The 144,179-nt window shown below is 42.2% G+C and overlaps 2 protein-coding genes, 1 non-coding gene and 1 pseudogene across 3 annotated transcripts; 1 reads left to right on the top strand and 3 right to left on the bottom strand.

Annotated features, from left to right (window-relative positions):
- Nucleotides 1–22,401: 22,401 nt before the first annotated feature.
- LOC136469554 (tubulin alpha-1 chain-like) lies at nt 22,402–23,808 on the bottom strand (annotated as a pseudogene).
- Nucleotides 23,809–68,596: 44,788 nt separating this feature from the next.
- Nucleotides 68,597–69,388, top strand: LOC136475430 (uncharacterized). The gene has a single exon (XM_066472914.1). It carries the CDS (start codon nt 68,597–68,599, stop codon nt 69,386–69,388), a length of 792 nt encoding a protein of 263 aa, XP_066329011.1.
- Nucleotides 69,389–121,743: 52,355 nt separating this feature from the next.
- TRNAV-AAC (transfer RNA valine (anticodon AAC)) lies at nt 121,744–121,817 on the bottom strand. Its single transcript has one exon. It is a non-coding gene; the product is annotated as a tRNA-Val (tRNA).
- Nucleotides 121,818–121,929: 112 nt separating this feature from the next.
- On the bottom strand, nt 121,930–123,988 carry LOC136476917 (protein CYSTEINE-RICH TRANSMEMBRANE MODULE 11-like). Its single transcript, XM_066474899.1, has 3 exons — nt 123,790–123,988; nt 123,155–123,428; nt 121,930–122,208 (listed from the first exon to the last, which is right to left on the bottom strand). The coding sequence occupies exons 1-3, from the start codon at nt 123,833–123,835 to the stop codon at nt 122,154–122,156; spliced, it is 375 nt and encodes a 124-aa protein (XP_066330996.1). The 5' UTR covers nt 123,836–123,988; the 3' UTR covers nt 121,930–122,153.
- Between the last annotated feature and the right edge of the window lie 20,191 nt (nt 123,989–144,179).

Genomic DNA, 144,179 nt, shown 5'->3' on the forward strand with positions numbered 1-144,179 from the left:
TGACGAGGAGGAAGGGGAGCAGAAGGAAGAGCAGGAGAGGCTGCTGAAGACGAAGCAGAAGAGGATGATGATGATGATGACTTAGAAGAGGGATATGTAAGTCCCGAGGATCCTTTCCCACGTGAAGCCAAAAGGACGCCAGCGAAGGAAGATTTGGACAAGGATTTTGACCCGAACGAGAAGGTAGGGATAAAGCCTTAGCTTATAAATTTTGCTAAATCTTTGGCTGTGTTACCTCTGCTAACACTTTGTCCTGTCGTATATACAGGTACCTCCTGAAACTCAGAAATGATGACGTCGACGTCCGTGACATCTCGCTAGACAAGACAGAGTAGAGGAAAGGAGAGCAGAGGCAACAGCCACAGAGACGGACATTGAGGCCTCTGCTCCACAACCTCAAGACAGAACCATGACTACCAAGCCTAAGAGGAAATGAGGGGATAGAAAAGCAAATCAATATCCAGATAAGGCATGCTATGTGATAACGGAGGTCGGGCCAGCAGGGGAGATCCTTGAGCCGAAGGAATTAAGAGGACGATTCCATAATGCGATCGGGGCCCTAGTAAGTGATAAATTGAACCCAACAATCCCTAACTAGAAAGAGGTACCAGAGAAGAAAAAGGATGAACTATGAGATAGGCTGCTGAAGCTCAATTTTAGATTTTCGGAGGGTAAGCACGAACTGGTAAAAAAATGCTTTCAGGATGATGGGAGAGTCATTCCAACATTGGAGGTTGGAGCTCAATAAGAAGTATATCCAAAAGGGGTTAACTCCCTTCAACGAGTTCGACAACATAACTCCTAGTCAATGGGAGGAGCTCGTGGCTCAGAAGACTTCACCAGAGGCATTGGAGCTCAGTGCCGATAACACCGAGCTGGCGAAGAGGAATAAACACCACCATCATCTAGGCCCCAGTGGCTACTATACCAAGGAAGAGCAGTTTAGGTAGATGGACGAAGAGGCCGCAACTGCTGGGAATATTGATGTGACGAATTTGAAGGTACGCTCAAGGAATTGGATATATGCGTGGAGTACAGAATCATCCGGTGGTAATCTTAAGTTTGATAAGCCGGAGACCCAAGAGGTAGTATCAAGGATATTGAAATATGCTGAAGACAAGGAGAAGGGCTCATTCAATCCTTCCAGAGAGAGGGACGAGCTTAGACTTGGCTTGGGAAACAAGGAGCACACATGCTGCACCAGAGGGCTAGGGAAAAGGATGACCCTAAAGCAAGGATTCGAAGAGGACAGGCATATGTACAATAAACATGGCAGAGACTGGGAGACTAATCTTGAGCTCCAAGTGAAGGCTCTAGTTGCGAAGGCGCTGGAGGAGCAAGGACTGTCTACGGATCTACGGATATTAATGACGCCATCGGGAGAACTAGCATAAGTTGGCAGCCCTCCAAAAGTTCCTAGCAGCCAAGGTTCCACTACAGCCACAACCCTTGTCGATCGCATACGGGAACCAACTAGTTACACATTGGTGTTTCTCAGTGGCCGGTAGAACATTGTGATGGAGGTGGCAATGGGTGTGGCACATCCTCCCGGTGGCTTACACCACAATAATAAGATACCGCCAGACTACACTAGGGTTGAGGTGCATATCGTGAAGCCTGAGTTCATACAGTGGAGGATAGACTACGCAACTTTCGAGGGGCTAGTGTTACTCGGAGACGTAATGAGGCAGGTCATCCTCTGGCACAAACGGACCATTATATTGACTGCTTCTTTGCCGCATCCCCCTCTCCCAAATTTGGAGCGAGCTATTGAGGTCGGGGAGATATTTTCACCGTCTCATAACCACCACATTCCTGAGATGCCACATTCTTCCCCGCCTCCTAACGAGCATGTGCCTGATAAGCCACAACCTTCTCTAGCTCGTACCGAGCAAGTGCATGATGAGATGCCACAGTCTTCTCAACAAGCACAGCTGATACATGAACAACGAGTGCCTCCTGAAGAAGGTGATGCAAAAAAAAAGATGAGGACGTGCCTGAATGGAAACTTGGAAAGAAGCATCCAATCATCATAAGACCAATTTATGTTCCGATGAAAGATGTCTCGTCGGTGCATAAGTTGTATTCCCATGACCAGTTCAAGCCTAAGAACCAAGTTAAAAAAGTCCCATCACGGACTTCTAAGGAGGCCATCACTAGCAAACTCCACCAAACAGCAAAGCAGTATCCAAATATTGATGCCATCAAATGGTCAAAGGATTGTCCGAAAACATATGAAAGAGGCAAACCCTTCCTACCAAACTGGAACATCCAGCGCCTACCACTTGGAATGAGAAGGTTCCATGATTGGTACTTGCGTGTTCTCCCAACGAGCATAGACCTCATACAAGCATGCTTCCCCACCGGCACATTTGGAAGACCAGCCGGAAAAATTGTCTTTGACTTCGATGACATGTAGACATGCTTTCTCCTCGGAGCAATGGAGATGAATCTAATTCACACATGGTGCCTGTAAGTACTTGTCCTCCTGATATGATATGAATGTAATCTTTGAATTTTGTTGTAACTAACCCATGCCGTGATTTGTAGAATGCAAGTGCACATTGTAAAATAAATGCCAAGTGTGAAAGCCGGGTATATAGACCCTCAAGCTATAGCACAAATAAATTTTAATTACCCTAAACAGTGGAAACTGGATGACAAAGAGCTAGCTGTTGGAAAGGCCATTCGGGAGAAAGAGCACATCCGTATGAAGAAACTAAGGGAAGAGTCCCTTAAGGTTTCAGCATACATTGCCCTGGCTTTTAAAATTCTCCAACAGCACTCTACTATATGACTACCATACAACTTCGAGTAAGTTCAACTCTATACTTAAAGCTTTGTTCGATATATTTTATTCGATGCAAAAGAGCTTATCTAGTTCTATGATTAAATCCATGCAGCAACCACTGGATTTGTATAGGCGTCGATGTCGGGAGAAGCATGGCATGGGTCTTTAATTCAATAGATAGGGACCCGGTGACATACAAAGACTTCATATCGATTCTCAAGACGTATACATATCGACAATCTCATTAGCTTATATATTTGTATACATACTTGTAACGTTCACTTTTGGATACTAACAAGTTGTATTTGCTAAAATAATTCGAACAGGGCATTTAGGTTCTATGTCACTAAACATCACGGAAGGCATGATCCAGTAAGGAAGAAAAAGCTGGCTATAAAAACACTATGTGCGGTAAGTGTAACTTACTTTTTCAATACTCCATTACATGGCTGTCAAAAGCATTACTTAACATTTCCATATGCAAAACACACAGTGCCCTAAGTAGAAGCCTGGGAGTGTACATTGTGGATACTATGTATGTTCTATGATGAGTAACACCGGTGCCTATAGGAGACACCCCTTAAGGGTAAGTTTGAACCTCTTCACCCGTAGTATAAAAACATCGTACATAGTATATAATACTAAATCAAAACTTGTTCTCTTGTAGTGGAAAGAAGAGAAAGAAATGAAAAAAGACCCATACAAGGATGACCATCTCTTAGAGCTCGTCGGCGACCTTTGCAACTTCATATTGGACCAGATCGTATACTTCAAAGGCATCTACCATGACCGAGAGTCTGACTTAGGTAGAAATCCTCAATACCAACACCTTCGTGAGACTGAAAGGCTAGCTCTAGATCGTTGATAACAATGTGTATGGAATTGGACATTGGTTTTACCTTATAAATTATGTCTATTTAATGATGGATTGTATATATTCTTGTGAATTAGACTTGTAATTGTAGTTTATATAATACTCTTGTGCTTGTAGTTTATATAATACTCTTGAGTGAATGCGGTTCAGAACGTTGGTCGTGGGGCGTTCGGTGGGACATTGAGCGAACGCGGTTCAGAACATTGATCGCTCACTCGCAACGCGAACGCGGAAATACGCGGAAACAAACAGGACGGTTCTGGTCGAATTTGAATTGCAAATTTGATTTTTTTGACGGGAAAATGTACTGTAGGGGCGGTTCTAGACTGAACCGCCTCTACAAATAGGTATTATAGCCGCCCCTACAAATCAATTTGTAGGGGCGGATGTAGTACCAGCCACCCCTACAAATCGATTTATAAGGGCGGCTGATAACACCAGCCGCCTTTATAAATCGATTTGTAGAGGTGGTCTGGGAACCGCCCCTATAAATACATGATTTGTAGAGACGGTTTGGTAGGGATAACTGGCCAAACCGCCCCTGCAAATGGTCTCGAGCCGCCCCTACAAATGATATCTATAGCAGTGATCTCTAGTGACTTTAACCTCATCTACCGAGCAAGCGATAAAATAATCTTAATCTGAACAAGCGTCTCATGGGCAAGCTCAATCCAGGATGCTTTGGATGGTTGTCAACTATTGGAATGTCGCTTTAGAATAAAAAAATTCACATGGTCAAATGAAAGAGAAAACCCCACTCTTCGGTTCCCTGATTTTTTTCCTTGCACGCGCTGGCTTCTGGTGCTTCTGATCACGTACTGCCGATCTTTTTGACTTATCAGATCTTCATGCATAGGAAGGTCACCTTCAAGTTTGAGCAGTTTTGGCTGTCGGTCTCGGGGTTCAGCAAGCTTGGGAGCAGCAGCAGATGGGGTCTACACACACAACACAATTTGCCCTTCTCAGGAAGAAACGTCTGGCCACTGTGAATATTTGGGTCTAGCAGCTGTGGGTGTGTGGACATGTCGGTAACAACCTTCCAGAGTCACCTGGCTTATATAAGAGTGGGTGATGCTTGTCGGCACCTGCTTTTTCCATCTCCATGCTAAGGCACGATGAAGACGAAATTACATTCCATCCATGCGCAATGGCGAGGGAAACTTAGTCCGAAACCACCATGTCAAGGAGGATTTTTTTTTAATTTTAACATTTTTTGGAAATTAATTTTAAATCTAACACCGACGTTTTTTTTAAACTAACACTTTTTGGCCACGTCTATTGCCCTGGCGCGGCTAAATGTCTGTGCCGCGCCATGCATGATGGCGCGGCACCGGACTGACGTGGCGGCGACCGGAATCGCTGACCGCTGACGTGGCCGAGCCTGCCGTGCCACCGATCTTGGCGCGGCAGTGCCGCGCCCTGATCCGTGGCGCGACAGTGCTGTGAGCGCGACGGCTGCATTGCGGCGTGGACGGCTTTCTTGAGTGTGTGATGTAACGGAGAAAAGAGGTTGGGGAAGTGACAGGAGGTGCAGTGGTGGAGAGGGAAAGGACAGGGCAGTCAGTTCGTAGCAGGGGAGAGAGGGAGAAGGCGTGTTCTCCGGGATGGTGGCCGTCAGGGTCTGGGCCGAGGAGGAAGACACAGCGGCAGCCGGCAGCAACGGCAGAGGGGCAGAGCAGAGAAGTACTAGCGCTGTCCCTCGCTAGGCGGCGTCTTCCGCTGCTAAGATTTCGCCTGTTTGATTTGCGTAACGTTATACATTACCGTTAGACTAGTAGCGGGCTTGGTTTCGTTTGGTGGACCGCGCTTTTCGCAATCAAATCTGTAGGCCCGCATGCTGGTTTAAAAGAAAATTTCGTGTCCGCTGCGACACATCGAAGGTCCTTGTTTGTTCACAGCTATACGCATCAAATTTAGATTAAAAAAATTCGGATCTAAATTCTCGTATTCAAGGGCCCTACGCAAAAGAGCACGGCCATCTCGTGTTCCGAGTCCAGGGATAGTTCCAAACCCACTTACAAGTCAAGATTCTATGATGATTTGCAAATTTCAGATAAGGGCAGCAAATTCAAGCATAAAATAGATCCAAAAAAGCCTGATACAACCAAAGCTAGGAGATAAAACTTGATTTCCTATCTTCTTAATATATAATGATACGCAGCTCTCCTGCGTGTTCGAGAAAAAAACTTGATTTCCTAAAAGCATACAGACGATAGAAAGGGCTATGCCTCAAATGTGGGGAGAAACGGGACAAGCAACATAAGTGTCCTCAAAATGTGCCATTTCATATCATTCAAGAATTGCTAGAAGTGACTTATTATATTCTGATGGTTCATAGTCTGAACAAGTCGTATTGATTCTTCTTTAATGTCTATTGTGTGACACCTCCCTTGTCAGGAATGACAAAGAAGCATCGTACTATGCAATTCAGGGACATGATTGGTAAACAAGAAGTGCTTATTTTGGTGGATTCTAACAGTGTGTAATCTTTCTTGAGTATTGATATGGCTGATGGCTCAGGAACTACAGTACAAGGTCACTCCTGAACACTTCACAGTTGCAGATGGAGCTTCTATCAGTTATACCAGCATTTTTTAGATAATGGAACAAAGGTCCCACCTCTACATCTCCGAGAATATGTACACGACAATTCATTACAATCAAACGAGTGCTTAGACTCAGAACTCCCACGTGAGAGAACTAACATAACCAATATTAGAACATCGATTAAAGAGATCTATTGAAGTGAAAGAATATGGATCTCCCTTCTTATTCTTGTGTCCTATGCGCAGGATATGTGGAAGAAACTGCATAACATCTCTTCTTTGAGTGTCCTTTCAGTGCATGGTGCTGGCGGCTTGTTGGCACAAACTGGAACCTTGTTGTCCCCCTTTTGGAGAGGCTACTTCTAGGGAAGAACTCTTTTGGAGCTAGCGATTTTCATGGAGATCACTGTGGTTGCTGCTTGGTGTATCTGGTGTGTGCAAAATGGAATCATTTTTATGGAAAGACTTTGTCTCTGTGGTGGTGGAAACAGCTTCTTCGTGAAGTGTGCTTAGGCGCAAGTCCTTGAAGAAGCCTCTTCTTATTCGGGACTGGCTTCTTGTTTTTTAGTTGCCTTTTTCTTAGCTTCTGTACAATTTGTTGTTTTCCCCTTTTGTATAGAGTTATACCCTTTTATAAAGCTGAGTTCAGTAGGGGGTTTTCCCTCCTGGTTTCCTCAAAAAACATCGAATAAAAATGAGACTAAGCTTCAATTTTATTCAAAACCTCTCCATCCAAAGTGAGCAAAAACTTGCATGCATGATAACCGTTTCCAACAACCTACAGCCATCCTTGATCTTCTTCCTCTCCTCTTCCTCCTTAATGTAGCAACGACCATGTGTGGATCCAATATGTTGCCCTGAAAATTACCTGCAAGAAAGTGTTGGATTTAATGCCATTTCGATTCAACCATATAGCCCAACATAGAGCTGTAGCCCCTAAAAGGATTGTTTTTTTTTTAACTTAGGCCAAACACCAATAAGCCAAGAACCCATCATGCTTGAGACGCTAGACGGTGGTGGAATTCCAAATGTGATATGAACTGTATTCCATATATATTGTAATCTCGTAAATTAACATAGTAATTATCATAACTCAAAGTGGCTACAGAATAAGTTATTTTGTAGCCAGCTACAGGGTAGTAGTGAGAGTATATTCAGTAGCCAGCTATAAAATAAGTTATTATGTAGCCACCTCCATTTACGATAATTTTATATACTAATTTACGATAATATCAATACATATTTACTATAGTTGGGTTACTATAACACATGGGGATATCTACCATAATGTTATAGTAAACCACTTAGTAAGGAGTTACTATAATCTCGTAAATTAACATAGTAATTATCGTAACTCAAAGTGGCTACAGAATAAATTATTTTGTAGCCAGCTATAGGGTAATAGTTATATATATACGGTAAGGCTATTCTGTAGCTGGCCATAGAATAACTTATTCTATAGCCACCTTGTTTTACGATAATATTTGTACCAATTTACGATAATGACAATACACCTTTACGATACATGGGTTACTATAATTCAAGATGATACTTACCATAATGTTATAGTAAATCACTTATGAAAGAGTTATCATAATCTCGTAAATTAGTATAATAATTATCGTAACTCAAAGTGGTCACGGAATAACTTATTCTGCGGCCAGCTACAGAATAAGTTATTCTGTATCCACCTCCACTTACGATAATTTTATATACTAATTTATGATAATGTCAATACATATTTACGTTAGTTGAGTTACTATAACACATGGTGATATTTACCATAACGTTATAGTAAACCACTTAGTAAGGAGTTACTATAATATCGTAAATTAACATAGTAATTATCGTAACTCAAAGTGGCTACAGAATAAGTTATTTTGTAGCCAGCTATATGGTAGTAGTTATATATATATATATATATATATATATATATATATATATATATATATATGAGTTATGATAATTACTATGTTAATTTACGAGATTATAGTAACTCCTTACTAAGTGGTTTACTATAACGTTATGGTAAATATCACCATGTGTTATAGTAACTCAACTATCGTAAATATGTATTGACATTATTGTAAATTAGTATATAAAATTATCGTAAGAGGAGGTGGCTACAGAATAACTTATTTTGTAGCTGGCTACTGAATATACTCTCTCTCTCTCTCTCTCTATATATATATATATATATATAGAACTACTGTTCTGTAGCTAGCCATAAAATAACTTATTCAGTGGCTACTTTGAGTTACGATAGTTACTATGCTAATTTATGAGACTACAGTAACTCCTTACTAAATGATTTACTATAACATTATGGTAAATATCACCGTGAGTTGTAGTAACACGAGTATCGTAAATGCATATTCATGTTATCGTAAATTGGTACAAACATTATCGTAAATCAAGGTGGCTATATAATAATTTATTCTATGGCCAGCTGCAGAATAGCCTTACCATATATATATATATATATATAGCACGAACAAAGTGACAATCGAAAAAAGAGATGTTGTATAGTCTCAAAAGAGCTGCAGCAATAAAATTTTAGATCACCATACCAATTCCTTTTTTCTAGATTGTCTTTAGTCAGAATGCCCCCCCTCCCCCCCCCTTTTTAAGGTACCAAAGAAATATCTTAATTTTCAGCAGTACCTTAATTTTTTAAATAGAGCATTTGTCAGGAACAACGACACGTTGAAGGATATACTAGCTTGTACCAATCAATCAAATTATCATCCCTCAAAGCCATCCAAAAAGAAACATTCAATGGAGTAGTGCTTAAAACTTTAGCAACCATGTCATCCTTCTTCCTTATGATATGGTAAAGATTAGGGTAGACTACTCCTGGCGGTTTATCTCCAACCCAAGTGTCTTTCCAAAGTCTAATTTCGGTGCCACTGTTGACTCAGAAATGCCCACATTCCAAAAATTTCGGTGCCAACGGTTTAAGATTTTTGGCATGGTTTAGATCATGTTCCATAAAAGGATTGTGTCATATGTGTGTATTGGAATTTTGAGAGTCCATCATCCACTAAATGTGGAATCCCTGATATCTCCATTAACCTTGGCCCTTTCAATGAGAACCGCCAACATATCAGCTACTAAGTTGAAAAGAAGAGGAGATAGGAGATTTCCTTGTCTAAGTCCTTTCGTAGTCTGAAAATAGTGGCCAATGTCTTCATTCGCCTTAATTCCCACGCTACCCCCTCTCACAATTTGGTCAATCCATTTAAACAATAATGGTATAAATCCTTTCATTCTCAATGTTTGTTGAAGGAAAAACCAATTAACCTTGCCATACGCCTTCTCAAAGTCTAATTTTAAAATTACCCCATCTACTTTTTTCTTGTGCAACTCATGAATAGTTTATGTAAAATGACCATAGCCTAGGGTTAGCAACCGGACCCTGCCTCCGTGGTCCGGACCCGAGGTGACTCGGGTTCGGAGCTCTCAGTGATGCTTCGTTCACTTTGTTTCTTCGTGACCTTTACGTTCGGCTCGGTTCCATCCTTCGTGCTTGGACTTTGCTTGGTTTATTGAGTCTTCCATTGTGCTTCTAATGCCTTGCTTTAGATGTTGATCATCGAATCACCTCATCGTCTTCGTCCAAGTCATGTTTGCACCCTGTTGGACTACAAACAATCAATTGCAAACACATTAGTCCAATTTGGTCTTGTTGATCATCAAACACCAAAATCCAAAGTAAAATGGGTCGAGGTCCATTTTTGTTACTCTCCTCTATTGTTTTGCTTTTATTTGGGTTGTACTTCCTCCATCCCAAATAATAAGTCATTCCAACTTTCTTGGAGAGTCAAAATATCTCAAGTTTGACCAAAGTTATAGAGAGAATTACAAAGATTTATGATATCAAATAGGTATAATATAAAAATATAATTAGTAAAGAATCTAATGATACTTATTTAACATCATAAATGTTATTATTTTATTATATAAATTTAGTCAAACTTGAAATGCTTTCACTCTGTAAGAATTTTGAAATGGCTTATAATTTGGGATGGAGGGAGTAACATTTTAATCCTTCCATTAGGTTGAAATGCATTAACAGAGATATGTTAGCAGCCATACAAAGGCCCAACTCTTGTTCATCCCTAGGACAGCGGCCATCCTTGCAAGTACAAAGGCCCAAATCTCGACACACAAACGTTAACCTGTGGTCGGTGGCGGCGGCGCTGGAGCTCCAATGCATGCACAGCCCATTGCGCGTAGTGACGTTCCGATCGCAGACCCTAGGATGTAGCCGTTTGCAATGATGTTGTCCCTCCAGAGGCCGGTGGTGCCCTGGCGCATGCGAGCACCGTCGCCGTCGCCGCCAGGCAGTTGGCACGCGAACGTGAGGCAGAGTTCCACATTGCACAGGTTGCACTAGTACGTGTTGTACGTCCATGCATCGTTGTCAAGTCGTCTGGCGTTCCGATCGTGCCCAGCGGCGTTGAGACAGCTGCGGCCGCCACGGCCGCCATGCCCGTTCATGTGGGGCTGCGGTGCCTAGAGCAGCTATCCTGTCCGGAGTGTAAGGTATGAAGCTAAAATAAGAAGAATATTATTAGATTAGAAGTTGTGTTATGTAGTTTCCTTCTTCTTGCATTACTCATGCATATATACTCTGTCCTACTGCTACATCTACATATAGGTAGGTTAGAGGTCTGGTTCATCAAAGCTACCTGTTGGGGATTTAATTTCGCCAAGAAAACTCAGCCCCTGAAACTTTGAAGTTGAAATTATGATTTCTATAACAAAATTTACTTGTAGGAAGAAGTAATGAAGCGAAGGTGGAAATTTGACTTCGTAAGAAAGATTTCGTCTTCGTTGGTGAAAAGAAGAAAGCAAGAATTACGCGAAGACAAGAGTTTGACTTCGCCTAACATTCTGAGAGAAGAAGAAAATCAAAGCAGAAATCGACTAAGTCTGGAAGACGAAGACATCGATGGAGTTGATGTACAAAAGTTGAAGAATGAAGGCTCAAGAGAGGAAAAAGACTACTTTGCCTTTGTAGTTGAAAAGGGTTGTAACCATTTGAATTGGGGGTAAAATAGTCATTCTATGTAAAGTACAAAGACAAGGACCCCTATAAATACCCCATCTGACATGTACAATATGATCATGAAATGAATACAACTTGGTCTTGTGTTCAAAGTTTTGATGCTTGAGTAATTTCCTAACTAACATCTAGCGCCCACCGTTTGCGGGTGCTCGAAAACTCTCACGACCACGCGAAGCTAATGGGCAGACCTAACAAGAAAGTTACCACTAGGGTAACCGAAGATGGCCCACCAATAGTCGAAGACCAAAGTCTCGAAAAAGATACACCCCAAGACCCAAATTCTTCAAAGGCAAGCGAAGCCGAAGATCAAAGACTCAAAGAATTAGAAGAACAAGTGCTGAGAAAGCAAAAAGAACTTGAAGAATGTCGTGCAAGAGCAAGAGAAAAGTATCTCAAACAAAGAATAGAAGAAGCTGAAGCCACTCTTCAAGAACTAAATGAGCAACTCCAAAGCGCAAGCCATGAAGTTATACATTTAGATGAACCAAATTTAGCAACAAAAGTTTCTCAAGAGAAGAATTCCCAAAAGTCATTCATATTAATTGACACAAGCTCTCCCTTGTCAATAAATTTGCAGCTAGTGCAATGGCCCTTGGGGTACAAATTCAACATGATACCAACTTTTGATGGCCAATCTGACCCAAGGCAATTTTTGATGAGTTTTGAAGCCGCAGTAATTTCTGGGGGTGGCGATGAAACTACATTAGCAAAATCTCTTGTCATGGCAGTTAAAGGACCAACACAACAATGGTACTCTTCACTAAAAGCAAAATCCATACATTCATGGGATCAACTTAAAGCAAATTTACTTATAGACTTTCAAGGATTCCAACCAGCTGGCCTCTCAGATATAGATCTATTCAATTGCAACCAATAAATCAAAGAGCCCCCCTGAGCCAGTACTTCAAAAGATTCATTCAAATCAAGGCACAAATTCCTAATATCCCAGACGAAGTGGTGATAATAGCCGTAATCAAAGGGCTTCGAGTAGGGCAATGTGCTTCTCATTTTGCTCGAGAAAAACCAAGTACAATTGCTGAGATTTACGAAGTCATTTAAAAATATTGCAAGTCAGATGATGATTACAGAAAGAATTGAATAAGAAAACAACATCAGGGCTCAAATCAAGCAAAGCAGCAACAACTTCCATCCTCCAAGACCAAACAACTATGAGCGAAGACCATTTTCACCGCACAATCAAGTCAATCAAATTGAGAATGACAACAATTCAATAGCTGAATTATTATGCTCATCAAAACCAATATAACTAGCGAAGTCAATTCAATGAAAGAACATTTGAAAGAGGTGGCTTCGGCACAAGAGGATGATGAGGAAGAGGAAAAGGAAAAACACCTTTAAAACATGAAGATATGTACTGCATTATTCATGGGAAATGGGCTGGACATACATCTAAAATGTGTCCCAAAGTTAAGAAAAGCTTCGAAGAAGCCCAAGAAGAAAACAGGGCACCAAGCCAATCAAAAATTGTCAATCATGTGAGGCAAGAACAGCAAAGTCCTTGTCAAACTTATTATCCAATGCATTATGGACATACCCAAGCCCTACTTCCAGGACCACCTCCTGCATACAGCTATGAACCACTAGCAATGTATCATCCCATGCAAAATTAATGGAGGCAAAATCAATCTCAGCAATCTAACGTTCAATCAGCACAACCCGAAGCTTCAGTGGCAAACAACAACCCACAAAACAGCCAAGCCAAAAAAGAGAATAACTCCCCATCAATTTCAGCAGTGAACAATAATGCAATCATCCCAAGCAGAGGAAGAATATTAACAATCATGGGAGGAAACAACATGGACCATGAAAATAATAGTCAAAGAAGAAATTACTTCCAAAGAGTAAATTCAATTTCAATGGAAGGCCCATACAAAAAAACAAGATGGTCCCATCTGCCAATCACATTTTTAGAATAAAACCTTCAGTTTAAAGATTATCCACATATGGATGCTATGGTAATCGAAACAAACATAGATGGTTGGGTAGTCTCAAAAATATTGGTTGATGGAGGTAGCTCCACTGGCATTATATTTACATCAACAATTGATGCCATGAAAATTGATCGCAAAATGTTATGAAGAGCTGAGCACCCACTTTATGGCTTCGGCGGGAAAAAGATCCACTCAATTGGAAGAATAATTTTGCCAGTTTCTTTTGGAACAGTAAGCAATGCAAGAACAGAGCAAATATCATTTGATGTGGTTGACATGTACTATCCATACAATGCAGTCTTTGGAAGAGGAACTTTAAATGCATTCGAAGCAGTCATAAGCTACTCATACTTATGTATGAAAATACCAGCAATAAATGGAGTAATCACAGTACACGCAGACCAAACTGAGGCAAGAAACATTGAAAAAGAGTACACTCCAGGACAAAAGAATGTTCACGCAATCATTGAAGGAGAAAAAGAAGAAACAAAAAATGCGAAGCCTCAAACCAAAGCTCAAGCTTGTGAAGAAACAAAAGGAGTACCTCTTGATCTATTAGTCCTAGACAAACAAGTCATCATTGGTACTGGACTTTCTCAAGAAGAAGAGGATAAACTTGTAGAATTTCTTCAAAGCAACAAAGATATATTTGCTTGGTCATCTAAAGACTTAAGAGGAGTCAGCAGAGATATAATTGAGCACAAACTAGACATTGATCCAAAAGTCAGACCAAAAAAGCAAAAGTTAAGAAAACTAGCCAAAGACAGAGTTCAGGCTGCCAAAGCTAAAGTTCAAAGATTACTTGATGCAAAAGTTATAAGAGAAGTTTAATTCATAACTTGGCTCGCAAACATTGTCATGGTCAGGAAGAAGAATGGAAAATGGCGAATGTGCATCGATTTCACAGATCTCAATAAAGCATGCCCAAAAGATAATTTCCCACTACCAAGAATTGACACACTAGTCGATCAAGCAGCCAGAAGTGAACTGCTAAGTTTTTTGGATTGTTTTTCTGATTATCATCAAATTTGGATGAGAAAAGAAGATGAAGAATTCACAAGTTTTATCACCCCATTTTGGACCTACTATTTTGAAAGGATGGTAGAGGGGCAGCGCAATGCTAGCACACCATTTGTTAGAATGACTTCAACAGTGCTACGCGAACAAATTGGCAAAAATCTACTCACATATGTTGATGACATAGTAGTCAAAAGCAAGAAAAGATGAGATCATATCAAAGACCTCCAAGAAACATTTACAAATATTAGGGAAGCAAATTTAAAGTTGAATCCTGAAAAGTGCACCTTCGGAGTCCAAAAGGGCAAAATTCTAGGCTGCATTGTATCAGCAAAGGGAATCGATCCAAACCCAGTCAAAGTCCAGGTAATCTTAAACATGAAAGTTCCTAAAAATATAAAGGATGTCCAAAAATTGATAGGAAGACTTACCGCCTTAAACAGGTTTATTTTAAAATCAGCAGAGCGAAGTCTGCCGATATTTCAAGCACTCAAGGGAACAAAAAGAGACTTCGCATAGGGACCTTCGCAACAACATGCATTCGAACAAATAAAAAGTTACTTGTTAAAGCCAAATACTCTAACTACACCAACCTCGGGGCCTGAATTGCTCCTATATGTCTCAGCAACAGAAAGTGCAGTGAGTGCAGTCTTTGTTGAAGAACAGGAAAATGAACACAAAAAAAGACAAGTCCCAGTCTACTTTGTTTCAGAAGCTCTGTCTGGCTCAAAAATCTATTACTCGAAGATCGAGAAAATAGCTTATGCAGTTTTAACTGCAGCAAGAAAATTAAAACATTATTTCAAAGCTCACAAAATCAGAATACCAACAAATTATCCTCTGAAAGAAGTTCTACAAAGTTGCAGATCATCTGGAAGATTGGGAAAATGGGTAGCGAAACTATCTTAGCATTACATCGAATTTGAAAAAAGAACATCAACAAAATCCCAAGTCTTAGCAGACTTCATGGCAAATTGGACTCCATCTCAAAATCAAAGCAAAGACAAAAAGCAATCAGACTGCATAATATATTACAATGGAGCATGGGGCTTCACAGGGGCTAGTGCAGCAGCAATAATCACATCACCTTCAGGGGTCAAAATGAGATACGCTGCAAGACTCAAATTTCAATGTACCATCAATATTGCTGAATACGAAGGTGTTTTACTCGGACTCCGAAAAGCAAGAGCAATGGGGATCTAAAGACTAATAATCAAAATAGATTCACAAGTTGTGGCTGGACACATTAAAAAAGATTACAAGGCAAGAGATCCAGAGCTAGCAAAATACTTGTAATTTTTAAGAGAACAAGAAAAATACTTTGAAGGCTTCACAGTAAAAAATATCTCAAGAACAAACAACTCAGAAGCTGACGAAATAGCAAAAGCTATAGCTCAAAATACAAGTTTGCCTCAAGATATTTTCTTCCAAGTACTAACTCATGCATCTATCAAGGCAAAGCAAGAAGTCCCAAGAGAAGTCCATATAATACAAAGCGAAGATTGGAGAGCACCAATCATGTCATACCTTCGTGGGCATTATGAACCAGAAGACGAAGTTAATGAAGTTAGAATGAAACATAGAATAAGAAATTACAAAATCATCAACAATCAATTGTACAAGCAAGGAATTTGTGAACCACTTCTCAAATGCATATCAGCAGAAGAAGGAAAAGAATTGCTATCAGAAATACATGAGGGGATTTGTGGCACACATCCAGGGGCAAGAGCCATGGTAGGAAAAGCATTCCGACAAGGATTTTATTGACCTTCAGCACAAAGTGACAGCAAAGAAATAGTTAAATCTTGTCACAATTGTCAAATGTCTGCCAGCAAAATAAGAGCCCCAACAACAAACTTACAAACAATAGAACCAACTTGGCCACTTGCAAGATAAGGAATTGACATAATAGGGAAATTACCCCCAGCACAAGGAAATTTCCAATATGCAGCTGTGGCAGTGGAATATTTCACAAAGTGGATTGAAACCAAGCCAATAACAAATATGTCTTCATTCACAATGAAAACATTTTTATGGCAGAACATCATATGCCATTTTGGAATTCGAAGACACATTACAATAAACAATGGAACTCAATTTGTCAGTCAAGATTTTAGAGATTACTGTCAAAATATGGGAATCGAACTATGCTTTGCCTCGGTCAGACACCCACAGTCAAATGGGGCAGTTGAAAGAGCAAATGGAATCATATGCACTGGCATTTCTAAATGCCTAGTGGGGCTTCCTAAGGGAAAATGGGTTGACAAATTACCAAAAGTTGTTTGGGCACACAATACAACAGTATCAAGATTAGCAAACTTTACACCATTCAAGTTGTTGTACGTAAAAGAAGCAATGACACCTGAAGAAATAAAATTTCAAGGCCCAAGAACAAACGTCCAAATAATTGAAGAAGAAGAGCAAGTAATAAGCAAGGATTTGCTCGAAGAAGAAAGAATGAAAGCAATCTAGAACCTTGAGAAGTACTACAAAGAAACAAAGAATTGGTACAACAAAAAAGTAAGACCAAGACAATTATCCCCAGACTACTTTGTTCTGAAAAGAAAGAGAAATGAAGAACCAGTTGGAAAGTTTCAATAGAAATGGGAAGGGCCATATCTTATCACAAGAACAAACAAATTGGGATCATTCCACTTGGCAAACATGAATGGAGAAGAAATTGACCACACCTGGAACATTGAGGTTCTACGAAGATACTACCCTTAGACTCCAATTTTTTTTACAAGTTCTATGATAGAAGTAGACTAGTTTTTACATTCCAAAGTTTCAATACAAATGTAAACGAGCTGCACTCTTTTTCCACTCAGGGGAAGCCCTTCACAGGGTGAGTGGTTTTTTAACGAGGCAGTCTCTATTGTAAATTCTCATCAAATATAAATGAGAAACTATTCCCCTAAGTCTTAAAAGTAAAGCAAAAAAACTAAAAAGCCAAAGAGTATACTTAAATATACTCAAATATCGGCCAAAATAAACTAAAATAGGTAGCATCATTTTTCAAACAAGCAAAAATTAATGCTAACCTATGTAAACAAATATTATATCTACTTTTCAGTTTTTTCAAATTCACTAAGGTGAAATTTGACTTCTAAGCGAAGTCTACGCGTTGCCTTCGCAAAAAAGTGAAGGGACGACGTTTTTCAAATTCACTATGGTGAAATTTGATTTCTAAGCGAAGTCTACACGTTACCTTCGCAAAAAAGTGAAGGGATGGCGTTTTTCAAATTCACTAAGGTGAAATTTGACTTCTAAGCGAAGTCTACGCGTTGCCTTCGCCAAAAAGTGAAGAGATGGCGTTTTTCAAATTCACTAAGGTGAATTATGACTTCTAAAGAGAAGTCTACGCGTTGCCTTCACAAAAAAGTGAGGGGACGATGTTTTTCAAATTCACTAAGGTGAATTATGACTTCTAAGCAAAGTCTACGCATTGTCTTCGCAAAAAAAAAACAAAGTAAGGGGATGGCGTTTTTTAAATTCACTAAGGTGAATTATAACTTCTAAGCGAAGTCTACGCGTTGCCTTCGCAAAAAAGTGAGGGGACGGTGTTTTTCAAATTCACTAAGGTAAATTATAATTTCTAAAATGAGGACTACACATTGCCTTCGCAAATAATTCATACATTAACAAAAAACAAGTTTATTATAAAATAGAATCATCTATCACATATTACAAACATTGGGAAACAAATTTACAACAAAAGTCACAAGCACTCACTTTCGAAAACTACAATAGTTGCAGCTTCACTAATTAAGTCTTCAACAACTTTATCCAAAACACGATTGTTGGTACTTATAAGTGCAAATAGAATATGAAGGATTCCGCAAGCGCATAGAATACCATTGTAGCATTTTACTGGGAGTATTCCAGGTATCGTTATTTATATTTTACCACAGGGAAATAATGGAGTAAAGATTTATTGGATAACAAAGGAATGTCTACTAATTAACATACTAGCATAGCTAAAGCAAGGACTAAAGGTAATGATAGAAATTAAGCATAATGATACTCAAGAGATAGATCACTAAGATAATATAAACTAGTCAATTCGGGAGAACAACGGTTGAGGTAGATTCCTATGATATTCTTATTACATGGTCAAAGTATATATACACCAAACTATAGCTAAGACTAACTCTACTCTTGTGCACATCGGGACGCCGCTTAGACGGTAGAGCATCTAGAATAGATGACTCTACTGACGTGACTACGATTCTACAATTTAAGAACCTATTCAATTCGGCGTGGACTACAAAGGATAGATGAGGCTGTCACCTCCCGCTGCTACCACACAACTAGAGAATGGGGTGTACTCACAGGCAGAGCATTGTATAAACACCATGCTTACACAAGGCTCCGCTACTTAGCCCAATCGATAAACTATAGCAAGCTAAGTGCTCTATGAAACCCACACACAAAAGCAATGATAATCTTAACTAAACAAGATATATATTCAAAGTAAGCATAGCCATGTAAATATGAATATAATGAATTGATAATAAGTCTTACAAGATGTAGAAGTAAAGATACAAGGCTTCGCCGAGCCACCAAGACTAGATCCGGAACTTGAGCATGAGCCCAACTTGACCCTCACTCCCGAGCTACTAATCTACTACATTTTAGAGTCTAGACCTAATCCTCCTAGTGTATCTTGATCTCTGAATGAGAGATATGAATTAAGGTTTCAGGGATGGCCTAAGGGAGGGGGGTAGGGGCTGGTATATATAGGCCGGAGCATCCATCGTGAGCCCTTGGATCAAACCGACTTAAAGAACAGCGTATATGCATCCTAGGCCCTACTTGACAGTTTTCTGAGTAAATCCTCCTATAAACATAGATTCACCAAAACTTATGAAATTTATTAGTTTAAACCCCTAGACCTATGTTGGTGATCCTTTTTATGCATTTATATAAGTTATCTTGACGGTTTATGATGAACGTTAACTACTATCAACAAGCTCCCCCATACTTAACCTTTGCTAGTCCCTGAGCAAAGCCAAACTTAGCAATGGATCAGGAGTTGCTACAATGCTTTCACTCCTCAAAAGTACACAGGTGTTCAATCAAAAATTCTCCTCCAGATTAGAATAAACTGATCTGACTTTCAAACTTACCCATATTACCTTCAACCATGGGGCTTCTTAGCCTTCACTTGGATCTTGAGCAATTGAAAGACAGAACAATCAAGTCAATCACTATATCTCAAGGTCATTGTTCCACCGTTGTTCTAGAGTTTTTATAAGTTTTCAAAATAAAACTCAGAGATTCCATTGTATGACAGTCTCAAGTCTCTCAATATATGTGGTATTTGTGGATCCTCACCAAGGCAATAAAGATGTTATGCCTTTTTTCTTCCTACCACTAAGGCTTATGTGGAGTTCATAGGTAGGGAGAAAGCTAGAGCATACTTGCAATACATATATTGTAAAGTCAAACCTCGGATCCAAAGAGAGTTAAGTCATACAATCAAATCAAGATATGCATGGGTGTGGATGTATATTGTGGATATATATGGTGGCTAACCTAATTCTACTTTGCTCCTTGAAAACATCTCTCTTTTAAAATTTGGAAACATTTGCTAGAGAGCAGGGGCTATCTTATTCATCTCTTCTTCTTTTTTCAGGCGGGTATCTGAGTACCCATTGTGTTAGATATCTTGGACACTTGTCCATTTTTTCTCAACTCTTATTTTCTTTTCTCTCTCTCTTTTTCTTATGAATAACATTTGCATAGCCCATGCCTCTTTTCTGCAATAAAACTTTGAGAGATAGCAACAAAAACTTGGAGCATTTATTTGGTGGATGGAAAAACCTATCATGCATGTTTTTGGTGTTCACTCCCAGTGTAGGAGTAGAACATTTTGGGTGGATCTAAATGGAATGGCATGTTTTTGCGCCTACCCCTATTGTAGGAGTAGTGCATATGTGGGTGGAGTGTATGTGATCTTGATTTTAAGAATATGACAAACCTCTCATAAGGGTCAACAAAGCTTGATAAAACTCAATGCAAAACAAGTAGCATATATGTGGAAGTTTTCCTAGCCTAAATAACATGTATGGCTCTGGTAGGAATTCAAGCTTTGTTATACAGGAACTCATCATAGCATTTTTGTATTTTTCAAAAGATAAATCTCCAGAACTTAGTGTCACTTAGAACAAGATAAACAACAGATCAGACCTTCTCATATCATATCCATCAATTGCCTAGACTTAGATCAAGCATGTGCTACCCACGAGTTTCAAGTTTAGAGTAAATCCTTATATCAAAAACAATCTTATCCAAAACTCGGGAGAATTCAAGGCTGAAAACTAGGTACTTGAAAGGAATTACAATAGAGCAACTATTCATCATTTCCATTTTAAGAGATTATCTTCAAAGTCCTTTTTATTTTATTCAGCTCTTAAAACAGATTAAAGTAAACTAGACACACTCTCTTTATTTTATTTTTATTTTTTAGATCACACATTATAACTATATATATTTCTATAAAGATAACTTTTACTTTGTTTTTAGTTATTCATATTTTTTTTCTAATATATATAAAGCAAACTAAGAATAATAAAAGGAAAGAAATACTTATCTGGATACACGGGGAATGCCTTCTCCCCCAAGCTGGTTGTTGTCGTGGTTGCCCAACGAGGTGACCGGATGTGGAGGTGCTGGAACAAAGCCTCCCAATTTTGATTTTGTTGTTGCTGTTGTTGCTGGAGGCTGGCCATCTCGTGTCCCATGCTTACCTACCATTGTGCATGATTGTGTAACATACCTTGGATGGCAGGTGTCCTCTCATCAATGGTTGTGAGCTTGTTGTCGAATTCAGAACTTCCACTTGTAAAATTTGGGGGATCGACTCCCCCACACTTTACTCGAAGTGTGTTCTGCTCATAAAGACAAGGTAGAGAACAAGTGCATGGGCTCTGTTGGTGGGAAAACACCAACAGAACCAAAACTTTATTTACTCTTCTCTAGCCTTAAGCACATTGAATCATGATAGAGCTAATGTTATGTGCATTATTTATTCTTGTAACATGGGTGATAAGATCAGAAGGATGTAGTATTTTGACTGTGATAAAAAGAGTGAAGTTGCTTAACCTATGGAAGGATTGCCCATCTTTATAATGTATCAAACTTTTAGCTCATTTGGTTAAGACTATGAGATCAAGAAAGTGGTACTATAAACAAGCTTAAGGAACAAAACATATTGAGTTAATTAGGTTGGATTAAGCAAAATTGTAACTCAAACATGTTTGTTTCTTCATTTATGTGCATACCAAGATCAAGAGGAAAATCATGACCACTTTCCTTAAGATGTTACCTTCATTATTAGAGCGTGATGACACCATGTGATGAAGGGTAGATGACTTGTGGTGGTCTTCTCTTCCTGCTTGAAGGTTTCCTTGCTTGAGCTGCTCATGGGCATCTTATCTCCTATGTCGCACTCCTTTCTTATTCTTTTGTCATGCCCTCTTTTTGTCCTTTCTTTTGTGGATCTTGACATTGTGTTAGACCTTCTGCTCTACTCATTCTTTCTTCTCTACAAAGGATTAGTGGACAACACATACCCAAAGCAAGGATAGTGTTGTCATAGAGCCAAAGGTCACCTTCTATGCTACAGAAAAGTTGGTTTTAACATTTTAATTTGCATAGAATCTTTATGGGGCTATTGCATTCTTGCCCCTACTTTGATGTCCAGTTGTGATTTCACCCCTGCTTTTGTCATCGTTGTTATTTTACCCTTGTTTTTTTAAAACGAAGCTTAAATTTACCCCTATTCCGTGAACAGCAGGTAACGGTGTCAAATGGGCTCAGTAAGGACAAGTTTGCCCATGCGAAATTGCCCCTACTTATCTGAATATATTGTGATTTTACCCCTGTTTTTTTTTAAAATGGCAACATCATTGCACAACTTGTTACATATGATTCCACATAGCATACAAATATATATATATAATATCACATCAAGTGAAAGTGTAGCAAAAGTATCCATACAGCACCAAGCCTCATCCAACATACAAGTCCAACAAAAGCGGTAGTTAATAGTGAGATATTACATGTTCAGTGTCATACATCACATTCAGGCATCTATTCCTAACAATGCAGCCAACCTCCCTCCTCTTCCTCTTCCTTCTGTTCTAGGGAGGCAGTACACGGCACATGGCACGCTGCACCTTGGCCAGGTCACCACCGGGCACCACGCTGGGAGGCTGGTAGTTGATGTCGCACTTGAAGCCAGTCGGGCACCAGTCCATGAACTGGATGGTGCGCTTGGTCTTGATGGTGCCCACAGCAACGTTCACATCCTTGGGGACAACATCACCATGGTACATTAGGCAATAGGCCATGTACTTGCCATGGTGGGGGTCGCACTTGGCCATCATGGAGGATGGCTCGAAGGCGCTGTTGGTGATTTCAGCCATGGACAGCTGCTCGTGGTAGGCCTTCTCCATAGAGATCACTGGAGCGTAGGAAGAAAGCATGAAGTGGATCCTTGGGTAGGGCACCAGGTTGGTCTGGAACTCATTCACATCAACGTTCAGAGCACCATCCAACCTCAAGGAGGCAGTCAGGGATGAGATGACCTGCACAACATCAATAACAGCTAATGGTTAGAGACAAAAGCCTAGATTTCAGAACATTTACCTGGCAGAATGCAAAGGCAGACCAAGACAGTACCTGGGACACAAGTCTGTTGAGGTTGGTGTAGGTTGGGCACTCAATGTCAAGGGAGCGGCGGTAGATGTCATAGATGGCCTCGTTGTCGAGCAGTATGGCAACATCAGTGTTCTTGAGGAGGGAGTGGGTGGATAGGACACTGTTGTATGGTTCAACCACCGAGGTAGAGACCTAGGGGGATTGGTACACCATGAACCTGATCTTGGATTTCTTGCCGTAATCAACAGACATGAGCTCTAGGAGGAGGGAACCATGGCCAGATCTCGTTCCTCCACCAACAGCGTTGAAGACGAGGAAGCCCTGGAGACTAGTGCAGTTGTCCGCAAGCTTCCTGATACGGTCAAGGCACAGGTCAACAATCTCCTTGCCAACTGCAAGATAAGCAATCAAGTTTAAGTAAGATGTTGATTATAGAGTGAATATATCTGGGAGCAATGTAAATTGAAGATTAGATCAGATTACATACTAGTGTAGTGACCACGGGTGAAGTTTTTGGCTGCATCCTCCTTGCCACTGATGAGCTGCTCTAGGTGGAAGAGCTGGCGGTAGGTGCCAGTCCTCACCTCATCGATGACAGTGGGCTCAAGGTCAACAAACACAGCATGGGGGATGTGCTTCCTAGCGCCAGTCTCACCGAAGAAGGTGTTGAAAGCATCATCATCTCCCCCAATGGTCTTGTCACCAGGCATCTAGCCATCAGCCTAAATAGAATACAAACATAGCATCCTTATTTATGCAAATTACAAAAGGAGGCCATATGATTCAAATGCAGTCAGTGTAAAATTGCATGCCACCTACACTAGTACACTAGGCAGATGCACGATCTTAAGGTAAACTCGTGCCTGAATGACCATGTTACAAACCATGATCAAGTATCAATCTTGTCACAAAACCAACAAATTAGTGCAGCATCTGAAAATAAAACTACACTATCAAGTATCAACATAGAAGGGTTGCTAGGGGTACAGCCTAAACAAAACAGACTAAAAATCAATCTACATAGTCCTTTAAAAAATCACAAAGCAGTACCTGATAATTCTTTGGAGCTGTTCGGATGGGAGTTGCAGAGGCATTGATAGATTCATCTTCTTCAGCCTTGCTCCCAGCTGTTCGGACGGAAGCATTTTGAAGGCTATGGGTTAGTTTCCAATACTCCAACATAGTTGGTGAGATGGCAATTACATGAATAGCTAAACCATAGTCACATTACGGTAATACTACTAGCAATTCCTTTTCCAGAGCCTATAGAGCAGAACTGAAAAAGAAACTCGAAAAGAACAGAGTTAAAAGACTCTAGCGCGCATATCTCACGAAACCTCAAATCCAACGAATTTCTCTAGCTCGCACAGATCAACAACAACGCGCAAAAAAATAACACTTTCCCAAAGTTTGACCATAAATCTTGGGAGATCTTGTCGCCAAGGCCAGAAGCTCGTCATCAGGCAACGCAACAAGAACAGAGCACAAAATCCCACCAATCCGGTAAGAGAATATGGTAGGGCAAATGCCTAGAAACTCACCTCTTGTTGAGGCTCTCGGCCTCCTCCTCCATCACCAGCCCGCCGAACACCACCTTCTTAAGCGCCTCTGACGGCTGCACCGAACAGAGAACATAAAAGTTCAGGCAGGGGGAACCCCCTCCTCCCTTAACAATGACAGAGGAGAGTGGGTACTCCCAGGGCGCCCCATGGGGAACTAAGGGGGCCTGCTCACTTGGTGCGGCCGGCGGTTGGACGGCGGCGTGGCCCCGACGAGCGACTCCTGCGGCGCCCCCTCCGACCAGATCAGTAGGTCTACCGTCAACGTGTGGGACTTCCTCACCGGCGCCGACCTCTCCATGTCACACTCCTCTCCCACCGCCTCTTCTTTCCTTCGCACAGCCTTCTCCCTCTCTCTCCCTTCTCCTTCCATGGATGGATAGGGGCGGTGCTCCTTGGCCTCGGTTTCTCTCTCTATCTCGTTGGGGGCCTAGCCACTTAGGGCCATGCCCATGCCCTCATCGCACGGCACAAGGAGTTGCCTAGCCGCACCCCACGCTCACGCCGCCCATGCCCTGGCCGCCCGACGCTCAGGCACCTACCCGCCCGATGAACGGGCCTGGCCGCTCGGGGCCACGCCCATGCCCTCATCGCGCGACGCAAGGAGCCACCCAGCCGCACCCCATGCCCACGCCACTACTAGGGTTTCAAAGGATACGATAGAGGATGGGGGATTGGGGAGGGTACAAACGGACAAGGGGTATTGTTGTCCTTTAGACTTACTGTGAAGGGTTTGTTGTTTTTTATTTTTTTTTATTTTAGATATAACTAACAGAGTTAAAAAGTAAGGGTAAACTGAGCCTTAGTAGTTACAAAGCAGGGGTAAAATCACAACGATGACAAAAATGAGGGTAAAATCACAATTGGACATCAAAGTAGGGGCAAGAACACAATATCCCCAATCTTTATTCCATGTTTTAAATAGTGTATCTTGATTGTTCACTGTTGACGGTAGCTAACATTCATCATAAACCGTCCATATAACTTATATAAATGCATAAAAAGGATCACCAACATAGGTCTAGGGGTTTAAACTAATAAATTCCACAAGTTTTGGTGAATCTATGTTTGAAGGAGGATTTACTCAGAAAACCGTCAAGGAGGGCCTATTCGTCAAAGCAAATCATGTTTATCCACAGCAAAACTAACATGGGAAGACTCTAGAAGGCAAACCACCGAAGTGGAGGGTAGGTGGCTGCCATGTGGGGCCGGTCGGCCCCACCTATAGTCTGCTCAGCCCGCTGGGCCCACCTGTCAGCCACTCCTTCGAATGTCGGTTCTCCACCGCCAACTAAATTACATCTACGCCGTTCTTTCAAGTCAGTTTGATTCGAGGGTCCAGAATTGATGCTCTAGCCTATATATAGTAGCCCCTACCCCCCGCCCTAGAGCATCCCTAAAACCCTAATTCATACCTCTCATTCAGAAATTAAGATACACCAGGAGGATTAGGTCTTGACTCTCCAATGTAGTAGATTAGTAGCTCGGGAGTGAGGGTCGAGTTGGGCTCATGCTCAAGTTCCGGATCTAGTCTTGGAGGCTCGGCAAAGCCTTGTATCTTCACTTCTACATCTTGTAAGACTTATTATAAATTCATCATATTTCTATCTACATGGCTATGCTTACTTTTAATATGTATCTTGCTTAGTTGAGGTTATCATTACTTTTGTGTGCGGGTTCATAGAGTGCTTAGCCTGCTAGTTTATCGATTGGGCTAAGTAGCCAAGCCTCGTGTAAGCATGGTGCTAATACGATGCTCTACCTGTTAGTACACCATGTTCTATGGTTGGGTGGTAGCAGCAGGAGGTGACAGCCTCGTCTATCCTTTGTAGTCCACTCCAAATTGAGCAGGTTCTTAAATTGTAGGACCGTAGTCGTGTCGGTATAGTTATCTATTGTAGGTACTCTACCGTCTAAGTGGCATCCCAAAGTGCACAAGAGTAGAGTTAGTCTTAACTATAGTTGGATGTATATATACTTTGACCATGTAATAAGAATGTCACAGGAATCTACCTCATTCGTTGCTCTCTTGAGTTGACTAGTTTACGTTATCTTATAGATCTATCCCCTGAGTATCATTATCCTTAATTCCTATCATTACCTTCACCCCTGCTCTGGCCATGCTGGTATATTGCCTGATAGATATTCCTTTATTACTCAATAAGTCTTTACTCCATTGTTTCCTATGGTAAAATATAAATAACGATACCTGGAATACTCCCTGTAAAATGCTACATTGGTATTCTGTGCGCTCGCGGAATCCTTCATTTTCTATTTGCACTTATAAATTCTAACATTCACCACTAGTTCAAATTTTCAACATGGTTAAGACAAAGATGTGTAAAACCATTTTGAAGAATACCTCAAACCTTGATTTGTTTCTACAAATGATCTCCTAACATTCCCAAAAAAATTTGAATATTTTTCTACAAGGGTTAGTCTATATATACAACCAAACTCTTTACAAGTATGTTTTGATTCAATAATCATGTTCGAATAATATTCCGAAGCATACTTATAACATAACAAGGAACTTGAAAGACTAAAGAGATTCATTAAAGTAGAAATAATAATATGTATGGTGACCAAAAGGAGCATGATTATTTAAATTTTTACTTATTAGAGATTTAGCAAGTTGAGCTCATCATAAATTGTAGGGATGACCAAGACAAACTAGCAACATGACATGAGATGTTTTGAAGAATTCCATCCCCCATACTTGAATTTTGTGGAATGCAGAATCAAGTTTGGATGACAGAATTCTCCTATGAATGTGATTTTATGTTGCATAATGCTTGGTTGGATATTGTGTTTTCCTTCTTTTTATTGAAATGGTTAGTGACAAACATACCTGAAGGAGGCTTATCCAATTTACCTATTGACAAGAGCTCATAGTCCGTTAAGCAGGACCTTTCCTTGTATTAAGCCTCGATCCTAGAGATGAGGATATGGATAATTGCATGCTCTTCTTCCATCAACCTTTCTTGATTTTTGTTGATTCTTGGGTGACGAATTGGGGTTCATTGGAGATGCAACTCAAGTTCTTCCTTGATTGTCTAACAGCATGGCGGAGAGTTGTTCTTCTTTGTTTGTTAATGATATGCTGGCCGTCTTGATGGTCAAAGAAGGAACCTCATTGGTATTTGCTTGAAAGCTTGATCTCTAATGGCTTAGGGATGTATTCTTGTGCCCATGATTTCATGAGACACTATGGATAGACCTCCATTGATTACTAATGTCTGTTGGCATGAGAATGTATGCCAAGATGTAGTGACTGAAGGTGATAAAAGATGGCTTCAGATTGGCTAATATGAGGTGAGTTGCACCCTGCTTCTCATGAACCTCCTAGCTTGAGTCCTAGAAAGGCTCAATGCTTGGTTGCCTTTGACGTTACTTGTGGCCTGTTGATTTGTTCATCCACTTCCTATGAGTGAGTGCTTTTATTGTAGATTCTTTTTGTGGCACTCGTCTCCTTTGTTCCATCGTTGAAGTGGTGGTTCTACTTGAGTTCATAGATTCATACCAAACCATGACTAGGCATAGCTTCTTTCCTGCAAAATGTTAATAGACACATACCCTAGGGAATACAACAAATTTGAAATATGGGTTGTTATCCATAATTTGTGTGGTTCTCATCTATGCTAATGAAAAGGTGATTTTTTAATTACCTTAGCATAGATTGTTTATCATGTTTGATAACGAATTTTTATTTGTTCACTGCATTCAAGCATGGTTCAAGGCAAAGGTAACTTGCAGCAAAAGACAAAGTGAATGAATTTTGATACTCATAGTTCTTCCTTCAATAAAGTATGAGCTGAGTCTTTTTTGTGCAAAGTTATTGGAGTTCATCACATGCCTTGATTCATCTTTGATGTGAATCCATCTATTGACTTACCCATATTGAATTTGAGAGTTTTCTACAGGGGTTTGTCCAACAAAATATCCAGTGTCTACACAAGCAACATTTAGTTCAATAACCAAACTAAACTCCATGTCTAATTTGATTAAGAAAGACTATTTAACCTAAGCACCATATTTAAAAAGCCTTTGGAAGTATGTCCAGTACTTCCAAACCAAAGCAAACTACGGCAGACAAAGGGAGCATGAAAGCACTTTTAGAGATTTACTTAGATGGAGATGAAAGAGTATGATCATGGCGATGAATTTTTGTTTTTTTACTAATCATGAGACCTCATGTGCTCATATTTTTTTCATAAAGATGCAAGTGGGATGGATATATGAAAGGAACTAAACATGCTGTAGATTTGATATGAGAAAAATTCAAACTAAACAGAATGGATGCATGGATTATTCCAAATAAACATGCAATGGGATGCAATAATTAAAAGATAACTACTCATCAAGTTTAAAGTCCATGAGCAAGACTATCTCACCTTTCTTGATCATACTTACCATGACTCACATGATGGAATTTGTGAGTAGTGCAGTGTCTGTATTCGTCACTTGAGATGTGATTTGAATTCTTATGATGTCGACCTTTTTCTCCAATCTACTCATGGTTAGAGAATATATATGTATGTGTATATGTATATATGTCGGTGCAAAAACGTGTCGATGCGCCTGGCACACATCAAGCCGGAGAGAAAGTGTCTGCTTAGGATGAGCCCGAAGATTCGCTTGGCTTTAACGTAGGGTTAGCCAATTCTGTGTTTTCCTCCCAAGGCGTGCTAGTCAATTTGACCTGCAATTGACAAGGAGAGAAAGTTTATCAATAATTTAAGGTGGAACATGCTGGTTTTGCCCAGACAATTCTAAGTGTGTCGTTTCGGGAGCTGCTAGACGGGAAAATCGACTAAATAGCCGATACGCATAGAAATCAGCTATTACAGACTGTAAAGCTCGTGGATCGCGATTGATTTTATATTTGACAAGTACAGTACATGCAAATGTAAGTAAGATCATCAGCTAGGTGGGTATTACTAGAGTAAAGCATTGAGCTGATGAATCTAACGAGAAAGGATATAGCATGCGAACAAATCGACTGTCTAGTACGAATGGATCTACAAATGCTCTGAATCTAATATGTTACCATCAACAGTGAGGGTCGACCGAATCGATGGCAGCTATGATGCTAATAACAAACTAAAACCAAAGAATCCGTAAAACCATCTATACATCGACAGGCTTTCTGAAAGACATGCTATATGTGCGAAAGCTCGAGCGAATCGGCTGAAATAGCCGATTCATGTGAAAAATGATTACAACGTGTGAACAATCGACTATTTAACATGGATAAACCTATGAACTCATCAGACTTAACCTGCTATCTCTAACAGTGGGGTTCAACTGGATCGATGGTAGCCATGATAAAGACGACAAATCAAACCTTTAAAGTACATAGATCTACTCACATTTAATAGAATCATGGAAACACACTATAGGCATTAAAGCATAGGCGATCGGCTATTTAGCCAATGTAGGCGTAGCAAACAGTTAAGGACACGCCTGATCAAGAACAAATCTATCAACTAGCATCCTCCAATCTAGAGTGCCATCAGTGGGGATGGATCGGATTGTTACAGCCAAAATAGCGAACTATAGACCAGATTTAACTAGCCAGTAAACCTCTTCGAGATCATACATGCCTTAACCGCGTACTATGCATGATCAAGATCGAAGTGGAATAGCTGATGAAACACAACCCATCGCTCAAAGTAAGAAACATCATGTTGTAACAAAACAAACGACAGACTAAAAGGATATGAGGCCGATCTAGATCGATCTTGATCGGGCAAATTGATGTTGCTGAAAATTAACAACAATAAGAATATCAGCAAGATCGGTAACTTAATGAATCTACCCAAAGGATGCCACTCTTAGGTAGAGCCAATAACTTGACCTTAATCTAATTCGAGCAGTGGAGGTCAAACTTAACTGATCTAGCCGTACTTGAACTAGATAAGAGTCGATAACTAGCTTATACTAGAGTTCGCAGTGGAGGTCAAACTTAACCGATGCAGCCGTACAAATAGAAGTATAAGCCATGACGGTACTTATAGATAAGCCAGAGGTCAGCCGGACCGATGCAGCCTGCTTGTTGAAGAACTCACCGAGATCTACACTACTCCTACTCCTAAGGGTTGGCATGAAGCCGAAAGAAAAGTAACTTGTATTGATTGTCTTTTTACAATAGTCGGGGTCCAATATTTATACCCAGAGCCTAAGCATGGATCCTACCCAAGTATGACTCATTACAATCTTTGGTATAAAAGAAAATATTCCTAACTTAAGATAACTTGGACCCTAATTTTTCCCTTTTCGTAGAGTCCGACATATATTTCTTGACGCCAACCGTAGCTCATTGTCGTTATCTCCTGACGTCATTCAAAGAGAGCCTATTCTAGTGCCACATCTGAATCAACTGATATTGATCCTTATACAATCGATTCCTTGATTGACACAATCTTGAAGGCGTCAAGTTTCCACATTCTTTCCAAATTTTGGTGTAAACACATGCCCCCCAATTTTGGGATAAAAATGATTTTATTCCAAAATTCCTATTTACCTATTTACTTCGTCGCAACCGTTTTATTCTGAGATATGCGCGTGACTCTTGATTTCTCAGTCCAAGTCTTATATAATATCACAACAATATCTTTTCCAACTCACTCAACTCATTTGCTTTCCCCTTCTTTCTCGAGGAAATCTTAACAGCCACCATCGCTAAAGCCTCAACCATAGCAAATCCTCTACCCTATCAAGCTTTTACTCAAGCGATCTTCCTTAGATTCAAATCTATTTTGGCTGCAATGGCGACCAGTGACCATGTCCCTGAGGTATGGTTTCATGTTCCTACTCTCCAAGTATCGGCCGCTACCCTACATTTCCCTTCTCAAATTTATTTTATCTGATTTCTAGGAAATGAGGAACGAAATCTTGATTCCATCGGCTGTTGCCCCCAATGTCTATTTTCTTGGGCCTATGGGTGACCCTGATCCATCTGATTTTATTCGTCAAAAAACCAATCAAATCCCCTTCAAACAATCTGTAGAGGATTCATTCTCCTGGAACACCAAAACTCCCTTAAGAAACTAGCCCAAAATGCCTAGGGGATGGAGAGACTGGTTTTTTAGGGTATCTGAGAAAAAGGTTAGAGATTAGGAGCTTTATGATTTGAATCAATGCTTGAGACTCTCGTTGTCTGGGATGCAGAGGAATGATTCACTGCTGATTTTTGCATCTTATTTCTGGTCGAACACCCTAAATGCCTTTGTTTTTTGTCACGGTCCAATGACCATTACTTTGGCCGATGTTTATATGCTGACCAGCTTTAGAATAACAGGATCGATGCAGCCCTATGACTTCTTAAGTGCCAGATCCATGAAATTAGCCAAAATATTAGACTGCACAGGATGGACAAGCTATATTCTGAACCATATTGGAGACGAATCAACTGTTAGCGAAAGAGAATATGTGGCCTTTCTGAACATGTAGTTAGATAGATTCATCTTCTGTGGGTCATCTTGTGGTCTGACTTATAATCACAAACTTATGGCAGAGCATCTGGTAATAGGCAAGGATATTCCTCTTGGAAAGTATCTGTTAGGAGCTGCTTATCATCTGATGCATTAGGTAGCTGCCCAGTTACTAAAGAATGAACCAGTGCATACTATTAGTGGCCCTTTGTGCTTGATACAACTATGGCTGAACTTGTATATGCATATGATTGTAAGGCCTGATCTCAGGAACTTGAGCTTTCCTTCCTCCAACTTTGATGAGGAATATAGAGGCGAAGAAGGAAGAACCCGTCAGTGCATGAGCTATGGTGAAGCTGCATCGGCCATAACAATTGTTGTCGATGTTGGCCATCTCTTCAAAAAGTTTTATAGAGGGTTTGATGCATATATCCTGACTTGGCTACCCTATGATGAGGATGAGAACAATAAGTTGATCTTCCCATTCAAATTTTGATTTGAATCAGACTGTTCAGATGAAATGGCGGCTACAATCTTCAACTCCTTCATCAAGCCCTGTGTTCTTCCATCTAAATTTCATCATGGCCACGGTAAAATATCTGTAGGTTCCTTCCTTCTAGGCAACTTTCCATCCTATGAGTTCTACAACCCTTCTTTTGTAGCTCGTCAGTTTGGTCTTGGTCAACTGCCTCCTCAACTCTTCTTTAAGGATATACTGAGGCCAAGAGAGGATATTAGTGAAGTAATAGAAGCTTTCAGAGTGTTCCAACTAGGATCAGATCTTCCATCTCTTTATTTGTATGACTGGACAAGAGTCAACTTCTCTTCCAACCTTTTTGACTCTTGGTGGCAAGAATGGCACTCCCATCTCTTTTGTGTGCCGGTCCATCCTAGATGCATAGCTCTGGATGGAGAATTTGCTTCTGACAGTGAGGTAACTTACCATCCTTTTTAGAAAATTATTCGATTGAGTTCTCCTGCCAACTATTCTAACAGACCCTTTCAGGATGCTGAATTTGAACCCCCAAGCTTAGATAGGAAGGGGCATTCTATAGATTATCAACCACCATGTCCAGTCTCAAGGATAGGATCAACTGCACCCACACTGAAGAAACTGATGAAAACTCAAGCTGCCCCTACAATCGTAACATATCAATCCTCAAAACATAAGATAGCCTAAGGGACAACCCAAAAAACTATTACTGAGAAAAGACTTCGCAGAACGAGACCATCAGCTGCCCAGGTAAAACAATTACCCCTCATCCCAAAGTGATATTCAACTTCTAATCCCGTTCCTTTCTTCATAGTTATCAACCATTATGTCTCAACCTGCTCTGGGTGTGGAACTGCTGTCCCAGGCATTCAAGTCAGCATCAACTGATCCTTCATCGGCCGATCCTCCAAAGGAGCCAATTTCGGTTGAAACAACTGATGCTTCCAAGGCAGCAGAAGATGTAAATCCTTCCATTTCACCCCCCTGATGCTGCCAAGGCATTTTTCTTAAAATTCTTGATTTTTATTCAATTTTCACCCTTTTCTGATCATCTGCCATGTCAGACACTCCCTAAAGAAACATTCATGCAAGAGCAGGAGTCCAACAGTCCACCTATTGACAGTGATCCTATTGGCGTTGTCATCCAGACTGCTGAATCCCCAGCCCAATAGACAATTGATGGTAAGAATATTATATGCTTGGTTTATCTTTCTGCAACAAATCTGAGCTAAAGATCTTCCTTGATGTTTGCAGATACCAATGCTGAAACTTTAGCGCCGATTCAACCAGATATCTTTGGTACATCACTAGCTACTCCTTCTTCCTAGATAGAGACAACCATATAAAAGGTGCTATATCCACTTCACCATTTATTTATTATAGACTGATTCAGTCCTCCTAATCAAGATTTTCTTATATATACATGCACTTAATCTTCTAGCTCCGAGCTACTCTTTCAACCTTGAAGAGTATTTTGATGAAGATGAAATCAGCTCGTCAGCCATCTCTTCTAAAGAAGCTCTATCAAAAGAGACCAGACATCGGCTAATGGATATACTACCAATGCTTGAGAGGAACATAGCCGATTTGGTCCAAGATGTAGATTCAATGCAAAGAGTCTTCTTGGCCATTAAGGATATTTCATCTCTAGATCTTATCAATGTCTTGTTACCCTAATCTATTATTGAAGATCAAGCCCCAAAGGTGAAAAAGGCTCAGAGGAACCTATCCAACCATGAAGCTTTATTGGCCAAGAAGAACTCTAATAGACAAGAGGCCAAAGAGCTGACATAGCTGATCGATAACTTGAAGAGCTCCTCTCTTAGGGTTGAACCGGAGTTGACCCAACTAGAAGCAAGGCATGTAGAACTTGAGAAGGAATTGGAGAGTGTGAGGGCTGCCATTGATCACCACAAGTCTAATGTGGCTCAAATACCCGATGCCATTAGGCAAAAGAAACAAGAACTGTTAGCCAAGGTCAGAGAAGGCAGGGCCATCTGCAGTAGCCTTGAGGACATTCCTGGATCAGCCGAAGAAGACCAGCAACAAATCACAGAAGTAGATGCTATCCGGGTAGAGGCATTGAAAGCCATCCAGGATGTTCTAAACTTGTAATATGCATATCAAAAATGTATTTTGTGTAGGACCAGTGATAATCATATTTTCTATTGTCTCATTGTATTTCCTATTTCAGCTAAAGATCCGATTTGAAAGTAGCCAATTCTAGACTTCTAACCTTCATTCGATTAAGTCTGAAAACATAGCCTTTATTACAAAAAACCCTCAATCTTCTGTCCTCAGTCATCAACGCCGTATTCTCTTCGACGTTAGTGAGGTGGCGCTTCGCCTCCTATTAATTGCGGTTGCCTTTTGCATGTCTCAAGATGTCCACCACCTCGCTTCATATCTTCAAATACCAGCCGAGGGCTCTGGCCTCAAACACATCCATACTCGCAATTATTCATGTTCCTTCGCATTTCTCTGCCATTGCAAACCCTATAGCGGTTTTCTTCCCCCTTCTTGTAGATCCAACCCAACTCCATGGCCGGTGAGTGATGAGGACATCACTACATCATCACATACAAGCCAAGGAGAGGAGGAGGTCTAGTATGGGCGTCCAATTCATCTTTCTCATGGTGGAGGCCCAATCCAACTGAAGTTGGAGCCCATCTCGGGTTCCTAGACCAGTCTGTCATAAAACTGGTCACACGGATGCGTTCGGGCTCCGTTTTTGATGATCCACATATGGATGGAAAACTAATTAGATAAGGAAGCCAATGCAACTAGTCTCACATCAAAAGACCTTCAGAATCAATGGCAATCGTCAAAACAATTCAGCATCCAGAATCTGCCAGGGTGCTGCGACATCGTCTTTTGGTTCGTTGGACCGTGTATCGTGTTTGGGCCCATTAGGGGGCGCGTCCAGGGGGGTGATGCCCAAGACTCTATAATTAGCAGCTGTCGCTCTCCTTAGGGTTTGGGGGGTTTTGTTTTGTTCTTGATTTCCTTATGAAACAGAAATCGTTTTGCTACAACTATGCCGCCAAGACCGCTTGTTGTGAACTAGGGCCCCGGTTCTTGATCTTGTTTGCCTATGGCGATTAGTCCTTTTGAATAACGACTTGAACTCCTTCTTATTTTCATAAGCCTCATATTTATTTACAATTTTAGATTACGTTCATCCTATTCTTGCTTGTGTTCTCGATTCGCTTGCAGGAAAGCCTTCTCGGCGAGGTCAATCGCGTTCGCGTGATTGATAACCAATGGAGCAGTGGTGTAACGGTTGCGGGGGTCCGAATCAGTCTTGGTTCGAAGCCTAGATCATGAACATCGAGTCTCCACCAATCGACGCTATCATATCTTTCGAAAGATCGGGCCTTGTCTACATCAAGTAGTATTAGAGCCCTTGTTGCCCGTTAGGTATAACTTTGTTTTCCCCTTTAGATTGTTACTGTTTTTGCATTACCTATAGTCCACAAAAAGCAACAAAAAATATACACCACCACATATTCCCTGTCCTATAGCCTCGTTGTGCCATGCAATTTTGTCTCTGTTTTGCGTTGTTGAGTTTGTGTCCTAGGACAAGTTCTGGTTGCTGGTTTTAGATCGTTTTTTAGTCCGGTTTGTGTCTTCTCCTTTGTTGTTCATCATAATCCATGAACACCTTCAAGTCTTGCTATGTTTCTTTTGTATCCATCAAACCCTAGTCCACGCCATCTAATTTGTTACACTTGTCTTCACTGTTTGCATCTATCCATAGCTGCCGCAACAACTTTTGCGTGTATTGTTCCCGTTTTGTCTTCTAATTCGGAGCCAGTTCTTAAAACTGGTCTAGTTTTCGCATACGAACTCGGATTTCGATGTTCCATATATCAAAATAGATCAAAATTTTTTTTGGATCCATCTGTCCCCCAACTTGCTAGGTTTGGAAAATTTTATTTTGGCCAAAAACTGGTCACAAGATCCTCTTTTCATGGTCACAAGCTTTTTATCAATTTTGAGCATGTCTTCTGAATTTTCCACAGGCCATGCCTTTCACTTGTTTAAGCTCATATTTTCTGTGGTTACTTCTTTTATGCTCCTAAGTGAAGAAAAAATATCAAAAAAATAAAAAGAAAAAGTCAGAATCCAAAAAAACAACGACTGCCAAAAAATAGAAAAAAAGAGGGGCAAAAGTGGAACAATATCTAGAGGAGCACATAGAGAGTGCCATTTGAGCTGTGTTTGCGTGTGCTGATTTTTGCCTTGTTCCTAATCATATTCCTGCTATTCACATCACTTGATACATCTGGTACTTGGATTATGAGTAGGCCAGCAACTAAGACAAGTACTCGGGATACTTATTCAGCTTTGCTATTCAGTTGTGAATATTGCTATTCCTTGCTACTATATTGTGTCTATTCAAGCTCCACTTTCTTCTAACTAAGTATAGGTTCGCCTTGCAATTGTTACACTCAAGCTACAATGGTATCATAGTCACCGACCGATTGCACCACCTGTTGCTTTGGTAAGAACACTTGTAAGACCGTAGTAAGACGCTTGAGAATTGAGTGCCTTATTTTTCCTTGTCCACAACCTAAGTAGTTGGTAGGGATAATACTATTTGTGTTGTCTTCTCCTTTCTACTAACCATGTTAGGAAAAGCCAGAGGCAGCAGCAAAGGAAACGGGGACACACCTATAGATTTCAATGACTGTGTTTCCAAGAATGAGCTTCATGCCGTTCTTGATGACAAGTTCAATGAGATCCTTCAACAAATCACCAACTTGGTCAAGAGGATTGAAGATGGTGAACAATGACATCCTGAACCATGTCCTGAAGATGCTGCTGCTGATGATCTCTCTAAGGAGGACGATGGCGACGCGGAGGCTAAAGCTAAAGCCGAAGCTCGATGACATGATGAGGATGCACGTAACCGTAATTAGGGATGAAAACGGATCGGATATGGATGGATATCACCGATATTACATTTGTTTTTATATTTCTATCCGGATTCAGATTCGAATATGGATAGTGTCAACTATGTCGGATAGGATACGATTGGATATCGACATCATAAATATGCGATTTGAGTATTCGGATACGGATATGCTATCGGATGTTTGATATCCGGACTCAAATACGGACAGATCTCAACCCCTCTAAACGGATTCGGTTTCGAATACGGTCGGAAAATATCCATACCGTTTTCATCCCTAACCTTAATCGGTTGAACTTTAACCAACACGGTATGGGAGGTAATAACCAAGGTAATAATGATCCTTTCTCTAAAACCAAGTTTAAGATACCTCCTTTTTCTGGTTCTGCTGATCCTGAAGCATATTGAGATTGGGAGATGGCTATAGATAAAAAATTTAGCTCCCATCAAGTACCTGAAGAATATAGAGTTAGACTTGCTACCAGTAAGTTTACTAGTTTTGCTTTTTTCTGGTGGAATGATATTTGCAATAATGTTAATGCTAATGCTAATGCTCAAATACCTCAAACTTGGACTGCACTTAAACGACGAATGAAATCGAGATTTGTTCCTCCATATTATCAACGTGATATGCGATTAAAACTGCAACATCTAAATCAAGGTAGTAAGACTATCGAGGAATATTATCAGGAGCTTTTAATTGGTCTAGCACGTAGTAACATACAGGAGGATGAAATGGATAAGTGTTCTAGATTTTTGGAGGTTTGCGTCGTGAAATACATGATGTTCTTGACTATAAAGAATGGACTAGATTTTCCCAATTATATCATTATGCTCTTAAAGCTGAAAGGGAAGTACAGGGACGACAACCTAGGTGTTCCATGACTTAGTCCACTCCTTCATGTCCATCTGAGGTGAGTAGATTTTCTAATGTACAGACACCACCAGCGTCTGTAAAGAAGAGTTCTCCTAGCACACCTTCTTCCAGTGGATATGCTACACCTTCCTCTAGCAGCTCTTCTAAAGTTATTTGCCACCGCTACAAGGGCATGGGACATATTGCTAAAGAATGCCCTAGCAAACACGCATGTATTGCTACTGATGATGGTGGGTATGTTAGTGCTAGTGATGAAGAGAATGAATTTGCACTTACAACTGATCTTTATGTAGATAATTTGTAGATAGTGCTAAAGATCCTGATGAGGTAATTGATAGTGTGACATGCACTACAGACTACAAATCAATCCTTGTTCAGCGTGTTTTGAGTACATAGGTTGAGCCAATAGACAAGCTACAATGCCATAATTTGTTTCAAATGTTCCTCATTGTCAATAATTTCCGTGTTCGTGCTATAATTGATGGAGGGAGCAGCAATAACTTGGTAAGTTCTAAGCTTGTCAAGACCCTTGGTTTATCTGCACGTGCTCTTCCACATTCATACCATGTTCAATGGTTCAACAATAGTGGTAAGGCAAAGGTAACATAATCTGCTCGTGTGCATTTTTCTATCGGATCATACCATGATTATGCTGATTTTGATGTTGTGCCTATGCAAGCTTGTTCATTTTTATTAGGCCGCCCTTGGCAATATGATAATAATGTTGTACATCATGGTAGGCAAAATAGATACACTTTTATGTTTAAAGGAAAGACCATTGCTTTACTTCCTTTAACTCCTGCTGAAATTGTGCAATATGAAAATAAACTTGCTGAAAAGAAAAAGAAAGGCCATGATAAAGACTCTAGCAAACCAGCAAATGAACCATCAAGTGCCATGAAAGAAGTTTTATTTGCTCTTAAATTTGCTCTTGCTGATCATGATGAACCATGTTATGCTTTAACTTGTACATCGCCTATATGTCCACTTGGTCCTGCTTCTAGTGCTATGCCTCTTGTTGGTACTAACCTTTTGCAGGAGAAGGAGGATGAATTCCTAGCAGGGAGGCCACCATGGCAGCCACCTTTGTGAAGGATTGGGTGCCAAGATGAACGTCTTCTTCTGGAGCCATCGTTGCTGTCATCCAATTGAGTAGACGATCTACTTCAGTCGAGGACGACTTCAATTCAAGAAAGGGAGGATGATGAGGACATCACTACGTCGTCACACACAAGCCAAGGAGAGGAGGAGGTCCAGCATGGGCGTCCAATTCATCTTTCTCATGGTGGAGGCTCAATCCAACTGAAGTTAGAGCCCATCTTAGGTTCCAGGACCAGTCTATCATAAAACTAGTCGCACGGGTGCGTCTAGGCTCTATTTTCGACGATCCACATATGGATGGAAAGATAATTAGATAAGGAAGCCAATGCAGCTAGTCTCACATCAAAATCCCTTCAGAATCAACGGGAATCATCGAAACAATTCAGTGTCCAGAATCTGCCAGGGTGCTGCGACACCGTCTTTTGGTCCGTTGGACCGTGTATTGTGTTTGGGCCCATTAGGGGGCGCGTCCAGGGGGGGTGACACCAAAGACTCTATAATCAGTAGTTGTCGCTCTCCTTAGGGTTTGAGTGGTTTTGTTTAGTTCTTGATTTCCTCATGAAACAGCCATCGTTTTGCTGCAACTGTGCCGCCAAGGCCGCTTGTTGTGAACCAGGGCCCCGGTTCTTGATCTTGTTCGCCTATGGCGATTAGTCCTTTAAAATAAAGACTTGAACTCCTTATTATTTTCATAAGCCTCATATTTATTTGCAATTTCATATTGTGTTCATCCCGTTCTTGCTTGTGTTCTCGATTCGCTTATAGGAAAGCCTTCTTGGCGAGGTCAATTGCGCTCGCGTGGTTGATAACCAATGGAGCAGTAGTGTAATGGTTGCGAGGGTCTGAATCGGTCTTGGTTCGAAGCCTAGATCATGAACATCGAGTCTCCACCAATCGATGCTATCATACCTTTTGGAAGATCGGACCTTGTCTGCATCAGCGAGGACAACCGAGGCAAACGCGCGGCGGAGGAGGTTCCGGAGGTGGACATGCCGGTGAGCCAGTGCCTTCATCGTATGAGGTGAGATCGATATCTTCTACTCATGGTGATGAACTCTTCTACATTGTTTATAGGTTCATCTTGAATGACAGCCTTCGTCCTCTTCCCAGGGCTAGCGAGCCCTCCGATGCCGCATCCTTTGCGCTGGGCTCATCGTCGGACTCCTTCGATTCTTACAACGACGACGACACCCGGTGTTTCCTCCAAGAGTGGAGGGCAGCCCAGGACCATTATTCCAAGGGAACTCGAGAAAATGACCAGCTTGAGATCCGCCTCGAGGTCTCTCAAGCCACCCTTCACGTCACCGAGGAAGAGGCCAGTGCTGCTCGGGTGCGGTTGGCCGAGTTTGATGCCATGGTGGTGGGTAAGATGGACTCTAGGAACACCTCTATTTTGATTTACACTGCCTTTATCTTGATAGTTCTTCTATTTCTATGATCACCAGCCCTGACGGTGTAGTTGGAGTCCCTCCAACTAGCGGCAAACGCAGCTATGGCGCCCGTCAATGCCCGGGGCCCCCTCATCAACTCCTGCCTCCACGATATTCTAGCCCGCGTCCAGGAGATCACCCTTCATGGCGTTCGTCATGGCGCATCAGTGGCGCTGGCCGTGGCTCAGGTACAGACCGGGTACGAGCTCCACACCATGGAGACCAGCTTCCCGATGGGTGACGGCCCCGAGGAGCATGAGGAGTTGATTGAGGAATTCGTCAACGCAGCAGAGGCCATAGTAGACAACACATCCGCTCAGGATGTGATAAACCATGTTTTTTATTAGTTTGTATTTAGGGCAAACTAATCAATAAAATCTTCTATCTTTCTATGATTGTATCTCAGTGTGCTTTTTGCATTGCCTCCATATACATAATGGTTGCTTCTATGTTTGTTTTTTGCTCTATAGGCGATACGTCTCGTATCGGCTTTTCCCCTTTTGGGGTAATTTTGGGCCAAAGGTTATACCCTTCTGGTATCAGCTATTAGAGCCAGCGGCTGAATGAATCGGCTATCTAGTGTTCATCCAAATGATAAGATAATGTTCTTCTAGACATTTTCCACTGATTTCTTCTTGATAGGTTGCACCAGAATTCTTCTGACCAAAGATTAAACAATTAACCGATCTAGGCCAGGCATCTCATTAAGCAAAACAATCTTTAAATTTCCTTTAATAAATTGATCAACTCTGGCTTGTACTTAGGATCCAACTTAGCACTTACATACGTCGGCCTAGGCCTATCTCCAGGACCAATGTCTATCTCCCTTAATCCACCGGCCAACACGAAGCCATGATTATCCATGAAAGCAAACTCTCAGAGCCGATTGCTTGGATCGGCTGTTGGCTTTCATCACTGATCTTAATGAAGCCTCCTTCCCATAGCTTGCCAAAAAACACTCGAAGTCTTCTAGCTCCCAATATACTAGATCGGCTGTTGCGATACTCACAGATTCATCAGCGCAAACCAGCTCAACATCATCTCCATGCCATTGAATCAAACATTGATGCATGGTTGATGGTACACAACAATTTTCATGAATCTAGACACGGCAAAGGAGTAGACTGTATGAACCTTTTCCATCAATGACAAAGAATGTGGTGAGCAAAGTCTTACTTTCGATTGTCAATTCAATGTTCATTGCCCCCTGGTCTTAGATGCATTACCTCCAAAATCCTTAAGCATCATACCAGTTTCAATCAAATCTCCTGGTCCCTTGCCAAGCTTGCGAAAAGTAGTATAAGGCATAAGATTGACAGAAGCACCTCCATCTACCAACATTTTGGTCATCGGCTTCCATCAATAAAACCTTTTACATATAAAGCCTTTAAGTGCCAATGCTTGATTGGCTTATCAAATATAGCCTGCTATATCACTGTTAACTTGGCAACTATCTCCTCATACTCCGATTCATCATAATTTGAATAAATTTCTTGGTCTGCTGGAGCTCTAAATTCTGACGTCAATAGAAAAGTCATTTGAATATTAGCCAATGGTTGCCCTCTATCGGCTGTTTGTTTAGCAAGCCACACTTGAGGTCTACCAGATGCCTAAGCCTGTTCTAGCTCTCTGTTCCTTAGGCATTGTTAAACCTTATGGACACCATTGCCCTTCTTGCCAAACATATTCTTCTTCATTATCTTCTTCTCCATAATTAGCCCAGTTTTGATCAACAACTCGCTTCCCAAGCCAATCATGAACACTTCTATTTTTTAAGCGCTGATCCATATTATTATGATGATACTCATCTCGAGCATGGATAGACCGGTGGTTGGCTTGAGATTGCCTAAACTCCCAATATTGCTCACTGCACTCTAGGCAATTATTTCTAGTAGATAATTTCAGACCTTCAATCCAACAATGTATGAAGAAAGGACAATTCCAATGTGATTTAGCTTGCTTTCTTTCATACCTCTCGTCTTCTTGTTGACGCTGATATTCTTACTCTTCTAACCAACGCTGATAATCATTTTCCTTCTGCCGCTGCCATTTATTCAACAAAATTCAAGATGTAACACACAGCCTTGTCGCCCCATCCCTTGACGTCTCTCCCTGTTTATATCGGCTCTTTTGTTGGTCACAACGTCTTCTAATCTCTCTATATTCATCAGCCAATATTTGCATCTCGGGATCGACTGTTCCAGTTTCTCTTGATCTAGTTGATGTTAGGACTTTAGTTTTCCCTTTGAGCAACCTAGCATCAACCATGTTCTGATCTCTTGGGAAAGGATTATCATCAACTTTCATCTTTCGCGGTGCATCAAATTTGAGCCTTCCTTGCTAAATAGCCTTCTGTATATGTTGCCAGAAAACTCTGCATTCATTAGTGGAATGAGAAGTAGCGTTATGAAATTTACAAAACTTCTTATTCTTCAACTGATCAGGGGGCAACATAACATGATTGTCGGACAACTTGATCTGTCCCTTCTCAAGCAAGAAATTAAAGAGCTTGTCTGATTTTGTGACGTCGAAATCATAGCTCTCTTCGACTCCTCTTCCCCAAGGGATTTGGCACCATTACTATCTTCTTACCCCAATTCCATTCAGTCATGGCAACCTCTTCTTCTTTATCATCTTCATAGCCGTCATCAACTGAATATGGATTATAGGTTTCAGCAATTGCGATACTCTTCTGGAATCAGGTATCTCTATGCATATTCTGAAATTGGCTATTGAGCGCTGCCACTCATTGAGTCAACTAACATAAATTGTCAAACTCTTGCCCAAGCAGCTTCTCTATCCATGTCGACAACATTCCTTGAATGGCCAAAGCAGCTAGCTGATCATTAGTTAAGTTCAATGAGAAGCACAAATTCCTGGTCTCTCGAAACCTCTGAAGAAACTTGGTGCCCGATTCATTAGTTCTTTGCCTTATAGTCGTCAAATCGATAATTTTCTTTTCTCCTGTCCCAGTGTAAAAATATGTATGAAAATTCTTCTCTAGGTTAGTCCAATTAGCAATGGAGTTAACTGGTAGCGATGAAAACCAAGTGAAGGCTAGTCCTGACAGAGACAAGGAGAAGAAATGAACTCGATGGCCTCTTCAATGGACGCTTCGCCCAACTGTGTGAGATACTAACTGACATGTTCTATTGTGCTTGTGCTATCTTGGCCAGTGAACTTAGCAAACTCCGGAAGCCTATAATTTGTAGGAAGAGCGACCAAATCATACCATTCTGGATATGGGCGTTTGTACGAGAAGGTCTACCCTTTTGGCTTCAAACCAAACTGATTCTTCATCATCTCGGTCACTCTAATCAACAACTCATCAACATCTGAATTTAGATTTCTCTGTAATTGTTGACCCATCTGTGGATTAAAATTTCGGGTACCTTGATACCCTAGATTTGGAATCATGTGAAGAGTATTGTAATATGTGCCATAATGATATCCCTATGGAACCTCTATCTGTCGGGTCCTTTGCTGATTCGCTACTTGAAGTCTCTGGTTGTAGATGTTAGGATCTATATCTCTATGAATCCTTTGAACTGATGGCGCTATTTTTTGAGCCAATGACGGTATTTGGCCTGATGTGCCAAAATTGACTATTTGATTCTGAACTTGCCCCGTCGGCTGTTGCACATGCTGCATTGACGATCCAGGATTATATTGTATTTGATTAGTAGTACCACCTTGAACTTGCTTAGATGGGCTCTAAACTACCTGGACATCATCATTACCGACTGGTGCTGCTTCTTGATGGCTACTACCAGCTTGATTAGTCCCCTAAGTCGACAGATGTGGAATATTGTAGTAAACTGGCCCAACCTGATCAATTGGAAATCCATGAAACACCTCTTTTATGGTGTTGTGGAATGTGTTCAAGAAAACTGTATTGTGGTTCAATATGGCATCATGAACAGATTTTTTTACAGCTTCTACAAAGAAACACCTGTCTTTAGCTTCATCTGCATCTATTTGTCCATGCAACAGAACTCTTGGTAGTGGATGTTTTTAAACAACTTTATTGTCATGTGTCTTGGTGTAGGACAATAAACACTTGTTCTAAAATTCTTCTATAGCTTTATTGATGACATATTTATCCTCATCAGGTAAGTCTTCATAAGGCACCATAAGGATGTCACTGTTGTTGTAAGTCACCTTGACGATTGTGGTGTCCCACCGAGCATGCCACAACATGTGTCGGCGCAAAAACGTGTCGATGCGCCGGGCACACAGCAAGCCAGAAGGATCTACTTAGGATGAGCCCGGAGATCCGCTTGGCTTCAACGCAGGATTAGCCGATCCTGCGTATTCCTCCCGAGGCGTGCAAGACAATTTGACCTGCAATTGATAAGGAGAGAAAGTTTATCAGTAATTTAAGGTGGAACATTGCGGTTTTGCCTAGACAGTTCTAAGTGTGCCGCTTCAGGAGCAGCCAGACAGGAAAATCGACTAAATAGCCAATATGCACAGAAATTGGCTGTTATGGACTGTAAAGCTCATGGATCGTGATTGATTTTATGTTTGACAAGTACAGTACATGCAGATTTAAGTAAGATCATTAGCTAGGTGGGTATTACCAGAGTAAAGCATTGAGCCAATGAATCTAACGAGAAAGGATATAGCTTGCGAATAAATCAACTGTCTAGTACGAATGGATCTACAAACGCTATAAATCTAATCTGTTACTATCAACAGTGAGGGTCGACTGGATCGATGGCTGCTATGATGATAATACCAAACTAAAATTGAAGAATCTATAAAACCATCTATACATCGACAGGCTTTCCGAAAGACATGCTATATGTGTGAAAGCTCGAGCGAATCGGCTGAAATAGCCGATTCAGGTGAAAAAGGACTACAACGTGTGAACAATCGACTATTTAACATGGACAAACCTATGAACTCATCAGACTTAACCTGTTGTCTCTAACAGTGGGGTTCAATTGGATCGATGGCAGCCGTGATAAAGACAACAAATCAAAGCTTTAAAGTACATAGATCTACTCACATTTAACAGAATCATGGAAACACACTATAGGCGTTAAAGCATAGGCGATCGGCTATTTAGCCAATGTAGACATAGCAAACTGTTAAGGACACGCCTGATCGAGAACAAATCTATCAACTAGCATCCTCCAATCTAGAGTGCCATCAGTGGGGATCAATCGGATCGTTACAGCTATAATAGCGAACTATAGACCAGATTTAACTAGCCAGTAAACCTCTTCTAGATCATACATGCCTTAACCGCATACTATGCATGATCAAGATCGAAGTAGAACAGCCGATGAAACACAACCCATCGCTCAAAGTAAGAAACATCATGTTGTAACAAAACAAACGACAGACTAAAAGGATATGAGGCCGATCTAGATCGATCTTGATCGGGCAAATTGATGTTGCTGAAAATTAACAACAATAAGAACATCAGCAAGATCGGTAACTTAATGAATCTACCCAAAGGATGCCACTCTTAGGTAGAGCCGATAACTTGACCTTAATCTAATTCGAGCAGTGGAGGTCGAACTTAACCGATGCAACCGTACTTGAACTAGATAAGAGTCGATAACTAGCTTGTACTAGAGTTCGCAGTGGAGGTCGAACTTAGCCGATGTAGCTGTACAAATAGAAGTATAAGCCATGACGGTACTTACAGACAAGCCAGGGGTCGGCCGGACCGATGCATCCCTGCTTGTTGAAGAACTCGTCGAGATCTACACTACTCCTACTCCTAAGGGTTGGCATGAAGCCAAAAGAAAAGTAACTTGTATTGATTGGATTGATTGTCTTTTTACAATAGCCAGGGTCCAATATTTATACCTAGAGCCTAAGCATGAATCCTACCCAAGTATGATTCATTACAATGTTTGGTATAAAAGAAAATATTCCTAACTTAAGATAACTTGGACCCTAATCTTTCCCTTTTCGTAGAGTCCGACATATATTTCCTAACGCCAACTGTAGCTCATTGTTGTTATCTGCTGACGTCATTCAAAGAGAGCCGATTCTAGTGCCGCATCTAAATCAGCTGATATCGATCCTTATGCAATCGATTCCTTGATTGACACAATCTTAGAGGCTTCAAGTTCCTTCTTCCCAAATTTTGGTGTAAACAATATACACACACACACACACACACACACACACACACACAAACCTATGAGATGGTAGAGTTCTGGTATTGGTGGATCATGAATGTTTTAGGCACCCTGGGGTTCTCCAAAGTTTCTTCTTTTCTTGTGGAAGCTTGCCGGAAGGTTGAAACGACATCTGTTGTCCTGTCTTATTCCACAATTCAACAGAACAGGGGTAATCCTACTAAAGTTAGTGGTATGTAATGATCTAAATCATTATGCCAATTGTTTCTCCAGCAACGGCGCTAGAAATGTTTGTTGGTATTTTTAAGTGCAAATAGAATATGAAGGATTTTGTAAGCGCACAGAATACCATTGTAGCATTTTACCAGGAGTATTCCAGGTATCGTTATTTATATTTTACCACAGGGAAACAATGAAGTAAAGATTTATTGGATAACAAAGGAATGTCTACTAATCAACACACCAGCATAGCTAAAGCAAGGAGTAAAGGTAATGATAGAAATTAAGCATAATGATACTCAGGGGATAGATCACTAAGATAATATAAACTAGTCAACTCGGGAGAAGAACGGGTGAGGTAGATTCCTATGATATTCTTATTATATGGTCAAAGTATGTATACACCCAACTATAGCTAAGACTAACTCTACTCTTGTGCACATCGGGACGTCGCTTAGACGGTAGAGCACCCACAATAGATAACTCTACTGATGTGACTATGGTCCTATAATTTAAGAACCCGTTCAATTTAGCATGGACTACAAAGGATAGATAGGGCTATCGCCTCCCATTGCTACCACACAACCAGAGAACAAGGTGTACTCACAGGTAGAGCATTGTATAAGCACCATGCTTACACGTGACTCGGCTACTTAGCCCAATCGATAAACTATAGCAAGGTAAGTGCTCTTTGAACCCGCACACAAAAGCAATGATAATCTTAACTAAGCAAGATATATATTCAAAGTAAGCATAGCGATGTAAATAGGAATATAATGAATTGATAATAAGTCTTACAAGATGTAGAAGTGAAGATACAAGGCTTCATCAAGCCTCCAAGACTAGACCCGGAACTTGAGCATGAGCCCAACTCAACCCTCACTCCCGGGCTACTAATCTACTACATTGGAGAGTCTAGACCTAATCCTCCTGGTGTATCTTGATTTCTGAATGAGAGATATGAATTAGGGTTTCAGGGATGGCCTTAGGGAGGGGGTAGGGCTGGTATATGTAAGCCAGAGCGTCCATCGTGAGCCCTTGGATCAAACCGACTTAAAGAATGGCATAGATGCATCCTAGGAGAAGGTGGAGAACCGACATTGTGACACAGAGGCTGACAGTAGGCCCTAGGGGCTAGGTGGCCTATAGGTGGGGCCAGCTGGCCCCACATGGCAGCCACCTGTCCTCCACTTCGGTGGTTTGCCTTCTAGAGTCTTCTAGAGTCTTCCCACGTCGGTTTCGCTGCGGATAAACGTGATTTCCTTTGACGAATAGGCCCTACTTGATGGTTTTCTAAGTAAATCCTCTTGTAAACATGGATTCACCAAAACTTGTGGAATTTATTAGTTTAAACCCCTAGACCTATGTTGGTGATCCTTTTTATGCATTTATATAAGTTATCTTGATGGTTTATGTTGAACGTTAAGTACCATCAACAACAATTCACTTCTGAGCCAAGAAAATCTTTAGAAACAAAGCTTGGCGAAGCACTTGAACACGATGACTAAAAAATAAGAATATCAAAAGCATGACTTCTCACATTCAAATATCATGATAAAAAAGGAAAAAGTGAAAAATTAACAACTACCTGGGAAAATTTGCTGAAGTCAACAACATGTGGGAAATAAGACCTCTTGTTTTCAGCAATAAGATTTTTAGATTCAAAATCTAAAACAGTATACATCATCAGCAAAATAACCACAACATAAAAAAACAAAATACATCATAACTAAACGCTTACGTCAGCTTACGTTCAACAAATGTATCAAACGTAGGGTTCGCCTCAATGGTTGCATAGTCCAACCACAGCGAAGGTTCAACGACAAGTTGTCCTTACACATTAATAATAGCATAACGCCAACTTCATCCTACCCAGTTCAATATTTACAAATATCAAAAAATTTAAAACCTCACCCCTCAACTAAAAATCTAAAAAACAACAACTACGAAGACAACTAAAATGGATGGTCACCAACATCATCATCTCTACCACTTTGTTCCTCACACTTGCCTTGTTCCCTCTGCTCCTTTTCATCAGCAGCAATTTCCTTCTCAAGCTGCTGCAAAAAGGAAATAAAATGTTAGAATATAAAATAAAAGAGAAAGAGAAGCAAACAAAAAAGAAGAAACTTCAACTTAACCTTTTCCATCTTCTTTGTCGCTTTCATAAAAGCATTCTCTCTGCCACCCAAATTCTAATATTGACTAAAATATTTCTTGCAAAGCATTTGAGTCTGAGAAGAAACTTGACTCAACGATTCCACAAAAGGAAACTTATAATACTTATCCAACATTTGCTCAAACAAGGGATCTTTTGCCTCTTTCATCAAATGAAAAAGTGCACGAGTTGCGTACACACAACTCAAATCAGCACTAGTCTGAATAACAGTTGACAAATCATCATATTGGCGGCACAACCAAGCAAAGAATGGATCAAATTCACCAAGCTCCCAGCAAGGATCTTCTGGATTCACACCAAACTTGTCATAGCAATTCCTGCAAAGCTTCCATAGACGATTACATTTGTCATGAAATTTTTTATCCTTCTCAGCAGACTTCTTCTCAAGGTAATTTTTCTCTTTCACAATCTTATCATAATCTTTCTTCAAATTATTAAAATATTTAGTCTTTGTCTCAAGCCTAGCCCCAACAGAGATACACCTTGAATCCATATCATGGAGAGCTTCAACTTTCTCTACTCTTTCCTTTTCTTTAGCAGCAAGCTGAGATTTCAAAGACTTAATCTCTTCAAGCAAACCTTTTTCGCAAAGTGTCTCATTTTTCGCTTCTTCTTCAACAGATTTATGTAAACTCCTTTGCAAAAGAGCACTCTAAAAAATATAACGCTATAAAAAATCAAATCATGAAGCCAAAATTAACATATGAAGTTAGACAAAAATATACACACCTTGTAAATCATGGTAACACATGCATCTGCCAACTCAAGGGAAGATTTCCTAGCAAGTTGAGCATCAGTGTCAAGAACTATGAAGGCATCATAAATATACTTTGACAACTTTAACTCTGACTTCTTTGGCATAATGCGAAGTCTGTCCAGGCCAATCCCAACAAATTTAAAAGTATCTAAATTCGCACCTTGAGCTTGGTAGTACTCCATGCACCTCTTGTATGCCTCAGGGTCAACTCCATCAGGAATTGTTTCCAAGGCTTCAGTAGGAGTAGCAGGCTCCTAAACCACATCCTTCATCTTCCCAATATCAACAGTTGTCTCCTTCTGAGATGAAGGAGCAGGAAAAAATTCCTCTAAAAAACAAATGAAGTCTAAAATAAGAACAAAAATATAAAATTCAAATCAAATAACGCAAAATAACAAACAAACTTACCTGTGGAAACACCCTTTTCAAGTTGACATGCAACTTTTTCACCAGTGTTCACATCAATAGTAGACACAGTAAGACGAGACGCTCGAGCATGCTTAGCCTCTTTGTCAAATATATCATCATCAGAATCATCAAAATCAAGGGTAACAGTAGTAGTACCCTTACCCTTATCAGCCTTAACTTTTGGAGCATCAGTCTCCACAGGCGCACCTCCCAAATTAGTATCTTGCATCACAACTTAGGGAGGAGAGGCAATGTGAAGAGTAGCACCAACATCGCCTACAGTCCTTGGTGTAGTTTCAGCAACAAACCTTTGAGAAGATGGCTCGACAGTCTCCTGTGAAGCCAAAGGAGCAACCTCACTGAAAGCATCTAGGCTCCTAGTTGGGTTTCGGTGATTAATGATAATATGAGATTACTATGACTAACGTGTGTTTTGCAGAGGCAATTAAGTTAGGTCATGGTAATGGCAATTGATTGGGCAATCATGGTTATCATGCCCCTATGATGGAAATCATTTTGGTTTTCAAAGGATGGACGACAAGGTTAAGATGGACTAGTTCTAAGTGTCATTTGGTGTTGAAGAGACACTTAGAGTAGTTTAGGACTTTGTTTTTCCTTTGGTCGTACTTTTAAGGGGGTATGGACTAGTAGCCTGACCTAGGTGAGTCTAGTGGGTTAGGTGTGGTGCACACTTGTCAAATCTAGCACTGTGTAGCTCTGAAGTAGCCCTTAGATTAATTGGAGAAAACTTCATTCACGCATGATTTCGAGTTGGAAGTGAATGGAGGGTCAAATGTTGATCGGACGCTGGTCCCGGTGTGACCGAACGCTAGCAGTCGAGTCCGGTCAGTTCATTTGATCAAGTGAAGTCATCTGAAAGCGATCGAACGCTGAGTGAAAAGTGACCGAACGCTGGGTGCCAGAGTCCGGTCAACTCCAGTAAGGTTCTAGAGAGGGAGAATCGTGATCGGACGTGTCCGGTCAGTGCTGACCGGACGCTGGTCAGGTTTCGGTTACTGACCAGACGCTGAACAACAATGTGACCGGACGCTGGGTGCCAGAGTCCGGTCAACATCAGTAAGGGTCTAGAGAGCAGTTTTCGTGACTGGACACGTCCAGTCAGTGCTGATCGGACGCAGGTTAGAGTCCGGTCACACCTTAACAGCTCTGTGGTGGGGAGAACTGACTAGAGCGTCCGGTCACCCCGCAGGGTGCTGACTCAAGCACATAATGGTTCATTTTGAATGAGGGGATATAAATACTTTCTCTATTCATCCAAGGGAGTACTCTTGCCCATTTCAATAGCTAAGAAACACCCTTGAGAGTGTCAAGGAGAGCAAGAGCCTAGTGAAGTGATTTTGATTTGAGAATCCAAGATTAAGGCCTCATTAGTGAAAAGAGAGTAGCAAGTGTGCATCCACCCTTCTCATTAGGCTTGTTGTGGTCAAGTGAGAGTTCTTGCTTGTTACTCTTGGTGATCGCCATAACCTAGACGGCTTGGTGGTGATTGGGAGTTTGGTGATCATCCGGCGGAGCTTGTGGATGGCCCAACTCAAGTTGTGAGCGGTTGTGGGTGATTCACCGCGATGGAGTGTCAAAGAATCAACCCGTAGAGAGCACTTGATCCTTGCGTGGATCAAGGGGGAGCTACACCCTTGCACGGGTGCTCCAATGAGGACTAGTGGGGAGTGGCGACTCTCCGATACCTCGGCAAAACATCGCCGCGTTCCTTCTCCTCTCTTTACTTTAAGCATTTACATTTGAGCAATTCAATTCTTGTCTTTACATTCTTAGAATTGCCATGCTAGAGTAGGATTGGAACTTAGGGTGCTAAACTTTTGTGTGGTAGATCAATAGAATCACTTTCTAGGTAGAAGGGTTGAAGTGGGTCAAGTGTAGGGTTTATTTATTGCAAAGAATTTTAGAATTAGCCCAATTCACCCCCCCCCCCCCCTCTTGGGCATCTTGATCCTTTCAATTGGTATCAGAGCCTCGTGCTCACGTATTTAGGCTTAACCACCTAGAGAAAGATGTCTCATAGGGATGGACCTCCTCCTATCTTTGAGGGAGATGATTTTCCTTATTGAAAAATCCGCATGGAGGCGTATTTAGAAGCTCTAGATGTTGGAATTCTTAGAGCCGCCTCTCAAGGTTTCCCAAAGCCTAGGGATCCCACACACCTTCAAGGCGATGAAGTAAATTATGAGAAATGGAATGCAAAGGCTAGAAACACCATCTTTAGAGGCCTTTGCAAAGATGTGTTTAATCGTGTGAGGAACCAAAAGGACGCCCATGCACTATGGTCGGACATTTGTGCGCTCCATGAGGAAACAAAGAGTGAGCGTGAGGAACGCTATCATCTCGTCATGAAAAAGCTTAATTCTTTTGAGATGCTTCCTAAAGAGAGTACTAATGAAATGTACTCATGCTTAAATGTTCTTGTAGAGGAAGTCAATGGGATTGGACTTACTCAAATGCAATCATCCAATGTTGTAAGAAAAATCTTGAGTATCCTCCCCATTGACAAATATGGGCATATTGTGACCATGCTTCATCAAGGTGATCTTTCCACCGCTACACCAACTCAAATCTTGGGAAAGATCAACACTCATGAGATGTACATGCACATCACACCACAAGATGGCTCATCCTCTACTAAGAAGAAAGATAAAGACTTGGCATTCAAGGCTAGCCAAGAGAAGGGCAAAGCAAGAATTGAGTATGAGAGCTCAAGTGATGATGAAATTGATAATGCAAGTCTTGCTCTCATGGTGAGAAGAACTGCCAAGATGCTAAAGAAGCTCAACAAGAATGGCATCAAGTTTGATGGCAAGAAAAAGAAGTTCTTCACTAGCACTAGAAGGAAAGCCAATCTTCGAGATGGATTGCTATAATTGTGGAGAACTTGGTCATCTAGCACATCAATGCCCCAAGCCTAAGAAAGACAAATACAAGAAGAAGAACAAGGGCAAGAAAGATGACTCAAGTGATGAAGATGAAGATGAGAAGAACAAAAACAAGCCATACAAGAAGAAGGATGGCAAGAAGAAGAACTTCCACAAGAAAAACAAAATGGCAAGGCATACATCATCGGTGATTGGCTCATAGACATTGATTCATCAAGTTGTTCATCCGATGATGATAGTGACAACGAGAATGTGGCCGCTATTGTGATTGACTCTTCATCATCTTCACCGACACCACCACCATCATCCTCTACACACCTATGACTTATGGCCAAGGGTGAACGAAAGGTATCAAATGATGATGAAAGTAGTGGTGATGAACATGCTTGCAATGATGATAGTGATAGTGATGATGATGAATTTGAATCGCCTTCATATGATGATCTTGTTAAATTGCTAAATCAATATACTAAGATCATTAGAAAGTCAAGAGCTAAGAATGAAAAGCTAGAACTTAAGAATGATTCTCTTTTAGCTAAATGTGATATAGCGAAAAAGGCTAGTGTTGAGCTTAGAGAAGCAAATGATGCTATGTCATCCAAACTCAAGGAGCTCAAATCTTCTAAGAAAGAGCTTAAAGATAAACATGATAAACTTGAGGGGATACATAATGAGCTCATCACTAGCTACAAAATGCTAAAAGAAGAATATACAAATCTCAAGATCAATCATGATAATCTTATTATCTCTCATGAGTTTTTATCCAATGAGCCACATGATGCTACTAACCATGTTGTTAAGATTGATATAGCTACATCATGTGATGATTTGATTATTGATAGCATTGAGAAAGGTTCTAGTAGCAAAGACAAGCAAGTGGTTGAGTCCAATAACTATAATGAGTATGTTAAGATCAAGAATGAGAATGAGAAGCTAAAGAAAGATCTTGAGAAGCTTTCAACCACCAACACCATTGTGATAGAGAACCTTTACCATGATAGTGATCTAGCCCTTGAGAATGAGAAGCTTAAAGAAGAGGACAAGAGGCTTAAGGAGAAAAATCATGATGAGCTAAAAGAAGAAAACAAGAAGCTCAAGCTAGAAAAAGAACATCTCAAGACTGGGTTGAGCAAATTCACAAGAGGCCAACATCTTCAAAGTGAGCTACTCATGAACACCATCATGAAGATGGATAGAAGTGGAATTGGATACTTAGCACATCAAGAGAAGAAGGCTCAAGCTCAACACCAACAACAACACAAGTCAAAGCCAAAGCCAAAGAAGTGTTTTGAGTGTGGACAAGAAGGTCACTTTGCCCATGAGTGTCAAACTCCACCACCACAACCCTTGCCCAAGAATGCTAGACCTTTTGCTTTCAATGCTCATTACATGCTTAGAATGGATTCTAGTGGTAAAATGAAAGTCATGTTCTTAGGACCTCCCAACAAGAATAGGCCTAATAAAATTTGGGTTGCAAAGTCACTTGTAGAGAAAGTCAAGGGCCCTCAACAAGTTTGGGTCCCTAAACAAGCTTGATCTCTTGTGTGTAGGTGAACTACAAGACCAGTGGAAGTCATTGGGTAATTGATAGTGGTTGCACACAACATATGACCGATGATCCTTGTATGTTCACCTCACTAGATGAAGAAGTAGATGGCCAAGAAAGAATTACATTTGGAGATAATTCAAAGGGCAAAGTGAAAGGATTGGGCAAAGTGGCAATATCAAATGATCACTCTATTTCAAATGTGCTATATGTTGCTTCTTTGAGCTTCAACTTGATAGGACAAATGTGTGATCTTGGCTTCCAATGTTTGTTTACCGAGAAGGAAGTGGTTGTATCTAAGAAAGATGATGATCGAATTATATTCAAGGGATTTAGATACAACAACCTATATCTAGTGGATTTCACCTCTGAAGATGCTAACTTGAAGACATGCCTATTCACCAAAACATCACTTGGGTGGCTATGGCATAGAAGACTTGCTCATGTTGGGATGAGCTCACTCAAGAAACTTATGAAGAATGAATTGGTGATAGGGTTGAAGGATGTGAAATTTGAAAAGGACAAGCTTTGTAGTGCATGTCAAGCCAACAAGCAAGTTGCAAACACTCATCCTACAAAAGCTTTCATGTCAACCACAAGAGTGCTAGAGCTCCTTCACATGGACTTATTTGGACCAACAATTTACAAGAGTTTGGGATGAAATCTTTATTGTCTTGTGATTGTTGATGACTACTCAAGATATACATGGGTGTTCTTCCTTCATGACAAGATCGAGGTTGCATCATGCTTCAAGAAGTTTGCCAAGAGAGCACAAAATGAGTTTGAAGTGAAGCTCAAGAAGATTAGAAGTGATAATGGTAAAGAATTTGACAACACAAACATTGAAGCTTATTGTGATGAAGTTGGAATCAAGCATGAGGTGTTCGCAACATACACTCCTCAACAAAATGGTGTAATTGAGAGAAAGAACCGGACACTCATTACACTTGCAAGAACAATGCTTGATGAGTACAACACACCCAAAGCTCTATGGGTGGAAGCAATCAACACCGCATGCTATGCATCCAACCGCCTATTCCTTCAAAAGTTTCTTGGCAAGACACCTTATGAGTTGCTCAATGGGAAGAAGCCGAACGTCTCCTTCTTTAGGGTGTTTGGTTGCAAATGCTACATCTATAAGAAGCGGCAACACCTAGAAAAGTTTCAAAGACGTTGTGATATTGGCTTTCTTGTTGGTTACTCATCAAAGTCCAAAGCATATAGAGTATTTAATCATGCCACCGGCTTGGTTGAAGAAATATATGATGTGGAATTTGATGAATCTAACGGCTCCCAAGGAGCACATGAGAATCTTGATGATGTAGGTGATGAAACATTGAGGGAGGCCATGAAGAATATTCCAGTTGGAGATATCAAGCCTAAAGATGATGTACAAGTGATTGATCCACCTTCTTCATCAAATGTGCCACAAGATGGTGATAAAGATGGGAGAGTAGAAAATGAAGATACTCATGTCTCTCATGATCAAATGGTGGCACAAGCACAAGATGTTGATGTTCCACAACCTCCCCCTCAAGTGGTTGAAAGAAGAAATTCACCTCTACTACAAGCTCATCCACATGATCTCATCATAGGGAGTCCATCAAAGGGTGTAATGACTCGATCTAAAAAAACTTGCTTCATTTATTGAACATCATTCTTTTATCTCTTGTGTTGAACCTAAGAATGTAGAAGAAGCTCTTCAAGATTCGGATTGGATCAATGTCATGCATGAAGAGTTGAACAACTTCACTCGCAATGAAGTTTGGACTCTTGAAGAGCGACCATAAGGTGCAAGAGTCATTGGAACAAAGTGGGTGTTCCACAACAAGCAAGATGATCAAGGCGTTGTTGTGAGGAATAAGACAAGACTAGTTGTAAAGGGGTTCTCTCAAGTTGAAGGTTTGGATTTTGGGGAGACCTTTGCACCGGTTGTAAGACTTGAAGCCATTCGTATCCTCCTTACATATGCATCGCATCATGAAATGAAATTATATCAAATGGATGTTAAAAGTGCATTTTTAAATGGCTTCAAAAATGAACTAGTCTATGTTGATCTACCTCTAGGGTTTGAAGACCCTAGATATCCTAATCATGTTTATAGGTTGTCCAAGGCGCTATATGGGCTAAAGCAAGCCTCAAGAGCTTGGTATGAGTGTCTTTGGGATTTCCTCATTGAGAAAGGCTTCACCATTGGGAAGGTCGACATCACACTATTCACCAAGAAGCTTGATGGAGAGATCTTCATTTGTCAAGTATATGTTGATGATATCATCTTTGGATCATCAAATGAAGATTCTTGCAAAGAGTTTGGTGAATTAATGTCGAAGGAGTTCGAGATGTCAATGATTGGAGATCTTACATTCTTTCTTGGTTTTGAAGTCAAGCAAATGAGAGAAGGGATTTTCATCTCTCAAGAAAAGTATACCAAGGATCTTCTCAAGAGGTACAATATGGATGAGTGTAAGCCAATCAAGACACCAATGCCATCTAATGGACATCTTGACCTAGATGAGGGAGGTAAAACGGTTGATCAAACTCTCTACCGCTCTATGATTGGTAGCTTGTTGTATTTAACCGCATCTAGGCCCGACATCATGTTTAGTGTGTATATGTGTGCTAGATTTCAAGCTAATCCTAAGGAAGCTCATTTGATTGTTGTTAAAAGAATCCTTAGGTATCTTAAGCACACACCAAGCATTGGACTTTGGTATCCCAAAGGAGCTAGATTTGAATTAGTTGGCTATTCCGATTCGGATTATGCCAGTTGCAAAGTTGATAGGAAAATCACATCTGGAGGGTGCCATTTGCTTGGTAGATCACTTGTGTCTTGGTCCTCCAAGAAGGAAAATAGTGTGGCTTTGTCCACCGCCGAAGCCGAATACATTGCCACGGGTGCTTGTTGTGCACATACTTTACATGAAGCAAACTTTGCTAGACTATGGTGTAGTTCTAGAAAAAGTATCTCTTTTGTGTGACAATGAGAGTGCGGTAAAGCTTACTAATAATCCGGTTCAACACTCTCGCACCAAGCACATAGATATCCGCTATCACTTTCTTAGAGATCATGTTGCTAAGAATGATATATCATTAGAAGGTGTAAGGACCGAGGATCCATTGGCGGATATCTTCACTAAACCGCTAGATGAGGCTACATTTTGTCGGTTGAGGAATGAGCTCAATGTGCTTGATTTTAGTAACTTCACTAGAAAATGAGCTTGTGTTGTCCCTTGCATTGCATTGCAATATACAACATGTTTAATTTTTGGTAATGCATTTAGGGCTTGTCTAACATGGTTAAGATAACCGCCAAAAAGCATGTGAAGAAGCTTAACCTTGGATCAAACTTGACAAGCAACTAGAATTACTTTCAAGTATTGCATTGCATATGCATGTATGTTGTTTTTTCGTTTCTCTTCAATCACCCTTTTATTGCCTATTTTCTTAAAAAGAATTATAGCCTAAGGCAAAATACTTTAAAAATTTTTAGGGTTTGAGAGAGGTCACTCACATCAGTCCCAATTGATGTTTATTTGAGTCTTATTGAACTTGGGACTTGATTAGGAATAGGCTGCGCGAAGGAACATGGAAGATTTGCTGAAAAAGGGTGATCAGACGCTGGACCGGACTCTGCTCCCTATGTCTAGTCAGTTCACAGGATGTGAACCATTGCTGCAAAGGAGTGACCTGACACTGAAACAGTACCTTTCCTGTGTCTGGTCAGATGGCATTCCTGCGTCCGGTCAAGCGAAGAAGATGAAGACAGAATCGATAGGACTCTGACTATGTCTGATCAGTAGGGATCGGACACGTCCTGTCGAGACTTGGGAGGTTTTGGACCTCTCTATTGTCGATCGGACTCCAGGTGGCAGCGTTCGGTCATTGCCACCAGAGCGTCCAGTCAGTAGAAGACATGCGGATATAGGACTCAATTCCTTTCCTTTTCTCTTATGACATGGGGGCCACCATATAACCCAAATCGCCACGCGCGCATTTTACCCTAATCTGCCAACTTTGCCATCGCTCGCCCAAGCCACTGCGTTCCCTGCTCGTGCCGCCTGCCCGTGCATCCGTGCCCTAAGCTCCACCGCTCCCGCATTGCCGAATCTCACCCACGCCGTCATGTGTCTCGTGCCATCGCACGCTCCCGTGCCCGCACAATCTCGCACGCCATGCGCCGTCGTGCCCTGTGCTAGCTCCGCCGCCTATGCTCACATGGTCATGCCCACAACTCACCACCGTGCCCTAGCGCCGCCACACCCGTGCCTCTGCTCCACGCACCCTACCTGCATTGCTCACTGCCCTGCATCTTGACGACCCATCCAGAGTTGCATTGAATTGCAACCCTAACCCTAATTGCCGATTCCAGTGGTGCTCGTGTTTCATTCCTCTTCTCTTTGGTCGCCGGTTCATCAGTGAGTCGGTGTTTCTAAGGTTACTTTGGTAGTTGTCAGTTAACTCGAGGCCAAGCCCATGAGTACGAATCAAGGCCAAGCCTCACGAGTGTCAGTGATAGTTGGTTCTTGTCCCTGATTGCAGTTCGTTTTAGCTCCAGCAATGGCACGTGTCAAGAATGTCAGAGGTGGTCCTGGTGATGAGGATCCGAGGCCTTTGTCTCGCCTGTCTGCTGAGGTGAAAGGCAAGGGGACAAAGAAGATTACATTAAAGAAGCGGAAGTTTGCAGATGCTGATACAGTGAGAGCAGTAGCATTACCAGCCACCGTAGAGCGTGTAGAGATAGGAGGTGCTTGGAGTGGTGTTGTCATTGCAGATCAGCTCTCACCAACATAGAGGGCCACCATTGAGGCGATAGAGCATCGTCATGGTAGTCCAGCTAGGACTATCATGCTTGAGTGATGGCGTGTCATTTTGGAGGAGAGTCAGCCTTAGGGGGAGCCACAGTAGCAGGCTCAGCTAGCACAGTAGACAGAGCAGACTCAGGAGGCAGAGCAGACCGAGGAGACAGAGTAGGCACCTCAGCCATAGTTACGCCGCTCTGGTCATACTCGTACCCAGGTGACACCAAGGCCAGAGACATAGAGGAGGGGTTCTCGTCTGCCTCCTAGACCATAGGGTTCGTCTCAAGTGACTCACTTGGATTTGAGGGCTGCCATGGCCAAGCAGGTGTAGCAGCTCAGGTTCATGCAGTTCAAGGACTGGTTCCCGCCGAGGAGGGATGAGCATGCTTCAGAGGGATTCTATACACCACTGCAGGAGGACTTCTACAATGCTTATCTAAACGGTGGTGTGGCTTTCAGATCACAGAGGGTTTGTTCTATTGAGGCCATTGTAGCAGCAGCTAGAGAGCAGATCTGCCCTCATCTCTCTTACCTGCTAGGGTTGACAGACTTACTTGGACGAACATGTAGATATGTTCCATCTTAGGTCTGAGAGTTCTACGATACACTTTGGATTGACCCAACTCATAGGTTCATACACTTTGCATTCAGAGGCCATGATTATAGGCTGATGAGCTTCAGGGTCAGAGAGATTCTTAGGTTATAGGAGTCACCCATCTGCCTCGATGAGGTTTGCTATGGACATACAGAGCCTCCTAGACGGCCTCATGGTGGTCTTGTGCCTCTCATAGATCTCATCCGACCTTGCTTCATAGAGCCATTCAGCGAGGGGTCGAGAAGGACACCCAGAGATCTTACTCCTACAGCTAGACTGCTCGATGCTATCATGAGGAGGACCGTACTACCGAGGATGGGATATCATGAGGGATTGACTCGCATTCAGTTATGGCTACTAAACTCTTTGATGCAATAGACAATGTTTGATATATGGGATGTCATTCTTTCTGAGATAGAGGATACACTTGCAGAGGGATTCGGAGGTCATAGGTAGCTGTCGTATGCTCATTGGCACTTTTCTAATTCATAGGGCAGTCATAGTGAGGCCTCCTGAGATGTTGGTAGAGTATTCTGGTGCTACTACAGAGTTTCTAGCTTATAACATGACTCAGATGCTCCGTCACAGTAAAGTGAGGATACCTAGCCAGCCGAGTCATCGCCTAGAGGTGCTAGAGTCTATAGCCCATCAGGATGAAATTATTAGGGGCATTGCAGTGACTGAGGAGCAGCAGCTAGATGCACAGCAGGAAGGTATGGTTGAAAGTGATCCTAGTGATAGCTTAAATGATGATTATTAGGCCATTCCTCAGATGCCTCCATGACGACATGACGGTGAGGCCAGTGGCTCTAGCTCAGCTCCATAGGCACCGCAGACAGACCTCGCTCTTCTTGCTATACTTGAGTGGATGAGGTAGGATCAGGCTTGTTAGGCCCAGGAGACCGCAGTTGCACTTGCACAGGTTCAGGCCAGACAGGACGAGACCTAGCGACAATAGCAGGCTATCTAGTAGCAGCAGCAGGCCATGCAGCAGTAGGAGCTCCTCATTCAGCAGCAGTTACTTGGTTTCATGCAGCATGTTGTTACTGCCTTGGGGCTCCACCGCCATAGCTTACACCTTAGCTCGATCAGCCTGCCACCACTACAGTGACTCTAGGTTTTTAGCCTAGTGGGCTTTAGAGTTAAGGACAGCTAGCTACCATGTTCGCTTCACCTACAGAGCAGGTGTCCCAGTGGTTTGCTTCGCCAGTGCTAGCCCAGGGTCTTTCCTTCACACCTCTACATACGGGCTTCACACTGGCTCAGAGTTCATCGATGCTTGTGACAGACATCCCAGTTTCCAAGAGCCTTAGTGCTACTTTTAGTGAGTTGATAGGACAGCCTACACCGCCAGAGCTATATGTCCCTAGACCTTCCACCGTTGCTCCAGTTATTGGCACTACAGAGACACTCCCATCATTAGTTGCATCATCAGAGCCACCTGCTACAGTCATACCTGCAGAGTCACCGGGTCACACCAGTTCTAGAGCAGACCCAGACCGCTTCAGCGTCACTTCCAGCGACAGAGGGTCAAATAGCTCAGAGCTCCAGATCAGAGGATGATGCTACCTAGTTCTAGATCGCTCATCGCACCTCAACGCCCAACTCGTCCGCTGCTGTCCCACCGACAAACCCTTAAGTTTTGGTGCTTGACGCCAAAGGGGGAGAGGGATCGAGTATGATAGACATAGGGGGAGCGATATATCTAGGGGGGCTTATTTATTACATTTGGCTTTTTATGTGTGATACATTATTATGCATTCATGTTTACTTTCATGCATTGAACTACATACGTGTGATCATGATATTTATGTGATAGTGATATTTATGTGATATGTGACATGTGTGCTCTCTACTTTGATCTTTATATATGTCATGTCACTTGGTTATGCTCATTTTCTTTGCTTTCACGTTTTACTCCGATGCAAATGAGCTTTATTTCTTGTACTCATGCTTATTTCATATCTATTGAGTACACCATGTTGGCTTGGGTCAAATAAGCTTGTCTAACCACTTTGTTCTTATTGTCAAAAGCTTATATGAACCAAACATGTTGAAAACCTCATCTCTTTCACATACTCGAGGTTGTATTGTTATCAATCACCAAAAAGGGGGAGATTGAAAGCATCTAGGCCCCTAGTTGGGTTTTGGTGATTAATGACAATACGAGATTACTATGACAATACTAGTAAGGTTCCAGAGAGGGAGAATCCTAATTGGATGTGTCCGATTAGTGCTGACCAGATGCTGGTCAGGTTCCAGTTACTGACCGGATGCTGAACAGCAATGTGACCGGACGCTGGGTGCTAGAGTTCGGTCAACATCAGTAAGGGACTAGAGAGCAGTTTTTGTGACTAGACACGTCTGGTCAGTGCTGATCAGACGTAGGTCAGAGTCCGGTCACACCTTAATGGCTCTATGGTGGGGAGAACAAATCGGAGCGTCCGGTCACCCCGTAGGGTGCTGACTCAAGCACATAACGGTTCGTTTTGAATGAGGGGGTATAAATACTTCCTCTATTCATCCAAGGGAGTACTCTTGCCCATTTCAATAGCTAAGAAACACCCTTGAGAGTGCCAAGGAGAGCAAGAGCCTAGTGGGGTGATTGAGATTTGAGAATCCAATATTAAGGCCTCATTAGTGAAAAGAGAGTAGCAAGTGTGCATCCACCCTTCTCATTAGGCTTGTTGTAGTCAAATGAGAGTTCTTGCTTGTTACTCTTGGTGGTCGCCATCACCTAGATGGCTTGGTGGTGATTGGGAGTTTGGTGATCATCCGGCGGAGCTTGTGGATGACCCAACTCAAGTTGTGAGTGGTTGTGGGTGATTCACCGCGATGGAGTGTCGAAGAATCAACCCGTAGAGAGCACTTGATCCTTGCGCGGATCAAGGGGGAGCTACACCCTTGCATGGGTGCTCCAACGAGGACTAGTGGGGAGTGGCGACTCTCCGATACCTCGACATAACATCGCCGCGTTCCTTCTCCTCTCTTTACTTTAAGCATTTATATTTGAGAAATTCAATTCTTGTCTTTACATTCTTAGAATTGTCATGCTAGAGTAGGATTGGAACTTAGGGTGCTAAACTTTTATATGGTAGATCAATGGAATCACTTTCTAGGCACAAGGGGTGAAGTGGGCCAAGTGTAGAGTTTATTTATTGCAAAGAATTTTAGAATTAGCCCAATTCATCCTCCCCCTCTTGGGCATCTTGATCCTTTCACTCACCTTCTTCTTGCGACTCTATAGTCGTAGTTGCAGCAGTAGCAATAGCAACAACATGAGAATGAACAGGAATAACCGAAGAAGGCAAAGTATCTTCGCCAACATTAACTTGAAACAAAGACAAAGTAGCTTCGCCCAAATTAACATTATAATGAACATTGGCCTCCAAATTCTGGAAATAATCACCACGCAAAGTCAACATCGGTGGAGTCAACCCACTAGAATTAAAAACAAAACTAATCATCCTCACCTCTTCATCACGAGCTAGTTGACTAAGAGTCTCCTGACCCATATCTTCATCACTTCCCCCAAGCTTCTCAAAACCAGAAGGAGTAGCAATCTTCTTGTTGCTAATCTTCTTAGCAAGTTGACCACTAGCTCTCTTCTTCTTAGTAACATTTTCTATGCCAGGCTTCGCTGCACGAGTATAATTTGGTGGTGATCTTTCATCATATTTGATTTGGGCAATTTCAAAAATTCTATTCAAACGCTTATAATCATTTCCAAGAATTTTGTCCATCAAATCTTTTTCCTTCTTCAAAAATTTGCCTAGAATCTCAACTGCCTTAACTTCAACAGCAGAAACAAAATCTTCATCTCTTGTATACTTCTTTGGGCGAAAAGCTTCTTTGTCAGGATAAATATAATCCTTCCCGCTCACAACTTTCTTATGAAAACGAACAAAACTCCAACTCTTCTTAAGAGGCCAAACTCGAGCTGTAATATATTCTTCGCAAAGATCACAAGCACTTTGCAGATTAGCAGTCAACTTGTAAGCCTTCTCACAAATCTTTGAATTCTTTGTACTAGGAAATTCAGGCTTGCAATAAAAAACATTCCTTCCCATCTTCGCAGCCAATGGATAGTGCTTAATAATCTTCCTTGACTCATCCTTTTCTTCAACCATTGGAACCGTATGGTAAAACCAATACCGGTACCAATTTTCAACCCATTTATTCTTGGAAGCATGACAAATTTGTTTAGCACCTCGAGCAGGTTTAAAACTACAACAACCAAAGTATTTAATAACAGTTTTCCCATCCACAGTCTTATTCCTAAACTGAGTATGCATCTCATGAAGAGCACAAAAAGCCCTGATGTCCAAGTTTACATCTAGACACTTCACTGTCCAAATAAAAAAGAGCAATCTTCGCTAATCCATTAGGAGTCAAATGATGCATTTCTATATTATATGCCTTCAAAAGTTCTTCGAGAAAGTATTGACATGGCATACGAAGTCCAGCTGCAAATTGATCACGAAAAACCACACATTCATAAGGTTTTGGATCAGGAATTACTTCACCATCCTATTAGTCACCATCCAATCTAACTCTTTATCATCCATCAAAGTTTGTCCAAACTTTAAAGACTTCGTATCATCACCAACCAACTTGGACTCAGACGTCGAAACATCTGATAAATCTTCACCAAAGTCAGACAGATTAGATCCAACTAGAGAGTTTGCAGAAGCATTCTTCCCTTGATCAGACATCTAGAAAATAAGAAACTTTTTCATCAAGATAAATAATAATAACAACAACAACAAAAGAAAGAGAAAAAACAGAAACAAACGAATTTAAAACTAACCTTAAGTCAACAAAACTTTTAACACTAAAAAGAAATAGTCTTCGAAAAAGAGTTTTGGCTCCGCAAATTTTTTTTGCTTCGCTTCAAAGAAATTTTCAGCAGCACCTCCCCATCTTCGATAAAGTAGCAAAAACATGGGGAACAGACCGAAGTATATATAGGCGGCTTCGGGTCAAACCTTATAGTTCAGCTTCCGACAGTCAAATACGACCATTGCAATTCAAAAAACCAACTGTTCATAGTCTAACGGCTAGAAATGGCCAACTCCAAAGTTTGGGACGACGTTTTTTTGTCTTCGTTTTCAATCCAAACTTCACGGGATTCAGACCTTTGGTGTAGGCCTTCGCCCGCAAGGAGCTGCTGTTGGGGATTGAACTTCGCCAAAAAACTCAGCCCCTGAAACTTTGAAGTTGAAATTATGATTTCTATAACAAAATTTACTTGTAGGAAGAAGTAATAAAGCGAAGGTGGAAATTTGACTTCGTAAGAAAGATTTCGTCTATGCTGGTGAAAAGAAGAAAGCAAGAATTAGGCGAAGACAAGAGTTTGACTTCGCCTAACATTCTGAGAGAAGAAGAAAATCAAAGCAGAAATCGACTAAGTATGGAAGACGAAGACATCGGTGAAGTTGATGTACAAAGGCCCCATTCGCTTGGAGGAATTCTGGATGAATCTGGGGGAATTTATGAGAGAAAAACACTGTTCTGGATAAAAAAAACGGATCAAGCCGGGTTTAAGGGCACGCGAACGGGGAGTTGAAGACTGAAGGCTCAAGAGAGGAAAAAGACTACTTCGCCCTTATAGTTAAAAAGGGTTATAACCATTTGAATTGTGGGTAAAATAGTCATTCTATGTAAAGTATGAAGACTAGGACCCCTATAAATACCCCTTTGATATGTACTGTATGATCATAAAATGAATATAACTTGATGTTGTGTTCAAATTTTTTATGTTTGAGTAATTTCCTACCCAACACTACCCCCGAAATATTTTAAGACTGCTTTTCCAGGAACCATCCAACACGTACGGTGTTACATGGTCAGGGCTTCAGACTTCAGTGCAGACTGGTGGTTTTACTGGTTCTCTTTCGCGGGGTTTTCGATCTTTCCACAACAAAATCTGCAAACAAAAAATATGATCCTTTTAGAAGAAGAAAAAGAAGCGAACTTTACAACAAATGAATTTAAATTTGAACAAAAAATTGAATTGAGGGGGTTCATTTTAACACATAGCAAGCAAGTTCATTAATCGGTAAAAACTCAAAGAAACCAAGTACTGTTTTTATGTGATGGAAGAAGTGGCAGGATTTCACATGTCCAATTTGTGATTTGTGGAAAAGATTTCTAAAGGTGGTTGGACCTAGAGCCGCCCTAACAAATCAATTTCTACAACACATGCGTAATCTAGAATTTCAAAAAATTACTATTTTTTCCTGACTTGTGATTTTTAAAAAAGAATTATTTATAGAGTAAGCTAGATCTAGAACCTACTATAAACATTAATTTTTAGGTGTGGCTAGAAAACCGCCTTTATAAATTGTCGATTTGTAAAGACGCACAGGTATCGGCGATTGAGCTATACAGGCTTTCCAACCGTCTCTACAACTACTTTTCGTAGTAGCAAAAGGGTACAAAGTACACAAACCCAAACTCCTTCAACGTGTCGGTCTCTCGGCTGGAATATAGCACGAGGAATAATCTAAATTAAGTTTTATCTCTGTCCTGATAGATACATGTGTGGCGCTTGCGCTTCGATCGTGTTGACGACAGTTGAATCGTTCAAATGTAAGGACTGGCTGGGCAGTTCTCTCTCAATCGCAGTGGGTAAGGACATGTGAGGTCATCATCAACCAATAAATCATAGATTTGAAATCATTACACTAGTGCAATTCACTAAGCAAACTGAGGAGATTTGGTTTTCCAAACCGTGTAGCAACTTTTTCTTGTACCACAAGTTGTACAGTCAGAAATAAATAACGAACACTCGAACAGTTCAACTTCTATCTATAGAGCTAATACTAGTAGTTCGACATGTGGACTTGGTCCTCTCCTCTTCGATCGAGTGGAAATTAATTAACCTGGCGTTAGAGCTAATAATAACTGCACTGATAGAGATACATACTCTGTACTCCCGCAGCAGCGCCGACGACTTCCATTGCCGATGCAACCCTCCTCTCCCGCGGCAACTCCCAGCTCGCCTAGGCCTCCGCCCCCACGCCAGCCAAGAAGTAGAAGTCATCCTCTTTTTCCAAGGTCAAGAATAAGAACATATAGTATTTGTTTACGTTCATCACTGTTGCCACACCCACCACTGAAGCCCTAGTTGAAGCAATGCATAAAGCCTTAGGGGGTGTTTGGATCCAGTGACTAAAATTTAGGATGTATATCGGGAGGATGTTGTATGGGGTGTTCGGATACTAATAAAAAAATAAATTACATAATCCGCCAGTACTCCACGAGACGAATTTTTTAAGCATAATTAATCCATCATTAGCATATGTTTACTGTAGCAAAAATATTGTCAAATCATGGACTAATTAGGCTTGAAAGATTCGTCTCGCAAATTAGTCGCAGACTATGCAATTAGTTTTGTAATTAGTCAATATTTAATATTCCATGCATGTGTCCAAATATTCGATGGGATAGCGACTAAAATTTAGGAAGAGCAACCAAACACCCCCTTAAACTTGGCTATTGAGACCACACCTTGATTGAGTAAGAGGGTACGCTTTGCTCACCTGACGCGTCTTAGACTCTAGATCAAGTTAGGTGAAGGAGAGCAAGAAACTTCTATATCTCATGAGTAACGGAGGCGGCTAGGGCGCCCGTCTCCTTAACGCAGGCACTGAATTGGAGATGGACATCCTGCCCGCCTCCGTAAACACGATTTGACCGCCCTCCATTAACATGTACAGTAGTAGTGACTCTTGAAAATCTGGGCCTGTGCCTGAGCACACGTGTCATGTTGGGACTTCAACACTGGTATATAGTTTCTACCGCCAAAAACCTAACCAGGCCAGTTGAGACTCAGTTCACAACCCTAAAAAAATCCTAGCTTCTATATTGCCAATGTATGAGACAATGATTGATGTCCAAAGATCTGAATTTATGACCGAGTTTATGTCAAAACGACAGATACATAACCTATACGCTCATGGAGTAAGAGAGCTATCGCTTTGCTCAGGCGACGCGTCTTAGACTCTGCATCAAGTTGGGTGAAGGGGAGCAAGAAACTTCTGTCTCGTGGGCACGTACTGCTTGCTCTGCGCCTTATACTCTCCAGCTCCTCTCTGCTTCGTGGAGCAGGTCTTGGTAAACATATATACGCCAATATACGCGTTGATTCGCACAGAGGCATCTCGGTGCAGTGCCAAGTCATCATATGCATCATGCATGGCAACATGCACTTTACATACACGTATATATATCGTGGATTGTTTGCGCAGTCGTGCTCGTGCCCTAGCTCTGGTTCGCTGCATACCACACAACACAGCCAGCGTTGCTCATCAGCCGGTTCTTCATCTTCTTCGTCGTCAGTAATGGGGGCTTTTCTATCTGTATCCGGCCACGGCCACTCCTCCCACCCCGAGCACTGCGCTCGCTTTAATCGCGTCGACCGCAACGACTCCCCGCCGTCGCCGTGCAGGATGTGCAATCTGAACGTGGAGACCGGCGCGGCGGCCTATCGCTGCTCGGAGCTCGGCTGCGCCGTCGTCCTCCACGACGCCTGCTACCGACGCCCGACGACGCTCAAGCGCCACTTCGGGCACCGGCAGCACCGCCTCACCCTGGGCGCCGACACCCGCGCCGACCTCTCGTGCAGCCTCTGCGCCCAGCCGCTCGGCACGCCAACCGTCGCCTACAGCTGCGCTCACAGCAGGTGCGCCGGTTTCAGCGCTCACCCGCGCTGCTGCAACCTCCCGAGGAACATGACCACGCCGCCGGACCTGCACGAGCACACCAGCCTTGTCCTGCGCCCTCCGTCGGCGCCGGGTGGGAACGGCGGCAACAGCGAGGCGCGGCCGCGACGAACATGTCTCAAGTGCGGGAAGACGGCCACGACAGCGGGGCGGAAGGCCGCACCGTGGTCGTACCAGTGCCCCAAGTGCGCCGGCGTGGAGTACTGTCTCGCGTGCGTGCTCGGCAACGACGTTAGCACCGTGCCGTGCTGCTGCTTGCCGTGCTGCGCCGTCGACCCTGCAGCCGTGCACTGTGTTGGGTATTTGGCCGGGGCGCTCTTGTGTGGGTTCTTGTCTGGAATGGGATGCCCGGGCATCCCAACTCAGCCGTACCCCGGCGACATGGAACTTACTCCCAGATACCGAACGTGATTGTGGAAATCTAGCAAAAAGCTTTAATTGGTGAACAAGTGTGAGTGCAAAATGAATGTTTTTCCCATCTACACCCATATATATGTGTAAAATTGGTGGACGAGTCTGTATATGATGCCATCCAGTTTTCTGCAATATTCAAGACAACCTAATTTCCAATATGATTACAACTGTCGGTGACGGTTATTAGTAACAACTCTCAGTTTTATTAGTGACCTGTAAGGTATATAACTGTATTGGTATTTGGTAATGGTAAGTGTTTCCAAGAAATGTTGATAAAATTTGAAATATTTTTCCTGGCGAAATATTACTCAAATTTGTAAGTAAAGTTTGAAGTATTTCTACCTAAATTTTTCTAGTATTAGCTACTGATAAGTGATAACAAAGCCACTGCTTCTATGTTGGTGGAACCCAATTAGTAATGTTTTCATACGGAGAACAACATTAATACCGTTACTTTTTCCTCAAACACGCAAAAAAAAATTTGTGTTTTTCTTTCCTCGAAGAACAGTTTGAATACAAGCCATACGAACAGCAAAGTTAGGGCACTTAGCTTCCAACGAGAAATTGCTATAAGATAGTTTCCATACTTACCAAGACACTACGTAGAAAACTTTTTTTTAGGGACGGCTGGTAACCCTCTGTAGGGGCGGTTTTGCCAGCCGCCCCTATGAAAAGGTGGCTACAAATCGCTGATTTGTAGGAGCGGCTGGTGTTATCAGCCGCCCCTATAAATTGATTTATAGGGGCGGCTGAATATTGAGTCACCCCTATAAATCAATTTTCAGAAAAAACGAACAAAGGGGCAAAAAAAATAGCAATTTTTTTTAATCCAAGGAGGTCCCCACCAGCAGCCACACACACCCTCACTCTTCGAACCCGCGACCTCTCGCTCACGCGTAAACTCCTCTACCAATGCACCTCACGATCACGTGTGTCTACATTTCATTTTGGTTCCCCACATATTATACAAAACTGAGCATAAATTGATTATTTGGTGCCCTAAACTAATTCAAATAAAAAAGTTGTCAACTACAAAGTTTTATAATTTTTTGAGATCTACAACTTTCATTTTGGTAGTTTCTCCATCCGAGGTCACTTATAAAATTTGAATTTCAAATTTAAGAAATTCGAATGTAGTTTTCCATGATAAGATGATTTTAAATGAGAAAGTTATCAACTACAAAATTTCATAACTTTTCAAGATCTACAACTTTCATTTTTACTGTTTGTCCATCCGAGGTCATTTAAAAAATTAAATTTCAAATTTTTGGAAATTCAAACGTAGTTTTCCTTGACAAGATGATTTCAAATCAAAAAGTTGTCAACTACAAAGTTTCATAACTTTTCGAGATCTACAACTTTCATTTTGGTTGTTTCTCCGTCCGAGGTCGTTTACAAAATTTGAATTTTAGTGTTTAATTTTTAATACTCGGCGTCTATTTGTAGAGGCACTTCAATATTGAGCCGCCCCTACAAATCGGATTTGTAGGGGCGGCTGGATATAGAGCCGCCCCTACAAATCGGGCCATTTGTAGGGGCGGCTAATAACACCGACCGCCCCTACAAATCCATTTGTACAAAGAAAGGAAGGTGTTGCTACAAATTGTTTTTGTAGTAGTGAGATATACTAAACAAAGAAATCATATATATTTCCAGTAGATGGTTTCTTCATAATAATTTTTTTACCAATCACATGTCTTCTCTCTCTTATCCACCTGTCACATTTCTTCCTATCTTCATTCTCACGTATAGACATAGTTTTTTTATAAGAAACAATTTCCTTTTTCTCTGTTCCTTAATTCTAATGTCATCACCATTTTATTTAGTTTGCACGGTAACTAATAGGTATAGAAATCATCCTAATTTCTGGGTTGAGATAACAGCCATAATGTCATTAGATGTTTGCATACCATAGAGTTCATTCCAAAGACAAAGGAAGAACACGACCTAAAGCAAACATTAAAAATCACATCACGTAATCAAACCGTGCCGCTCTTAGGAGGTGTGTAGAGCCTAGGAACCACGCGCACACATACACGATGGGCAACGAAGAGGAATAGGATAACGCGGGAGATTTTAATTTCCAAATGGCATTACAACTAGGTATCTTTTAATATTCTCCCTCTGTACAGGCACGGAGCCAGCGGTGGGGCTAGGGGGGCTCCAGCCCCCCCTACCGCTCGCGAGCAAGCGAAGCCCCGTAGAGCCGCTGTCTGAAATTTCAGCTGTAGATGTATAGGTAGGAGGGGCTGAGATTTGCTGAATCTCTTTTCTTGCTAATTACCGTTGTTTAGTCCCTCCTAAATTTTTTCCTAGCTTCGTCCCTGCCTCTATATTATTATTTCATTTTGGTTACTCGCTCTTTTTTATATATATTCACACATGTGACATCATGATAGATAAGTTTTACCAACTTTGGATGAAACTAATGAGAAGTTCACAACTAAACATAACGCGCGTAACCATGGAGACATTCAACCAAAACTTGGAAACTTTAGTATATATTCCTGCCGCATCTGCACGGTCTTCTCACCACAGTGGACATGCAAGTAAACACGCCACAGTGGACATGCACCACTACCGGAGACTGTGTAGTTACCGAGTGCCCCAACAATTACCGAGTGTCAAAAGTCGGGACACTCGGAAAACATTACTTACCGAGTGCCAACACTCGGAAAACATAAACACCCGGTAGTAGACCGCTTTACCGAGTCCGCACACTCGGTAACTTCAGACACTCGGTAAAACTACAAGTTTACCGAAGGGGCGCACTCGGTAAAAACAGACACTCGGTATTGAGGTGCCACGTCACCTAGTATACCAACCGTGCGCCAAACGGCGTCACGGCATGACATGTTTACCGAGTGTAGAAGTATTTGCACTCGGTAATAATAAAGTTTTACCGAGTGTAAGTGCACAACACTTGGTAAACACTATCTTTTACCGAGTGTATTGGCGCAACACTCGGTAAAATTCAACCAAATTTCTTGTTTTTCCCTTCATTCTTTTTCCTCTATCCACATATGATATTTAGTACTCCATTCCAAAATATGGTGTTTATTTCGATTTATTTACTATATTTCACAAAATTTTCATTCTTTATGAAAATTAGGTACATATCGTGTAAATTTAATTGTAATAATTAAAATCGAACTCGATAAATCACGAGATTGGAAGAATTAACATTGAAGCATACATCTATGTTATAGAAAAATTTTCATAACGTTTCGGAAGTATTTTTACATTCGTCGCTGCCGAACCGGTACATCTCCCAAAGAGACGCTAAACATTCACAATGACGAGTAGGATTTCTATTAAGAGTGAAATTCAACATTATGATTTGAACTTGAAATTTTTTAGATAGTAAATAGATGACATGAAATAGTTCATGTGAAAGTTTGGTGAATTTTAGGATTAAATTGGCATTTTTTCATTTTTGTTTTGCATGAAATAATGGATACTTTTACCGAGTGTGACCTCAAACACTCGGTAAAGGTTAGCCACGGCCCACCTGTCTGCCACAGTGGGCTGCCATGCTTCTGTTTACCGAGTGCCGTAGATCTGGGCACTCGGTAAACATATACCAGGCCCACATGTTATTGGGCTGCGGTGCTTCTGTTTACCGAGTGCCGTAGATCTAGGCACTCGGTAAACATGTACCAGGCCCACATGTAATTGGGCTGCGGTGCTTCAGTTTACCGAGTGCCGTATATCTAGGCACTCGGTAAACAGAGGCATTCACTTAGCCGTTTCTCCCTCAAATTGTGCACAGACACACACACACACTGCACACGCCCGCGCATCCCCGCCGCACCGCCACCGTCCCCCGCGCCGGCGCCTCCCCGCCGTCCCCCGCACTTGCGCCCGCACCTCCCCGCGCCCGCGCCCGCGCCCGCGCGCTCCCCGCCGTCGCCGGCGCCTCCCCACCGCCGCGGCCGCCTCCTCCCCTCCACGCCGTCGCCTCCTCCCCTCCACGCCGTCGCCAGCGCCTCCCCGCTGTCGCCGGCGCCTCCCCACCGCCGCGGCCGCCTCCTCCCCTCCACCACCGCCGCCACCGGGCGGTCCCCCACAGCCGCCGCCACCGGGAAAGGAAGGGCTGCAACCTCATCCATTGCCGAGGTTTGTTGCTAATCTATCTTCTCTACAGTATGAAGCATCTAGGTTGCTGGTCTGTACTGAGCTGCAAAAAAGACCAACGGATTCAGAGTGCAGACAGTTGTAGATCGAATTCTGGTTGAGGGCTTTAGGTGTCGAATTAGAAACTCCAATAGGAATAAAAGTTGTAGAACTTTTCAATACCTTTACAGAGAGTATTTAAATGCCTTTTTTTCATTGAGTATTCTGGGAGATATTGAGTTCTGAATATTACTGTCAGATTTCGTCAGATTGCAATTTCAGTTTCAAACTTCAGTTTTGGTTGTTGATTTAGGGGTGGATCTGGACAGTCCCATAGTAGTGAAAGTTGTAGGACTTTTCAATATCTTTCCAATGAGTATCTAAATGCATTACCACACTATGGCAGCCACTGCAACAACTAACCAAGACAAAAGGACAAATTTTACGATATTGTGCAGCATCTAACATATTTGCAAGACAAAGCCAAGTCTTGAATTTAGTTTACCATTGATCGAGTAATGATTGATAATACAACAGTTCATAATAATGTCAAATTAAATATGCCAACATATTTCCATGTTGTTTTGTATTGTATCAATGCATGATAAAAAATCCAGAATTTCTACAAAAAAATAGATTTTTCTTCCATGACAAACCTCTGAATGGAGTTTTTCCATAGGCACCCATCCTTTAGGACCAGATAGGTCAGATATCAGGGCTGCAAGACACGTCGCTACAACCTTCTCTTCTTCTAGTAGGAGCTGTTGATTGTCTATTTCCTTCTCTGCACTTTGTATATCTAGCTTGCTGACTGCATAAATAAAACTAGTTAGGGATACACAAATAAAAATTTTGTATGAGAGCAGGTCAGTAGGATAATGCTCCTTTGGGTGAGTACTGCAATCTTCAAGAAGGAATTTTCTTTTCGTTATTAATTGGGCAAAGAAGTCATATTTTCCTTTTTTCGAGTTATGACTAGATGCATTTGTGCAATCTCTTTCTTGTTTCATTTTTTCTTGTATCTTGCTACTTTTGGTTTTGATGTTTTCTCTCAGTAGGGGGGCAATCCTTCCTGCCCCCTCCAAAAAAAGGCATAGGAAAAGTCATTCACGTTACACTTGGTTCAAAACTAATTACAGCATATTCATATTTTGTGGCCAACAAAAAGGAAGCCTTCCCATTATCAATATTCATTCTTAGTAATTAAAAAAATTACATCTATAATTAAAAAATAAGACAAGCCTGCACTGGCAAATGTATATTATTGCAAAGCATAAAAAAAGAGAGGAAATGCCTGCCAACAATCAATATAGCAGTCAAGGTATACTTGAATTATTTGGCAAATAAACCATGTGGATAAAGTCATTTTGTGATTCCACACTTTCTGTTAGTATGCTAGAATTTGTGACCACAAGATTGATAGTGTTTATATCTTATTATTTTTACTATTGGTGATTGATGGTGGACTGACTTGTTCTACCCATAGTCTGCAAATTACATAAGTGTAAGTAGGTTTATTTTGTCACAAAGATTGGTGTCTGCACTTCCTTTAGCTAATTTATTTATAGCTCCCTACAGTGACATCATTATCAAGAGTCAGCAATGCTATGACCTTGCAGTCACAGTCCAATAATAATTTTCTTCATTTGATTGATCTAATATTTGAGCTGTTTTGATCTGATGTCACTAGGCATGCACTACTCTGTTCTTAGATTTGAGTAATGCTGTCTGATTATTGTTCTGCTCAGGTAGCTCTCGATTGCAATACTGCCATTGTTTAGCCATGTTTGAATTAGACCCGTGCGAAAAATATTCACTTTTGTTCTCTGGACATGGCCACTTTATTTCTGAAAAATTCCTCTTGTTGAAATGCCTGCAGGACGGGGGCTTCTAAGAAGCACGAGCTCAAATCTCAGCAAAAATTGGAAAAGAAGCTCAGGTTTTACTCAAGTAGGTGTGACCTTATCTTAAGTCAGACGATTTTTTTTTCTATGAGATCTTGATTCATAGATTCCCTCATGTTGTCCTGTCATCCATCTTTCACTGCCTGTTGAATTAGATGTATGTACAAGCCAGACATATGTAGGTAGTATGGTGTTGAGGGTTAAAAGTTTGATTGTATGGAAGAACTGACTGAAGTGCTGGCCTTAGGATAAAGGCATTTGTAGATACAAACTGGACATGTAACATTTGTAGATACAAACTGAATTTTCATAATTCTGCAATGTGGATGATAGATAGCTCTATTTAATCTGATGGATAGAGACGAATGTTTATGAACTATATTTGTAAACTTCAAATGTTTACTTCGAACACATGAACCATGGAATCCCAGTCTTCATATTCAGTCATTTACAGTTGCAAAATCTAGCAATGAGTAGCACGAGGTATCCCATGCTTGTACCTTCTTCAGCAGTTGGTCAATTTTGTTTTTCATACAATGTCATTGCATTTTCTAGAGAAGAAATATTAACTATCAATGGGTTGTCATCTCCATTCTTTATTGTCTGAAAAAGATGAATAATGGTTCTTTTGCATAGTCATCCGCATAGTAATGTTTACTTTCGGATGCTCCAGACAGGTGTCTATCTTAGCACTTGATTTCTCATAATGTAGAACTATCAATATTTCCCTAAACATTATGACTTTATCCACATGGTTTATTTGCCAAATAATTCAAGTATGTCACTGCAGAATTTGAGGCTGTCATCTCTGGTGTTCCTGGTAGTCAAAGAAAACATTATGTGTTTACTTTCAGTTTCTTGTATGGAGTAAATAGGTTATTTGTTAAAATACAGTATGAATGGATTATATTAGCTGAATTGCATTATATGTCTATGCAGTCTCTTGCTAGACAGCTAAGGTAATGATGTTAGATGAACTAAACATTGTAAAAACATACTGATATGAGATAAGGGTCCAAAACAACAAATTTATGCTATTAGAGAATACACTGGAGGTAACTATAGAAGTAGACTTTTTGCTTCCTTCAAATCATTCCACATAAGACTTAGTGCACTACTACTCTTCCATGTATTCCTCCATCTACAAGTGACATAGCGGCCTTTCAACCTTAGGTAAAATCTCATCATCCAATCTAGCAAACATCTTCTATGTGAATCGACTAAGAACATGAATGTCTCTTTATCATCTCATATGGTTTTTCTCTAGCACTACTACTCTATTGCTCTAAACTGCAATATCGTCTATATGTTAGGATGGATGACCGTCAGTGGATGTACATGGGCTATCAGAAGAGGGGTCAATACACAAATGAATGGATTGAGAAGGCCAATGATTTCATGACGAAGGCATTTGCAAACGGACGGCGACATAGGAAGTGTAAGAACAAGGCAATGAAAACATATGAGGAGATGAGTAAAGATCTTGTCAACAATGGATTTGTAGAGAACTATACCCGGTGGACCATGCATGGTGAACGCCATTGTGCGAGAGAAGAGGTTGTGAGACAACGGATCGAGGAGTTTGATTCTGAAGCCGGGGTGGCAGAAATGTTAAATGACCATGACATGGCTTTCGATGAAGGAAGTGCAGAGCAGGAGCCAGAGCAAACTGCAAAGGCGTTTTACGCCATGTTGGATGCGGCACAACAACCCCTTCATGGGCGCACCAATGTTTCTAAACTGGATGCCATTGCACATCTAATGGCTGTGAAGTCCCAGTTTAGCTAGAGTAGAGAATCCTTCGATCAACTGTTGACAGTAGTTGGCACCCTACTTCCGGATGATCACGTTCTGCCAAAGAACACGTATGAGTCAAATAAAATCCTTCGTGCACTCAAGATGTCGTACGAGCAGATACATGCTTGTCCGAACGGATGCATCTTATTCAGGGGAGAACATGCTGACGATAAGTACTATCCGAAGTGTAAGGCATCTAGGTACATTGAGTTAGAATCTGGTGATGGTCGGAAGATGCAAACAAAAGTCGGCGCAAAGATCCTAAGGTACCTTCCTTTCATACCGAGGATCCAACGGCTTTTCATGAGCGAGGAATCCGCAAAACAGATGACGTGGCACAAAACTGGACGCCGATACACTGACAAGATGATACATCCGTCTGATGGTGAATCATGGAAAAGCTTCGATCGGAAGCATACCGACAAAGCTGACGAGGCTCGCAATGTACGCATTGCACTGGCAACTGATGGGTTCAATCCTTATGGAATGGGTTCTTCACCATACACATGTTGGCCCGTATTCGTCATCCCTCTCAACCTCCCACCTGGCGTCGCCTTTCAACGGCAAAATATTTTCTTGTCACTTATAATTCGAGGACACCCGGGGGCTAATATGAGTGTGTACATGGAGCCTTTGATAGACGATTTGGTCTGTGCATGGGACGAAGGGGTAGTGACATATGACCGATTCACAAAGACAAACTTCAGAATGCATATTTGGTACCATTATTCCATGCATGACTTCCTGGCTTATGGGTTATTTTGTGGCTGGTGTGTTCACACGAAGATGCCATGCCCGATATGCAAGTCAGCTGTGGAGTTCTTTCGGTTGGAGAAGGGGGCAAGTTTTCTTCGTTTGACAAACATCAACAATTCCTCCCTCTTGACCACCCATTCAGGAGAGACAAGAAGAACTTTCGAAAAGGTGTCACAGTGGAAGACTCTGCACCGGAAATGATGACAGGTGCCCAGGTTCTTGAGATGTTAGATGGTCTTGTGGTCGACAATGAAAAGGGGGGGCTTCATGGGATACGGAAAAGAGCATGCCTAGACACACAAGTCGTGCTTGTGGAAGCTTCCTTACTTTAAGGACCTCCTTCTTCCACATAACTTTGATGTAATGCACACTGAAAAGAATTTCGCCGAGGCGGTCCTTCACACAATCATGGACTGGGAAAAGTCAAAGGACAATGTCAAGCCTAGATTGGATCAAGCAACGCTGTGCGATAGACCAAAGCTAAACATGTTGCCTCCCTTACGCGGGAAGTCATGGAAGAAGCCTAAGGCCGACTTCATCCTAACGAGGGCCCAAAAGAAAGAAGTTCTTCAATGGTTCCAATCGTTGATGTTCCCTGACGGGTATGCAGCGAATTGGAGGAGGGGTGTGAACTTAAGTACCATGCGAATCACAGGGCTCAAGAGTCATGATTACCACATATGGATTGAACGCCTTCTTCCGGTGATGGTTCGTGGCTATTTCTCTGATAACATCTGGCGAGTGATGGCAGAGTTGAGCATGTTCTTCCGCAAGCTATGTGCTAAGGAGATATCTCGGACCGAGATTGAAGAAATAGAAAGAATGGCCCCGGTGTTGCTCTGCAAGTTGGAGAAGATCTTTCCCCCCGGCTTCTTCAATCCGATGCAACATTTGCTCTTGCACCTACCATATGAGGCAAAAATGGGGGGCCCTGTGCATGCCCGTTGGTGCTATCCAATTGAGCGATGCCTAAAGGTTCTTAGAACAAAATGCAAAAATAAATGCAAAATTGAAGCTTCCTGTGCAGAGGCATCCATTGTGGAGGAGGTGTCATACTTCACAACAAGATACTATGCCGACAACCTTCCTAACGTGCATAATCCACCCCCTCGTTACAATGCTGCCGATAATCAGTCGACCCTCAGCCTTTTCCGAGGGCAACTCGGAAGTGCAAGTGAACCTACCTTGAAGATGTTGAGCCTAGAAGAGTGGTGCTCTATCCAGCTATATGTGTTGCGGAACCTTGAAGAGGTTGGCCCGTACATTGCGTAAGTTTTACACAAACTTGTTTCTTTTCTTGTCAATATTTCACATGCACCCATCCAACCCTCTTGTTAATGGCCGTTACAGCAAATTTGTTCTCCTCTACCATCATCCATCACGAAGGGAACCCACCGAAGCGGAAGTTGAAACCCTTCTAAGACATGGCGTGGGAGAACGAAATCCCACTTTTATTTGTTGGTTCAAGGAGGAGGTACTGTTCAATTTCATTGGTTGTTTGTACTTAACTCTCAACTCAACAAATATATAACGAATCATCCTACTTGAACTAGCAGGCCAAAACTGACGTGTCTATGAGTGCCGAGTTGAGGCAAGTTGCCAATGAATTTGAATTTAGGGTTAAGTCATTCTCTGTGTACGATGTCAATGGATATTGCTTTCACACAACTCGGCACGAGCAGAGTCGGCCGAATCGAAGAACCACAAATACCGGTGTTTTCACGCCAGGCACAGATGGGTTGGACTACTATGGAATAATTGAAGAAATATACAAACTCAAGTTTCCTGGTTGTGTACCTCTTCGTCCTGTCATATTCAAATGCCATTGGTTTGATCCCAAAGAAGTGATAAAGACCCCTGAGCTTGGGTTAGTCGAAGTTCTAAAGTCATCCGTCTTGCTAGGAGACGACGTGTACATTGTGGCCCAACAGGCCACGCAAGTTTATTATCTCTCATACCCGTGCCAAACCAAAGACCGTCTTAAGGCGTATGATGTTGTGTACAAGGTATCGCCGCATGGTAAAGTACCCGTCCCAAACGATGATGATTATAACATCGATGCAAACACATATGACGAAGAGTTCTTTCAAGAAGAAGGATTAGAATGGAGTTTTGAGATTGTCTTAGATGTAGATCTCGCAATGGAAGTAGACAATGATACGGTCATTGTTGACGGGAATGATGGAGAGGAGGTTCACAACGCGAAGGACTTGTTATTACTTGAGCAACACCATTCAGGCAGTGTCGCTAGTGATGAGACTTTGAGAGACGATCATAATTACGTCGACAATAGCGATGATGAGATTTTTGGCCCACCTATCGATGATCTTGATGATTATTTCTAGTACATGTAAGATCTGTAGTACTTATGGCAATTTTATACATGTATGATACATTTACTTATTTTGCATCTCTTTTATACATGTATGATACATTTACTTATTTTGCATCTCTTTTATACATGTATGATACATTTACTTATTTTGCATCTCTTTTATACATGTATGATACATTTACTTTTGTATATGCGTACTGATAGTTTATTCCTTTTGTTGCAGGTGGTTGATGGTGGGCGGTGGAATCAGGAAGATTAGGTCGGTTATGACCTTACTGGCTGGTGGCGAGGGGTCCAGCCAGGGTGGAGGAGGAGGGCGTGCACAGACTGAGGGTGGAGGGTGTGCCCAGGGAGGAGGAGGACGACAACAATGAGGGCATGCCCAGGGAGGTGGAGCCTAGGGTGGAGGTGGAGCCCAGGGTGGAGGAGGAGCCTAGGGTGGAGGAGGAGGACGGCGACGACAAGGGCGTCGAGAGCCGACACCTCCTCCATAGGACGATGACGATGAGTTCGTAGCGGCCACGGAGGAGGATGAGGAGGAGGAGACCAGGGAGGAGATAGCGGAGGCGGTGGAGGAGGCACAGAGGGAGGATGAGGCCGAGCGGGCTGAGCGCGAGGAGGATGCCGACTTGCTGGCAGAGGAAAATGGGGTGCCTACGGTTTGGCTGTGAGGGTCGTCGCGCCTCCCAGACTTACCCATATAGAGACGGCCAGTGATTCGACCCTTCAGAACTAAGTAAGTAATTTTTGCATGTTAACACTACTTCATAGGTTTTTAAGTTATAACAGAAACTAATATTCAATCTCAATAACTTTGTGGAGGGATTGGGAAATGGTGATCCTAGGGAGTCACTCTCGCCGAGTAAACGAGATCCTAGGTCTTCTGTGCGGGCAAACTACCCCAGGATGGTGAGGATCGATGGTGTTGTGCAGCCCGCCATGAAGTGGTCCCACTGGCACACCGCCAGCGATCAGACTGATCGAGCTGGCGGTGTTATAACAGCAAGGCCGACCGGGTGATGAAAGAGCTGTGGGTACGTGTTCATCGCACTATGCTGATAATAACATCACATTAATTGTATATTACTGACTGTATTTGCTTGTAGGATTACTACACCTTGGCGGAGGGAGTACGTAGGGAGGACGCGGATGACGTGGTGAACAGAGTCTGTGTTCACCGAGTGCAGGACCTCTTCTACGAGACAAAGCTCCTGTGCAGAAGAATTTACCATGGCCGCAGAGGACATAGAGTCACCAGAGCGCAGGCAGTGCACCTACCCCTGACTAAGGAGCAATACTTGACGGTAAACATGAGATTACATCGTCTGCGATTAATTGCACTGAAATTGATTTATGATTTGTCATGTGCTCGTGTACGTGCAGGTGCCTCCTGCTTGGTGTGCGGGGATGGACAATTGCTGGGAGGCCATTGTGGACAAGTGGTTGAGTGAGGAGTACGAGCAATATCACGCCGTATGCTCATGTTGCCGTGCGATGATGCAGGGTTCCTCGCACAAACAAGGCCCCACTACCCTCAAGGAATATGCAGCCAGATATGTACGCGGATTTCATTTCGTTGTTGCTATGCTAACTTCTGAATGCATAATATCTTATTGTTGTGCTTCTTCCTGCAGACGCGGTTCCACCCCGGCCAGGAGTGCGCCTCGTTCAAGGCATATGCCTTGGCACACAAGGGCAAGGCAAAGGACCCCAATCTCGTCTACAACCCGGAGGACCCGCTCGAGGCATACAGCAACCCAAGCGTGCACAGGCGCCTCAACGAGTACACGGCGATGGCGAGAGAGATCCATGGGTCAGAATTTGATCCGAGCACCGCTGACCTTGAGGGTGACATCGTCATGAGGTTGGGACTAGGTAAGCCACACGGGCGGTACTATATGGGCAACAGCACCATAGACACGGCCAACACTCAGACACTCGCCTAGATTAGAGCCCGGAGCACGAGTTCGAGTCCGGCCATACGCCCACGCTCACAGCCCCAGGTGGTAGCACTCCAGGTTAGTTCTGTTGCATTCGTTGTCCATTCATTTTCTACTCGTTCTTTATTTGCATTCTAACTATGTGATAAATAATTGTAGGCCCAGATTGAAGCCCTGCAGGAGTCACAGCAGGCCTCACAGAGCCAGCTTCAGGCCCTCGAGCTGTCGCACCAGGCCGAGTTGGCACAGGAGAGGGCGCGAGTGCAGACCCAGCTTGAGGCCTTCCAGCAGGTGCACAAGGACTGGTACGAGTACATGGCCCGTTTTTCTCAGAGCATGGGCCAGCCTCCACCGCCTCCGCCGCCGCCGATGATACCGTTGGTGCCTCCACCTCCGCGCGACGGCACTCCTGTGAGTCACTTAGATGCACTCTTCACTTTCGTGTCATATAGAGCTACCTTCGACTTATACCTTAGTTTGACCTACCATAGCTTAGACCTTAGAATTTGCTTTGATCCAGATAACTCACATGTGCAATCTCATTCTAGGGACCTTCTACAGCTGGATCGAACAACGATATGCAGGGTGATCAAGACCTGGACTTGACTTCATTTCTCCACAGGCCTCCAACCATGTGACAGGCCATCCAACCTTGTTTGATAGTTTTGTATGTTGAACTGTGGACTTGGTTGAACTTTGTGGACTTTAGACATATGTTGATGGTGTTTGTGGACTTTGCCTTGTGCTTGTCGACATATGTTTGTTATTGTGAGTGGATGTGACATTTGTGAACATATATGTGATATATATTGCCTATCTGTCATGTTATTATAATTTCCTGTGATTTTGTTGCTTATTGTGACTGGATATGCACTGAAACAAACAAACAAAATTCTGTGGACATATTTTACCGAGTGTAGCACTCGGTAAAACAGAGATTCTGTCAGTTTTATCGAGTGTAGCACTCGGTAAAACAGCGAACAGAACCAAATTGGTTTTGATTCTGTGAATTTTGCCGAGGGTGCCATTTTTTACCGAGTGTAGCACTCGGAAATATTTGACTACTTTTTACCGAGTGGGAACACTCGGTAAACATTATTCCTAAAGACTATTTGCGGAATTGTTTTAATCACAAAAATGGTTATTATTTTACCGAGTGTTAGGAGCTACACTCGGTAAACATTATTCAAAAAATTTATTTGCGGAATTGTTTTAATCACGAAATGCTAATTTATTTACCGAGTGCTGCTAGTGACACTCGGTAAACGTCACCGTTAACGGTCAGTTTGGAGGCTGACGACCGTCAAGTCATAATTGTTTACCGAGTGTCATTGTAGCACTCGGTAACTCTCTGCTCCGAGTGCGCCGATATTAGACACTCAGTAAAATAACTTCACCGAGTCGTTGTTTGCCGAGTCCACTTTACCGAGTGTGGCACTCGGTAAAGAGTTTGCCGAGTGTGTAGTACTATTTGCCGAGTGTTACTCACACTCGGTAAATACACAGTATCCCGTAGTGCACGGTCTTCCTTTGTCTAGCTTGCAGGAACCATTGCGTTGTTGTATCCTCTTTTGCAGGTCCAGTTGGTAGGTCCTCGGTGTCGAGGGTTGTCCCTCTCTCTTTTCTTCTTTTTCTATTGGTTCCTTTTTTCTTCTTTGGTTTAGCTCTGCTTCTAGGGAACCTTTGGTTACCTTAAGTAGAGCTTGTTGTTGTTCCGACTGTGTTTGTCTACTCCCTTTTAATGAAATACATGCTACAGCGGCATGTTCGCTAACAAGTAAACCGCTAACAAGTAAACACGCTTGGACAGATGCAGCGTGAGAAGATTAGCAGAAGTGGCTGACACACGTCGACTTTGGCGTGGCTGGGGTGCATCTCGATCTTGATCTCTCCGTCCCTTCATAATTTAAATGGAAATTAACTATGAAAAGATTAATTAGTTTGATTTATTTATGCTAGGTAGACAAACTAATAACGTAAGTTGTTGAGAGGAGGCAAGGGGATATTAGCAAGTATGTGGGGCACCATGCCAAGTGGTGATCAAGAGTTTGACCTTGGGCCAATGCAAGTAGATAATATTGCATGTGCATGTATGATTAGGGAGGGGCGGGGGGTGTGCAGCGTCGTCGTCTTCAACTCTTCGTAGACAGTAACAGCACTAGTGACGCAGTCCACACGTACAACCTTTTCACGAAGCAGAAGCACGCACACACACGCGGCATCGACGCATGCACAACGGTTGAACCTGCTTGGTAAGTAGAGTAGTAGTAGAGGAGACTGGGGAGGACGACTCATCCAGCAAGTTGCCTTCTGGAGAACTAGTGACTACCTTGCCTATTACGATCATCGACGGTGATCACTAGTAGAAAACAGACCTTTTATTCGAGGCTAAAATGGGCTCTAGTTCCGGTATTTTTTGCGCCCGGGACTAGAGAGACCTTTAGTCCCGGTTGGTGTCTTCAACCGGGACTAAATGTCCCTACCCAACGGCTACTGCACTCGGCACAGTGGCAGGGGACCTTTAGTCCCGGTTGGAGACACCAACCGGGACTAAAGGTGGACCTTTACTCCCGGTTGGAGCCACCAACCGGGACTAAAAGTCCTCAACCTTTAGTCCCGGTTGGTAACACCAACCGGGACTAAAGGTCCCCCGATGGGTTAGTTCAAAAGGGAAGCATCCCATCCATTGTTAGATGTGTTGTGTAGGTGGGGTGGTAAGCTACGCACGAGGCAATGCATGAGGTCTTGGGTTCGAATCTCACGGGATGCAGCGGTGGGAGGCATTATTTTTTTTAAAGCTGGGAGGACCTTTAGTCTCGGTTGGTGTTACCCACTGGGACTAAAGGTCCCCCTTTAGTCCTGGTTCCTGACCCGGGACTAAAGGACCCCCTTTAGTCCCGGATGCTTACTCCTGGGTGGGGAACCGGGACTAAAGGGGGTTCTCCACTGGGAGTAAAGCCCATCTCTGTATTAGTGGATGCTGGCTACGGATGAAAACGGTACGGATATTTTCCGACCGTATTCGAAACCGAATCCGTTTAGAGGGGTTAAGATCTATCTGTATCCGAGTCTGGATATCCAACATCCGATACCGTATCCGTATCCGAATACTCAAATCGCATATTTATGATGTCGATATCCAATCGTATCCTATCCGACATAGTTGATACTATCCGTATTTAAATCCGAATCCGGACAGAAATATAAAAACAAATATAATATCGGTGATATCCGTCCGTATCCGATCCGTTTTCATCCCTAATGCTGGCCATCCTTTTTGCTTGCGTTCCTTAATTACATAGAGGCAGGATCCATGGAATTGGCGGAATCTACACTACCCCAGATCTAGACATCATTGTTGGTTCAAAAATCCCCTTCACTGTCGGATTTTGAACCGACAGTGGCATACCAGCAGTGATGAGGGGTTGACATCACTGTTGGTTCTTAAAAGCCGACACTAATCTACAGGAAATAGTGTCAGTTTTGGGCTCCACCCGACAGTGTCTAGTTGAACAACACTGCCGGTTTGTAGTCCCAACCGACAGTGATGGTTGCTTCAAGAGTGTCAGTTCTTGGCTCAAGCCAATAGTGTTGAGCAAGCCTACACTGTCGGTTAATGGCTCAAGCCGGCAGTGTTGATCTAGACAACACTGTCGGTTGATAGCTCAAGCCGGCAGTGTTGAACAAGACAACACTGTCGGTTCATGGCTCAAGCCGGCAGTGTTTTGCAAGACAACACTATCGGTTTGTTAATAACCGGTAGTGTTTTACAAGACAACATTGTCGGTTCGTTGCTAACCGGCAGTGATGACCGATTCACATTTTATTGTTTTATAATTTATTTTAATTTATATTTTTTCGTGTAATCAGGTTTCGCTGTATATACGCTAAGTAGACGACAGGTCCATCAATATTAAACATTACAAATGTTACGGTTACAGTTCAAATGTTTTTATCTAGATCTCGATCCCTCAAAAAAAATTGTTCTCGGACTTCATAGATTGTGCAATGCTTCTCGGACTTCTTACAATAATCTGACGAGCCGTTCTGGGCCATACTGGTCCTTGTACCTCACGGATTGTGCAATAGAAAATACTCCATCTTTTTCTAATACCTTGGCTAAGATGAATTTTGCGAGCTCCGATTGCAGTGCGACGATCTCTATGTCTAACAGCCTTTGGTGGTTATATTTCTTGCGCTGTCGTTCAAAAAAGATGATATCCAAAGAGGAAAATTAAATTATTTTGTTGAATTATTAACAGACATAAATGAAATGGGGATTATACACACTAATTTATCGGCTTCTTCCGATTTCCCGCCGATATAGCGAAGCATTGCCCACATTACATAAAACCTGCATTCATTGTTTCCCGCCGGCTATGATAGGTACTTTCCCTCCATTTCGACAACCTTGAATGGGACCAGCGTCCCACCGATATGTTTTCTTCGGACACTGAGCAATATTAAAGGGAGAAATATTAGAAAGCGGTATGTGTGATTAGAAAATAATATGTTATTAGGATCGCTTACTAATTCAGCACTGCCACCGGTGCATCTAGATGATGAAATGGTTTTTTCTTCGAGTCCCACACCTCGATCAGATTTTTGGTAAGATTGACACAAATGAAGACGAAATGGTAGCTACAATCATAAAATCCTAATTATCGAATAATCTTAACGAAAAAAGAAGCATAAAATTAAAAGCCGAGAACCCATACTCGCAGTTGTAGGCTAGAAGTACGTGGGTTTTCTTCTTCATCGTGAATTCATCAAAAACAGCAATCAATCTCTGTTTTAGGTCTTCCACGTCACATCTATAGAGGCCTAGACATGTCCTCTCATTGACTCGCAAGGGGTCCAAGAAGCCTATGTAATCCCATTCGCTTTTTAGAATACAAAATTTTGCTATACACCTACATAAAATCATGGGAAGTGCTCAAAAGTTAACAATTTGTCTCGAGAGAGTAGTTAATTGTAATATCGTGTGTGTAGGGTACTTACATAGTCTATAGCGTCAACATTTGAACATCGAGAGTGCGTTTCTGGTATAGCTAAAACAAGCACTCCCACTCGACATCGAACTTCTCTTCTTCAGGATAATAGAAAACATGTGGCGAACGGATAATAACCTCAAAACCAAAGTTGTCCGTCTCTGTTGCTTGAGCCATGTAATATTCATGCAACTGGCGCATATATGTTGTCAAATTTTTATACTCCTCATCGGGAACTAAAAGATTGCCCCTTTCATACTTCATTGTCGGTGTTGCCATCCCTTGTACATCATAATAGATGATCGCGGCCTCTTCCATGGTTAATCCTGGGTTGTCTTCGACGTACTTCTATATGTTTTCCTTAAATCTTTATTGTGTATTTCTTCGTCTCTTGTTATAGCGTATTTATTCTGTGTTTGCCTTTTGAATTCGGACTTCAACAAATACGAAGGCAGTGAGGCACAGAGATTGAAGAAACTAACATAATCTTCCTTTGAGATATGTGCTATAATTTTTCTTTCATCAAGGTGGTAACGCTACCACTGAATGGCCTTTTTCTTTTCAGTTGGTCCACTTTGGGAGCATTAGCGACCAAATCCAATGACCTTTTCTACGACTACGAGGATGTCCTTGATCTTGTTTTGGGCTGAGGTGGAGGAGGAGGATGACGACGAGAATTCTGTTTTCCCGGCGCTGATGAAGATGGAGGAGGAGGAGGAGTCTCTTTTCTCAGGGCTGATGAAGATGGAGTCGGAGGAGGAGGAATAGAAGGACCTCTGTCTTCTCGAGGGTGATGGCTCCGGATGAGGAGGGAAGTGATCTATGTTGGGAGATGGTGAGTGATCATCGCGGGTGGATGAAGACTCACAGTCGTCCTCATCATCAGAGGATAATTGATGGTCAAGCTTAATGAAGCGCTTGCGCCAGGCCACTTGAGAGCCCTTCTTTTGACCAAGTTTTGGCCTATCTTTCGCTATGGGGTACTCAATGGGTATCTTGTTAAACTTCTTATCAAGTATTCTGTCAATGGTGATGCGAGCGTACCACAGTGGAATTGGATGGCCATTAATTGTCCCGTCTCCCGTAGGCCAGGCCTGGCCGAGCGCCACCTTGTTCTTTGTCCATTCCTGATGGATGTACAACCTAACATTGATGGGTTCAGTGATGTCATCCATAGGATGAGGCACATTCGCCTCTTCTTCATCGAGCGGGGTCGATCCGTAGCTGCTGTGACCCCGAAACTATGGGCTAAAGGTAGTAGGAGTGGGATTTTGTGGTACTACTGACCCCTTGGACAACAAAATTTGCTCGACTCGTGCTTCAATGGTCGCCTCAATCCGTGCTTCCATCTCTTTTAGTCTCCTCAAATACTCTACCTCCTGTTCCGCTCTACCCCTCGAGCGGCTCCGGTAAGTGTTAGATTCTTGGGGGAATGCTAGTTTCCAAGGAACAACACCGGTTCCTCTAGTGCGACTAGGGTGCTCCTTGGTTTCGAGTGCTTGGGTGAGCACGTCTTTCTCCCTATTAGAAGTGCAAGTCCCTTGCCTCACCTCCTCAGTTACCTGGGAGATCCTCTGGATGAGTTCGCTCATGGGTTGATTTGAGGAGCTAAAGCTCCCATCCTCGGCGTGCCGTACATTTCTCCCCATATAGTATAATACCGATCTGGGCTCCCAATCGGCGGTCTCAACCTCAATGCCTTCCTCAGCAAGGCGATCCATCTTTTGAAGTTCTGCTTCAAATTCTGGCATCTTTTTGGCAAAGCTAGGAGAGCTGAGATGATGAGGATTCATCGCTTTCTGTGAATTCTCCTTATTCTTCCTGCTCAGTTCTAAGTACTCCTCGGATAACCTATATTCCTTAAAATCCTGCCAGAAGTCCTTCTGCTTGCTAAACTATCCACCATCGAAATCTAGTTCTTTATTTTGGAGGACAAAATTCTTGTACAATGTCCCCTTGAAATTCATGAAGCATGTCCCCATGATTTCTTTTGTTTTTTTCTTGACTAACTCCCTGTCATACTCGGCTGGAAAAGTGAAATACTCTAGGATCTTGACATCCCATATGTAATCCTTCTCGCTTTCGGGAACCCTCCATCGGTCATCATCTTTCCCAATCCACTTCCTGTACTTAATCGGGATGAAGTCCCTAACAAGTAACCCAAGGATAGTCTTGTATTTTGTCAAATCTATAGGCGGTGAGAGTGGATCTCCGAATTCATCGAACTCAGTAATGTGCCAGTGTGCAATCCTACCAACAGGAATCTTTGACATGCCTCGCTTGGATCTGGCCTTCCTGCTACCCGAACCCTCTGGCTCCTCGGCCGGCGGAGGCTCCTGCTAGACTGCTAGAGACACCAAGTAAGCTATGGCCCTCTCAATTGATTAGCGTGTGTGGCTACATAGTCACATGATACCAAAGTTACCTGGCCATCTTGGTCATTTTGACCCAGATCGAGTAGGCCGGACGGGGTCCATGGCTGCTCGTTCTCACCAACCTGATTGACACCGTCACCGTTTGTCGGATCATGCGGCTCTCCTGTTCCAGCGATATCAGCCGCTTCTTGTTATCGATCTGTTCTTCGGTGACGAGGTAACAGGCGATGATGAGTCATGGCTGTGACACGATCGTGGTTAGTTTTGGCCGTGGACAACTACTAATAGCATATGTTCATATATATATAATATGTTTAATGCAAAGTCTAATAATAAGTCCACATACAACAAAGTCAAATAATAGCATATGTTCACCTAGAACAAATTCATTGTTTGATTGACCACATACAACAAAGTCCATCTACTGTTCTACGAAACTAAGTCTACATCAACTTCCAAATAAGAAAAGCGATGACCATAGCCATAAATAAAAGCATGACATCTTTCCAAGACCAAGGAGCAATTCTCCTAATCTTCACATCTTCGACGGGTGACTTCTCTTCGATCTCTAGTGCCAGCGGATGGCCATGGTTTGTATTCATTGGACCATAGTAGGTCGGTTGCCTATGGTTTGCAAGGTAGGTCGGATGACTATAGTAGGCCACCAAAGCTTTAGCTTCTGTGTTGTATTTTTTTGTGTAAATTACCAGGGTAGCGATTGACTTGAGCATAGCAATCTTCCCAGGTTCGATATATCCCAGGCATGTGACCAACATGCACTACATACCATGTCATGGTTGCCTATACATTTAAGTAAATTAAGCATGTGGTAAGTGGTAATGGTAACTCACTGAACAAGAGTTATTATTTAAGTTATATGTCCAAACTAAATCTATTTAATGTTCTTTATCCTTGACATGATAAAAATTACCTCAATAATTGGACTGTTTATTATTCGGAGATCAATGTGGTTTAGTAATCATACTTGCTGCTGCTGCCGAGCCAATTTTAAAAGTTGTTTTTAAATTTTTTTTCTGGAACAAACATCTATAGATGCCTTTTTTAAGCATGTTATACATTCCATCATTGCTTAAGCAAGAGCAGAAATTCTTATCTAACTCTTACACAAACAGAACACTCCCTATCGTCATAAATAAGACGTCCACAGTAATTAACGTGTACCTTTGACTGCTAGTTTCCATTGCTTGCAATAATTACAAAGTACAGAGATATCATAACATTATGCAACGACTATTCGAGACAGATATGCTCATATCATTGTCACATATTCAATCTAACTATGTCAAGAGGTGTTGATGATCAATGTTTAAATACTTAGACCGCACACAGCGCAAAAGGTCACTTAGCTGTGACTCGAGGGAATAACTTGTTGCTACAACATGCAAATAACACCAATGGTTCTTAAACAGTTTAGGGCCATGATTACTAGGTCCTCAACAAATCAGTAGGTAGCATAATCTCTTTAGGGAAAAACTAACGGGTTTATGTAACAGCATGTACATACAAGGATAGCTAAACCAAAGAGTAACAATATGTAACTCAATTGAATAGGAATCGGCTGCTATTGGGAAGACAACAACCGTGGGGCATTTCATCAAACACTTAGGTGGTAGTGAGCCACGCACTCACCGTGGGAGTGGGAAAGCAGCTGTCCGCGCGCTCCTGAAGGCCTCAGTGGTGCTTTGGTGTGGGGTAGTGGACGGCGTGGGGAGTGCTCCGATGTGGGGCGGTGCATGGGCGTCGGCGTCGAAGAAGAGGAGCACGGGGCTGGGAACGGCGGCGTAGGGGGCGGCGGACGGGTGCTCCGGCGTGGGGCGATGCACGGGCATCGGCGTCGAAGAAGAGGAGCGCGGGGCTAGGAACGGCGACGTGGGGGGCGATGGACGGGTGCTCCGGCGTGGGGCAGTGCATGGGCATCGGCGTCGAAGAAGAGGAGCGTGGGGTTGGGAACGGTTGGCGCGGGGTTGAAATTTGGATAATTTCAACCCGCGCCGGGCTTTTATACCAGACCTCATCACTGTCGATTCTAATTATAAAATGATTGTGATGGGGGTACATCACTGCCGGTTGTAAGTCTAAACCAACAGTGATGTATAAATATCACTGCTGGGTCATTCTTTAAACCGACAGTGATTGCTGTGTAGCGGTTCCAGCATAAGTAAGTTATCTTTTCTACTTCTTTCAAATACCTCCTACTGGTTCAACGGTTAAGACCCCGTAACTTAGCCCCCGATACCCGTGTTCGAATCCCGAGCGGCCCAATTTTTTGGTTTAATTTTATAATTTATTAAGCGGTCTAAAGGTCAAAAGAAAAAAAAATAAACCTTGGCACACATTCTATACTAGCGCAGCGGTTAAGGCTCTGAACTCTGTAGCTCGAGACCCGAGCTCAAACCTGAGGGCTGGCATAATTTTTTTAATTTTTTATATATCACTGTCGGTTTTCAAAATAAACCGACAGTGATAACTAGCATCACTGTCGGTCTCTTCTCATCACTGTTGGTTTTTTGAAACCGACAGTGATGTTTATATATATTAAAAAAATTCTTTTATATACTGAATAAATAGAAGTATATGTATTCCTATGTTGAAATGGCTTAAATTTTTTTTGGTAAGCTTGTACCCCCAAATTAAGATCTCACAAAGGATATTAGGTTTTTCTAATCATTTTTTTATTTATTATTTTTTCTGTGTGCTGAATGAGACAAAAGAGGGTGAATTTCATCTTGGACCCTATAGATTTTTTTCATCCACCTCCACAAAATTCTTATTCCTAGGGCATATTAGAGCCTATGTAAAAGTTTGGCACCATTTTGGATCTTTTCGTGGGTAGACTCAGTTCAACCTATAATTAATCGGTGTCGTCGCACGGAAATTCAATTAAACCTCAGAAAGTAGCAAACCATCTCCGAAAAATCCCAAACTAGGTGTTTCCTTCACATGTGGCACGTGCAAGCCTAATAAAAAGTTTGAGACCAGTACGATACCGGAATGCGTATGAACCACAGAAACCTTGATAACCTATGTGTATAGTCATGGTTCGATTAAAGGGCACATGTACCTCTGTGAAGCATGTATACTCCGCCTATTTTGAAATAGCTTGAATTTTTTTGATAAGCATGTACACACAAATTAAGACCCCACACAGGATCTGAGGTTCTTCTGATCATTTTTTTATTTATTATATTTTTCTCTATGCCCAATAAGACAAAAGAGGGTGAATTTCATCTTGGACCCAATAGATTTTTTTCATCCACCTCCACAAAATTCTTATCCCTAGGACACATTAGAGTCTGTGTAAAAGTTTGGCACCATTCCGGATCTTTTTCGTGGGTAGACTCAGTTCAACCTATAATTAAACGGTGTCGTCGCGCGAAAAATCAATTAAACCTCAGAAAAGTAGCAAACCATCTCCGAAAAATCTCAAACTTGGTGTTTCCTTCACACATGACACGTGCAAGCCTAAGAATAATTTTGAGACCAATACGACGCCAGAATGCTTATGAACCATAGAAACCTTAATAACCTATGTGTATAGTCATGGTTCGATGAAAAGGCAAATGAACCTATGTGAAGCATGTATACTCCGCCTATGTCAAAATGGCTTGAAATTTTTTTGACAAGCATGTATATCCAAATTAAGACCCCACACAAGATCTTATGTTTTTCTGATCATTTTTTATTTATTATATTTTTCTCTGTGCCAAATGAGACAAAAGAGGGTGAATTTCATCTTGGACCCAATAGATTTTTTTCATCCACCTCCACAAAATTCTTATCCCTAGGGCATATTAGAGTCTATGTAAAAGTTTAGCACCATTCTAGATCTTTTCGTGGGTAGACTCAGTTCAACCTATAATTAATAGGTGTCGTCGCGCGGAAATTCAATTAAGCCTCAGAAAGTAGCAAACCATCTCCGAATAATCCCAAACTTGGTGTTTCCTTCACACGTGGCACATGCAAGCCTGAGAATAATTTTGAGACCAATACGACACTAGAATGTATATTTCTAGTTGCCCAACAAATATTACACGAATTACATGCATAACAATAATTAAACACACAAAGTCGTACATATTAAAATTAGAACCCAATTAAACTACGACCTTGAAAACCTAGCTAAATAAACATTAATTACTATCGAAATCACAGCCAGGATCAATCGGGCCACGCACACTAACATACCTCTGTAGCTATATATGGTAATTGATGTCACGGATTATGTATCCGCTTGTATCGATGAAGTCTAATGCCCATATGAGTGCACTCTCTCGTGCCTCACAATACCGAAAGAATGGTTGACCAAAGATGTAACCTACTAAACGACCACTGCCCATGTTAGTAATCCTTATGAAGTACTGACGTCCTTCTATAGTGAGCTAGCCGAGGTTTCCATTGTAGAAGTCTTAATCGTATTCGAGTTGCTCCATAGCTTGGTCTAGAATGGCCCACAAGCCACATGCAGCATAGGTAAGGTCCTATAGCACAATCTGCATGTGGAGAAAAAGAAAAAAAATAGAGAATGTTATTACAATAATAAACAATAAATAACCACGATTCAGGTATAAGTGACCATTTTACCACATCCGCATGGTTGTAGCTCGCAAACCATTCACTTGCTTGCGGGATGGGGATATCACCAGCATTCAAAGCAAGTGCCTTGAAGTGCGAGAAATCAGGCACATCATAGCAAATACGCCGAAGTGCCTCTAAACAGATGCGCATGGCACTTAATTGGGCGCTTATCACGTCCAGGCTCTGTATTCCCATCCCATGGATATGGTTCCGATAATTTGAACCCCTCATAGGGATAAAAAAAACTAAGTTCACATGTCCATAGCCGACCACTTGTATTAGATGTCGTGTTCTCGACGATGTCCGAGATAAAGAACCAGCTAAGTGTTGTCCGTAGCCAATCTATTGGGGATATAGTCTGCGACATATATGCATGCAACAATAATATTAAACTAATTACACTTATTTGTTAGCATAAAAAAACAAAAAAATGTTGGAAAATATTTCATACAATAGCTGGAACAGGGAACCGTGGAATAGCCACATTAGTAGCGAATGGCTCATCGCCAGGGTAGAAACCTGGTTCTTGTGGTGGGGGAGGTCCGTTGTTCATACCACCTGATCGATAAAATGCAAAAAATGAACATAAAATATATGCACAAAAAAAATTTCAAGTAAAATGTGGCAACATAATTAAATATAGATCGAATGCAAGGAATAAGAATATATATAAATGTAGAATGCAAAGAAACATGAATATAAATATAGATCAAATGAATATAGATAGAATATGGGAGAAGACAACATATCAATATCATTGGAAAATATAGGAGCCATGACCAAATCACGTAGAGAGAGAGTGGATGTCTTGAGAAGTGAGAGTGAAACGTGAGAAATGAGACTGAGAGAGTTCATGGGTGGGTGGGATCGATGTATGTGGCTGGCAGTTTGTTTTATATAGAGGGGCATGGACATCACTACCGATTTTTAAATAGAACCGATAGTAAATGTGGCTATCACTGTCGGTTTCTAAATAGAACCAACAGTGAAGGTGCATATATATAAAGGATATATTTATTTAGATACTACAGTGGGAAAGTTTTAACAAGAACGATATATTTATTTAGATAGTAATGAAATACATCAAAAATTTACAAAAAAAATAGAAATAAGTTACACATACAATAACGATATATTTATTTAGACAGTGAAGGTGGCTATCACTACTCTGTGAACCTCGTGGCATCTCCAATCTTCGGCGTTGCTCTATCTTCAGAAGCATTCTTCTAGTACCTCATGTGTGCACCATTTTGGTGGACTACGATGCATAACGATATCTGTGGTTTGTTGTGAGAGGAAAATATTGTATCATGGCTGATAAGGCCTGTCTAAAACCAACATGCATGGAGAGGCTAGCTCCTGGCCAAGGGCCATTTTATAGGGACTAACAGTCATGGTATATTTTTATTTCTAAACTAAAGTTGTCGGGGTAGATGGGAGCAGTGTTTCAACTGTTGTGGTCATGGGAGCACTGTTGGCATGTAAGGAGCATCTACACATCACTGTCGGTTTTAGTTTAAAAACCGACAGTGAATTGGGCCTTCTGTGTCGGTTTGAGCAACCGACTGTGATAGAAGCTATCACTGCCGATTTTAAAACCAAAACCGACAGTGAAGGGCCCTCCCGCCAACTTTTAGTAAAAAAATATAAAAAAAATATTGTCGGTTTGGAACCTGCCATCGCAGCCTTTTTATAAAAAATATTAAAAAGTTTGGCCCACCTGAGATTTGAGCGCTGGTCGCGGGGTCGAGAGTGCGCAGCCTTAACTGCAGAGTTAGGATAGGGAGTTCGGTTAGAATGGTTTTATTTATTTCTTTTATTCTATCGTAATGTACTACTAAATAATAAATGCAAAATCAAAAAAATTTGGCCTGCCTGGGATTCGAGCGTGGGTCTCAAAAAACAGAGTGCGCGGCCTTAACCGCTGAGCTAGGGTAGGGAGTTCGCTTAGTTTGCTTTTCTTTATTTATTTATTAATAGAAATAATGTAGTTTGTTTATATTCTAAAATAACACAAAAATTTGTGTCTTGATTATTTAATTCTATGATAATTAATTAATGGTCTATAATTATCAAATAATAGTGTTTGTGAACATCATCTTAATATTTGATTACATAGTCAATAATTAAATTGTAGAGATGCGCACAAAATATAAATTAAATATTCAGTGCGAATTGCTGATACAACGTCTGCATAATGATTACATAGTTAACTATAATCTAACTATCTTTAGGTGCATCAACAATGAGGGCCTCATTGTGATCAATTCGTACGTAAGCAGGTTTGTCACCCTCTTGAAGGATAGGTAGGAGTACGTTCGCCCCGAATGGAGGCATTTCCTGATAGCCACTGTAGTCTTCTTCGTCCGTCACTCTATCGACACCGACAATCTTCCTTTTCCCTTCTAGGATTACTTTTAGCCTTCCTTTTGTCTTGTTGTCCCTTGCATAGAAGACTTGCATAACATCTCTTGCAAGAATGAAGGGGTCATCCCTATATGCGGTCTTAGTGAGATCAACGATAGTGAACCCTTCGCTGTCAGTATTGATTTTCTCGAGCCGAACCCATTGGCAGCGAAAAAGAGCTGCCTTCAATGGATCGTAGGCTAGCTCCCATATCTCCTCTATAAAACCATAGTATGTCGCCTGCACGTTGCCGTTTTCGTTGTGAGCATCAAAACGAACACCACAATTTTGGTATGTGCTCTTTCCATCTTGCTTTTTTGTGTAAAATGTGAATCCATTGATCTCATACCCTTGGTACTTAAGATATGTACTCGAAGGTCCCTTGGTTAAGGCATCCAGTTGATTACCCAACTTTATTCCAAGCAAGCGACATCGCAACCAGCTGACAAATTCCTCCTTATGTTTTTTATCCAACCAAGCCTGTGACCTGCTCAGATACAGAGTTTGCAGCGATTGCCTGTGCTCATCAATGTATGGCATCACACCCTTGGCTTGCTGGAGAACAGCGAACTATGCCTATCTGAAAGAAATAGGGTCGTCTACTATAACATATTTCTCCCCCATCGTTCTATTACCACGTAGTCTTCTCTCGTGACGAGATTTTGGAACTTCGACCCTTTTGATGTCTAGATAATATGTGCAGAACTCAATGGCCTCCTTCATTGACCATCCTTCAACCATGCCCCCTTCTGGCCTAAATCTGTTTCTAACATACCTCCTGAAAACTTTCATCAATCTTTCGAAAGGGAACATCTGATGCAGGTACATTGGACCAAGGGCTCTAATTTGGTCAACAAGATGAATGAGCAGATGCAATGAGATATCAAAGTAAGTCGGCGGGAAATGCATCTCAAGCCTAACAAGAGTTTCAGCTATGTCCCGCTGCAGCTGCTCTAGCGTGGACACATCAATGATCTTTTTTGAGATCGCATTGAAGAACGAGCAAAGCTTTATGATTGGGACGCGGACCTTTGGGGGAGGATACCACTTAGGGCAACAGGGAGCAGCTGAGTCATAATGACATGACAGTCATGGGCCTTCATAGGGCCATAGTTGAACTTGAGTTCTCTCATGTTCACTAGCCTCTTCGGGTTCGCACAGTAGCCCGTCGGGACTTTGAGTTCATTGAAGAAAGAAATAAGCACACACTTTTCTTCCTTCCTCAATGTCCATGACACAACCAGAAGTTTGAACTGACCATTCTCTAACTCCACGGGATGCAGCTCCTTCCTGATTCCCAAGTGTTGCATGCCTAGGCGTGTGGCTAGTGAATCCTTCGATGTCCCCCCAGTGTCCATCAAGGTGTTAAGAGTGTTAGCGCACACGTTTTTAGTGATGTGCATGGGATCAAGACAATGGCATACACTCAGAAATGACCAGTAAGGTAGTTTCCAGAAAACCAATTTTTTCTTCCAAACGCTCCCATTAGATGCTGCTACTGCATTGTCCCCCTTTTCAAGGGCAACCTCCAGTTTGTTGAGTTCTCGAAGTATCACAAGCCCGTCTCGATATTTTGGAGCTAAGCGTTTCTCAATAGTACCGTTGAAATCTTTTCTGTTCCTGCAGTAAGGGTGATCCTTAGGTAGGAACCTACGGTGTCCCATATAAACTATCTTTGAGTTATTTGGCAGATTTACCGCATCGATGTCGTCCAAGCACTCTACACATCCAATATAGCCTTTTGTCTTCTCTCCGGACAATGAACCTCGACCTAGCAGGTCGGTGATTGTAGCGATAAGTACTCTCTTAATCATGACATGTTCTTTTTTATACTCGTCCCAAACATCCGACACACCATTTTCAAACATCTCCACTAGTTCATCGATCACTGGTTCCAGAAACACATCGATATCATTCTCAGGTTGTCTTGGCTCTTGGATCAGTAGTGGCATCTGGATGTACGATCGCTTCATACAGACCCAAGGTGGAAGGTTGTATATACAGAGCGTCACTGGCCAGGTGCTATGATTGCTTCTAACCTGGTTGAAAGGATTCATCCTATCTATGCTCAAAGCAAATCAAAGGTGCCTTACCTCTCCACCGATGTCCTTATAGAACATAGTATTGACAGTCCTCCAGTCATCCCGGATGGGTACCAGATTGCTAGAGTTTGGAGAAATTAGGCTTGTGATCAACCAGTCGGTTGTTCCTGTGGAATGTGTCTTCACCCGAAGATCGAAGTTGTCTTTTCGCTATTTACTGTCTAAGGTTATATCATTTATACTAAGTACGTTATATATTGAGCATTGTCTTTTGATATTACCCTTATTTGTAGGTATATGTGAGATTTAACTTCCTGTGCTCACATATGGTGTGTATCTGGTTTTATTCTTAAAACCGGGTGCTACAGTGCTCCTCCTCGTTGAGCACGTAGCCCTTCCTGTCGCTGAGGAGGCACAGGCTGCCGGTTGCCGCTGGGGCGCGCAGGCTCGCAGGGACGGATGTCAGTGAGGTCCGCATCGCCATCTCGTGCTCTTGTCGGTCGTCGTGGTCGAATATACCTGGGACAGGGGCGCGATGGGGAACAATTATGATTTCTAGGACCTACGTCCGAACACCGCTAGAAGGTCGGACGTCTGGGCGCTAGGTATGCTGATCTATCTATATATAGCAAATAATAAAGAGGTAAAATTTTCGTCTCTTTTTTTATCCTATTATTTTGGTCTGGCCCTCCCTAATAAACTACGTGAATGTGCAAACTATCACCTCTCCTCCCTAGATATAGTCCGTCGCTTTCCACTTTTGGCTGTTGTCTGTCTCCTCTTCTCTTCGGGACTGGACTCTGTCTACCTCATGGAGGCTGCGTTCGGCTGGTACGAAAACCAGCCGGATTTTACTGTTCCCGGATGAAAAATATTGTTCACGCTCTCCCGAAATCCTCCAGAATCATTCAGATTCCTCCAAATTCCTTGAAGCGAACGGACCTGAAGTCATAGTCGCCTCAACGGAGTTCAAGTTCAGCACGAATTGAAGTACAAAGGAAAGAAAAAAAAATAGAACCGAAAGGATGAGAAGGAAACAGGAATCCACACCGCTCCAGTTGGATAGAAGAAGACTTCTAAATCTATCCCTAATTCGTCCAACATATCCGGCGCTTGTTCTCTGCCCGCACCGCGTTCAGTAGTTTGAGTTTCGATTTGCTTTCTTTTATTGTTGTTGTGCTCAGCTTTCTGATTGGTCGTCCGCTCCGCTCGATTGTTTCGGAGTTCTGGACGAGTCCGCTCCGCACGGTTGTTCTGGAGTTCTAGGTTTGTTTTATTTTTGATTTTTTATTCTTTGTTTCTGATTTCTGATTTGTTTCCGTGTTTCTTGTCACGCTTTGATTACGTGACTTTTTGTTGCGCTCAATTTTTCTATAAATAAATGTCAAAAAATAATAAATATAGTATAATAGATTTTTGAACCATTGCCCTTAATTTCTTTAAAAAAAGATTTACACCATCCAATCGATGATTATGTTTTGATTACAAACAAATTATAGATCTCTGAACCATTGACCTTTGTTAAAAAAACAAAGATTTACACTACCAAATTGATTAGAAATAAAAACTTATTAAAAATCTAGATTAGTCGATGGTCCGACCAATTAAACCATGAACTGAATTCAGTATAAATAAATGTATCTATGAGATCCTTGATATGGCCTGTCATATGGAAAATCAAAAGAGGTCTCCTCTCATAATCTTTGGCGGACAAACCAATTCTTGGATATGCCTGCAAGTAATTTCTTGTTGACTTTAGTCATAGATTAAAATTATATATTTTTATGGATCCTTAAAGAAAGTTTTAGAGAGCTTGATTTTTAACTTTACCAACACATGCACAATTTAAAAAATAAAGTTACGATATATTAACATCTAAATATTTCTTTTCTATGCTTTGCAACAGGATAAAAAATCTATCAAGGTTGTATTTTAACTTGATACAGGATTAATAGAACACTATCATATTATTGCTAATATTAATTTATATTATGGATGTCACGGTTCTCATAAAATAAATTATAGATTTTAAATTTTAGAGAAATGATATAACATAAATAGAAATGTAACATTCTTGTCCTTATTTCCCTTAACACTTGATAGTTTTTTTCGAGCATATTTGCTAGTACTATAAAAGACCGAATAAATTAAAAATAGTCTCAAACCCTAATATCTCTTACCTACCTTAATTCTTGTCCCTTCGATATACATTAAAATTGAATCCAACACATCTAAATCACCTATTGTGATCTGACAAGCGGTCCCGGCTCGAAAACTCTTTATTGTTTACGTGTATTTCTCTTGCGCGCCGTGCTGTCACTTTTTTTTCACCGACGATTTTCCTACCCACACCCACCAGTACCCATCCGCTCATCACACAGCCCATTTTTCATAAAATCTACGCTCGTTTCCTATTCCATCACCTGCGGAAACTTCAATCCCATCTACGATTTTGACAGCTGCCGAGCTTGGTCAGCGCTGCCACCGATGGACATCGTCTCGATCCGGCAAGCTCGGAGGATCAACGTCTCCACGCCTTGTGTCAGTGGGGCTCTCACCGTTTGTAGATCGTGGACACTTCTGGGCCTCGAGCCACGACAACGTACTCTTGTGTGGCTGCCCTGGCGGGCCAACCACGGCGAGGTTGTCGCCAATGACCAAGCAGCCTAGCTCCTAATGCCATCATGCCACGTTCACTAGCGTTGGGAGGTTCGTCGGCAACGTAGCCATGAACCAGGCCGCCCTAAACCGCGGAAATCTTCCGGTCCAAACACTCGGACCGGCCACAAAGTGATAGGGCGGGGCCCCAATGGGCCCATTAGCCTCCTCAATGGCCGCACCACTGCCCGCGTTCGTGTCATCATCCGCGTCTTCGGTGACCGTGCCCAGCACTTGCCTCCCATGTCTCCATCAACGGCACTCACGCCCCACCGTCTCCATCTCTGGCACCCGCTCCCCACCGTCTCCCTCATCTCCATCTCAGGCTAGGGTTCCGACGACGGCGGCGGCCTTTTCTTCTCTCCAACTCTGGCGACTATAGCAGGGGTTTTGGGGAGGCAGGCCAGCCAAATGGTGGGGATGGTGGCCGGGTGGCTTTGGGGCCCTGGCGGCGGTGGCGGCGGCCAGGCTAGGTCGGGGCGAGGGCATCGCGGCAGTGCGGCAGTGAGCATGGCCATAGATGCGGCGGGAGTGCGCACGGGGAGGGGAAGGAGGAGGCTACCATGGCCACGACCGCAGGGTCTGGCGAGACCCACGGGTCGCAGGAGGAAGAAGGGAATGCGCGGGGGGAGGAGAAGGCGTGCGGACAAAGGATGTGCGGAAGAGAAGAAGAACAGTGCTGTCGGCGTGAGGCTTCCGTCCGAACGGGCGGACCCTAGCAGCACCCCCTCAACCGCACCAACACCATCTTCGGTGAGTGATACCCACCAGTATTTTCTCCCCTTAGGGTTGTTCATCGCTTTTTTTTTCTCGATCATCCTTGCATTGGGGTTTACCCGGTTGTGAAGGAAAAACATGGGGTTTTCATGGATGCTGCTGATCGATGTCCACCCAGTGGTACGAAGTCTTGTAAGAAAGAGACAACGACAGCAGTGGCGGAGTGTTGCGGGCTTGCGGCAAAAGAAACTGCCGGACCATATGCGTGCACTGCCCATTCGCCACCAAGAGTTCGATGTTCTAACACTTTGCATGCTTACATCGATCTGGTAACCAGACAGCCTAGGCCGGCTTCCTATTACATAGGCCAGTGGACTGTGAGATCAAGGTGGCCAAAGTTTGATGGTCGTGCTGTTTTTCAGGGCGGATTCACAAGCGAAGAACAGAGCCCCCAAGTTTAGTGCTGAAGTTGCACTGCTCTCGCTCTCTATTCTCTCATAGTGGGATCAAATGGCCTTGACAAAAAGTGTTCTTGGTATATAGCTCTACCTATTTTGTTGAAAGACGCAGATCAAATTCTCAACAGTTTGAGAGATACAAACTCCTAAAGTTTGGTAAATTTGATCCAAAATTCAGAGTTGCAAGCAGTTTTGGCTACATCATTTCAGTAAGGTAATTAGTAACTGATTAATGATACTTTTTTCAGCAAGAGTTACCTCATTGAAAATAGTAAGCTTTATAATTTCAACTTGAGCTAATTGTTCATATAAATATTTATATATGGCAACATGAGCTATCCTATTGGAAAGAGCAAACATTATACTTCTACTTTAGGGTGAATTAAGTAATTAACATATAAGAGCATATGCAAAATTTCATTAAAAAGAACTCCAAACTTTGAACACTATAACTATATTTCAGACTATCGATGCGGGACCCACGGGATACTCCGCAAGGAAGAGAGAAGATCTAGTCTAACTAGGATTATTTCCATGTAATCTTAGTAGTAGTATTATTCAGTAATCCTACTAGGAACCCTCATTGTAAACCGACTAGGACTCTGGTCTCCTGACTATATAAAGGAGGGCAGGGCTCCTTAGATCGGGGAGTCTCGAGTTTGAGAGAACAATTGCACAACACAACATTTCACAATCAATCCAACGCAAAGGCTAACGCCGGCTAGACGTAGGGCTATTACTCGATCAAAGATCGAGGGTCCGAACCAGGATAAATCGACTGTCTCTTGCGTTAACCATCGAGTTCTGCATACGCTGAAGCCCGAACATACTGCCCCGGAGACCCCCGTGGCAGGCTATCGGTGGTCAAACATCGGCAGCTGGCGCACCAGGTAAGGGCTTTCGGCGAATTTACATCCGAGAGCTCGATGGACCTCAAGATCACGTTTCCGAGGGGGATTTTCTTCATCAACGTTTGACGCAGCTCAACGTCATGATGCGAGATCGTGTGGCATCGTACTCCAACTCGTCATCCTCGACAATATTCAGAGTCAGCCAAACTTTCGATGAAGATCCCAGCACGGAACACGGCACGGGGCTGACGACTTCGAAGTCTGTTACCATGCCCGCGTTCCGTAACAACTTCAGCAATAAGATGCGTCTCCCCGGACTTTCACCAAGATCAATCAGCAAGATCTTAACAAAAATCGGAAAGTCATGTCCACCCTATATCGAGGCATGAACCTGGAGTTCTAGTTGGACTCATCTATTGTCGGTTACGTCAAAATAGCGTATATCAACAAGGAGCACGGATCAGCAACAGCCATGCAAGTCAATTCAAGTTGATATCTACCAGCCGCAATGGAAAATTGTGATACATTAATGATACTGGACAGCCTGGAACACGGCCCACAAAAGGAGTCCTACTCCGATTCGATCTGCATGGTGATTGATTGCCACCATGTGCCCCAACGCACAGCAGCCAAAATCTCAATCAAGAGCACATCGATCGAAGGACAATGCAAGATAACGTGTGATCTACAGAGCCGTGCGAAGATAATTAAAGTAATCAAGAGCCGATCCGCATGCAAGCACGAGCTGTCAAGCCGCAAGTGAGCCATCAAGTTGCCGTCAAGCTGCAAGCAATCCTTCAAGCCGTCCGAGCCATATCCATGTACTCGGATACTACGGCTTCGTCAACAATCGTTCACGAATCAAGCTAAATCACTTTTTTGAATTATTTTTTCTCTGGCTTGTTTCAGCATGATTGACCAATGCACACAACACGCGCTTTACTCGTCGGAGGGCAGCAAACTCTTGCGCACAATCGCGCTCTCTTTTTTGTCGCAACAACGACTACTCATTTTTGTCTTCTCTTAAAGTCACTAATCTTCTCGAGCAGAACACGCCTTAATTCATGAAAGCCTCAGGTGCACCTGTTACGCCTAAGTGCCAGCACACATACACGAGACAAAGATCTCAGCTGTGCAAATGGCAGTGCCCGTACGCGCAGTGGCGGAGCCAGGATGAGCACCTCAGGGGGGGCTAATCAATAGAGATTTAGAACAAATGTCGAAGATTAACGATGAAATCACGTTTTTTCTACAGTAATATCAAGGCAAAATCACTCTCCCGGGGGGGGCTGCAGCCCCCCCTGGATCCGCCAATGCGTACGCGTAAACGAGACAAAGATCTCACACACGCAGTGGCTGCGGCTAAACGGGGACTGAGAGCCTAAACGTAACAGGCTAACTACTCGGGAGAGATGTCGCCGAAATAAGAGCATGACACAAAATGTTTATATTAATCACTGAATAAATTTTAGTAGTTTCAATATTCTTCAAATATGCTATATAATGTATGCATCTTTTCTTTCAGAACAAGCCTCGGCGACAACGCTCCAGTACGCTAAGCGTACCTCCAATGGCTCAGCTGGCTTCCAAGCTCGGGGGCTAAGCGCCAATGAGTACTCCACGTGGTTCCTTCGGCTCACTTGGCACATAAGATCGGGGGCGGACGCCACAAAAACTACTCGGATGATGACTTGAGTGAAGATTCAAGATCCTTGAGTTGATTAACATCACTCAGAAGACTACTTCAAAACAGGAGCTTCCAAAAAACATAAGATTCAAGACCCTTCAACTTTTTGTTCCAAATAGCAAGAGGCTCGGGGGCTACACTCAGTGAGTGCACTTTTTCTTCGAAAAATCGCACGTCACACAAAAGACTTCTTCAAGACAGACCACTTCAAGACCATATGACGAAAAGAACCCGGACCGAGCCATACCCGAGTTCTTTTTGACAAAACTTCAACGAAGAATCAGAGCAATTTCAAGACAAGATCCTCTAGCTCCTTGTTCCAAATAGCAAGAGGCTCGGGGGCTACACCCAGATGGATGTATTTTTTCTTCAAAAAGCACTCACCACTCGAAGATCCCAAGAAGCGCTACAAGGTTTCACTCAAGAAAGCACTCGGACGACGCTGGTTCCTACTCGACAAGACCTAAAGGAACAAGACGAGGCTTCCAGAGCTCAACCATGAAGTGCTCGGGGGCTTATCGATGCAGGACCCATAGGATACCCCGCAAGGAAGAGAGAAGATCTAGTCTAATTAGGATTCTTCCCATATAATCTTAGTAGTAGTATTATTCAGTAATCCTACTAGGAACCCTCATTGTAAACCGACTAGGACTCTGGCCTCCTGACTATATAAAGAAGGGCAGGGCTCCTTAGATCGGGGAGTCTCGAGTTCGAGAGAACAATTGCACAACACAACATTTCACAATCAATCCAACGCAAAGGCTAACGCCGGCTGGACGTAGGGCTATTACTCGATCAAAGATCGAGGGTCCAAACCAGGATAAATCGACTGTCTCTTGCGTTAACCATCGAGTTTTGCATACGCTGAAGCCCGAACAACACTGCCCCGGGTACCCCCGTGGCAGGCTATCGGTGGTCAAACATCGACACAGACCTAGGACAATGACCAAGGGAAACAGTTTGGTTTAGCCATTCAAATGTCAAAGTTTGGGATAATAAAGAAACTAAGATACCCTCTTTCAAATTGAATATCTAATATAGGCTTTTCAAAAAAAAAGATATTTAACTACATCTTTAAGGTTGCTACCAATAACCGACCTAGGCTAGGCTTCGTAACTCATGCTTATATTCAGGTTAAAGTTTATCTACTCAAGAAGTCATATATTTAACCTCACCTTGTTTGTGTGATGTACATTACTAGCTTAGCTTAGTTTGATAGGCTAGTGATAGGATTATGTAAGGAAAATGGACCCTTGGCCCATTTACTTTGGATTTTGGTGTTTGATGACCAACACAACCAAATTGGACTAATGAATTTGCAAGTGTTTGTTTTGTAGTTCAATAGGGTGCAAGACGTGACTTGGACGAAGGCGACGTGATGATCCGATGATCAACACCTTAAGCAAGACCTTAGGAGCACAAGAAAACACCCAAGAGATCAAGCAAAGTCCAAGCATGAAGATAGGAACCAAGCCGTACGCAAGATCACGAAGAAACGAGCTCGCAGATGCGACCGGACGCAAGGACCAGACGCTGGACCGGTGGCTCGGCAGATAGGCGACCGGACGCGAGGATCGGACGCTGGAGGCAACCGACCGAACGCAGGAACGCAGCGTTCGATCGAGTACAGAAAGGTTCCAGAGCGGCATATCTGTGACCGGACGCGTCTGGTGGTAGGCAACCAGACGCTAGCCAGCGTCTGATCAGTGTTTTGCTGGCTCAACGGACGGGACGACCGGACGTGTCCGGTCAGTACAATTCAGCGTCCGGTCAGTAGCAGTTTCGTGGGAATTCGACCCCAACGGCTACTTTCTCAGTGGGGCTTATAAATACAACCCCCAACCGGCCATTTAAGAAGTGTGGAACTGAGGAAACATACCAAGGGTGTTGATACACCATTTTAGTGATCTCCACATGCATAGTGCTTAGTGTTTTATTAGGTGATTAGCATAAGTGCTTTGCGAAATACTTAGGTTGATTAGACCACCGCTTATGCGCTTGCTCTAGGTTTATGCCTAGTGTTTAGTGAGGTTTGCATACCTCTTGCCACCCCGTGCTTGCGAGCACGAGTGTTGTACATCGGAGGGGCTTGAAGTCTTGTGAGATCACACCAACCGCATTTGTGGTGTGGCCGCCATCATGTACCGGAGGGAACAAGGCCCACGGCGTTTCGGCCGGAAGCTTGATAGTGAAGACGGCGGGGAGCTTCCAGGAGAGGCTTACCGAGAGGCACATCGGAGACCCACTTGCGCGTGGGGAAGGCCCGAGGCTATCCATGGAGTTACTCGACCCGAAGCTTGGCCCTAGTGAGGGATTCCTTGCGAGGAGCTCCAACGAGGACTAGGGGGAAGCTTGCGCGCTTCTCGATACCTCGGTAAAAATACCAGAGTCATCGACGGGAGTTTGCATATCTCTACCTTGCTCTTTAGCTTCCGCATTTACATTGTTTACTTTACTACGTTTGCGGTAGAGATAGCAACACACTAGTAAAACTATAGTTGCACATCTAGATAGTTTATCTATTGCATAGGTTTTGCTAGGGTTAGAAAAAAAGGCCATAGTTTTGAGTTAGAATTTTAAGTTGCCTAATTCACCCCCCCCCCCTCTTAGGCGTCACGGTCCCTTCAATTGTTATCAGAGTCGGTTGGCTCATATTTGGACCCTTGGCTTAAACGCCGTTGAGCCGACGCTATTGTAGAGTGGTTGGGATGGATACCGCTAGGCCTCCACAATTTGATGGTACTAACTTCCTCTACTATAAGGCTAGAATGGCTTGCCACCTTGAGGCGGTTGATTTAGGTGTATGGAGAGTCACTCGTGACGGGATGAAACCCATTAAGAATCCCGAAAAGCCCACAAAGAGTGACGAAAAATAAATACATTTTAATGCTAGAGCTAAGAATTGCTTGTTTGAATCATTTAGCATGGATGTGTTTAACCAAGTGTTCACCTTAAATACGGCACATGAAATTTGGTTAAAACTCCAAGAGCTCCATGACGGCACAAGTAATGTCCGTGAGCAAAAACATTGTCTAGCTAAGCAAAATTATGATTCATTTGCTATGAATGATGATGAGCTTGTTCGTGATATGTATTCTCGATTGAATCTAATTATCAATGAGCTCCATTCAATAGGATTATTAAAGCTAGATGATGCGGACATCGTGAGGAAGATCATCTCCATTCTACCACAAAAGAAATATGCAAGCATCATCACCATCCTTTACAACATGGAGAACTTGAGCACCATGACCCTGGGCATTGTCATTAGCAAGCTAGTGGCATTTGAAATGTCACGTAAGATGGGTCAAGGAGAAGCATATTCATCAAGCAAAGGTAAAGCTCTCGCTTGTAGCGAGAAGAAAAAGATGAAGAGCAAGAAAGTTGAGTCAAGCTCAAGCTCAAGCTCCTCAAGTGAAGAAGAAGAAGATGAGGATGATGATGATGATGAACAAGAATCAAGTGATGATGATCAATCTTCCTCCTCCACCTCCGACCTTAATGAAGAATCAATCAAACTTATCAAAAAGGTGGAGAAGATGATCGTAAGGCTCAATGTCAAGGGTGTGCCCATCCAAATTCAAGACCTCATTTTCACTAATCAAAGAAACAAGCAAAGAAAGAGAGGATGCTATGGATGCGGCGAGTTGGGGCACTTTGTGGAAGTTTGTTCAAACAAGCCCACACCCAAGGCAAAAAAGAAGGCGTGCAAGAACAAAGCCCTCACATCAATAAGGTCATGGGATGACTCTTCAAGTGAAGAAGATCATCACAAAAGGCAAGGGCGCAAGCACTCATCATCAAGCTCTTCTCGTGTGTGCCTTATGGCACGAGGTAATGAAAGCTCATCCTCTAGTGAGAGTGATAGTGATGATGATTTGCCTTCTTATAATACAATTGTGCAACAAAATCTTAAATATGCTAAAGTTTGCACTAGTTAACAAAAGAAGCTCAAAATTTTAAAAGAAGAGCTAGGTAGTTCACAAGAAGCATACAAAAATTTGCTTGAACAATATGAAAACTTTGCAAATCTCAATGTTGAACTATCCACTAAAATTGAGCAACTTGAGGCTAGTGCAACAACAAATGCATGCACAATCAATGATGAGCAACTTTTAAAGAAAAATGAAAAATTAAAAGAAAAGTTAGCTAGCTCACAAGAAGCATATAATAGTTTGCTTGCTAAAATGGAAACCATGTGCAAACATTGTGATGAGCTAACTAATAAAGTTGCTAATCTTGAAGCCGTTAGCACAAACCCTACCAAGGCATCTAAAAAGAAAAGTTCTATCTTTAACATGTCAAAAAGGGATACCTCTACTTCTTTGTAATGATTTATGTTTAGACTCACCTTTGTGCAACCAAGTTTGTGTTGAGAAAGTTATTGTAGATACATGCACACAAGAGGTTGTAAAGGAGAATGAGCAACTCAAGCAAGAAGTAGCTCGCCTCACCAAGGACTTGACTCAAGTAAAAGGCAAGGCGAAGCAAACCCAACTTCATCAAGATAACACCATCAAGGGAGTGAAGAAGCTTGATGAAGGACAAACCATGGTTTGTTATGTGTGCCACAAGGAAGGTCACAAGTCCTATGAGTGCAAGGTGAAGAATGGGGGAGGAGCAAAGAAGAAGGAGAAAAAGCAAACAAGCAAGCTCTCCAACACCTACACCAACAAGGTGGACAAGAAGGCCTCCACACCTTATTTCTTGAAAAAGAAGAAAAATGACAAGGTGGTGGCCATCAAGGTGAACAAGCAAGCCAACAATGGGGTCAAACGCTTTTGGGTGCCAAAGGAAATCATTTCCAACATGAAGAGCACCAAGAAGGTTTGGATTCCGAAAGAGAAGTGAGAAGTCCGTCAGACTTCGGGGAATTTGGAGACTTGGCAAAGTATGGGTGCATTTCATGGGGTGCATCATGATGGACAAAATCATTGCCAAGTGGGTTAGTGAATACTATGGACCCAAATTCCCCTTCCCATGTTAGGTAACTAGATGTTATTACTTTTTAATTGGTACATCTTGCAATTCGATTTTCCTACAATTGGTATCTTTAAGCATCTAGGTACTCTTCATGTCTATGTTTGCATTTACAAGCTTAAATCTTTTGTCATGCATTCAATAGGTATATCATATGGTAGGCTTGCTCGGTTTCATTGCCAACCCTTGGAGCAAACCTACATGGTTTAAAATTGTTTAGGAGCACGGCACATAGCTTGTCCTACTTTTGTTTATCTAATATGTGTCAAAGTCCAAATTGTAGATAATCTCTCCCGAATATCTTTTTTGAAAATGATTCTCACATTCATGAGATGTCATCTTTCAAGTGGTATTTTTAATTCTAAAATCAATGTGCATGATTTCTATAAAGTATTCTACATTTGTGTGCACATATTTAGGGGGAGTAATTCTACAACTTGGCTGCTTTGAGACTAACACTTTTTCAAATGGTATCAATTTTTCAAACCTATCACATGTGTAGTAGTCTGATTGTAAGGAAATTGGAGTCCCCGGAGTTAAGCATCATTCTTCAATTGGCATCATCATGTTGATTTCATTTTATATTTATATGCTTTCTCCATGCATTATATAGATTAAACTCTCTTGTACAATAAATTACTAATTATGCATATGCTTTGCTTTCTACCATATGTATGCATATTTGTGGGGGAGCTTAGTCTATATAATCTGAGAGTCAAATCTTGTGATCCAGTTCACTTTATACTCAAAGGATCATGAAATTTGACCCTCTCTTCTGCTACTAATGTCTTCCTTTTCGGTGTTTAATGCCAAAGGGGGAGAATTTGAAGGACCAAAGGCAAGCATCATCAAGTTGATGTCTACAAGTGGAAATGGTCCGAGAAAGGAAGAAAAGTGAATTATGGACTAGCCTAAGTAATGGGAGAATTTTAAAAAAAACTAGGCTTTAATCCATAATATCATATGGGGACATTTGCAAGGGCAAGACAAGTTTTTAAGTAAAGTTTCAATTAGTATTATATAACCTTGCCCTTTGCATTGCATCCTAGCAAGTAGGTAGTTTTTAACTTCCAAATTCTCATTATTTGCTTGCTTTGGTCGTGTTGGCATCAATCACCAAAAAGGGGGAGATTGTAAGGAAAATGGACCCTTGGCCATTTACTTTGGATTTTGGTATTTGATGACCAACACAACCAAATTGGACTAATGAATTTGCATGTGTTTGTTTTGTAGTTCAATAGGGTGCAAGACGTGACTTGGACGAAGGCGACGTGATGATCCAATGATCAACACCTTAAGCAAGACCTTAGGAGCACAAGAAAAGACCCAAGAGATCAAGCAAAGTCCAAGCATGAAGATAGGAACCAAGCCGTACGCAAGATCACAAAGAAACGAGCTCGCAGATGCGATCGAACGCAAGGACCGGACGCTGGAAGCGCGACCGGACGCTGGACCGGTGGCTCAGCAGACAGGCGACCGGACGCGAGGACCGGACGCTGGCGGCAACCGACCGGACGCAGGAACGCAGCGTCCGATCGAGTACAGAAAGGTTCCAGAGCGGCATATCTATGACCGGACGCGTCCGGTGGCAGGCGACCGGACGCTAGCTAGCATCCGATCAGTGTTTTGCCGGCTCAACGGTCGGGACGACCGGACGTGTTCGGTCAGGACGATTCAGCGTCTGATCAGTAGCAGTTTCGCGGGAATTCGACCCTAACGGCTACTTTCTCAGTGGGGCTTATAAATACAACCCCCAACCGGCCATTTGAGAAGTGTGGAACTGAGGAAACATACCAAGGGTGTTGATACACTATTTTAGTGATCTCCACATGCATAGTGCTTAGTGTTTTATTAGGTGATTAGCATAAGTGCTTTGTGAAGTACTTAGGTTGATTAGACCACCGCTTATGCGCTTGCTCTAGGTTTATGCCTAGTGTTTAGTGAGGTTTGCATACCTCTTGCCACCCCGTGCTTGCGAGCACAAGTGTTGTACATCGGAGGGGCTTGAAGTCTTGCGAGATCACACCAACCGCGTTTGTGGTGTGACCGCCACCGTGTACCGGAGGGAACAAGGCCCGCGGCGTTTCGGCCAGAAGCTTGATAGTGAAGACGGCGGGGAGCTTCCGGGAGAGGCTTGCCGAGAGGCACATCGGAGACCCATTTGCGCGTGGGGAAGGCCCGAGGCTATCCACGAAGTTACCCGACCGGGAGCTTGGCCCTTGTGAGGGATTCCTTGCGAGGGGCTCCAACGAGGACTAGGGAGAAGCTTGCACGCTTCTCGATACCTCGGTAAAAATACCAGAGTCGTCGACGGGAGTTTGCATATCTCTACCTTGCTCTTTAGCTTCCGCATTTACATTGTTTACTTTACTACGTTTGCGGTAGAGATAGCAACACACTAGTAAAACCATAGTTGCACATCTAGATAGTTTATCTATTGCATAGGTTTTGCTAGGGTTAGAAAAAGAGGCCATAGTTTTGAGTTAGATTTTTAAGTTGCCTAATTCACCCCCCCCCCCCTCTTAGGCGTCACGATCCCTTCAGATTATAACCTAGATTGCATAACTCTTTTTCGATAGAGATAGCAACACACCTAGCAAAACTTTAGTTGCACATCTAGATAGATTATTTCTTACATAGGTTTTGACTAAGAAAAAATTAGAGGCCATAGTTAGAAGTATTTTTGAAGTTGCCTAATTCAACCCTCCTCTTAGGCGTCACGGTCCCTATAGAGTGATATGAAAGAGAATCCAGGACTACAATAAGTTAGGGAGATGACTCTGTAGGCACAAGGTTAATTCAGATGAACACACATCACAGTGGAAAGACCATGAAGAGAAGAAGGATGAGAAGCCTATCCAATAGGGACCAAAAGATGTTGAATCTTCCAGAGCAATTGGGGGACACAAAGTGGCGAGAACATCCAAGCCCATTCGAAAACTGAGGTATCAAACCCTATTTGTAATCCAAGAGGGACATGTGAAATCTGTTGTTTGAAAAAATCATGCAACTAGAGACAGCAGTGATATCATTCATAAGTGCAGTTGTTACTACAAAGCAAATCGTGCAGAAGATAAATTACTGATGAGGTCTCCTAATGCAAAAAAATGGTAGAGGAATGGAGTTATTTCAAAACCTTGACCATGAGAAGTGAAGCTAAAATTAAGATTGAAGCATGGACACTTGCTGTGGGATCCAAAGGGGGATTGCAACAAGGCTGGTTTAGAGTCAAACGAATTCCTGTAGATCAATGATCAGTGAGGATACTAGCTAATTAGAGGACTGGTTGGGAAAGTCATGGAAATTGATGAAGGATCAAGATACAAGTATTATTATGTGAGAATGAAGATTGCTTGCAGCGACACTACCAGGGTTCCAAAACCTGCTAAATGGACCCTGGGCATGTTTGTAATAGATTTTTGCTTTGAAAGTGAAATAATAGAAGAAGGAATTGAGAGAATGCTAAAAAGTGGAATCAAAGTGGGAGAATCTCATAATCAACCCCCTGCAAAAAAAAAACCAAACCTGGAAAGGAATTTGAGAAGCCATATCAAGCTGAAGGGGTGGGGGCTGGAAACACTAAGAGATGGTGGGCTTATCTTTGCTTTTGTTTATGTGGTTGTTGTCATTCTAGTTGTAGAAATTTGATCCTATGGTTTTGGTGAATTGATGAAACCCTAAGTGCTAACCTAGTTTATCAAAGTGATTATGAGATAGGTAGCACTACTTCAAGTGGTGAAGCAAATGAAGATCATGACATGATGATGGTAATGCCATGGTTATGATCAAGTGCTTGGACTTGAAAAAGAAGAAAGTGAAAAACAAAAAGCTCAAGGCAAAGGTGAAATTGATAGGAGCTTTTCGGTTTTGATGGTCGAGACACTTAGTGAGTGTGATCACATTTAGGATCGATAGCCGTACTATTAAGAGGGGTGAAACTCATATTGAAATGTTGTTATAAAAGTGCCACTAGATGTTCTAACTCATTGCATATGTATTTAGGATCTAGTGGAGTGCTAACACCCCTAAAAACATTTATGAAAATATGCTAACACATGTGCACAAGGTGATATACTTGGTGGTTGGCACATTTGAACAAGGGTAAAGAAGATAGAGTTGAAAAGGAGTTGAATGCGCTTGTCACAGGGTAACCGGACGCGTCCGACATGCGTACCGGTATTGTCTCAGGCGGTAGTATTCCTGACGTGACCGGACGCGTCCGATATCGATACTGGACGCGTCCGGTATACTAGCCAGGCGCGGGCAGAGTTGTCGTGGTGACCGGACTCTGGCTCAGTGGAGTGACCGGACGCTGACGAATCACTGTTCAGCATCAGGTCAAAGTGATATAGCCCGAAGCAAGATTGCAGACAACGATCGGACGCAGCGACCGAACGCGTCCGGTCGCCATGTGAACCAGGTAGTCTCGGGTTTTCAGCGCAATAATTGATCGGACGCTGGGAGCGTCCGGTCCGGTGTGACCGGACTCGTCTGGTCGGCCCAGAGCGGCTCTGGGAGCTCTCTGGACTCGACCGGACACTGTGTCTCCCGCGTCAGGTCGTTTTCTAACGGCGCGTCTAATCACTAGTATTATTGTGCGCAGAGATAGCTCTGCCCCCAACCCTAGTTATTGTATGGCATCTTAAAAAAGATGTCGGATTGATCCGGTCCATTACTCGCCGTGAGCCCGTGATGTGTGCCGCAGCACGCTCCCAAATGGAACTAACCACATAAGAAATTAAATGAAGGAAACCGTGCATGCATAACCAATCTGGCAATTCGTCGACGACATTTATGTCATTATGTGTGGTGACTGGCGACTGCCGACAGTAAAGCTTACTCATCCTCCGCGGCGGAGAGCCGGAGATGTCTGTTCGTCATTATGTACGGGTGACGAAACCGGCCGGCCTCAGACGGCCACTTAGTGTCCTTGTGTCAAGTGTATGGGTATCGGATCCTGTCCTCCTGCAAATAAATGTCTTGTTCGTTTGGCTGATAAGTCATGGCTAAAATTACAGTTGGCTGATTTGTTGCAAGAGAAAAATATTGTTTGTTGACTGAAAAAGTACGGCTTATAAGCCCAGCGAACATGCTAAAAACTCACACCAAATCAGGTCAACCATGCATGCATCCGTAATATCTTCCGATCCCCATGCGATTCGCCGGGCGACGATGCATGTTCAGTGCACTTGGAGACAGCAGGACGCCGAGTGTGGACTGGACAGTGGACGTGAACCGACGGGATTGCAAGTAGCTTGGACTGTAGGAGTACATGTATTCATCTTTATTTCCTCTCCATGATTTCAGTTGATCCATCATCGTTGGTTGCTTTGCTCAGGCGCTCCGTCGACCATCACAAAGCCTGCTAGCTGATGGGGATAGAAGATAGCCGGAGACGGAGCTCTGCCCCCCACCGCATCCCTCTATCGCGTTCCACATGGCAGCGGCAGCAGCAGGGACGTGCCTTTGAACCAAATACCAGACACCGTTTTCCTTGCCTAGCGTATTATTGCTCTTCCATTGTTGTCACGTCATAGAGTAGAGGACCACAAACACGACGTGGATCGGAGAATGCAAATGTGTAACCGAGCTGGAAGATGACTTGCTTTGTCCATCTCCAACCAAAATAAAGGCACAAAGCAGAAGAGCTCCTCCGGGCCCCTTCCCTTCTCCCGCCGGCGCTTGCCCCGGTGCCGAGGGAAGGCGGGCCGGCCCCGTCGTCTACGTATTATCTATTGCCTAGTAGTAGATCTAGCAGCTTCGAGTAGTCTCCAAGTGAGAGAGGCCTGGATGGGTGTCCGGCGGGTCTTCCACCTCCGTCGTCTTCACCTCGTCGTTCTCGTCAGCGGCGGCGAAGTTAGTACAATAATCTCTCTCAGCCTGTGGATGTTTCCTCCTCCTGCTGTTGGGGTCGATCTGGTTCTCCCTTCCTCGGTTTTGGCCCCTCCGACGGCCGATTTGAGGGATTGGATATTGACTAGAAATCATGCGCAGCGTTGCCGCGCCCTGCGTGGGTGTGGGCCAGTCTGCGTGCTGTTGTGTGAGTCCATTTGGAGACTATATGTTGTCTTCGCCACGTAGTAATAGAACGGATTGCATACGTACTGACGTGTGTGTACAACCTGATTAAGAAGATCATTCTAAAAAAAAAAAAGTATGATGTGCCTAACTGTCTATATGAATTTGAAGAGAGGAAAAAGAAGTTCAAATTATACGATAAGATAGTGTAGTGATTCAGAAAAAACAAGTCAAGAACTCAGTGATAACCAAAGCAGACGTGTCAACATCTCATGAATCTGATTTTGTATATGTTGCAGCATATACGCGATCGATACCACAGGGTACCACATGGACATACACAAAGAAGTTGCTAGAACTCCTGTAATGACCGCAGCATAAGCAATGGCTACAGAATTCTTCTCTTCCAATTCTGTCTTTTGTTTAGAAATTGTGTAAGACGGGAAAAATCAGAACGTGCTCTTTTGGGTATGTATCCCTATACTAAGTTTCGGAACTATGGAGATTGGAGAATAGGATAAGCATGATACAGGGAACTGCAGCAAGAGATTTTTTTTTTATTTTTGCTTGTATTTTTTTTAATTGTTAGTTTAGCATATTGGAAGGTTTCAATTAAATATGAAATGAGTTCTAATTGGTTAAATTTTGGTAGGTCTTGGTGCACTTTTTTTTCTTATATAGAGATAAGCAATTTTAAAAAGCTTCTCTTACTGTTGCTCTATTTCTACAGCTGAGAAGGAAATTTTGGAACTGTTCGCATGGCTGTAGTTGTAGAAAACAAAAGGATCATGCCTATAGGCTATAGCAGTGGGCAGTGGCTGCAGTTCTGAAGCTTTTAAAACAAAGTAAAAAATTTAACTACACAGATTAGCCAAATCATTTACAGAAGGAGAGAGATAGTAGTCCAGCTAAAATCCAAATTAGGAGAAGTCGATGAGTTGAGAAAGTTATGTGGAGAGCTTTAGCAATCAGCACTAAATATAGCAGAAGAAAAATGGAGGTATAGTAGACTTGCCTGCCTTATGGTTCAGAGTCAGTATGTTGCAATGGAAGAGAATGTCTGAAATAGTATATAAGGCAAATATTACATGCTGTTTGAGTTTAAATTCAAAGCTTTCAGCAGAGCCAAACATGGTTGTATTAAATTGCTCAAGTAAAACATGTTTTTTTTCACTGATATGACCCATTTTTCTCTGCTTTGATAGTTATTAGAGCTGAGTTGGACATGATAACTAAGGTACCTTTAGCATGATTCAGGATAACATCTAGTACCAAATGAACTTTGCTCCTCAGGGTATACATCTGCACAGATTAGCCAAATCTTTGCTACACATAAGCAGTGTTAAATTGGAGTATCTACTTGTATGGATTTCAGCAGTACCATTTTTATTTTTAGAAAATAAATAGCCAACCCAAGAGGAATAGGGATAGAGAAAATTATGGTGAGCATTGTAACTGTTAAGAGATAGAAAACTAAAAGGTTCTGTTGTGATAGTCTAGGATTTACTCTCAAATAATCCTAGATGTAGCTAGCTCCATAATCTCTTTAGAGGCATTTTGTCAAACACATGTTGTGCATAGTAAGAGAGAAGAACTAGGCAAATAACCAAAAGCGATAGGCAGAGACTGTGTGTGTGCGTGTGTGAGAGAGAGAGCGCTTACCAACACCCCCGTCCTCACAGGAACAGCACCTGCCCAAGGGCCTGCAAAGGTAGGAGTGGCCTGAAGCCATCTCGGTGTGGTCGGCGTGGTCACGCTCCTTGTTGAAAGCCCTGCGCCAGCGCTCGCACAGGGCCGACACGGCTTCGTCCGACTCGACGTCCCTGTCCGTCGGGGTCTTGGCGTCGTCCGACGAGTGCGCGTAGTCGGCGGCGCGGGGCGAAGCGGCTGGGAGGATCGGCGCGTGAGCGGCGGGCCGCTGTGGCTACGGCGCCGACCGCACGCGCGGAACGGGAAGCCGCCGCGGCGGCGCGAGACGCGAGTGAGGCGCCTGCAGGGCCACGGTGGTGGGCGCATCCAGCTGCAGGGCCGCGCTCGGTTCGCCCGCGGCCATGGGGCTACGCCGCCTCACTGGTGGCTGGCGCCCGTGCCGCCGCTCGGTGAGATGGACAAGCCCGAGTAAGAAGAGGCCTGGACTACGGGTTGATTCAACTAAAGTTCGAGGGTCTTTTTGAAAAATGACCGTGGCTTGCCTGATCTGGGCCGTCCACGCGCCCAATCGAACGGCCGGAAAAAGCACGCGACGTGGCCACGCTGCCTGGCCAGCTTTTAGAGGTAGGATTCATATGTAAAAAAACACGCGACGTGGCCACGCTGCCTGGCCAGCTTTTAGAGGTAGGATTCATATGTAAAAAAGCACGCGACGTGGCCACGCTGCCTGGGCAGCTTTTGGAGGCATGATTCATATGTAAAAGATTCAGCCTCTACAGTTGGAGGATCTGTTTCTCATCTCTCGTTTGGATATGGGGAACGGAGCTGGCTTCTTTGGTTTTGCAGCCCGGTGCCAAGTTTCTTCAATTGCATCAAGCCGTGGTAGCCGTTTTCTTCGCTGGCCCGGCGGTTTTGCCTCCACCGTGGGTTCCGACGGGAGCCTACTCTGTATACTCCATCGGCGGCCCAAGATTCATCTGAGGTCCGTTGGAGAAGTTCGACATCAAGGTCTCCCCTGCCCCTGCTTTACCGACGCTCAGCGCGGTCAGTCCATCTGGGACCATGCGTCCGTGACGCCTCTGGTGCCCCTCGCCGGCGTTCTGCTCTTCTCCGGCGTCGACAACGGCGATTCTTCGGCTCCAGTACACGTGCCTTCCGACTTCAGTCCTCGCGTGACGCGTGGAGGTGTACGTGTCCGATGCCCCACCGGCGGTATTGATGTGATCCAACCTTCTCTTGAGGGTTGTTTTGTAATTTGGCTGCTTTCTTAATATATATATTTGAGTTGTTGTAAAAAAAAGTCTTTATATTCTATAGTAGTATGTACCTATAAATAAACTAGTAATACTATCTCCAACAACAACATCCAGAATATAATATCTATTCAACGTTTGGGTAGCGCTACAGTTAAATGTTTCAATACCTATTCGACATCATCTCCAACAACAGGATCCAAAAAAGAATTATTTCTGCAAATGGATTTTCAAAAGAGATAATACTCATATTTATATTGTACCTCTCAAATAGCCTAAAATAGATCTTCCGTATAGATACTGTTAGAGGCACCTATTGAAGACAGTCTAAAACAGAGCTACAGGTTGCATGTACTCGAGGTGATCCATTCCCATGTGCTCGCGCAAAGCTAAGCACAGAAGAAAGCGGTACCAAAAAAAAAGGGGACACAAAAACAGATTGTTTTCAAATTAAAAGTAGAAAAGTAGAAAACGGTCGGAAAAATGTCTAAACCGTTTTCTACTTTTACATTTGAAATACGAAACATCTGAAATGCGAAAGCGAAAACAGTAAAGTCGGACAAGAAAATGCGGATTCGATCGGATTAAATATAAAAAAACGATGCGGTTCGGTTCGGGATATTTCCGTTCCGTTTTCATCCTTAAGTGTGTTAGACTGACGTGATAACCAACTACACCACGAAAACACTGCTGTTTATAGACTCCGTTAATTAATTTCTCTTGGAAATTGTAAACTCACCACAGTGGTCAACGGCATGGCAGGCGTTCTCTAGTCAAGCTATGCAAATAATTTATTTTCAATCCCATGATATTCTTTATTTTCAGAAAAAGCATAGCACTTACTACAAATTATGCTTCGTTTGAAAATAGAATGGTGTGGAAATTCATGAGCACTACTACTCTAGATGACCAAATCATCTCATCGAGGTTCGTTGGTGTTGTGTTTTCGTGTGGTGGTGGTCCTGCTGTTGCCTCCTTCATGAGGGGTTTTCATCTCATCGAGGTTCGCTGGTGTTGTGTTTTCGTGTGGTGGTGGTCTTGCTGTTGCCTCCTTCATGAGGTTTTTGTTTTTGTTTTTTAATTATTTTCTGTAAAACTTGTTCTCTATTAATACATAACCGGCATGCTCTTGCCGCTGTTTCTTCGGGAAAAAAATCACATCGATTTAGGGCCTGTTTGGTAGGGCTCATCCCTCGGCTCCGGCTCCTCCGATGTAGCTCAACCAAACAATTTGCAAGAGAAGCCGTTTTTTCAATGAAAACAGAGGAGCCATAGCTATTTTTGGAGGAGCTACAAATTGTGGCTCCTCCAAAATAGCTCCAGCTCCTTTGGAGGAGCCCCTCAAGAGGAGCCCTGCCAAACACCCCCTTATAAGCACAAGTACTACATCTTAACACTCCATGCTATTTAGATGCATGCCGACACAAATGAGACCACGAATATGCATAAGTCCATATCTCTTTTCTTTTTTCATACATTGGCTTGTCATTCTTCATAACATCACTCGCACATGGAACATCATACTTGTTTGCTAGTTATTTGATCTTTGAATAATAATGATTTTTTAATAACGTCTTTACCAAATACATATGATACAATTAATGTCCTGCTCAACACAGAACAAATTAGTTAGATCTTTAATCGTGATGTCATACAATTCACTAAAGCCTACTAAAGAGCTAGATGCACTTTAAGATGTGTTGATGGATGTTGCCATGTTAGTATGATGATGGGACTGACCTGTGGCTGCTTGAGGTAGAAGTGTCTCCAAAAGATAAGTGTAGGATTGTGATAAATCCGATGATGGCTTAGGATTAAAAAAAAGAGCAATTATGGATTCACAAGAGAAGAAAAAATACGAACAAAAAATTAAATATATAGGAGGACCAAAGAACTAAATAGTGGGAGACTTGGATAGTAGTTTTATTGAGAAATGCAACTCACCAAGAGAAAACTAAAGGACTCCTTGATTTGGCCTTGGCAAAAAAATTTGCACGACCACAAAGTAGAAGTGGAAAAAAAAGGGAAGAGGTGGACGACAATATTGAAGGACTTGATCAACGATATTTACAAGGAGTTCATACCGATGGATGCAAGAAAGCAAATGAAGACAGAAAATTATAATAAAAGTAATAAACAAAACTATTTTCAAAAAATATTGTCAAGTAAAAAAATAACAAAAAAGGTTATATACCACGCTACGCGTAGGCAACCTTGCTAGCTATTTGTGAGCAAAATAAATGAAAAGTTTTTCTTTCTCCAATAGTTTTCAATAATTTACTTTTCTAAAACTCAAAAAATCGGATAGGAGGACGAAAAACTAGCTTGGTGAGAGGAGAAAAATCGCGGTGAAGGAGACGTCAAAATGGATCACAAGCACGTAACACACCATATATTTATGAGTTGAGAGGATGATTTTTATCTTTGAGGAGTTCACATACAAAAATGTTAAGAGGATTATTTTTTCTTCTTTTTAACAAAAAACGAAACTACAGAGTTATTTAAAGAGCTCATGGTGATGCTCTTTACTTTCCCTAGTACCTTCAAGTTGCCCAAAGATTGTAATTGATATCCGTTTGCTAGGCCCATTTCGGCAGCGCTCTAATCCCATCCGACGTCTTCTTGAACCAAATACCAGACACATCAACAGTGACGTGCACGTTTTCCTTGTTTAGCCTATTGTTGTTTTGTTGCCACATCACAAGGAGGCACGGCGGCGAGGTGCAATGCCTCGAGGCCAAAAAAAAAGAAAGAAAGAAATTCCCTCGTGCACGCGCAAAGCACAGAAGAAAGCGGTAAAAAAAAGTAGGAACAAAACGAATTCTTTTCGCCCGGACTCGAACCGGAGACCTTCAGTGTGTTAGACTGACGTGATAACCAAATACACCACGAAAACTCTTTTGTTTCAGGGCTTCCTTATAATTTGGTATCCAAAACAGATTGCAAACTCACACTTACCACTGACTAGGTGTATGGCAGGCGTTCTCTGATCAAGCTATGCAAATAACTTATTTACATCCCCATGAATAGCATCCTTTATTTTCAGATAATAAGGCATAGCACATACTACAAATTATGGTCTGTTTGAAAATAGAATGCTGGACCGGAAGCTCAAGAACACACTGCTGGTCCAGATTATTTACAAGCACAGTTACTACATCTGAATACTCGGATGCTCCAGAACGCTAGCAACAATAGCATAGGATCCGATTAGCGGATAGTATCTAACATCTCAGAAGCAGCAGCAGCATTCCTCCAGCAGGCAGCAACAGCAGAGAGCAGCCAAACTGCAGACCACACAGACCAAAATGAGACGCAGATATTTACATGAGATTAAGCAAACAGAGAGAATCTTAAAAAACTGAATAACATGTTTGATTTGTTAATGTTCATGTGCCTAGCTTGTAACCCTGGTTATGATGGTGCTACAGCTGTATAACTCATCACTAGTCTGACTGGCCAGATTTGCATTACCAGAATTTACTCTGTCAAGGGATGTACATTCATACATAAGCAAAAATGCCTTACAATAACTGAATGGACCCCTAAGACTACAGAACATATGTGAGTATGTGACTGCTTATTTCTTCCTGGCCATAATTAATAAAGGTCACTAAAGACTGAATGTATGTGAGTGCTTATTTCTTACAGCTCATAGTTAAAGATCACTAAGACTGAATATATTATATATGTGACTGCTCATTTCTTGCTGCTTTTATTTAAAGGTTACCAAGACTCACTGAATCTTACTGCATCATGCAAAAAAAGACTACATTTAGATACGTGCAACAGCTGTTGATGCCACTATCTGAAAAAAAAAGACTTTTTCTTTACAGCAAAAGTAAAAATTGCAGCATGTCTTACAGCAGTGTCTAAATTAGCACTTAATACTTTAATAGGCATGCCAACAATGGTTCAGGGACCAAACGAAACATAAATAATGTTACAAGGATCTTGCTCTCCTCCGAATTACACTAGAAACTGCTAATCATTACTTAAGTCCAGACTAAGCAATAAGATCCTGATGAGCTTTGTATATATTAATTACCCTAGCTCAAGATCTCATTCTCATCCAACTCGAGCAAACCGCAACATAAGCCAGGATCTACAGCGACATCTAAATCTCGAATCTCAAACAATAAGCATGCAGCACACTAGCACACAGAAAATGAAATGCATGCTTGACGGCAAAATTAACATGAAGCAGTTGCAGTGCAGCATATTTTTCATTACCATCCTTTGAGGAACCCGGAGGAGCTTGAGCTACCCTCGTTTCCATGGTTGTGGTGGTGGTGCTGCTGCTGATACTCTCCATGCGGTGGCGGCGGCGGGTAGTAAGGGCGCTGCTGGTCGTTGAAGTAACCCTGGTACCCCGGTGGAGGGTGCTGAGGTGGGGGGTAAGGCCCCTGCGGCGGCGGCGGCGGAGGTGGTGGATGTCCATGGCCCCGAGGGGGAGGAGGGTACACATCTGGTGGTGGTGGGTAAGGGTACGCCTGACGAGGATACCCTGAAATTGCAGTGAGATAAACTATGGCATCACGACATGAAGAATCACTTCAGACAAGATTTCGCGCATGGAGTAGGTAGCTTGCAAGAACAGTAACGTCTTGAGAAAGCGAGATTGCAGAGCAGCCATAGAAACAGGATAAGCAATAACAGGGCTGATCCTTCCCAGCAGGCTTGCAGGATTGAGCATGAACCGTGACAGACAAGAACAGTTGACTACCATACTTGCTGGATTTGGTTCTTGTGATGACTTAAAATAGCAGAGGGGATCAGACCAGTCTAGTGAATCAGATACCAATAAGTTACGGATAATAGTCCTACAAAGGAGACGAGGAGAAGATGGGGGTGAAGAAATTGCGTGCCTGGAGGAGGGTAGGGTTCCTCGGGAGGGACTCTCTGGTAGCTCATCTCTCTTTTCCCCTTTCTTCCTCCTTTCCTTTTCCCTGTGAGAGCTTCTTGCTTCGGAGATGGTTGTTTCTTCAGACAGCTGACTGACTCGACTACCGACTGGCGACTGGTGGTACTGGAGGGGACAGCGTTATATCTATCATTTAATATCGCGATAGGGCCTCTCCAAATCTCCAATGACCGTTCCTTAGCTGGTCCTCTGCATTAATCGCCTGTTTGGTTGCCTGTATATCCTCCGGCGTTGCGTGCAGGTCCAGCTCGTTTGGCTGTGTGGGCGTGTCGCCGACTCGCCGGAACCGGCCGAGCGCATCCTCCGAGCCAGGCCCAAGGGAAATGCCCGGCCTTATCCAGCGAGCAAGACTCGCGCCTTGCAGGATTACCATAACTAATGGTCATTAAAACATAATTAGTTAATATTAAGTGATTTTAAAACAAATTAAGATTGGATAAAGTAAATTTAATTTTATTATGACATAATATCATAAATATTTAATATTTTAGGCACACTACATGCAAGGAACCAAACAAAAGAGCATACATGCGCTCAACCTAGATGGGGTGAGCTAGGTCCATGAATGCAGAACAAGCTAGATATATGCGAGCAATCAAATAGACCCAAATACTTCTATAGAGCCAGGATCCATACACTGTGGGTGTGCTCCTACGAAGATCCAGGTTGGAAGAATGGAACCAGGGCCATAGAATAGTAAAACAAAAAAAATGACAAACGAAGGCAACTAGTTGAGAGAAAGGTTGATCTTTTTATCCCTGTGGATCCCATCTTTGAAAACAGATGGCGTCAAATCATTTGTGAATCCCATCTAAGAACCAATCCTGTTGAATATCGAACAATAAAATGTACATATGAATTTAAAGCCAAATGCTGGAATAGCTCAGATGGTTAGAGCGTATGACTGTTAACCATGAGGTCGGAGGTTCAAGCCCTCCTTTGGTTTTTCCCTTTTTAAAATTTTTTGTTTCTGTACTTTTTTTTCGTTTTCAAATTTTTTGTTTCCGTACGTCCCAAATGGCTTCTGTTTCTAGTTTTGTTTCCATATATATCCCAAGAATTTGTGTTTTTTTAAAAAAAAAAATGTTTCCGTACGTCCCATAAGGCTGTTTTTTTCTAGTTTGTTTCCATATATGTCTCGAGATAAAGCTAATTATAAGTTTTTCAGTTTTGTTATGTTTTGCCCTTATATACATCCCAAGATAAAGCTAATTATACTTTTTCAGTTTTGTTTTCATAATACGTCCCAAAAACCAACATAATTAGACTTTATTTAGAACACGGGATTTTTTTTCTTATGAAATTTCTGCGTTACAAACATGCTCTTAAGTGTTCTGTAGGTCACATTTATCCTAATGTAGCAGTATTTTTTACTAAAATATAAAGGAAGGCTACTTGAAATAGCAACCAAATGAGGTCAACTCACATATTAAAGTTCACCATGACATTGACAAAGCCCTTGTCGAGACAATCCAAACAAATGCATGGATCTCGTCTATTTTGAAGTTCGGGTGTGAGAGTATGATGATATGCATATCACACATATGGAAAATCAGACTTACTTTTGGCATGCCAGATCATTTGATTTCATAGTTTGGGTCCACTTGTTTTTTCGATAGAGTGTGGGGTTGCAGATTTATGGTCGTTTTGAAATACAATTTGGACAGGAGATTAGATTTGCCTAACTTATTATAAATATAAAGAGGTTGCGAAAGCCGAAGGAGATGCACCCAACCGAACCAAATCCGTCTAATCTTGCATTTTCCTTCTTTTCTCCTAACCTCTCTTCCACAATGTTATTGCTCATCTCTAATCTGATGACTACATGTGGCGTCTTAGGGTGTTAACAAACCTAGGACAACCTGATAATATCTACGTCCTGATGGATGTGTCAACCAGTCTTTACTAGCCATTCATCATCTAGTTTACGCAGTAGATAACATTTGCTAGTTTGATTGTAGACATAGTCGTTCTGCACCACATGGTTACACTTCTCGACTTCTCGGGTAAGACCCGAGAATACAACACCATCCAGTTTCTGGAACCGAAGCATCTGTTTCCACGGAAGGCTTGACAAGGCGCGACACTAAGGGTGCACATTCAATGCTCAAATATTTGGTGCCAACATACAGCTAGCTCATCTCCTTTCGCTAGCTCTCGTGTGTGAAAAGAATTTTGGCGACGTAATCCTATATATATGCTCAACTCTGTTTGGGAGGGCTTAAACGATTTCTCCTTCTAGAGAATATTGTATAGTGCAACAGCTAGAAAGGACATATTTTGAGTCAAGGGTGGAGGTGGGGGTGTCTGATTTTGAGTTGGTGGTCAAAGCCGGTGAAGCCAATCTTTCTAGTTTTCACCAACTTTTAGTTAAGTTTAGTAATAAGAAAGAGAAAAATGACTCTATGCTATAGTGTACATTTCCCTAAAAGTCATGGCCGGTTTAGGAGGAGAAACCCTCCCGAACAACACTGAACTGAATAACTGGTTCCATTCACTTTGGCTCTTCATGTACTGTAGAAAGAAGTAGAGCTAGGATAAACTCTCTAAAATAGGCGCTTATTTGTCTCGGCAAAATAAGATGGCGACAAGAGCCTAGACTTTACTGAGTTTTGAGTCGGTGAATTACTTTTGCAATAAAACTTTTAAAATAAATGTATTCATTTTTTAGGAACTAAAATAAATATATTCGTCTCAGCCCCTTCGTCTTTTTGAGCGAGGAAACAGGGCCTTCTCCCGGCCCACCAGCATTTGGTTTCGTTCCCTCATGGGCCGGTCATCGGAGCGGAACGGACATCTGGGACAACTCCGGATTCCTTCCATACCGAAACGGTAAGAGAACTCGTACCGGCCCGTGGCGCCGGTTTGCTCTCCGGCCAGCGCGCGATAGCTATCCGTTTTCCGCATCCGGCCCGTCCCCGCCGCCGGCGTTCTTTCCGTCGACGGCGACCGCCCGGAGCCTTTTCCTACCTCCTCCGGTTGTCGACTGACTCCTAGGGCGCCGGGTCGTGGAGTCATTTCACGGCTGCGGCTGGCGCCTGACGGCCACTTGAGGGTAACTGGGGGTTTGGAGGTGACCAAAGGAGCGAGCGACATAACAACAATCAGTAGACATGACGAGCAGTGAAATTCTCCGCCTGAAGCTTCTTTCTGGAAATCGGTGAAACACCGAAATGTTAGTTGACTCTACTCTAGGCCCTTGTGTTTTTTCGTTATATTATTATTACTATTGTACATGTCAAAAGTTAAAACCAGATGCTGTTTTGTTAATTCTATCAGGTTTGGTTACTGACACGTGAGAACATCATCATCCCCAAGATGAACCAAGACATGATGCAGGTAAACCAACTAGTACAGTTTAGTGATGATCTCTATTCTTGCAAAAGTTAACGGTCTTAACAGACCAACGGGCTGAATGACGAGAAAGTTCATGTGACTGAAATAGCAAAGCTGAGATTCTGAGAACCCAGAGAGGCTTCCTGGGTGCTCTTTCAAAATGCTGGTCATATTGTCAATCCGTATTGTGCGGCGTGTGCATATATCAAAAAATCAGGTCAAGAGCATTGTGCGTGCTGATTGTTTCAAAAGAAACTGTCAAGCTATATTGGCCTTGCAAGAAGAAAATGTCAAGCCATATTAGTAATGGAGCATGGAAAGTTGGACACTGAAACACAGCTGGATATGAGATGATCGTGTCTAATTGTATGCAGGCCACCAAGCACGTGTCTAATTGTGTGCAGCATGTCAAAGAGGCTCGATTAAGCCTAGCATGAGCAATAGGGGCCACTCAGGCTAGCCAAGGAGACTGCCCATGAACCAACTCAAAGGTTCACATTCTGATCCTTTGGAACAAAGGACATAGGCAAGTCATCCTTGGCTATCAGAGGCAGGCCCTTATTGACATGTAAGGCTTTTCCTCTACTTGTCACCTAGCTAGCTTCGTAGCTTGTGTGACTGGTCTGTTGTGTTCCTTCCATCAAACATCTATTTATATACATACATAACCTTGTAGAGAGAACCGTATCTTCTTCTTCTTTTTTTTTTGGCTATTCCAGGACATCTTATCCTCTAATTGGATAGCAGCATATATTCTAGATTTCTCACGATATGGGAAACTTTGATGGCCTTGCTCAAGGCACGAGTAGATGTCAAAGATAGTGACAGCAATATATAGTGAGCACATCCTGAATTGATAGAGATGCATACAATTTTACATGCATAGGAAATGACAATTCTCTAGGATCTTGTGAAACGAGGACATTTTGACTCTCAGAAAGGGATTTTGCCGATGCTGAAAGATGCCTAAAGCTACTGTTATTATCGACATCTCTTTACAAAATGACGGAAAGTTCAGTTGCTTTTGGATCATTGGCTGCGCTACTAGTTATCATGCATGGTTGAATTGATATACTTTGCTGGATGCTGGCAGCTGTTTGACAAATTTGGTTCTGATCTTCCACTAGGTATTTCCTTTTGGTGTTCATAGGAGAAACTTTCCTTGCGCAGACTTCTATATTTATTTTCTCCTCTAACCTAAAATGTAGTAATGTATTCACAGGTTGTAGTCTTGTAGATATTGTTCTCCATAAAGCATGCAGGAGAATCAAGCAGACAATGGTCAGAGACACAACATCAGGAGTAGATTAAAGAGGTTCATTCACTGAAGACTATGATCTGATTAAGTTTTTTATGTTGACAGGACTCTAGCCATACACTGCTTCAATGGATCCGTAGCCTCATGGGGGTTAAGGAGTCTTTCTTGAGTTTGGGTTTTTTTCAGATTGAAGGATGGTAATCAAATTAGGTTCAGGGAAGATACCTGGTTGGGTAATCATCCATTAAAAACTCAATACCCAACACTGTATAATATTTCACGTAGGAAACAAGCAAAGGTTGCAGAGGTTCTAAGTACAGCACCTCTTATGTTTCTTTTAGGAGAGCATTAGTGGGTAACAAGCTGACAGTGGAACAGTTTAGTCACTAGAGTAGCTAATATTAATCTGCAATAAGGCCAGGATGTGTTTGTTTGGCGCCTTCACAAGAATGGTATTTTCTCAGTAAGCTCTATGTATAAATTTTTAGTCAGTAACGGGATCAAAGTTTCACAATTAGTTTGGCGACTAAAGATTCCTTTGAAGATAAAAATATTTCTTTAGTTCTTTTTAAGGGGGAAGGGAGGGCCTGGTGCAAGCGATAGAGTCTTACCACCTGTGACCGGAAGGTCCCCGGGTTCGAGTCGCGATCTCCTCGCATTGCACAGGCGAGTGTAAGGCTTGACACTAACACCCTTCCCTAGACCCCGCAAAGAGCGGGAGCTCTCTGCACTCGGTACGCCCTTTTTTAGTTCTTTTTAAGGAGGATCATTCTCACAAAAGATAACTTGTCAAGGAGGAACTGGAATGGAAATACGACTTGCTACTTCGGTAGCAGTCAAGAAACCATCCGACATATCTTCTTTGAATGCACTTATGCTAGATTTTTGTGGAGGGCCGTTCATACGGTGCTAGGAATTAAACCTCACTTAAATGTCCACAACTTATTTGATAATTGGTATCCTAGGAAAGATAAAACTTTCAGGTCTCTTTTACTGACAGGTGCAACAGCGATTTGTTGGTCTATCTGGCTAACAAGAAATGAAGTTGTTTTCAATAGAAGTTGACCAAAAACTCTTTTGCAGGTTTTATTCAGGGGAACACATTGGCTTCGGTTCTGGACACACTTGCAACGGTCCGAGATACAGAAGGAGCTTATTTTGGAGGCTTGCCGCAAGATGGAGAATGCGGTTATGTGTGTTTTTCCGCTTCCTAGGATGGCCTTTTACTTTTAGGATTGTGTTTTAAGTCTTTTCTGTGCTGTAAACACAACGGTCATACAGTGGATGAAGCCGGAATTTCTTTCCATTGTCTAAAAAAACGTACAGGGGGGCACAAGCTTGAGGTTGATCCAACGGATTTGAAGTTGACTGATTCTTTTTTTTAAGGACGGCACGATATTTACTACAAGCTTTATTAAACAATAGAAAAAACATAAATAGAATTACAAAAGGTTGAGTGATATTTTGTAAAGGAAAAAGGAGCTGGACAACTTGGTATAAACTCATTGCCCGAGGTCTGACTGTCTGAGGAGCTTTTGGTAATTGTTCCTCGATACAAATCTGCATTCTTATGAAAGAAATTTCTATTATGGAATCTCATGTATCATCTCTCACACAGGTAGCATTTTGTTGTAGCTACTGATGGTTGATGGAATAGTTTTGGTTCTGAGTCGGTATTCATTTAGGCCTTGTTTGGATGCGCGTGTATTTATCTCAATCCACATACGTTGATGTGGATTGGAGTGGAATTAAACTAAATTCCATTCAATTTCACTCCAACACTTGTGGATTGAGGTAGATACACATGCATCCAAATAAGTCCTTAGTGGATGCGGGTGTGCGGCTTCTGATAGGTATTTGTCTATGTATGGCTTGTTTGGTAGATCGAGCTTCAGCTTCTGATTCAACTAGAAGTGATTTTGTTTGCCTTAGAACTTTCTCAGGTGAATCAGTTGAATTCTAATTCAACAGGATAGGCAGAATAATCATTTTGGTCCCTTAACAAGTATCCGGATCTCAATTTCATTCTTTGAACTTTTAAGTGCTTAAACTTTACTTTTTGTCTTTATTTCATCCTAGAACTATCGAAGTGACCGCTTTATTCTTCAAATACTATCTTTTGGGCTTAATTTCATTAATGAACTAAAAGTTTGAGGATTTAAATGACTATTTTAAAAGTTTAGAGTCGAAGTAAAATTTGAAGACCAAAAGTCATTTGATAGTTTTAATTTTAAGGTGAAATTTGTCACGCCACATCCCAGCAGGCTCAGCAGGCTGTCCGAGCCCAAGAAGTGCTACCGCAATACCACACTTTCCGGCGGTCTGTAACGTTTGTAAGGAAGAGCCTAGGAAGGAATGAGATATAGGAGAACCACAGTGTGTTTCTAAATGCTATGCTATGAACGACTAAGTAAAACAATGATAGATTAAAAAAAAGTAAAACAATGTTCCCCTTTTCCACGCCTGGCAACCTGCCGGCTAGAGCCACTTCTTCCTCTCTGATTTCGTCTGAATCCTTCTTCTGTCGGCGCTGCCAGTGCCTAGACGTTTGGATGAATGTCCACGGCTACAGTCCGTTTTCCACCCCGTTTCTTGCGTCCACGTGACTACCCGCGCCGCTTGGACATCGCCTGCATGCGCCTACATTTTGTGCGCCCATGTGGGGTCCCGCACCGCTTGGACGTCACCTGCGTCGTGCGCCCGCGCGGGGCACGCTCGCGCCCCTCTCGCTTCCCACGGCATCCCATGTGCAACACCCGATCCACTTTTGAAACATCCGGATGCAATACTTGCAACATACAAAAGAAGATAGATGAAACACTTGAAACATGTGTCTGAAACACCTGCAAAAATACGTGAAAAAGCACTTGAAAAGCATTGCAAACATACGCAACATCCGGATAAAACACTTGCAACACACGTTTGAAACGTATGCAACATCTAGATAAACACACTTGCAACATACGTTTGGAAAATCAGATGAAACATTGGGAACAGATGCTTATAACATACGTGTACAAACCATTGCAACATCCCGATCTACTTTTACAATATTTGTATGAAACACTTGCAACATATCTCTGAAACATTTAAAACATATGTTTGGAACACGCGTTTTTCAGTGCAGCATGGCTTCGGCGGCGCGGTGAACTGACACGGTGAAGGCGGCCACGGTAGTCGAATGGAGGCACCACGCCACGATGGAGTCGACCGCAGCAGGCCTACCTGGGCGCTGCGGCTCGGGGACGGCGATGAGGAAGGACATGAGGCCGACGCGTCCGAAGAGCTTGACGACGAAGACGGTGGCGTGGCCCTGCGCCTCGGCGTCGTCGATTCATTACAGCGGCACGAGGCGAATATGCGCAAGTGAGCGGTGCGTGGGAGCGAGGCGAGCGAGCAGGAGCGAGAGTCCCGTGCGGAGCGAGGTGAGCGGAGCGGATGGTTTGATTTGATGCGTGCGGATGAGAACAGGCCGTCCGAACGCCCTAAACAAAGCATTGCCATTCTTTTGTTCTCCGATTCCTTCCTAAGGGGATTTGGTCGCTGATAAAATTGAGCTAAAATGGTAAATTTTTTAGATTAAAACGATCATTTTAAAAGTTTAGTAGACGAAATTGAGTTTTAAGCAATACTATTCCGCCGAGAGGATAAACCATTATGTGCGTTTCCCACGCGTATCCTTAGTATATCCATGTAAAGAACGGTCGGTTCCGAAAATGCGGCCCAACCCAAAACCAAAACAGGACGAAGAATCAGTCGCCGTGTCGCCCCTAGTCGCCCACACGTCCACACCCCCGTCCCTTTCCTCCGTATCCTCCTCCATCAATGCGTTGGCCTCCTCTTTCTCTCATCATCCCCTAGGCTGGACGGCAGAATTATGTCGGCGCCGCCTTCAATTGTATTCGTTAGCGGCAGCCCGGCCGTGCGAGGCGGCGGCGGTGGCCTGGGTGGGCTGTGCAGAATGCGTTGGCGGTCTTTGACGGCTGCGGCAGCGGTGTGACTCAGTGACTCAGCGCCTCGTATTCAGCCGGCACCGACACTAGGCCACTAGTGTATTTCTGTGAGTTCATTTGTCTTTTTTTTGTGTGTGTGTGTTATCTTGTCCCCCATCCATCTCAAAACTAGTGTACATCTTGCAAAGTCAATAATTTCAATTTTTGGTTAGATTTATAGAAAATAATATCAAAATTTGTATATTTATATAGATTTATTATTAAAATATATGATGTGATTAATCTAATAATACATGTTTAGTATCATGAATATTAATTTTTTATATGTATTTGGTCAATCTTGAGATGAGTGATTTTTTTTATCGAAAATGCCACATGTATATTTATTTTGGGATGGAGGGAGTAGACGCCGAAGTCGACAGGTGAGGCTATTGCGGCAGTGGAATGCCTCTACTGGCAAGTGGTGTTACATGTCAATGTCCTCTACTTCATGTTCAAGGGCCTCTGTTTTCTTTGTTTGTACTACAATGGATTATATATAATCTTAGCATCAGGTTCATCATCGTTTCAGGTCGTTCATTGAGCTAGTCATCATCACGCAGGTATGTAACACTCTAAAATTTGTCACTTTTAAAAATAGAGTTAAAATGATTTATTTGTAAATTTTTGTGCACATGAAAACATAGGAAAATAAAAAATTTCATTAATTTCAAATTTATCATAAGGTAGAAACATGTTTGTTGCATTCATGCTAGTTGCACCTCGTGTTTCTACGTGCAAAATGTATGTTTTTTATACGTTTAGGAGACGAATATCTATCTCTAGAAAATTTTCCAGCTTCTTTCTGGAAATTCCTACCTCCTTCACCTTAATCTTTATGTTCCAAGTTCCCAACAATATTTTTATGAGCTCTAAATACTTTATTTGGGTTCATCATGTTCCAAAGTGTCTCTGAGAATTTTCCCCAAATTTTCAGTGGTCTCAGAGTATTTTTCGCAGCTTAAATAATAATTCTAGACTTTTCTAGAATTATTTTATCCACAAAATTAATTAATTCTGAAAATCATAAATATCTCATTTTTTCCCAACGCTCAAAGCCCATGTGCAATAATCCTAGTAAATCATAAAGGCCCATACATTTATTTACTAATGGGCTTTAATGTTTATTTAGGTCCATTAGTGCAGGTGGATGGTGCAACGTCAATTAGTACCATATTGTTAGTTGACATGGTTGTGGGGAATTTTTCTTTCTATATATATCCACCAACCCCTTGGACAAAGCACAAAACTACCTTAAAGGGAGCCCCTAATTTGGGAAATTTTTCTACTCCTTCTCTAGCTGTCGCAGTTGTCGACACCGCCGGCTTGTCCTAGCCCCGCGCTGCCCCTGGTTTTGGATCTCGTCGAGCTCACAAGCACACCCGCCGCTGTTGTTGACGCCGTCTGTCGCCTTTCCGTCCTCTGCAACCGGCTACCGATCCACGGCCAGGAGCAGCAGAGGAGTCCTACGTGAAGCACCATCTTCTTGTCCAAATTGAGCACGTCAGTGCTGTTCTTTGCCGACTGATGGATTGATGGTGAGCACATCTACGGAACCCCATCTTGCTCTCTGCCTTGTTCGTAGTTCCATGCCTTGTCGCCTCCATGGAACTGGCCATGAAAACGTGTAACTTTCTGCCGTTGCCAGCACTCGCAAGCAAACAACTACGTCGTTCCCTGGAGCCAGGCATGCTAAGCATGTGTCTGCAGTTCATGCAAGACCGAGAAAGCACGTACGTGATCAAGTCAGCTGCATCTTGTAATAATAAATGGCATGCCACATTATTTAATCGGCTAAATAATTTGCTGATGTGACGCCTACATCATCCTTGCATAGTAATTCAATATTTAATCTTGTATAAATAAAATTTCATCAAGTCGTTTCTGGGTCTAATTCTGAAGCTCTTCAAATATCATGTCGGGTGTTCACAGTGCTTTAATAGAATATAAGTAATTAGGCTGCAGTTCAGTTTTCTTTACAAATAAATCTATGTTCAAATAGTACAATGCTTTTCTGCATGATTCTTGCGTTCCTATGATCTTAGCGACGGTTAACATGGCAAATAGTATGAATTCTATAAGTTAAATATTAATATAATTAATGTTTATGCAATGAGATTTATAAATAAAATATAATTAGTTATCTTGGTTTTCTAATTCAAAATACAAATTGACTTAATATGATATTTCTCTAGAATATTGTATACATACTTTTATATAATTAAAATAAATGAAGCTTGCAGTTTTCTTTTTCTCCTTTAAGAATAATCTTTTGGTAATCGTTTCTTTCGCATCGTAACTACAGTTAGCATGCCTCTCGCGTCTGTGTGTTCGTAGCGAGACGTAGATTCGTTTCATGAACTTTTCATCTTGACTTTTATGTTTGGTATACTGTTCTAATTTAGATATATTGTTTGCTTCGTGTATGATTGTACGGATATTTATGTGGTGCTTTATGATTACGTCCAGTCTGTGAGATATACGTGGCGATCAAAAAGAAGAAGAAGAAGAACGTTGAAGATTAAAGCTTACCGAAGGATCGGTGTTTAAGGCAAGTATAGCATGGGACCATCATTGTTACCTATTCACCTTTAATCACTTAATTCATATTGCATGTGTCTACCTTGTTGCCAGTAAGGATATCCTAGATATTTGATATCTCGTACCGTGATACCTATGGGGTATTGTATTGGATAGCATGATGCTAGTGCTCAACTACAAACATGATCTTGTAACTTGACTAATGTAATATGCAATAAACATTAAAAGATGCTTTTTAGCAGCATGGAACAAGGGGGCTAGAGCATTGGGCTATATTTATGGTGCTTTAGATTCTTCTCCCTAAGGACTTATCTGTAAGTGATTATCCGGGACTTACAGTAGAGCTGTGAGGGCTACATGGCTCTGGCTTTAACTCAGTATGAGGACCTTTTCTAGCTTGTTACTGGTTACCTTTATTGATGTAAGAATGGCTTACCGAATCGGGTATATAGTACGACCTCTGTCCCCATGTGTATAGGCTGCGCGTCATTGTGCCATCGGGAAGGGGGGCTCTATATCTGTTTGCCGAGTGAATCTAATGGCCCTAACTTGTTAGACGAACCTTTGAAAGGCTTCATAGTGAACCCTGCCGACCTTCCTTGATAGTGGGTCAAGAGGCTGATCACCTCGGGCGAAAGGGTAAATCACGACTCACAGTGAAAATGTACAACCTCTGCAGAGTGTAAAACTGGTATATCAGCGTGCTCACGGTCACGAGCGGCCTTGAAACATTTATGGAATAGATGATGAACACTAATGATATGGATGATTAAGATGCTCACTAATGGTTAATTGTTTATGCTATTCATTATTCATGTTTACCTGATCATGTGTTTATGGGCTTGAGATAAACTTGTTGCTACTCCTATGCTAAAATCATGACTCATTAAAAGCTAATCGCAGTTAAACCAGTGTCAGCCTTTTGAGCCCCATGAACCCCATGTTATATTTGTTGAGTACGACATGTACTTACGCTTGCTTTATTTTTAATTAGTTGGATAAAAATCCCGGATGGGTACCAGATTGCTAGAGTATGGAGGAATTAGGCTTGTGATCAACCAGTCAGTTGTCCCTGTGGATTTGGAGTCTTCACCTGAAGATCGGAGTTGTCTTTCCGCTGTCTATACTCTGAGGTTATATTCTTTATACTAATACGCTATGTATTTAAGCATTGCCTTTTGATATTACCCTTATTTGTAGCTATATGTGAGATTTGATTTTCTGGGCTCACATATGGTGCATATCTGGTTTTGTTCTTAAACCCGGGTGCTACAAGGTACCCCAACTGCTATTTGATGTCCTTCCCTTCAGCATTGCAAGAATTCATAGTGCTGCGGCTGGTGCATCTGGACGCATCCCAAATCTGAAAGAAAAGAAAATTCAAGTGGCTCAAGATTAGTAGCAAATCCAAAACGATGATGTAAGCTACTCCTGTTCTTTTACTGTAGTCTACCAAATAAGAATCGTTCGATTGTTACCATGCACACTTTTGCCATTTTGTGAAGAATAAGGCCAGAGGATTTATGCAGATTGTTCTAAAAAACAAATGTCATGTCATGATATAAGTGGAGCGTACATGCTTAAACACACAACTAATAGGAGGTAATGATGATAATGTGCATATCAGAGCTACAATTTGGGATATCAGGACTAATTGCATGCATTAGTAGTCAAAGAGACTCGATTAAGCCTGGCATGGGCAATATGGGCCACTCAGGCTAGCCAAGGAGACTGCCTATGAACCATCTATCTCAAAGGCTCACATTTTTTATCCTTTGGCACAAAGGACACATGCAAGTCATCCTTGGCTATCAGAGGCAGGCCCTTATCGCCATGTAAGGCTTTGCCTCTACTTAACAACTAGCTCCATCGCTTCTTGCTTGGCTTGCAGCACTTCTTCCATTCAACACTATTTATAATACCTTGTGCAGAGAACCAGATCAAATCTTTGCTCTACCAGAATATCTTATTCTTCTATTTGGGCAGCAGAATATATTCTAACTTTCCCAATATATGCCAAAAACTTTTAAGGCTTCACAGGAGTAGATCTCAAAGATAGTGAGCACATCCTGACCTGATCGCCATGCATACAACTTTATTTTACATATACAGAAAATGAAGGTTTTGTTAGTTCCTACGAGTTGAGATCATCTTAACCGTTGGAAAGAGATTTTCTGATTCTAAAACATTACTAAAGCCATCCTGATCGGCATCTTCTGTGTGAAAACAGGAAAGGTTCAATTGCCCCTTGATCAGTGGCTATGCAAGTACTAGTAGATATCATGCATAGTTGACAAACTAAGATGCCAATCGATCTGAGGATGAGGAATTGAGGATATCTTGCTGGATACTAACAATGCAAAAACTTTGGTCCTGATCTTCCACTTGGTATTTCCTTTTGCGGAAAAGTATTAGGCATGTAGGCCAAGTTTGGCATCCATAATTTTTTTTCGTTTATTATCTCCTCCACACAAATATAGCAATGTGTCCACAGGTCGAAGATTTTCCATGATGCCTGCATGAGAAACCAAGAAGGGTGGGCCTAGTGCCGTTGCAAAATTAGCACATGGCTATGCTTCTTAGATGCTTCTTTGAAGGCCTCGATGTAAATTCTCATAAGACATGTTTGTGATGGGGGGGGGGGGGGGGGGGGGAGAAGGCAAGTCCTATAAATTCTAAAAATGTCAAACATCAATTTAGTAGCATTTAATCATCAACAGCAGTAATAAGCATACAACCTATTCTATGTTTATAAGAAAAAATATCCTCACTCGTATTATATAGAAGTATAGGAAATAACTTCTAAATAAGATGCAAGCCTAGCCTGAAAAATAAGAGCCATTGAGGCTAGCCAAGGAGACTGCCCATATGAGACCACTAGAAGCCTCAATATTTGCTGATCCTTCAGAGAGGATATAGGCAAGTCATCCTTGGCTACCAGAACTCACCCTTATTTCCATGTAAGGCTTGCTATCTCTCTATCTCTTCTCCATCATCTCTGTTGTGGGTTCCAGTGCTTCCTTCTCTCGCTCTTATTTATAGCAAGCAAAAGCAAGGAGCATGGTGTTCTGTGTGGTCCTTCTGTGTTATGCTCGTGAAGAATAATATCTCGCTGTCATTTTGTACCGATGAAAATTCTATCCTCTTCGCCAATTGCCAATGCAATTTCAACCATGTGTTGCGTATGTTCTTGTTGGTGACCAGCTGCAGGCAAATGTCTCGGCCCACGATTGCAAAGATATAGTATAAAAAATACTAATAGCATATATCATGGGACCGGTGAATTGAGCCTAGCTCAGTTGGTTAGGTTCCTTGTAGTGGAATCTGTCCACCCGGGTTCAAGTCCTCGACTTGGCACGGGCGATGGCATTTTCCTAGATTTATTCCAGGATTTAACGGCGTTGAGGTGCCTGTGGTGACTTCATTAATCTTGAGATGTGCCAGCACAGTCTTTCGGAGGTGCTCATATGAGTAGGGTTTGCGTACGTATGTTCATAGGGGGTGAGTGTGCGTGAGTGTTGAGCGTCTGCGTCTGTACTTTTGTAATTAGCAAAAATATATATATATCATGGGACCGACCAAGATAATATATATAAACATGAATCCATATATGGCATTCATGCATTTGAGAAAAAACTTGGAATATTTTTTGCATAAAGTAGTGGTAGCGGATGGACGACGGTCACCTCCCATCTCTGGAAGTGTTGACCTTGAAAAGGGAGATTTTGTGCTCGGATATTAGCTCTATATCTATATGGATGGCTAATTGCGCATCTGAATGTTTATTAATTTGTCCTCAACTCTTATAATTAGCCAGTTGGACCGAATAACATGCTAGTGGCTTTTAAACTAAGGTCGTGTTATCCTATGGTCTAAAAACTTTAGCTCTTGAGGCTCCAAAGCAGGTGGTTTAAAGTGTTGTCTAAAGTTTAGTCAACCCTAAACATTCATCAGTTCATTAAACCACATAAGTGTCCTAATAAAAGTTGATCTAAAGTTTTTCTAGCAAAAAAAGATAATTTTCCCCTGCTATTTTTTGATCTCTTCCCTTATAACTATATATATAGGCATAGAAACCTAGGGCACATGAGTCTTTTTATTACATTAAACCTAAACTTTAGCCTCATGATCCAAAAGGCCTCTTTGTCTAAAATTTAGTGGCTAAAGTTTATTTAGTTAAAGTATAGCCCTTAACTTTTGACAACTAAATTTTAGACCATGGAATCCAAACATGGCCTAATAATGGGACACGGTCTCTCTCTCCACATACTTCTTTTTCTTTCCTCCTAGTTCTCGTTTTGAACATGGACACGTCCTCAAATCAAGATACAATAGCTATTTAAGTATAACATTTTCTAATTATATATGCTAGCAACTATTTTAAAATATGATTCTTTGAAAAATAATTATGACCACCAATCACCAATATGCTAGTATCATGTCATTATGCAAAAAAAAAAAAACTCAATATATAATTTCCAGAATAATTGTAGTTTTGTCTTTAAAGGTTGTCTGTACAGATTTCTTTAGTAAAATGACATTCGTTTGAGAATGGAGCATATATTCTTGGGAATAATGATAGCTATGTCTTTAGTATTGTGTTCTCATAATGCATCCATGACTTAAAAGAAATAATGCTAGTACATCTCGTTAACATTTTTTAAGAGGCAAGACGTGCATGGATTACAAGATTCAAAACTTTTTAATTCTTTTACCAGCTATTTATCTAACTAATATTATATTTTCTAGTGCATAATTGATACTGTTGGATGAATGCGTATGAAATTAGTTCCATGTGATTCATTAATGTTAGGGTGCGTTTGGCAAGCTAAAACGTTCTGGTTTCTAGGCTAGAACTGGAGAATCAGTGCCACACAGTAAAACCATGGTTTCCTGCCTATGAACGTGAAACAGCCTGAGGGTGGTTTTGCAGTGATTCTCTTCTGTTCCTCTTACCTCCCTTATGTGCTAGTAATTATATTTTTTCAGTTATAATCCATGGCTTCCATTGCAGGTATCCTCCTCAAGGTCCTTGGCCGTAGTGTCACACTCCAGCTTTGCCTTGGCCACAGCTGCGGCATTGGCGTCCTCCTTGTTGCTGGTGGAGTCGCCGTGCTCCATAGCGAGCAGGCAGTTACCGACGTTGGCGAGGTGCTTCTGCATCTTGTCCATGTGCTTGGTGAGGTCGGCGGGGAAGACTCCAAGCCAAGCCTTCAGATCCGCCAACATGCCCTTGTTTTCGTCCGCCATATGAATTAGTGGTCTCTGGATACCAGATGTGATGAGAGTAGATTGGGTTGGAGTGATGGTGAGGTGGAGTAGGCGCAGGGGGAGGAGGCGGTGGCTAGGCCAGCAGGGGGTTGCTGCTCACGACTAGAGAGGGCCCAAACATATATATGTTTTTCTCCCTCAGCAGTGACGTAATTGAACCTTAACGTTTGTCGTATCATACTGTCGTAGCCTCTCCATTCCAAATTATAAGACATGTTGATTTTTCTAGATACATCTATTTTGCTATATATCTAGACATTAAGTATTGCTGAGTGTATAGTAAAAGCTACGTATCTACAAAAGTCAAAACGTTTCATAATTTGAAATGGAAAGAGAAGATATTAAGGTATGCAGTGCAGAACAGCAGAAGTATCTTTTACTTATTTGAAGAAAGCTTTTAATTGGTCTCATCTTCTAGGTCATCTCTTGCATCCTCAGCCTGCCGTCGGCTTGAGCATGCCCTAAAAGTCTGTTTAGATCGCACACCGGCGGCAGGTGCAGGTCGTTGGCCAGACAGCTAGCGATCTCAGCTTCAGACAACCAAAATCACCGGATGCTTTAGAATGCTGTCTAGACAGACGGTGTTGCCTGGCAATGAACCAAAAAGCTCACGAATTAGTGAGCTACGATGTGAAGATACCAGCTGCAAGCCTAATGTGTATGTACTTTTTCACATAAGTATAGGCATCTGCTGAAACTGAAAGCCTGAGTCTTTGGAATTCAATAGTAGTGCTTGCATGAACATATAGTGCTAGCTATCAAGCTGCCATTTTCATCATTTTTCTGCATTATTGTATTTGTGAAAAGTGACGTGTGAAAAGAAGGAGACACGGCGGCCGCCTCTTTATGTTGATATCCGTTGGATGATACAGCATGAACCGGCGCCCACATACTCACAGAATAAAGAAGCTAAGGGAATATGTATATCTAGTTAGCTAGCTTTTATATATTCATGCATACTCCTATAGTCCTATATATCATATATCTCATATAAAAATACATATTACCATCATCTACTGCTTTGCGGCTCCGTTTGAGCGCCATGCATGCATCTTGGAATACTTATCTTTTCTGATCTGAAAATATATGCATTGTTCCTTACTATTTTTTAATATATCTTTTCGAGCATTTTAATTTCTTTTGTTTCTTCTTTTTATTTTTTGCAATATAGAAATGCTCAAAACCATTGCGAAATAATGTGTGGCAATCAACCATCATGCAATGAAACCGCACACGGTGATATCATTTTTGTTCTCATATATTCCCTCCATCCAAGTTTGATCCTCGTATAATAAGCATAACTGAAGAATTCAGCAATGATACGCGTATAACAATTGGTGGAGCACGTTTCTGGATGAGCAGGGGTGAATGTATATTGTAATTGGGCTAAAAAAATGAAACAGATAGTTATCTTATCTAAAATTTCGTCATGTATGTATCCTGTGGCACAAGTCATCCTCCTTTAATTTTGTTTTGCTTCGCCACTGTAGTTGGGGTGGTACAACACGCTGAAATTAATGTGTCTCTCTCTCCTGACCCAGAAAGCCCAGGTACACAACGATTTCACCATATTTTTTTTTCGTGATCAGGTCTGAGCCCGTTTTCATCTCACCACGCGCCCCACTCCAACGATGCAATCCGAAGCATCAATGCAGCTCTTTCCATGTCGATTAAATGCGCAAGCGAGCGGGGGGCGGAGCCTTTGTTCTATATATATGGACCTGTTTGATAGAGCTCTAACTCCGAAAAACTATGTAGATTTCTTAGAGTTAGGTATTTGTAGCTAAGAAATTCTGGATCGTCTAGAGCTGGAGACATATGTCAAGTACATTTATATGACTCATTTCGCTTATACTAGATTAAATATAAACATTTAAATCCCTCTAATTTAGTGTACAAACAACATATCTACACTGAATCCCAGAGGTGGAGCTGTGCCAAATGGTCCAGTGATATGGACTGAAACCAAGTGGAGCTGGCTGTTTCTAAAGAACCTGGAACCTGAATTGTACATAATAGTAATATTGTCCTTATGTAATGTAAAACGGGCTAGGGGCTAGGGCAAGACCCTCTTCTAGCTCTAAAGGCAGAATATAGGGATAATTGGAAAACTAAGGTGCAGCGACCTCGATCTGGACAGCACTGCGTGCATGCACGCGTATCAGTAGCAAAAGGGATTTGCCGGGACTCATCTTTTCAATCCAAGAAAGTTCTCTTGGCTCGCCGGCCTCCTCTCGTGAACTAGCTCACCTTGGATTCACCGTCATGCATTGGAGAAGAAAATAGCCACACTCAAATATAATTCTCAGTTGGATGCATGTTGCATGGTGGTTATATTAGGCGGCGCCTGCACGGCCACACCTACAAATCCCAATCAGTTGAGACTTGAGTTAGCTAGAAGGTTCATCACTTACTTGAGAACAAGATAGATGATGCACATAGAACGTATATACTGAACTATATACATGCATCCATGCATGTTTGCATCGTCGTTGACATACTGAACTGATATATGAAGCATATCACACTAGGTGTCTAGGTCACTAGCCAAGTAGCCAGTAATCTATAGAGCAGCATGCACGAGAGAGATGCAAAGGCTAGCATGGGCGATAAGAGTGAGTCAGGGCTAGCCAAGGAGACTGCCCGTGAGACCGACCACACCCCAAGGTCAGGCTCGTCGATCGATCATCGTCTCTGCTAGGTGACGGTGACGGCGACGACGATCGACAAGCACGATGATCCTTGAGGGAGATCGAGGCCGGCACACCACACAGGCAAGTCATCCTTGGCTACCAGAGCTACCATTCTGATCGCCATGTAAGCCTCGCTCTCTTTTCATCTATCCTTCTTCATGGATCTTCTTCTTCCTCATCATCGTCGCTGCTGATTTTAAGCATGTGGCTGCATGCGTGTGCATGCATCGGTTGGTCCCATGATATATATATATATATATATATATATATATATATATATATATATATATATATATATATATATATTTGCTAATTACAGAAGTACAGACGCAGACGCTCAACACGCACGCACACTCACCCCCTATGAACATACATACACAAACCCTACCTATATGAGCACTTCCGAAAGACTGTGCCGGTACATCACGAGATTAATGAAGTCACCACAGACGCCTCAACGCCGTTAAATCCTAGAATAAATCTAGGAAAATGCCATCACCCTTGCTAAGTCGAGGACTTGAACCCGGGTGGACAGATTCCACTACAAGGAACCTAACCAACTGAGTTAGACTCAATTCACCGGTCCCATGATATATGCTATTAGTATTTTTTATACTATATCTTTGCAATCATGGGCCGAGACATTTGCCTGCAGCTGGTTACCAACAAGAACATACGCTACATATGGTTGAAATTGCATTGGCAATTGGTGAAGTGGATAGAATTTTCATGGGTACAAAATGACAGCGAGATATTATTCTTCACGAGCATAACACAGAAGGACCACAGAGAACACCATGCTCCTTGCTTTTGATTGCTATAAATAAGAGCGAGAGAAGGAAGCACTGGAACCCACAACAGAGATGATGGAGAAGAGATAGAGAGATAGCAAGCCTTACATGGCAATAAGGGTTGAGTTCTGGTAGCCAAGGATGACTTGCCTATATCCTCTCTGAAGGATCAGCAAATATTGAGGCTTCTAGTGGTCTCATATGGGCAGTCTGCTTGGCTAGCCTGACTGGCTCTTATTTTTCATGCTAGGCTTGCATCTATTTAGAGGTTATTTCTTATACTTCTATATAATACGAGTGAGGATATTTTTTCTTATAAAAAATAGAATAGGTTGGATGCTTATTACTGCTGTTGATGATTAAATGCTACTGAATTGATGTTTGACATTTTTAGAATTTATAGGACTTGCCTTCTCCACTCCACCCCCCCACCACCACCACCAACATGTCTT

This window comes from Miscanthus floridulus, chromosome 8 (genome assembly GCF_019320115.1).
Source record: "Miscanthus floridulus cultivar M001 chromosome 8, ASM1932011v1, whole genome shotgun sequence".
Lineage (NCBI taxonomy): Eukaryota > Viridiplantae > Streptophyta > Magnoliopsida > Poales > Poaceae > Miscanthus > Miscanthus floridulus.

Excerpts from the sequence above, each read along its gene's own strand:
- LOC136475430 (XM_066472914.1), top strand. The coding sequence starts at position 68,597 with ATGGGGGCTTTTCTATCTGTATCCGGCCACGGCCACTCCTCCCACCCC.
- LOC136476917 (XM_066474899.1), bottom strand. The coding sequence starts at position 123,835 with ATGAGCTACCAGAGAGTCCCTCCCGAGGAACCCTACCCTCCTCCAG. Across the intron at positions 123,429-123,789 it reads GGAACCCTACCCTCCTCCAG|GGTATCCTCGTCAGGCGTAC; the intron begins GCACGCAATTTC and ends CTGCAATTTCAG. Across the intron at positions 122,209-123,154 it reads TCCGGGTTCCTCAAAGGATG|TTTGGCTGCTCTCTGCTGTT; the intron begins GTAATGAAAAAT and ends TGTGGTCTGCAG.